This window comes from Bactrocera dorsalis, chromosome 4, assembly GCF_023373825.1.
Source record: "Bactrocera dorsalis isolate Fly_Bdor chromosome 4, ASM2337382v1, whole genome shotgun sequence".
Lineage (NCBI taxonomy): Eukaryota > Metazoa > Arthropoda > Insecta > Diptera > Tephritidae > Bactrocera > Bactrocera dorsalis.
Genome location: NC_064306.1, coordinates 39,696,361 through 39,840,539, shown reverse-complemented (window position 1 = coordinate 39,840,539; position 144,179 = coordinate 39,696,361). Strand labels below are relative to the sequence as shown.

Here is a 144,179-nt window from a genome sequence, read left to right as displayed (position 1 = left end):
CAATGGGTATGTAAACAAGCGAAATTGCCGTACTTGGGATGAAAAGATTCAAGAGATTTATTCTAATGTCTATACGGACAATTCCGTCGCGCATGTAATTAGCCGGTTACCAGTAGAAATGCTCTAACGAGTCATCGAAAATTGGACTCAACTGATGGCCCATCTGAAAACTTCGCCGCGGCCGACATTTGAAAGATGTAATCTTCCAAAAATAAATGCCAAAAAATGTTCTTTCGAATTATAACAAACATTCCCCATTAAACTTGAAATTTTGTTGTACTTAACTTATGCTTGATACATATAGTTATTTTTTTACTTCAGGCACATTCGCCATACACGCAATACCACCCTGTATTCAATGTAGAGGTGTAAGGTACACAACCTTTGGTAAAAGTATTTTCCAGCGGTGTTTATTAAAGTTTGGCAAACATATTAACGTAATAGTGTGTGTTTGGCTGAGTTCGTTACTAACTAATTCGTAATTTTACAATCCCGGCTTTGCTGGTAATCAGCACGTACACATCCTAACCGTGTACAATACCCACATGTTTACTTCAAAAAGTTTACACATCCGCAAGTAATCTTTTGTATATTCCATGTGGTAAAATTTTCGACGGTCTCTCAGCGCAACTAGTTACCTTATTGGCAGAGAACATTTAGGTTAAGATAAAAAGTAACGGGTGATTTTTTGAGGTTAGGATTTTCATGCATTAGTATTTGACAGATCACGTGGGATTTCAGACATGGTGTCAAAGAGAAAGATGCTCAGTATGCTTTGACATTTCATCATGAATAGACTTACTAACGAGCAACGCTTGCAAATCATTGAATTTTATTACCAAAATCAGTGTTCGGTTCGAAATGTGTTTCGCGCTTTAATTTTGTTCAGCGATGAGGCTCATTTCTGGTTGAATGGCTACGTAAATAAGCAAAATTGCCGCATTTGGGGTGAAGAGCAACCAGAAGCCGTTCAAGAACTGCCCATGCATCCCGAAAAATGCACTGTTTGGTGTGGTTTGTACGCTGGTGGAATCATTGGACCGTATTTTTTCAAAGATGCTGTTGGACGCAACGTTACGGTGAATGGCGATCGCTATCGTTCGATGCTAACAAACTTTTTGTTGCCAAAAATGGAAGAACTGAACTTGGTTGACATGTGGTTTCAACAAGATGGCGCTACATGCCACACAGCTCGCGATTCTATGGCCATTTTGAGGGAAAACTTCGGACAACAATTCATCTCAAGAAATGGACCCGTAAGTTGGCCACCAAGATCATGCGATTTAACGCCTTTAGACTATTTTTTGTGGGGCTACGTCAAGTCTAAAGTCTACAGAAATAAGCCAGCAACTATTCCAGCTTTGGAAGACAACATTTCCGAAGAAATTCGGGCTATTCCGGCCGAAATGCTCGAAAAAGTTGCCCAAAATTGGACTTTCCGAATGGACCACCTAAGACGCAGCCGCGGTCAACATTTAAATGAAATTATCTTCAAAAAGTAAATGTCATGAACCAATCTAACGTTTCAAATAAAGAACCGAGGAGATTTTGCAAATTTTATGCGTTTTTTTTAAAAAAAATGTTATCAAGCTCTTAAAAAATCACCCTTTATAAGCACTTCCCTGTAATCTTTGCGTTCTATGTTTGTTTTGAACAAGTTGTTTACGTGTAACGCTGTGGAGACTAACTCTATACTTACACTGTTAGTGTCTTGAGATTGACGGAATCCCTACAAAACCAACGGTAAGTCAAGTTCAACAAACTACACTCTACAATGAATAAGCCTCGCATATTTCATCACCTAAAACATTATAAGTTTTACATTCGCGGTGTTTTTGTTTGCGTCAGACTGTCTGAATTTGTTATGTTTTGTTCTTGCAAGTTTTTGTTTCGAACGCGTTTTTTCGCGCATGTTTTCATGCGAAATTGTGAACTTTTGGCGCCACACAACTCAGCATTTCACATACCTCACCTCGCTGTAAGTTTTGTTATTTAGTTCTCTTATTTATGTTGTTATTTTTGCGTGGTATTAGTTAGCGTGCATGACATATTTGCAGGTCTATTTGTGCATGTATTTGTGTATGCGTGCAAGTCAAAATATTTTGCTTGAAGTGCGTGATTCGATGAGTGTGAGTATGTGTAAATGTGTAAATGTGGAGTCATGCTTGTGTAATCCTTTACAAATGTGTTTGTTGTGTAGTTTTTCCCGTTGTTTCCGCTATTAGTTGGCTGTTCGTTGAGTTGCCATTAATCGCCTTGTCGTTGCGAGTAGATATATAACTTTATAAACACACGTAAACCGCTGGCTTTGCTGGTATTATTTTTGAATTTTCGCAGTTTCCGCTTAAATTCCACGCCTCGTAAGATTTGTGTAAAATATTGACAAGTTCATCGGCATTATATAAACTGTATTAACGAGTTTAAAAATATATGTAAATTGATTATAAATATTAATGTAAAGCAATATTTGTGTAAGATGAAATCAAAAAAAAATAAAAAGAGTCTATATTTGGTATATACATACATATAAATACATATAGCTGTATATATTATACATATGCCCTTGAAAATGGTATTGATTGATAAACGAGGAATGTACCGTGACCTTAGGTCTATTATGCCCTCTCCTAAATCCCAAGGACTCACCAGCCAAAGCATATTGATAAAGTCCAATATTCTGTTGGGCGCTAACGAAGCGATGTGATTCCTATTTGGAAACATGAATTCAAAGGCCTTTAACCTGCGTCTGCATACTGATGTGCAGTCAATTAGCAGGTTCTCTGGTGTTTCAAGCTACCTGTCGCAGAAGCGGCAATTTACGCAAGAAACTAGCCCATGTTGCGCAAATGCTTCTTCAGCTTGCAGTCGCCAGTTTAAAATGCGATCAGTAGTCTGCGGTTCCATAGGTGAGAGCTTGGTCCAACTTTTTCGAGCCGTCAGTGTACCACTTGTTTATACTATCCCTAAGCTGTAGCTCAAGGGTGCAAATATTCCATTCAGCCTTGCTGCCAAGGATAACCTTTTACTTCTTGATGAAGTTATCCCTTTTAGTAATGTTGTCCCTTGGGAAAAGGGCCAATGGTATAGCACCACGTCACTCTTTCATCCGCTGAGACGAGATTATCTTGCCTCTGCCATAACCTTCTGCTATCATTTGTAGAAGTGTTTGCTTGGTTACCATACCGATCACCAGCTAAAGCGGTGTGAGTTCAAGCATGACTTCAAGCTCTGCCGTTGGACCGGAGTGCATTGCACCCGCCATGAAGATACATTGCAGCAACAGATATGTTGCAGCTTCTATAGTTGGAGCCCTACCATAGTCTGCGAAGCTTTTGAGGCCCAGGCCACTGCCGTAGACGTGATTATCGGTCGCACGTTTATGATGCACAACCACCTAACGATCTTGGAGTCGCAGTCCCAGGAATTTCCAGCTAGCCGATTGTACACCATTAGTGCTTTAGTCGCCTTGACCAAGGTGAGGTCCTCATGCAGCTTTCACCGCAGAGTGGAATCCAGCGTGAAACCAAGATATTAACCCATGTTGGTCATCTCTACCTCTTTGACCCCAAATGTAAGAGTTCTGAGTCCGCCAGAGACATACGTTTCGTGAATAGGACGATGGTCGTCTTAAAAGGGTTGATGTTCAGCTCAACTCCACTACACCACCTTTTTGCCAGGTTTAAGCCCTTTTGTATGAAGTCACAGAGAGTGTCCGAAAATTTACTTCTGGCTATAATAACAATGCCATCCGCGTAACCTTCACAGCGGATTCCATTGTCGGTTAGCAATACTAGCAGATCCTCCACGACAAGTCCTCCTGTGGGCAGCTCCTTATAGTACCGAGACGCACTCCTGTATCTTCTACTGTGGTTTAAGCTATTCTACGGCCTGTATCCATCTGCGTACGGGTGCTTTCGCATTCCTTTTCTTCAGTGTCCTGGCTATGCTCTTGTGCTGTCAAAAGCCGCTTCGATGTCAAGGAAAGTGTAAAGCACCACTTTCTCTCCTTTCAGCGAACTCTCTATTTCCGAGATCAGTTGGTAAAGAGCAGTATTGGTTGATCTGCCTACGGTCCTCCATATTTCAAGGATGTATGCCAGTGCGAGGCTTTCCCTCATCAGCCAAACAAGGTATGACAGTTACTCTCCCTGTTGTAAGAGTGCTGGAAAGATACCTTCCACTCCCGGAGACTTGAATTTATCGAACGAAGGCCTTGATCGAGTCCGCAGTAAACAATTGCCTTGCAATCACCCAATGTAAGCTAGATGGCTTGTGTTCGACTATGGGTAGAATGGGGCAGAAGTGCCATAGCTCTCAACTACGGCAGTTGTATTTCCCTCACTCCATGCTGGACGTTGTCTATTCAAGTTCATGTTCATATACTCATTGCCGTAATTTGTCGATTTTTCAGTACTTGACCTTTATTAAATTAAGTTATGAAAATTTGCTTCCGGTACATGTGCATCAGGATTGCAGTATGACATTTGTTAAATTAATTATGCAAATAAAAAATCAGAATTTCTCTAATTGATTATCTATTCACTACCTATTTAATATAATTGCTGATTTTGAACGTCGATTAGATTAACTACAGACATACATACGTGCATAGTACATGTGCAAGCAGAAGCCTGAGCTGCAGCTCACTACCCTGCCGCATAACACACACATACACACATTGCAAATATAGTTCCCATCAGTATACGACGATGGTGATTTGAGCAAAAACAACAAACCGTAACACTTTACAAATAAAATAAATAAATACTAAAAGGAATTGCAAAAATAACTACAACAAAAACTAGTGCCCTCATGTAAGTATAAGCCAAACATGAGCAAGAATGAGCAGCAGAAAGTGCTTTGAAAAGCAAACGAGTGCCATAGAATAAGACTGTATGTAGTCAAAACGGTATATGCAGTCAGCGTGCGGCACTCATCATGCGCTGCAGTAATTCAGTAAATTGCCAGCAATCGATATAAATGTCAATGCGAGTGCGGAATCGAACAGCGAATGTGAGTGAATGTGAAAAGTCGATTGGGCAGAGTGGACCGGGTGAGATTGTGACTGCCAACAAACAACTGACAGCAATGACACACGCCTCCTGTGTGCCACGTACAGCCGGTGCTTGGGTAGCTGTGTATGTGTGTGCTTTTTTAGTGGCATCAAATGTCACAACTGCCAACGCGCACAATTCCTGCTGGCAAATGATATCAAGGATGGTGCCGCCATGCTGCCATTGACATTGCCACATTGCGTGGCAGAGTCGGTCACCTACGTTAAGTGGCCGTATTGCCTGTTTTATGTGTGAGTGCATGTTTGTGTACGTGTGTGTGTGAGTGTCCTACGACGACATGACTACTGCTGCTGCAATTGCTATACGTTTTATGGTTTTTTACTGCCATTGCAGTCTGTATTTTCGTTGTTGTGTTTGTGCTTCATTTTGTTGTTTATTTGTATGTTTTTGTAATGTTGTTTTTTCCACTTTTGTTCTGCGTCGTTTCATTTCACGCGGTATATATTGCTTGTGTGTGTGTGTGCCATTGTTGCTGGGCACGGAGTTGACATTGATGATGATTATTGGGCGTAAATAGAATCGAAAATGCGAAAAAGTCAATGATGAGAGCAAAAGTCAATTGCCCGGAATAAGGTGGGTATAACGAAGCAGCGGAGGGAAATGTGGAAATGAGCATGCATTCACAAGTAGACAAGAGCAAGCAATTTAGTGTTCCAAAAGTTTGTGAGTGCCTTTGCGCAGAGAAGTTTAACAAACATATAAATTGATAAATACTGGCATATATGTATATACAACCAAACGTACGCATAGAAACACACCTCAAAGCAATCCATTTCAGTAGTTTAAGAAGCATTACTGAAGATCATAAGAAAAGTAAAGTAAAGACGTGCAAATAAATTGCAAAATCAATTGAGCGGTTAAATAGGTAAACACCATGTGAATCCCAGACAATTTAGCTGACTACACACTACAATAAAAGCGTAGAGCAATAACCAACTTTCATAGTATTCGATCACAATCGTTGGCCGAAAAGATACCCTCAATGAAATGGGAATGAAGAAAATGTTTATTATTTTACATCACAGTATACATTTGAGGTTGTTCAAACCAATATACATATCTTGATTTTGAAGAGAAAAATTTATTAGCTATCCTCAGGTTTGTGGGATGTGTTTGGGACCCCTACCTAACAAAAAACCCCAATGAAAAGAACAAAACAGCCTCGGACGAGAGATCTCCTTTGAAGACGACCACTGCAAACGTATTAAGGATTGGAGCATCCACCGGGAATTCCGGTCCCTTAATTGGAAAGGTGTCGTTGTTCAGCTGGTAGTAATGATGTTCTCGTAAGAGGAAGGGCTGACTGAGCTTGGTATCCCCGAATAGCTAATAAAGCTGTGTACGCTGACGTTGAGTAATACAAAAAGCTCTGTCAGGTTCAGTAAAGACTTCTCCGAGCTATTCAATTCCAAAAGAGATTTAAGGCAAGACGACTCTCTTTTGTGCGACTTCTATAATCTACTGCTAGAGAAAATAATTCGAGCTGAATAGAGAAGAAGTGTGTACAGCTGCTGGCTTACGCCGATGACATTGAAATAATTGGCCTCAAGAACTGCGCCGTTAGTTCTGCTTTCTCCAGACTGGACAAGAAGCAAGTAAAGCTTATGGATCTGGTTGTGAACAAGGACAAGACGAAATATCTAATGTCATAAAAAAAAAACAAAACAGTCGTCGGACTCGCGACTAGGCTCCCATATCTTTGTTGGCAGTCATAACTGCGAAGTCATAGATAATTTCGTCAATCTTGGAACCACCATATATACAAAAAACAACGTCAGCATCGAAATTCAACACAGAATAACTCTTGCCAACAGGGTCTACTTCCGACTCAGTAGGCAACTAAGAAGTATTATCCTCTCTCGACGAACAAAGATCAAATTCTACAAGTCACTCACCAACCCGTCTTACTCTATGGTGCAGAGGTATGTACGATGATAGCATCTGATGAATTGACGTTATGAGTTTTCGAGAGAAAGATTCTGCGGAAGATTTATTGTGCTTTGTGTATTGTCAATGGGGAATGCAGCAGCTACGCTGGTTAGGTAATGTCATCCAAATGGATAAAAAATACTTCAGCTCTGAGAGTATTTGACGCAGTACCCACCGAGAGCAGCAGAGGAACAGGAAGATCTCCACTCCGTTGGAAAGACCAGGTGGAGATGGATTTGGCTACACTTGGAATCTCCAATTGGAGCCAAATAGCGAGAAGGAAGAACGATTGGTGCGCTCTTCTAAATTCGGCTGTAACCGCGTAAGCGTTGTCTACGCCAATAAAGTAGAACCACTGTCGGAACGCTGCTATGTTGTTTTAAATGAGAAGGGTATATGAAACTGCACAGGTAATTCTGAACCAAGCCATTCGTATGCAAAATAGAGTCTTGAACGATATGTGCATAAATGCATAAAAGCCAATAAACAAATACAATTCTAGAAATGATGATTGAAATAACAGAAATTCGAGGACATTCTTGCCACACACATATGAAAGAAGAGTTAAAACGAGGCGAAAGGATACTGAAGCGGATGAATACAGCAGCAGACGGAGTTGATATAAAAGACAGCAGGAAGAAACAATACCATTTATCTGATGAGGGATAATTTGAAGGAAGCAGTTCGCAACTTACAGACTTTCACAAACATACTTTCATACAACTTCGCAAGCTCAACAGCTGGCAAGGCATTAAATTGACAACAAAGGCGGGACACATAACACCCACGACGACATCAACTGTGCACATGTGGAGCAGTGAGTGCCGTAAAGCGAGGGTAATGAAAAAGGCTGGAATCAAAATAAGTTTAAATGAAATTAAATCATACTACAAAAACTTTAAGAAACTTTGAACTATAATAAGAGACAACAAAAATATGCCGAGGTTTCAGCAACTTGTAGGATTCTACAGACACATAGAGCAACAATACTTACAAAAGTAAAGACAAGCATCAGACGTCAGCACGTCTGTATGTCACCGAACAGCTACACTCACCTTTTGCAAAAATAATCATCTAGGCAGATAGTTTGGCAGGCGGGCAAGGTTCACGACATGCGTCGTTTTTAAAAGAAGCCATTACCACAAAACATGCTTTTGCCATGTGCTCGTAAACTTTTTTACCACCATGCGCTTTAGTAACATATTTGGTGGAATAAATGTTCTTATTATACGTAATGCAAGCTTGCATAAACGCTGTAAAGTAAGGTACAAAAGGAAAGATGTTGAAAATGAGATGGATATATTCCAATCTAGTGAAAAATTCAACTGTTTATTTGAAGGTGGCATTATTTGAAAATTTAGTTTTTTGGCAACCAAAGTGTTCCAATCAGAGAGATTTTCACTCGCTTCATGGATTATTGTGGATTTTTTTCCATTCAGGAATTTTTTTCACCGAGAAGATTAATATTGCCCTAAGGAACGAAAAGAGTTGCCAGTGAGACTAAGATTGATATTATCGTATTTTGCCAATGACATCTTGGTTGTCATATCTCAATTTATTTAACTATAAAATGAAAAAAGAATTTGCATCAAGGTCGAAGTATTTCACCTCTTTGTCAGAGTGATGTCGAAAGCCTCCTAAATAAGAAAAGGGGTACATCTGAGATTTTACACTTCCTGGTAAATAAAACCACTTCAGTTTTATTTGGATTGGCAGAGTAAAGGAAACAAAATCGACCACGCGGGCTGTCTGCTTTCCGCCACGACAGTTTTGACGTAGAGAGGAATATATAAAAATATGATATCCATAAGGATTGGCCTCCCTCAAGCTACAACACAACAAAATGCAGAACAGTGTCTATCGACCTACATACCTACAGCAAGCTCAGCGCCGTAATATCTTGTCTCCGGGTATATTGCCCCTGATATACAGGTCCGCCTTCAACAAAAATGAGGAAAAGCCAATAGGTTTGAAGTACAAGCCTGGAAATATGGCTTAATCAAACCCAGTTTGATCGTCTATGGTTCCAAAATCTACCAAAGGTCGTTCCTTTTGCATTTCAAAGTTTTCATTGAGCTTTAAAGAAACGTTCTGCATTTAGCACTAAAAACCTTGACATACTCATCAATTAAGTTAGCCATGAGCACTGAGTTACAACTTCATACGACCGATAGGGCTGATCGAAGCTTTTCACGAAAAATATAGGGTTTTTTCGGAAAGTAATACGACTGAGCCGATTTAAAAAAAATTTATTGAATCAATCGTTACAATTTTTAAAAACTTTCAAAAAAGTTCAAATCTGCATCAATGAAGCGCTGCCAACGCGATTTCCAAGCTTTGAAGGCATCACGGAAGGCATTCTCCGAAATAACCTTGAGAGCCGAAGTGCATGCGGCTTGGATCCCCTCTATCGTCACAAAACTCGGAAGATTGTATTTTTGTCTTTGTCGGTGTTTGTCGAAGTCTTAGGTTCCCAGAACGGTCATCATCAGCGACATTTTCCCGGCCCTTCAAAAAGGCTTGGTATCTCGTTAAAGCAACATCTGGGTAGGCCTCCTTGGACATATTGAGGTTATTCTCTATAATTTCGTTTAACTATTTGCATTGGCATTAATTGAATGAAAATTGTTCGCTTAATTTTGTCAAGAACTAGACTAAGAAAGCTCGGCCCTATGCAAATTAAAACATAACAATTTTACTAACGTTATACAATAAATTTGAACTGGTTGTAAGAATTCTAAAAATTCCGTTATTACTGAGACCTTTGCTGAGTCAGCACATTCAGCATTTAATTTTGTCCACACAAACTACTAATAAATTTGAGCGTTAACAGCTTCAACAATGTGACGAGTGGCAAAGCAAAACAAGTCGTCAAGTGCCAATTTTTTCTCCTATTCATTGGCTTATATCTATAAGCTCTATACGTTAATGAGATGCCTGGCAGTGCTGTAGTCAGGCAATAAACTCTTCTATATTTATATATTTAACTGTAAACTGAAGACGAATCAAATTACTTGGAGTTTGCGAAAGCTGAAAGCTTAACAGTTCTGACATATTTATTATGGGGATGGACAAAATGAATGGTTCAAAAGTATAGCATATATTCAAAGAATAAGTTTGCAGTAGTATTTTGATTATAAGTTAGTTTGATAGTACAATTGTTGTCTTCTTTTTGAAACAAAGGAATATTATCTGATTTTCCTAGTAAGTTTAGTAGTTAGTGATATACTGGTATACGATATATGCATTAACAATGCACGAAGAGATCATAATGCGAAAATCCATTCAACTCATAACCTGAGAATTTGGATATATTTGGATACAACTATATTATGTAGACCAGTTTTAGGTATTACAAACAACCGTCTTTTATTTATTTCGTTTTAATTTTATTTCTAAAACCATCAACATAAAAGAGGGTTTATATGCTTGATTATTGTTGTCATTGCTTGTTTTACTTTGCAGCCAACAGTAGTCGTCAATGGAGATAATGCTTTGCGGTTTCCGCTCTAGTGCAACACTTTCGCTTGTAAATTATTCGGTCGCTTACACACTTACCACAGGGCTAGACCAAAATTTTTATCAATAAGGTAAAAGCTGCGCCAATATATGACTTCCATTCTCCAATGTTTAGACAAGTTATGTAGCGAGCTGAGTCGAATTAGTCTCTTATACACAAAATTTGTTGGATCATGTTCTCAAATATTGTTGTTATATTTTTTATACACACACACCTTGGTGTAATTTTAGCATCTTTTATCTACTTGTTTCTCTTCTAATAAGCGCGTCAGCGGCTTACACTTAGGAGCGTATCAGACCGCAGACAAGTTGAGTAGTAGTGCGGTGACTACGGCTACGTACAGTCCAATCGAATGACAGTCGACGTGATGAGCGGGAAAACGCATGAAATTCGACATAACAACTCATCAGTTCTATGCCAAAGGGCAGCACAAACAGTTTGGCGTTGAAAAGTGTGTGGCGATCGTGAAAGTGACGGGTGATTAGATACCGTAAAAGTTTCGTAACAAACACAAATAAAAAATTGTGCTAAGTGTATTTCTTTTATTTATGTTCACTGTCCATCGCAAGCAATTAAGAGTTCATTGATTTTAACGCTTTTAACTCATTACTGTGACTTTTTGCCACTTCAAATTTGCTTGGGAACTAAAACGGAGACTTGAGCACTGTTTCAGCGATTCAAATGCAAACAACTCGTTTTTTGGTGTTTCTTGTCTGTGGATTCGTAATATTAACTTTACCGAAATTTAATGGATCCACACTTATTGCCCATCATATTCATAAATGGAAGGCGTTGAAGACTTCAATGCGTTATGTGCAGGAGGCTATGCTGCGTACGAGCTTAAATCGTGCAACTCCAAATCATGGAATCGTTTTCGAATGTCGTACAACGTATGTGTTCCTATGATACTATCTGGTGTAACTGTGTGTAAAGCTATGTGGCATTAACTATTTTATAGTATATGTATGAAAACGAGTTAGCATTTCTGCAGAGCTAATTTCAATATTGGAAGAAAGCCTAGGAAGAAGAAACAAAACTAACGCAAAGAAGTAATCAAAGCCATGGCCGGTCGCCACTGAGTATTACTTTCGCTAATTTTGAATATTTTGTGCCTGAAATAGAAACATTTTTTTTAATGTGTACTAGTGAAAGAATAAATTATGGAGGAAGTGAATAACAGGAACTCTCGTCATGCGAAGAGCAATTATGGGTAGCAGCTCATCACGCGACAAGAAAATACAGAAAAGTCAGCATAATATTGTTCAGTTTTCTTTTACTTCTACTTAAATAGAAATCAGCATTTGGTTTTCATTTATAAAGGCATTTCGACATCTTAAAATTAAATACAGTGCTTTCTTATAGTGTTGCTAGTTAGGTGCGGTAGTTTACGATATTCATATGAATAAGCTTTAAACCTATTACCGGCCTTTAAGGCTTACCAGATTTTTTCGTGAAATGTCTAACCCAGAATGTTGCTATGCTTTATAACCACCGTGCTGTTTGGATTTTTTTTTTCAATATGTTCGCCTTGTGCAGTTTTTGGAATCGTTATATCTATATAATACACTTATCTCATTTTTTTTCGATGAAAAGCAAGACGTCACATTAACTCATGTTATCAGTATTGATGGTTTGAATTGAAATTACAACCTTAAACTGAACTCGAATATTAGAAAGATAATAATTTTTATTTTCGTAAAATTTCTGTAATACGAAACATGAAAGAAATTAGATACGGAAGACAAAAAATAATCGGCAAATATGTGCCGCCGTCCTGTTGGAACGACATATTGTCCAAGCCCATAACCTCCATCGGGCTAAAAATATTCGGTTATCATTGAGCGGTAGCGATCCTCATTTACAGTAACGTGTGGATTGCGACCTGACCAATATTTTGCTTATTGAGGAAGTCATTCAGCCAGAAATGAGCCGTATCGCTGAAGATGATTTTTCGATGAAAAGCCGGAAAATTTTCAAGTCAGCACAATTCACGAACATAAGACGATTTTGGTAGTCTACAGGCTTCAATTCTTGCGTCAATTTAATCTTGGAAGAATGTAGAATGTTGTTGATCTGACAAGACAATTATGACGATCATAAATTGGACGTAGCGCTCTTGAAGTTGATACCACTGACTCCACATTTCGATAGCAAATTTTTCGAATTTCGACTCGTTGTTGTATCGCATGTACTTTCATGATGAAAAGGCAAACCTTATTGAAGAGAAGTGTCGAAAGAGCGGGAAAAAATATACAGTCGGTTGCCTATTGGTCTACTTTTGTAGCGTCCCTACTGAAAAAGAAAGTTGGAATAATTCAGCCAAAAGTTCGCCAAAACATGTTACATATTCACCGATATATTAGGGATAAAGTCAACAGGAAGTTTAAAATACTAATTTATATCGGTATACCTACAGGAAGTTCGGCGTAATATTGAAAATTTTTACCATTTTTGGTATCACAACTTACGAGTATTTTTACCGGAAAAATATGGTACGAGTACCATATTATATCGGTATACCTACAGGAAGTTCGGCGTAATATTGAAAATTTTTACCATTTTTGGTATCACAACTTACGAGTATTTTTACCGGAAAAATATGGTACGAGTACGTGAGTGTTATTAAGATATCTCACAAATTGACCGATATGCAAACATACTATGTAGTCAATCGAATGTTTGAAGTCTCTCCATTAAGTATAGAGACCGATTTTTTATTTGACCCAAATCTTGTTGCGAGAATACACTCGTAAAACGATAAAACGACAAAAAATGGTCTATGTAATTTTTGATTAAATTAAGCATTTGTATCCGTAAAGCTGAAAAATTATTGAAAATGTTCAACTCTCAGTTTAATTGTTAAATGTTTAACTCTCGAATTGTCGTTATTTAAAATTCACCAGATGCTCTGTTGACAATTAAATGTTACTGTGATCACTTGTTTGTGATTAAGATCGAATTACTGCCTCAAGACTGATCAGTACCTTATATATGTATGTACTTCAATAATATTCACAATCTTGCAAGGCATGGCGCTTGTGCAGTTAAAAATAATTATTGTTTTGCAAAATAGTCACAATTAGTTGTTGTTAGTTTTTTTTTAACAAAATTTTTCACGATCTCACTCGGAATAACCCACTGCGGTAGGTTTAAAATAACAGTGACTTGCAAAATAAGTGCAAAAGCTTTTTAATATAGTGAATTTTTTGAGATATTATAGTATATGTCGGTATGCCCTCATGTACAGGGCTTAAATTATTATTCAGCAACTAAGGCAGTAACAAGCTCTGGCGCAGCCGAATATTTGATTCTATTATTTCGCATTATTGAATATTTGTGCTGCTAAGGGTAATACACTGATAAAAATACGACTGTTATTTTGATTCCAAATACACCTTAGGCTTGGCAATTCCTCTTAGTGCACAGACTTTTGTAATAATGATTGGTTGCTTCGCTTAGTGCGGAGTCCGGATAATATTCATCAAGAAATTTTTTATCGAAATACTATTTCAGCATAAAAGCAAGAAAAGACTGCAGTAAGACTATCATATATAAGCTTATCTCTCAGAAAATTATCGCATTTGAAGTAGGTACTTCTAAACATTTGATAGAAGGTTGAGGCGGTTGATAGATAGATTGAGGCGGTGGAAATCTAATTTTACGTTTATTAATTTTTTTATCATCAAATGCTGAAATCCAATGTGTTAAAGTTTAGGTATTAACTGGACCAAATGTCACCTTTACCTTTGACGAGGTCTTGAAACCTCCTCAAAGACCCAAGAACCACGTCGGTTAACTTCCTTTGTGAAATCTTAACTTAAACACTTAAAAGTGAGCTGACTTTGCTCGTGTTGCTGATCATTTCGTTGTCTACCTCTATTATTTAATTAATTTATTATTTAATTACAAAGTATCTTGAGGTAAACAAAGCTATCATGCTTTTTCCAACATGCTGCGATAGTATAAAACAGATATACTATTTATGTATAATTAAAATTCCAGCTTTTATAAACAACTAGTTACATTTTATATAAAGTTAAAGTGTTTTCGGCTAATTATTCGACACGTTTTTGTAATATTTATTATGTTTAAAAAAATCGCATTAATTAGTGTTCATTCACATTAGAGGGGTTCTTATAATGACTTTAATTTTATGTGGTTAACCAGTAGGACTAAGAATCTATGAAAAGAGATTTATTATCTATATTTTCATCTAATAGTGGCACTTTTTCTTCTAACAACATTATTGAGTAGATTTTGGTTGTTAGTATCCCAAAATGTTAGCTTTCTCCGAGTTATCGCTGTCGCACCAAAATTTTCTGTCGCACTTGCCACGACTATCAGCTTCTTATATTAGTGCAGTATTTGTTTTCCAGAGGTTTTCCACGAAAGATCTATTAAGGGATTTCAGTCCCCTATATAGTCTACTATATATAGGGTGGGCCATATAAAATTTTAAATTTCAAAGATAGGGCGTAAAAGATTGAGTGTAGCGTTTGCTTTATGGCACGTAGAGGCTTCCTGCCAGAACCAAATGTTGTCCAAGTCTTCCTCTTCAATTTACTTGAAGAAAACTTCGGTTAACATTGCGCGATATCGCTCACCATTGATGGCTACGGGGGTTCCTTCTTCATTTTCGAAGAAAAATGGGCCGATGATTCCACCAGACCAAAATCCGCACCATACAGTGATTCGTGCTGGGTGCATGGGCTTCTCGACGATTACGTGCGGGTTTTCTGTGTCTCAAATGCGACAATTGTTAACGTAACCATCGAGGTGGAAATGAGCCTCGTCCGAAAAGATGATTTTTCGGTAAAATTGACCATCCTCGGTCAAACGATCTTCTGCCCAATCTACGAACTGTAGAATAGTGAATAGCGACCCATTTCGTAATTTTTAGACTTTTTATTGAATATCTGTCATTTGAATATCTGTATTTGACGTTTCCAATGTCGAAATATAGATAATTCAAATTTAAAACGTTAGATAGCCCACCCTATATTATCGCACGCTATTAAAAGTATCAATATAACTTCACAAGTTACACTATAACTTCTTCTAGCTGTGATCCGATCTTAATAATCTTCGGAGATTACATCACTGTCTGAGACAATAATCCCTGCCAAATTTCTTGAAGTTAGCTAGTCAAATTATAAAGCTTTCCATACAAGCACTTTTCTCCGATCGCTCAGTTTATATGCCAGCTTTGGCTATAGTGGTTCGATCTGAATAATTTCTTCATAGCTTGCAGCATTATTTTAGATAACAATGCGTGTCAAATTTCATGCGGTTATCTAATAAAATTACATAGGTTTCTATACTTGCATTTGATTCCAATCGTTCAATAGTACGATATCGGTGGTTTCGACAAATGACCAACATATTGATGCGTAAAATTTGTGGTCAGTATCTCCAAAACTGGGACTAGTTTGCATATATACAGATGGACTAAAAATGGGCATGGCTAAGTCGACTCAGCTCGTCACGCTGATCAGGTGCATACTTGTATATACTATGTAGTGTCTCTGACGTTTGGGTGTTACAAGCTTCGTGATAAACTTAATATAACTTGTTGAGGGTATAAGGATCGATACGAAAATAATTTAAGTCGCTTTAGCAGATCTTTCCTAAGGTAATATGATATTGCGCTTCAGTTTTCAGTAAAAGTTTATTTGATCGGCAGATGATGCTAATATGAACATCTACAACGTGCAATAAAAATAATTACTATGAATTATTAATGCATAATTCTTATCAAACAAATGGTCAACAATGAATTGTTAGAATAAATTATATATACATATATATATATATGAATAATACGGAGAAATTTTTAATATTATGCGATTACTGATCGTTAGGCTTATTAGTTGTACAGCTTATCTTCATTATCCAATACTCGTACTCACATGAGTTTGAGTTTGAGTGTATTTATGTTCTGTGTAGCAGCGCTAAGTGGTTCTCCAACTGCTACTGTATAAAAAGATTCTTACATCGTCCTATAAGTCAGTACGACTTGAAACTTACTACAACGCTTACCTATTTCGTATAGGAATATTATCTCCGAAAATGAAGAAAATCACAGTAGTTATTGGCGCTGCTTTGCTGTTAATGCAAGTAAGATTGTCATACAAATTCAAGAATATTACTATACCATAGGCTTGTTTTATTAGGTCGTCAATGCATTTCCACATGCTAAACGTGAAGCTGTAGAAGTTGCGGTCAATGGAGGAAACAGTATAGATTCCTCGTCTAAGGAATCTGTGGAGGTTGCGGTCAATGGAGAAAATAGTATAAATTCCTCGTCTGAGGAAGATCAATTTTTGGTGTATGTCATAGGAACGGTAGGTAAACTATCGACGTGGGCGCTTGAAACTGGAAGCGTTCTGCTTAAAAATACTGTAAAAGATCTGGAGAAATTACCCAACAAAGATGAATTGCTACAAGCTAATATCACACGCATGGCAAAAGTAGCCAAAGAAGCCGAGGATTTTAAATTGCAGGAAGATGGCGCGAACATTGTGGAACTATTTGACACTATGAATATTTTTTCGGAAGTGTTGTCTGACTACGAAGCCATGCCCGATTCAGACTTGAAACTCACATTGAAAACGGCTCTTGAAAATAATGGATACGAAAAGTTTCAGAACAAATTTGAAGAGGAAATGGTGGATTTAGTTGAAGAGTTCGATTTTGTATTTGGTGAATATGTCAAAGGTTTGAGTCCAGACGAGAAGGTAAAGCAAGCCAACGTGCTTAACTGGTATGAAGAATTCACTAACGAAACTGACGAAGATAAAAAACTTGACAAGTTCGGTGAAATCTTTGACTTGGTTTAGTCAATGAAATGAATAAGTGATTTATATCTGCTTTAGAGATACTTTTGCAGGTAATAATTATAAGCAGTTATTATCTATCCTACAACGTTTTTAATAAAAATATCAAAATTAAAAATAAATGTAATTTTTTTGTTCTGCTTAAAAATATAATATAAATGTACATAGAAATAAAAGTTTTTCATATGTAGTTAGCATATTATATATTGTATTATAATTTCTTATAATAGGAAAACATATTCTGCACAGCCAGTAGCAAGTGTCAACCGATTTAATAGCCGTAGTATATTGTATTAATTAAAAAAAATTATAGAAAAACTTGCTCCAAACAATATTAATAGCCTGCTTATGAGCTATATGAGTTACACATGTGAAAACCTGAAGTTGCTTTTTGAATTTTTCAACTTGGCTGGTAATATTTTTTTTGCTGCGTACTTTTCAAATAAATAGAAGAATAAATCGTAAAGTAGAATCAACTTTGATAGTAATGAATTGCTAGTTTTGCAACTGCTAGAGTTTATAAGAAATAATGGTAAAACATTGGAGGATGGAGTCATGTGTAAAAGTTCGCGCTAGTGAGGAACGTTCTCTGATCGCCATTCACTTGGGAGTGGCCAGAAACGATTCTTTTACATATGACTCAAGCAGCTCACGACTTCCGATCTTTGACCAAGTATCCTCTGGGTAGCCTAAGAACATCCGTTTGAAGGCGAGATAAAGTGAGAAGGCGAAACCATCCCTCCGCAGGGTTGTGCGCTGGGTTTGGGACCCACCACGTAAAAACAGTACCAATGAAAACTAAACGACAGCCTTGTTGTTAACTCGACTATAATCGAGTAAGCGGTGTCTACGCTAGTAAAGAAGAAAGAAGAAGAAGAATAGAAAAATATTTTACAATTGCTTTTTTTTTTTAAAACTCTCGCAAGCTGTTCTCTGTTTAGGTCCTCTAGACAGGTTCTTTAGTACTCTAAAGAAGCAGTATGCTTCATATTACAAAGCTTTAAGATGAACCAAGAGTATCATAATGTATGGTGGTAAATAAGAAGAAGGTATGTAAACAAGAAAACCTGAAAGGATTCAATAGCTGCCATTTCATTCAGAAAAAAAGGGTTTGATGTGGTTTTTAGGCCAGTGGATTCATCTTTCCATATTTGTTCAAAAAATGATGCCGGTGAAAACGTAACGGTCTACGGCGACTATTATCGCGCCATGATAACCGACTATTTGATGTCTGAAATTGAAGCTCGTATTCTCGGCGATATTTGGTTTCAACAAGAAGGCGCCACTTCCCACCCATCGCATCAATCATTGGATTTATTGAGAGAACAACTCGGTGGGCAAATAATATCACGTTTTGGGCCGCTCGAATGGTCATCAAGATCATGTGATATTTACACAAATTTGTGCGGACAATCTCGTTTTGACTCAGGTCTTGGAGTAAAACATCAACCGTGTCGTTTACCAGTCGAAATGCTCAACCGAGTCAGAGAAAATTGTACTCAGCCGATGGACCATCTGAGACGTAGCCACGGTTAACATTTTAAAGAGATATCCTTCAAAAAATAAATGCCAATGAATTTTCTTTCGAAAGCTAATAAATATTCCCCATTAAATCTGAAGTTTCTATGTTTTTCTCTATAGAAAAGTAGGGAGTTTCGAAATGTATCACTCTTCGAAACAAGTACGAAATATAAAGCTTTACACAAATAGTGCATACAAGGTGTGGTACATCTTTTCGAATAATGGTCGCAATTTTTATAGTTGGAAGATGAGAACCTCAGTGCTTTTGATTTATTCCGTATCGACAATATCAACTTAAAGTGACACTTTTTTCCTGACGATGGTGATAGAGGCAGTGATAAGAGTTTTTCAATAATTTTCCATGTTCCAAGATATCTAATATAGTGATTTTAGATCTTCCGGCCCACTTTACTTGGTTATTACCAGATTCTACAATTTTAAGTACTGATGATTTCTGAAAAAAGTCGTGGTTACAATCAGATTTCTTACATGTTTCGTTTATAAAAGAATGCAAACACAACCATACTTTTGAAACTTTAATATCAACCATTTAAAATTTAATGCGTCCAAGCTCTATTTACCATAATCGATTATATATGTATATAGTATATTCACAAAAATATTTTTGATAAAAATATTAAACTTCTTCCAGTTCCAATTTGCGTTTAGGAGATGAAGTACACTTCGAGCTGCAACTGGGTGATATGCGCGGTTTCCACCGCTTGGACCCACGTCGCAAGTTGGCATTATTCCTGCATGGTTGGAATGACGAAGGCAGCAAGGGCTGGGTGCAGGACATGTTAAGAAGTGAGTAACTTTCATTTAACAATAATCTTTAAAAAACAATAATCATTTTTCTTTACTTCCAACAGCTTGGACACACTTTGATCCGTATTATAGCGTTTGTGTTGTTGATTGGGGTCATCTCTCGCAGGTAGACTACAAGACTGCTTCCATGTCGATATTTGATGTTGGTCTCACAGTGGCTGGCATCATTATGTCTATGGAGAATTTACGACCAGAATATTTCTCCCGTCGCAATGTCACATTGGCTGGTTACAGTTTGGGCGCACATGCTGCTGGCTATGCGGGTGCAATGCTTAATGGCGAGCTGGAGCAAATCATAGGTCTTGATCCGGCTGGACCGCTCTTCACCTTGCCAGCCGTTGTATCACCAGATTTTCGGCTGGATCCCACAGACGCTCAATACGTACAAGTGCTGCACACATCGGCGGGCACATTGGGAGCTGGCTTAAAAATGGGACATGCTGATTTTTATCCGAATGGCGGAAAGGCGCCACAACGCCATTGCAAAGTACTGGTTACGGACATGCAGAATAGTAAGTATGTTTGTGCTTTCCTATATATGTATGTACATATGTGTGCTTGCAACCAAATCGGCGCATATCAATAGTAATTTAAATGCAGCATGCAGCGCCGGCGAATGTGTTGACAATCTACTTAAAAATTCATTTGTTTCCCCCCACCCCCAATCTCGTTCGCACAGATGCGGTAGCGTGCAGCCACAGCTCATCGGCTGTGTTTTTCAAGCAATCCATGAATCCGGCGTTTCCGTTCGTGGGCAACCATTGCAGCAGCTATGATAATTTCGTGCACGGTCTCTGTACGCAGGGTCACCGCGGACGTTTTGGCATACATTCACAACGCCGCAGTCATGGCAATTTCTACTTCGTCACCGAACCGCAGCCGCCATACGTGCAACGAAGACTGTGGCCACGACGTCGTCATCAACATTATCAACAGCAACAGCAACAGTGGTGGCGCCGACATAAGGTGCGCGCTTCAGCGGCTTTGGGACGAAGCGCTTTAAGGCAGACGCTATCCACCGCAGCGGATGTGAAGCCAATGCAACCATGGCAGCGCAAATGGCGGCGGCGGCGGCGTGTGTATTACTGATGACATTGTTGCTGGCACGTTGGCGTTGTGGCAATTGAAGGATAACTGATGGTATTTTCATTGAAATAAATGCATTGTTGCCGAAGGAATAGCATAGTTAAACGTTGTATTGGTTGTTGTATGTAATTGTCTGTTGTCCGCTAGGAATGTGCATGTACGCATGTATGCTTAACTGAATAATCAGCGTATGTAGGCATGTAAATGCACTTGCTGCTCCCGTATTGGACTGTGGAATTTAATTCCAAATTCACTTTGAGCTGCGTAGTACTCACACGACTGCGTGTCTCTGTTGCGTCGGGCAAGGTAAGAGGTGGCGGCGGTTGCAGGAGTTCTGAGTTGTGGTTGCGAAATGCCATAAACTGAGCAATGCGGTGTTGCGCGGCGCCGCATGTGGCATTTGGCGTTGTTGTGTGGTTTCGGCAGCATTTGCGTAATTATGTGCAACCGCCGCTGCCTGCCGTTGTTAATACAAACACAGCTGTTTACGTGTGTGCGTGGCTACAATTGCGGTAGTGTTAACTACACGTCAGCGTCGACCTTTAGCAATCACAGAGCTGCTAAATATTTAAGCCTGACTTGCCCGATTAATATACTTACATGCACGTAATCGCAGCAACATATGTGTAAATATGTGTAAATACATGTGTTCCGTTTCGTTTTTTCGGTCATTGCTGGAAATGCTGTTATGCTTGGCATTCGAATGCAATTCGTTAGCGCTCAAGTGGGTATGCAACTGTTCGTTTATTGGTTCTACAGTGAGAAATTGGGGCAGAGTGCCATTGGAATTTGACTGCAGCACACCGCACCGCACCGCTTGGAACACCTGTAACAATAGGCATTGCTTCACTTGTTTGTGTAAAGCAAGTGCATGGCTTCTTCCATGTCTGGCGTCTGCTTATGGCTCTGTTATTGATGCTGAATCGGCCTTTGGTATGCATTCATATGAAAGTATTTGGTAGGCTTATTCGTAGTTCTGTAATTGAACACTGGATTTTGAGCAAATGTTTATACCTAAAATGCTTTTTGTAGTAGCAATTTTGACTTCTTGGCATTCTGTAGTAATTCCAAAATGTTAAAGGCATAATATGGTAAATATGCAGGCGAAGTGGAAATTTAGAGAATAACACAAAATATTAGGAACCATTTGTTTTAAATAATTAGGCATGTTCCGCAAATCGCTTCCACCTAATTAAATGGATTAAACGGAATCGAATTGAATTAATTTAATTAACTTAGGTGTAAATATTCGGAGCACCAGAAATGAAACAAACTAAATGAGCTTAAGTTTTTTTTCGAAAACTCTTCGTAATGATTGGGTTATCTCATTTTGGTATTCTCTAGGTAGCTGATATGAAGTTAGATCACTTTGCTTACTTGATTTTGGTTATATCGTGTAAATGAATTGCGAGAATGAAAAAAAAAACAATCGGTCTTAGCCGGCAAATACAATATTTTGTGGCCGGAATTACGGTTTTGTGTATTCCCATTCCCAATTTTATTCAGATAACAAACACATTATCTTTTTCTTCTTTAATGGCGTGGACATCGCTTACGCCAGGGATGGGCACATTAGCCCTCAGTGGCATTTTGCCCGTGCGGGCACGAGTGCACATTTTGAGGGCTTGGTGAGGGGATCATCGCGGGCAAACATGAAGAGGGAAGTGAGAGCAACGTTTTACCACTCCATATTTACAAATGAGAGCAACGTATTTTCCACCACCATTGACTGATCTATCACATGTACAGTGGTGTGAACAAAATAGAAACAACCATAAGGTGTTGTGAAGTTTTAAAATATGCTGTTTTCTTATTAAATAAAATTGTTTTTAGATACATAACATAACATATATATATTTTTTCCTAACAGTGATTAAAATTTCCCACCATGCAAAGGTAAATAAAAACAAATTTTAATGCGAAACTCTAAACTCTGCAAATTATGTTTACCCCTTTTTGTTCACACAACTGTACAATTCCGATATGAAGTATACTTCCACCCTTAAATTTGTGTACAATGTCAGTATTGCCGCAACCACTCTGCGATGAACATCAAGTTACGGAGGAATGTAATTGATTTTTTCACAATTTTTCTCAACTTGTTATGCCCTTCTCTCCGTAAACTGATATTCCCCTCATCTAGCTTCCGTGCGCACTTTGCTAACTTTGCGGGCTAAAAATGTGCCCATCCCTGGCGTACGTACGTACAGCGTGCCACTCTTTTCTTGTTTTCGTTATTTGGCGCCAATTCAAGGTACCAAGTACAGTCAAGTCCTTCTCCACCTGATTTTCCCAACGGAGTGGAGTTCTTCCTCTTTTAGAGCTGGAGTATTTTCATCCATACAGAAGACATGAATTAGACGCTGTCTCTTAATTCCCTGAACTATGTCAATGTCTTCGTATAACTCGTACAGCTCATCGTTCCATCGATTACGGTATTCGCCGTTGCCCATGCGCAAAGGGCGATACATATTCCGCAGAACCTTTCTCTAGAAAACTCGTAACTCGACTCATCATACGACATATTGTCATCGTCCATGCCTCTGCACCATGTAGCGGGACGACAGGATGATGAATGACTTGCAGAGTTTAGTCTTTGTTAGTCGAGAGAGGACTTTACTTATCAAGCGCCTCCTCAGGGCGAGGTAGCATCTGTTGGCAAGAGTTATTCTGCGTTGGATTTCGAGGTTCAGATGGTTGTTGGTATTACTACTGGTTCCAACATAGAGGAAAAACGAATTCACTACCAGATCCATTTGCTTCGCTTCCATATCCAGACTAAAGAATACAGAATCAATGTCGCGGAAAACTGCTAAGAAAACCACTGAGAATAGAATAAAACCTTCAGGCATAGCTCGATGGGTAATGTCAGTAGGGTAAACACCAACTACATGACCCCCTTTTCAGCTGAGAAAGAAGGTTCAAAGTAAACATAAAAAAGCAGCTGGCGTAAAGTTATGTTAGCTACGCTCAGAACTCTAATCATGTATGCGGATGGCTCGAAAATATGAAAATGGACGATGGAGTTGGTGCGAGAATATATTGTCCGGTGTTAGGCACAAGGCAGCCTTTTAAGTTGCCGGACCACTGTAGTATATTTCAAGCTGGTGTCTTTGCTATTGCTAAAGCTGCAGAGCTGGCCTCTTATGCACCAGCATGCAATTCCAGAGTAAAACTCAACGTACTCGTAGACAGCCAATGCAGTAACCTCGTACCGCATGTTGGCCCGAAAGTGATATCAGACGTAAGCAACTTCAATTTTACTGGGTTCCAGTTCAATGAAGTAGTGGACGAGATTGCCAAGAATAGTGTACTGCCAATATCCGAAAACGTGATCAACATTGGGAAACCCATACATTGTCTATACGACGAATTGGACAGAAGCATGGTGAAGAAAATCAAAACCAGATGGAACGAGCTAATTGGGGGCAAAGTCGTATGCAAAACGTTAGAGTGGAGGTACACAAAATTCTTATTGACACTCGATAGAAGATACTGTAAGAACATTATGGGAATACTAAGTGGTCACTGATGGGGCTGACAGATCGCGAAGACTGTCAAGAAATGCCTACAGCAGCGCAACAGGGAAACAATGGAGCATCTTTATGGTTTTTTTTTTATATTTTTGCCTCTTATGTATTGTAAAGAGAAAAAATTTAATATAATAATTGTATTATAGGAGAAGTAAATAGATGGCAATAAGAGGTGGGCGCGGTTATTCAGTTGATAAAAATACTTGTCCTCAGTAAATTTTTTAGATATACTTGTAGCTTTAGTGTATTATAAAAAATGTACATTAAACCTGTTAGCAGCGGGGTGCATCCAGATGCTCGCAGTTATCAGTAATCAGCTAAGTGAATAAAACTATTATATCCTCACTTGCAACATGTTGCGAGAGTTAAAAAAAATGTATTTTCAACTATTTAGAACTAACTATTTCCTTTTACAGTGCGAAGAATGCATTTGTAACCTGCTTTTCACCCACACGTAGTCTACATCTAAACCCCGTATACTCACATTCATACAAGTATTTACCTCTAAACAAATTTCAAAGCTTCCAACATAGACTTTGCTAACTGCAAATCTGAAGCAAAAGTTTAATCAACCCTATACTTGCTCGCGTAGTTCATTATCCACTCAACAGGATGAAGTGAGCTTGTAAAAACTTTTAATTGTACTGATATCTTCACGTCTAGACGTGGCTTTATTATTTATGGACTAAGTGTAAAACACCAAACGGATACTTGCAACCATTTTGGTATTTATGAACATGATTGCATGCATGTGTGTTGCTGTTGCGCCTGTGTGCGTGTATAATGCAAATAGCCGCTGTGGCAACATTTCTGTTGCAACATATCAAAACAGCAATCAACAGCTAAGGCTTTGCACCAAGTCGTAGCAAAAGCCATAATTAAATCTTACTAATTTCAATTTTACCCCCAACGGGACCGGAAGAACTCTTGACGTTTACGTTGTTCAAGAAACAATAACATCGCCAACAAAAATGCAACAAAAAAATGGAATAACATAAGCAATGAACAGCTTGGAAAACATAAATAAAAATGTAGAGAAAGCGGAAGCTTTTAACACTGCCAATACGACGAAAGAGGCGACTGGTTGCGCTGTGTGGTGGAAGAGGAGGCAACAACACCTAGAAAAACTTGCACAACATAACTCATGCATGCCGCAGACAAAGTAATAAATTTTATAAAATGTAACAACAACGAATCGCTACAGTAATAAAGGCACGCTGCGAAAAGAACAATAAGTCGTAATATATCTCATGCAAAGTGGTGAGCACGTTGGCCGATGTCCTGCGCGGCCAGCTGGGCCAGTGAATTTGTTATTGAATTCTTGCGAATAGAATTGGAGCAACGAAGCAATGAAATTATGTCTTGTAGTGGGCAAATTGAATTTAAGGTATTTCTCCACGTGCATGTGTAAATATGTGCATGAGCAGAGAGTGGGAATAAGCAAATAACTGACCAGGCAACTGAACAATCAAGCATGGCTGGGAAATTTGTATGGAGGAGGGGCGTATACGTAACATAACACAAGGCAAGAAAGATATTTATGTGTGCATAAGTATAGTATATGGCTTGTGTACATGTACGCATGTTTTTTAAGAGCACGCGGGCGTGGGTATGGTCAGTAGATGTGCAGCTTTGCATATTATACCATTTATATACATATATATACAAATGCAGCGTCCCACAAGCACACCTATTAAAGTGCTTCTGTTGCGGTTAACGTTTATAGTAATGTTTGTTCGAGTGGCTTGATGGGCACGGCAGGTGTTGTTGTTTCGTAAGTCAACGACTTTTCCTTGTTCATGTTTTATGTTTCGCCTGCAGACAGCGGTCAGCATGTTGAAGGCATATTTTAGACTTTCAAGCAGTTCAGTTAGAAGTGCCGAAAAGTCAATAAGTAAAAGCAATAAAAAATATCGAGTGTGAGTATATGTATATATGAGATCCGACATGCTAAATTTAGTGAAGTTTTCTTTCTAAAGTCCATAAGAATGTTATATTTCAAAATAGTTTTTCACCGATATAGATTGTATCGTTATTATTATTATTTTTTGGTTAGTATTGCAAATTGATAAATCGCACTGTTGTCACACCTTATCGTATAATTTTTTTTTTTTGTATAAAAAAATATCTGTACATAAATTGTCATCGATCAGTTCGTATGACAATGATATCTTATGGTCGCCCGATGTCAACAATTTACAACAATACTACAGCACTGCCTTGGGCAGTAAGAGATTCAATAATAGAATAGAATATATCTTTTCAAATAAAAAAGTCTTCTATACAGGGATTGGAGTTTCATCGAGAAGTTTGTAGTAGTTTATTATTGACGGTTCCGAAAAATTCAATTCAAATTCTTGAGTAGAGATCCTCCGAATTACTTCCCCTTAGCTAAGTATATATGTATCTCCGCAATTGTAGGGTGCTACTAAATATTCTAACGGATGCTCTTTATCAATGCTTTATGGAAGAAGGTGAGGTGGAAACATCTTGTCACTTTTTTATTGTCGGCTTTTGCCCGATTGATATTGAAATATCTTGTACAAGTAAAAATCATCGATTTTGAGATCAACCCTATAACCTAACCTAATTTCCATCTTTAATTGATATTGTTTTAAAGTCATATCCGTTTTTTGCTCTTGTTATATTACTATTAGGATGAAATTTATATTTCATAAATTTTTAAATTAATTTTTTTATATTCAAGTCTTTATATCTAAATTTTTATCTGAGTTTTTCATTACCGACTAAACTGGAAGTATGGCAGTCTACATACGTGTATTTGTAGGTTAGGATAAGTTAGGTTAATCTGGAAGACCAATGAGCCATGGGTTAGCCTGTTTTGGTTCTTTGCAATTCCAATTAGAGTTCAGATACTAAGGCCATGAGGAATAGTCTTCTTCTAGGATACGTGCGTTTGACACGAATTTTAACAGATCTTGCGGTCTCACTTTCGATACCTTCTCCAGCGTATCATATCGTGGGGACTCCAGATGTCTACAGCGTAGTCTTGCCAATGAGAGACAAGTGCACAAGAAATGCTCCATTGTTTCCCTGGTGCCTTGCTTTAGAAATTTCTTAAGGGTGTGTGTCGCCACAAGACGGTAATCACTTACTATTCCGATCATGCTCCTACAGAGTCTTCTATCGAGTGCCAATAGGAATTTTGTGTACTTCCGATTTACCGTTCTGCACTTGACTTTTGTAGTTTTGCACCCTGGTAGCTTATTCCATTGGGTTCTGACTTTCTTTACCATGTTTTTGTCCAGATCGTAGTGCAGTTTCCCAATGTTGATCAAATTTTCGGATGTTAGGCGTACACCGTTCTTGGCAATCTCATCCACTATATCATTGCCTTCGACGCCTTTGTGACCTGAATTTAGTAGAAGTGAAGCTACTTGCTTCTGGCAACATTTTCCCTTGCTTCCCTGCTTCCCAAGACATTTCTTGCCGAAATGTGATACAAGGTTACTGTCTTTATTACTGCTTGGCTGTCTACGTGAATTTTGACACTGGAATTGCCTGCAGGTACAATAGAGGCCAGCTCCGTGGCTTTCGCAATAGTAAAGGCCTCACCTTGAAATATACTGTAGTGGTCCGGCAACTTGAGAGGCTGCTTTATGCCCAACTCTAGACAATATATTCTCGCACCAACTTCATCGTCCACCATACTACTGCACCGTAGATCAGAATTGGCCTAACAATTGGCCCCAGGCTGTGCCGAGCGTCTGCCCAAACGAACATAAAGCATTGCTAGCTTCTCTCACACATTCTTCCACGTTGTGCTTAGACAGCAGTCTAAGACTACGCCAAGGTACTTGGTGCTGTCCTTGAGCGAGAGTTGAGTCCGTATTAGTAAATGCAAGGGTAAGTTTTCCATTGACAATGATGATAATGATTAATATTTACATGCTTTGAAAACGCACTTAATGTTTTCCCATTGAATAAGGTTTTCTAGTCTTATTACCGGTACTTACTATAAATTGAAAGAAAATTTATTTAAAATTCGTAATGCAACCACTCAATCCATTTTATTGACTGAGTTTCAATATTAAATTTGAATTTCTCGCTTGATTGTTTCATTTTGTTCAAGCTTCACTTTTCTAGGCACATATGAGTGGCTGTCGGTCCACATTCTGTTCATCAATTCTCAACAATTCAATATAAAAATAAAATTTGTATCGCCAAATGTTAATGAGCAGGAATTGTTACAGTTATACAAAATTAAATAAATTTTTAAATTATTATTATTATTATTTTAATTACACTCTTGTGCCGTGTAGACTTCTCCCCAAATTGTATATAGAAATAATCACTTCTCTTGCTTTCTTCCGCAAAGCATTAACCCACTTTTGTATTTCCTATCTCTTGAGAACAATTTTCATGAGTTTTTTTTTAATTTAAATTAAATTGTCTTCGTGTATTCCATGCAAAACACTTTAATTTACTATCTGCACTTCAGCGACTTCGAACAACAATAAAAGCAAATATTACGTAACTTCCTCATTATGCATTCAAATTATTAGACGTGAACAACAGGAGGAGGTGTACCCGGAGCATACACAGTACAAACATATTGATTTATGCATTTATGCGAATGAGGTGCCTAACCACCACCAACCGACACCACACAAAAATATATGCGCTGATGCCGACGCCTGCCTACTTTAACTTATTATTTTGTTTTTCATTCCACTATTTTTCCAACGATATTCAATTGAATTCAATTTGAAACAAAATTATCATTTAAAGTTGGGAAACTAACGATGAAAATGCAGAGCACTTGACAACTTGGTAGCTTGGCAGCTTGGCAGACTTGTTGGCTGGCTGAAAGATATGAAGTTTACCTGCAACTTTTCGACCCTCTTTGCTGTCTGCCAGCGCTTACGCTTATGCCTGTGTGCACATAAATGTGTTGCCTGTAGCTTGTGAGTGGGTGTATCTGTGTGTGTGTGTGGAGTATTAATGTAAACAGCAAACAATGGCTGCGAGGAAAAAACTTTGCAATAAAAAACTGCGTTGAAAGTAAACAGGAATATACTCGTTCCGTGAAATTTCCATAAAAATCATTTTCCAGCGATTCGATCGAAGAATCGGTATCTGGCTTCACCGCACCGCTGCCTGACTTATTTACTATTTATATTCATGGCATCTCCTACTACTTTTTGTTGCCGTTTTATAATGACTGCTTGCTTGTCTGTATGTATGTACTGTTATAGCTTGCAGTATTTGTAAGTAGTTCTGGTTATTTGTATATTTAGTTTGTTATTGGCAAATGCTGGCGGGTGCGAATAAGCAAAAAATGCCTTAAAAGACTTGTTAAACAAAAATAAAAAATAAAAAATAAAAAATAAAAAAAGTGAAGAAAAAACAAAATACGAAAGCAAGTGAAAATTTGTTAACGCTCTGCGAACAAATTGGGCAGATGATGGAGCTATCCCTTGCGTTTTGTTTTTCTTTCGTTTTTTGTGGTTAAAGTACTCGGCGTTAACAGTTATTTACAAGAATGTTCATAATTGCAGGCACAGGATATCTAGAATATTTAATCTGTCTAATGTTCTCATACTAATCAGGATAGCGAGACAACTATACTTTTCTTAGTGTTGCTCACTTTTGAGAAAAATTTTTAACCAAAAAAAATCACGGAAAGCTGGCTCTATGTATATATAAAGAGACGGCACCATGCCTGGTCAGTGCTTAGGTGACGCTCACGTCACGAAGTGACTTCACGGCCAGCTGGGTCTATATAAGAAACGCCGGCAACATGCCTTGTCAGTGCTTAGATGGAGCTCACGCTGCAGGGTGATGTGATTTAAAAGTCACGAGGTGACTTCACGGCCATCTGGCTCTATATAAGAAACGCCGGCAACATGCCTTGTCAGTGCTCAGATGACGCTCATGTCGGGAAGTGCTGTACTTTGAAAGTCACGAGCTGACTTCAAGGGAAGCTGACTGCCGGCTGGCTCTATATAAGAAACGCCGGTACCGCGCCTGGCCAGTGTTCAGATGACGCTCACGTCACGAAGTGGTGTGATTTGGAAGTCACGAGCTGACTTCAAGGGAAGCTGGCTGCCGGCTGGCCAGTGCTCAGATGACGCTCACGTCACGAAGTGGTGTGATTTGGAAGTCACGAGATGACTTCAAGGTAAGCTGGCTGCCGTCTGGCTCTATATAAGAAACGCCGGCATCGCGCCTGGCCAGTGCTTAGGTGATCACTTCGCGGCGTGATTTGAAAATCCTGAGGTGACTTCAACGGAAGCCGATACTCCGCTTGACGGCCAAGAATGAATCAGGAAGTAAGTGATAAACATAACTTCCATATAGTGCATATTGCCGACCACTTCTTTGGATTCCCTGTTTTAGTTTCAGACACAGTCTATAGGGTTGAGTACGCTTCGATTGCTTGACTAAAGACCCTCTAATCAGTTTTTTGAATACCCATTTATATACTTATGGATTGGTATTAAATGGTACGATGTGAGGCATTTATCACAAGAAACGAGTTTTAGTTGCAATGTTCCAAAACTGTCCCAAAAATAAACTGCCTTTCTAAACGATACCCTGAACAAACTGAAATTTATTTTCACACATTTTTTTATAAATTTTTAATAAATGTAACGTATTGTACAGCAACTGGGTTTTAGGATAAAATCATGAGCAATATTGCAACACACTGTTTACTCATTTTCCGATCATTGTCCCTTTTGTCATTGTTGTTTTGTGTTGCCCCATATTGTTTTAGTTGTTTCGTTGTTGTTGTTGTTGTTGTCATTGTTATCTACGCCTGCACCACTTAAAATTGTAGCAATGCCCTACACACAAACGCTGACAAAAAGTAATTGAGAATAACCATCGCCAACTTCGCACTCTGGCGCGCATTTGAGGGCTCGCAGGGCGTATGCGTAACATATACCCTCAAATATGAATACTTCGGATGAATGCGGCAGCATGCTGCTGTAGCCGCTGCCACTGTGCGCCATTCGCCCCTGAAGCGCTTGAATAGCCCGCTTTTTAAATATGCAAAATAATCGCCAACAATGGATTGTAAAAATTTACAAGGCACACACGCACACACACATACATATGCAGTTGGATGCGAGCTGGCACAGCGCTATGGCGTTGTAAAAAAGCTTGTTGAACATTTTTGTTAATTTTTAACAGAATTTTCAATTACCGGAAGCGCCAACAACAACAACAACAACATAATGCCATATAATAACAAAAATGTTGGCGAAAAATGTTAAAATGTAGAAGCAGCGCTAAAAAGAAACACAAATTCATTGAACAGAGTTGTGCGCCGCGCGCTTTTTATGCGAGACTAAGTGCCGCACGATGATGCGGAGGAAAGCGCTGGCACGCAGTTGGCGCATTGTGGCAAGAATCGCAAGTGGCTTGTCTGGGGTTTTAAAGTGTCTGCGGCAAATGATGATAACAATAACAATGGCTTTTGTGGCCGCTGCCGCTGCTGCTGCTGTTGCTGCTGCGTGTATTACTTTTTCTATTGCTCTCATTATTGCGATTATTATTGTTTTTAGTTTTGTTGCTGTTGTTATTGCTACAGCCATGTACTGCTGTAGTAGACGATTGTTGCTGCCAACGTGCTGCTGGCAGCGCTGTTGATATGATGGGCATGATGTTGCTTACAATACCCCCCAAAGCGATGAGTGTGCCTTTGTGATTGTGTAGCCGTTACATTTGTTGTTATTGTTACAGATGCTGGCGCCGATTGCGTTGATGACAACGCTTTTCCCATTTGGGTTTCTGCTCGCGAGCACGAGGTGACTGGCATCTTAGAGTACGCTTTCAATGGAGTTTGTGGTCATCACTTCAATCCTTCATCAACGGTTCACAGGCTTGCATCCGCTGTCAGCGCTGTTCTCACGACGCTGCAATATAACTTTGTGCTACTTGTTGTCGTTGGCTAGTTCTTACTGCTACGTGGCTGTTGAAAATGTTACAGCCTTGCCACTCCGCCCTCAGCCAATGCCTTAGTTTACTTTTACTTGCGTTATTAGTTTTTGGCTACCACAGTTTTGTGTTTTTAGTTTCTTTTTTCGTTAACTCTACTGTTTTTCTTTATTCATTTGTTTCGCTAATGTTTTAGAAAGTTTGAACGCAAACGCGCACAAAGTGGCCGAAATAGGTGACACAAACTTAGCACCAACGCATAACTTTTTTCCGTGCGTTGTTAGATATTTGGTGGGGTATGGTGGGTAGCGCAGAAAGCGGTTGAAGTCTGAAACGCGAGACATTCGAGTTGGAATATTAGTAATTACTGGTCGATTACTTAACTGGTTTTAACTCCAGTTGACCCAATAGCCGCTTTGTATATTTATACTCTGAACAGGCTATATTAAGTTTGCAGGAAGCTTGTATCAGCTAGAAGAAAGAGTCGGAGACTCTTTAAAATATAGATATAACCATTTGTACGTCTTTGTCCTTTTAAAGCAACATTTTATTTGACGAAATATCTGCATGAATTTAACATGGATTATTGCCAACACTATAATCTCCGAACATGTTATTTAGATCGTGCCACCCTAGTATGTACCATAGTACATAGCTGCCTTAGAAACTTTTTTATTTGGGAAGGATATTCTAGCAAAATGTAACCGAAGTTAAAATGTTTTCTTTTTTTTTTTTAATATGAGTAGACCCGTAGACACATTTGAAAATTTCCTAAAACCGAGAGTAATACCATGTTCATTTGTGTTGTAGCCGCCTAAAGTTAGGCAACGTTAGTGGTGATATGTGTGCTTCAATGTCTGTGGATTGTAACTAAAACTAGTTGATGATGATGGCTTAAAAGAGTTGCCAACGTTCCTAAAAAAATGTTCTTAACAATCCCAAAACTTTCCATAATATTGTGTTTTAAAAAAAGTCTTGCGGTATTTTTATTGAATTTGAATTGAATTGAAATGAATTTTTGAAGACTCATGCCCAGCTCTTGACCGATGCTACGGCTGCTACTATGCCGGCCTCTTTCGACCAATTCAGCGATTTTATCGCAATTTCCAACGACAAGCCTTCCAGAGCGTGGCGCATTTTCGACCACCTCTACACCAGAACGAAAACGATGATCCATCGTTGTGCGGTGGAAATGGAAACTGTCATCGGGTTCATAAACTGCACAAATTTTATTGTCGGATTGAGATGCGATTTTTCATTTATCGTCGTAGTACTGTAAAATATGCCGTATTTTCTCTTTATTTTGCTCCATGTTTGCGACGCTATAACTTACGAACGACTTAAAAGAAACGGCAATCAATCAAACAAGTGTTAGCGCGTGAAATGGCTTTCCAAAAAGTATAGCATGACCCGATGCGACGAATAAAACTAGAACTACGCACTTTCAGCGCAAACTAGCGAAAATACCGCAAGACTTTTTTGCCAACCAATATTTACGATTTAATTCCAATTTTTGGCCGATAAGAATATTCTAAGTTACTGTAAACAACATAAGTACCGGCCGTTTGACAAAACGTTCGTAGTATGCATAACATCAAAAATGTCAAATTTTATAGTCAAGTTGACAGTTGCCAGATTGCAACACTATGGTTGAAAAACCTACGTCAAATTCTCACTTTTAACTAATTATGAATATTTCATTTCATTAATTCTATTAGGCTTTTAATATTCAATTTTTAAAAAAAGTGCCAAACTCTAAACTGTCCTATAAGTACGAGGGCTGTCCGATAAATAACCGACCTAACCGTGATGCACGTGACTTTTTCAAATTTTTTTTTTTTTTCTACATAGTCTCCTTGTAACTCCACACACTTCTCCCAGCGATGCACCCATCTCTGCAACCCTTCCAAATAGTACTTGGCGTCTTTGTCTGCAAAATACGAGTTCACGAAAGAGATTGCCTCCTCATTTGACGAAAATATCTGGCCGCCGAGCGCAGTTTTAAGTTGAGGAAACAAAAAAAGTCGCTTGGTGCTAGATCCGGTGAATAAGGTGGATGGTCAAGCAGTTCGAACCGCAATTCGTGGATTTTCGCCATGGCGACTGTTGAGGTGTGAGATGGTGCGTTGTCTTGGTGGAACAAGAATTTCCTTTTTCTGCAAATGTGGCCGATTTTTCGAAATTTCTTCCTTTAGCTTGTCCAATAATGATGCGTAGTATGCTCCTGTTATAGTTTTTCCTTTTTCAAGATAGTCGATAAAAATAATTCCATGGCTGTCCCAAAAAACACTCGCCATCACTTTCCCAGCCGAATACACAGCTTTAGGTTTTTTTGGGGCTGGTTCCCCTTTTTCAATCCACTGTTTAGATTGGATTTTTGTTTCGGGCGTATAATGATGAATCCAAGTTTCGTCTACAGTTATCAATCGGCGCCAAAACTCGGTCTTATTGCCTCTAAACTGAGCCAACAGAGCGCTGGAAATGTTCATGCGCGCACGTTTGTGGTCTAGCGTAAGCAAATGCGGCACCCAACGCTCGGACAGCTTTCTCATGCCCAAATATTGGTTTAATATGTGACCAACAGTTTTTTTTGACATCTTCATAATCTCAGCTATTTCCCTAACTTTAATCCGGCGGTCGTCTAGTACCAATTGATGAACTTTAGCGATGTTATCGTTAGTGGTTACAGTTTTTGGACGCCCAGGACGTTCATCATCTTCCAAGCTCCTGCGACCATGTTTAAATTCAGCTGCCCAAAATTTTACGGTGGTAAACGATGGTGCAGAGTCACCATACACAGAGTCCAACTCATCTTTGATTTGTGAAGGCGTATTGCCTTTCAAAAATAAAAATTTAATTACAGCTCGATATTTAATTTTTTCCATTTTGGGGAAATCACCGAAATAGACTCACAAAAAACGACTGTCAACAGATAATTGCGCAAGATAAATTTCTGAAATTTTGGCGAGTAGCTATTATAATATGCACAATTTGAAGTAGAAACTTTTTTTTCAGATCTGCCGCTAGCTTCACCTTGAAGTCGGTTATTTATCGGACAGCCCTCGTATTTCATTTATTAGTTTAACTCGTTAAACCGGTGGATTTGGGTTGTTACGTCAAAAACAAGATGAAGTCTTTTTTTATAACTACTATTAAATTTAGACAGTTCGTTTTTTTAGAGTTGTTTGTAGCTGTTTTCGTCTTATCGATCTAAGCCGAGTCAGCTTTCATTGAGTTGGTCGTCGTTTACAGTGAACGAAACGGTTTTCTATTTAACACAAAATATAGTTGACTGATTTTACAAAGCCATACCGAATAGTCACTTTTAAAATTTAATTAGTTATGGTCCGTACTCAGTTTTCTAATTGAACTGTCACCCATTTGTCACCAGTAACGAGGCCACACAAACTGAACGATCAAAATTATGTTCCTTTATGAAAATGTATATTTGAAGTAATATTTTCACATAAAATTACTATTGGCACTCGATAGAAAAGACTGTAGGGACATGGTGGGAATACTAACTGGTCGTTGTCTGGTGGCGACACACACCCGCAGAATGGGGCTGACAGATCGAGAAGACTGCAGGATATGTGTAGAGCAAGGCACCGTATATTAGCAAGACTACGGCGTAAAAATCTGGGGTCCCTCTCGGTATGATACGCAGGAGGATGTATCGATAGTGAGGCCGTATAATTTGTTAAAATTCACGTCAAACGCAGGCATCTTAAGGATGACTACTCTTCGTGGACCTTGCAACTTAACTCCATCTGATATCGCAAACGACCAAACTGGTCTATTTGTGGCTTATTGGCCTACCAGATTGATCTAACTTAACCTAATATAATATTTTCACGAAATTGAGCATCTGTTATTGTCCAAAGTAATGTCTTAAACTTTGAATAAACGGTTCAGACCGAGTTAGTATGTATAGTGTACACAACGATCATAATCAAAATTTCGTTTGTGAAGGTTTTTGTATAGCCGAACTATCCTGTGCCGTCGCTGCACAGTGTAGTACTCACCCAACAGTTATTTCTGCAATAACCATTAGCCATATGGTACTTCCAGTCCACCCCTCCTACCCCAGTCTTACCCCTCCTACTCATTCTCACTTTAATTCAGTGTAATCGACTACAAACTCAAGATCCATCCACAGGTGTTAGCTGTGAAGAGTGCTAATGTGAGAATGACTTGCATCAAATGTCAGCGTGGCCACTTCTCGCCATTTTTAAACGCGTTCAACACAAGGAAAAATTATGAGATTGCGGCACACAAAAAGCACAAATAGCCGCAAAGAACAATGTAAGTGAGTAAGAGCTGGAGTGAAGAGTGAGGGTGTGCGTATATATGTATGTACGGAAAAAGAAACTTACTGCAAATTAATGTATCCCTGCCACTTGTCTAGCGCTTAGACGCACACCCTTTCCCCCTTTCCCGCTGTGGTACACAGTTTTTTACATTTGCTCACGTCCTGCTGGGCCACCTGACGTCTAAGCTTTAGCGCGACGTGCTATAGGATGAGGTTGCATACGCCCACAAAGCGAAAAGTTAAGTGTTTCTTCAAGTTAAGGCTGAAGCATTTTCTCAACCACAGGTCTACATTAGTGTGGCTGTTGGTGTGCCTCACCACTAATACTCCCAGTTCGCCACTTGCAACTAATTCCAGCGTTAAGACTTCCGGTCGATGGTTTTAAACGACCGCTTGTGGCAGTAAATAACGCGCAGCAGGTGCAACGCCCGCATTCAGCTGCGAGTGCGAAGTGAATGAAAGAGTCAAAGTGCAAAACCGAATAGCTCAGTAGAAGTCCAAGGTGTTGCGCTTAACGGCAAAAGATATTCTAGCAAAAGGTGTGGAGTATGTTGGGACAGAGTAGGAAGTAGAGTTATGCTATTAGGCCACAAGAAACGAAAGTGAAAAAAGAAAGTGGCAAAAACTGCAATGGAATTCGCCTTAAAACGATTGCTGCTGCTGCTTGCCTGCAACTTTCAACGCTTACTGCGTATGTATGTGTGTGTGTGTCTGGGCAGGTAAAATTGCATATTGCAAATGAGCCTGTGGGATGAAATATTAAGCGACGACCACTCATTTTCAAAATGCAATTTTCGTAAGAGCCATTTTGCCTCTTGGCACTCGGCAAGGGACTTGGCTAAACCACAAACACTCCGCCCACGCTACAATACAAATATATAAATATATTTTACAAACAACTAAGACTAATAAAAAATACCTAGAAAAAGTGTTAAGGGCTAGGAATTTTGATGCAACTATGGTATAATAGCATTCTGTAGTCTTCTTCTGTAATAAAACACATTGTCACGATTCCATAGAAATTCGTTATTTGTGTGCACTTTGTTCATAGTTCGCGTTCTTCTACGTTTATTTGCTCGCAAACTTTCTGACAGCAAGCAAAGAGTAATTGTTGTCACTTCTTAAAATATACTTGTACAAACCCGTTGCGATGTGATAGTTATATTTTATCAAAGTTATATATGCAAATTGAGAAATTTTGTTTTACAATTTCGTGAATCAAGAAATTTCTTGGACATATGATACATATATGCGTTGTTATTGTAAAAAATTGCTACTTTGACCAATATGTAGTACAGTTTTTTCCACGGCGGAAACTATGCTTAAAAAAAACTCATTAATCTTTTCCTAGTTTGATGATGATATTGATGTGATATTCTTTTACAAACGTGTCTACTTTGAACGACAATCTGAAAGTGGTCAAGGCTCACACTTCCAAATTGCTATTTGTTTGAGGCGCGAAAAATTAGTCAGACGTTTTTAATATTAAAATAAGAAAAATCCTAAATTCGGTTGAAGCTAAAGCGCCCTTTACAGAACCTAGTTCCGATCGTTTAGTTTATACGGCAGCAATAGTGGTCCGATATCGGCGGTTCAGACAAATGTACAGCTTCTTGTGGACAAGAAGACGTGTACTTTCATATCGATACTTCAAAATCTGAGGGACTAGTTCTCGTATAGTTACAGAGGGACATACAGACTGAAATGGCTAAATCGACACAGCTCGTCATGCTGATCATTTATCTAAATATTTTATATATATTTCTGAAAATATTCTTTGGTTCGTTTATTCTTTTCTCAGAATGTTGCATAACCAGAAAAAAGTGAAACCGTAATGTTGCCATATGAAATCCAATTTAAAGACTTTTCTGGAACGCTGGGTCATAGTTCTCCAGCAGATGGAGATTGAAATGCAAAACACATGTATTGGGCCTCACGACTCCGAAAGCTTTGATTGAAATCTGCACTACGTAAATTTAAAAAGCCGCTTAAACGCGAGGAAGAACTCAACACTGATTTGTAAAGAAGCTGTGTCCAAATTAAAGCAAGCAATATTCCCTTTGGAAAGCCCAAAAGTCCATGAAGCCATCAGTCGACTCCAACATGACGAGCCTTGGGTGAAAAGTAGGCCCAAGGAAGAGGCTAAAATTTAAAGATTTCACCTTATTATATCACATTATTATAATCATAAAAAAGCTTAATCCAAAAAAGTCGCCAGGATATGATAATATTACTAGAAAAATTCTAGTTCAGTTACCAAAATTTGCTGTAAAGGTGCTCTCTTTGTTTTTCAATGCAATTCTTAATTTTGGATCCTATCCAATTTCATGAAAAAATTCGCAGACTATCCTGATAGATAAAACTGGGAAAGACTTAACACTGCCGTCTTAAAACACACAAATCGGTCTTCCGCTCTGTATTTCTAAAATACTTGAAGAATTGTTGATGTCTCCTTTCCTTCACGAAATAATATAATACCAACGCACCAATTCAGGGTTCGTGCAAAACATAGCACGATAGAGCAAGTTAATAGAATTACTAACGTAAAAGCATTTGAGCACAGGGAGTACTGTTCAGCTATATTTTTTCTAAACGTATCTCAGGCATTTAATAAGTCGTGGCATGAATTATACAAGATTAAAAGCATTCTACCTTAGAATTGTATAAAACATGGAGCCTCATTTAAAAAATCGACAATTTATGGTTAAAGTAGGAAATTTCATATCTGAAGAACGACGGATAAGAGCAGGTGTACTACAGGGTAGTGATTTAGGCCCAACTCTAATGTATTAACTTCAACTTTTGTGGATGACACAGATTTAGTGTGTCGTAACAAATGCCACTTTCTTGCATCAAGTATATTGGCGGAGCACTTAAGTTCTGTCGAAGAATGGCTAGCCAACTGGCGTATACGAGTAAATGTGAATGAACAAAAGTGTAAGCATGTTACATTTTTGCTAAGACCCAAAATTTGCACGGCAATAAAAATGAACAATATTTTAGTACCCCATGCGAAAAAAGTAACTTATATTTTTATTCACCTGGACCGAAGGCCCATGTGTCGAAAATATGTAGCGAGTAAAATTACATGTATGAATATTAAAGCTGCAAATTTAAGTTGGCTTTTAAGCGGTTACATGTATTTCCTTAGGTGAAAGCAGCCATTTTTCCAAAGATTTTTTCTCATATAAAAAATAAAATATTTTATTAGAATAGAAGAAATTCTAAAATTTTAAGAAAAATATTTTTATACTATACTCGGCCACTGCGACGCCATTTCCGGTGACTACCTGTCTAGTTAAAACCTTAAGTTAGAACTTGGGCGAAAGAAAAAACGGCAAATTGGATTTTTGGCAGACAATTTTTATAAAACAAAAATTTTAATTCCAGTGAAAGTTTCGCGAAATTTCTTTTTTTCTAATAGAGGTAATAGAAAGAAAAATAATTCCACCATTTCTGTAAGAATTGTATTTCAAAGACCTGTGTAAAATTCATGAAGATCGGTTGAAATTTCGCCAACCGACATCAAAGACACAGTTTACGCTTTACGAGTATCACTGATTGATGGATTGATTGGTTGCTAGCGGAAGCTTCATAAAGCACTCGACACAAGGAAATAACCATATACTCCCCAGATAATAACGGGTGATTTTTTTGAGGTTAGGATTTTCATGCATTAGTATTTGACAGATCACGTGGGATTTCAGACATGGTGTCAAAGAGAAAGATGCTCAGTATGCTTTGACATTTCATCATGAATAGACTTACTAACGAGCAACGCTTGCAAATCATTGAATTTTATTACCAAAATCAGTGTTCGGTTCGAAAATTTTTTATCGACAAATTTTGTTCAGCGATGAGGCTCATTTCTGGTTGAATGGCTACGTAAATAAGCAAAATTGCCGCATTTGGGGTGAAGAGCAACCAGAAGCCGTTCAAGAACTGCCCATGCATCCCGAAAAATGCACTGTTTGGTGTGGTTTGTACGCTGGTGGAATCATTGGACCGTATTTTTTCAAAGATGCTGTTGGACGCAACGTTACGGTGAATGGCGATCGCTATCGTTCGATGCTAACAAACTTTTTGTTGCCAAAAATGGAAGAACTGAACTTGGTTGACATGTGGTTTCAACAAGATGGCGCTACATGCCACACAGCTCGCGATTCTATGACCATTTTGAGGGAAAACTTCGGACAACAATTCATCTCAAGAAATGGACCCGTAAGTTGGCCACCAAGATGATGCGATTTAACGCCTTTAGACTATTTTTTGTGGGGCTACGTCAAGTCTAAAGTCTACAGAAATAAGCCAGCAACTATTCCAGCTTTGGAAGACAACATTTCCGAAGAAATTCGGGCTATTCCGGCCGAAATGCTCGAAAAAGTTGCCCAAAATTGGACTTTCCGAATGGACCACCTAAGACGCAGCCGCGGTCAACATTTAAATGAAATTATCTTCAAAAAGTAAATGTCATGAACCAATCTAACGTTTCAAATAAAAAACCGATGAGATTTTGCAAATTTTATGCGTTTTTTTTTTTAAAAAAGATATCAAGCTCTTAAAAAATCACCCTATATAATCACTAGATTCGTTGGATCTAACAAAAAATAAATAATAAATTTTAATTAAAATATATTAAGTCATGAACCAATAAAAATATTGCTCAATTCATTTATTGCTGGTTATAGGCCTTTGAGCTTTGCTTTGTCTTTGCTAGTCTTATATCTTCTGCATACAATATTAAAGCTTAAAGTAAATTGTAAATTTATTGTTTTCTAAAGTGATATATTTTCTGTGAGTAATATGTCACTTAATAAATTTAAGTTAATTGGCTGACTAAATATTAAAGCTGAAATTGTAATGGGACCAAAATTTAACTTGTGCGAGCAGCCGCTTTCCCCAAGAGAGCGCTTAAACAAAATGTATTGCCGCAAAAGCGTTTAACAAAATGCAGCAACGGTATAAACTACAATTCTTGCATACACATTCATATAAATAGATGAGTATATGGTTTACTAAGTTCTTTTTTGCGTTTCATCAAAAGAGTTGAAGCGTGGCTTTAAGTTAAGCATTTGCCTTCCTTGCTGCCATTCTTGGCAAATCCGCCAGCTTCTTAATAAATTTGTAGTGATAAAATAACGAGTATATTGCGAAAATTCCATATGAAAGTGCACTTCTTTGTGGAACTTGTACTGCTGGTGCTAGCTGCTGTTGTTGTTGTTGTAGATGCTGCTGCCTAACATGCTTTGTAACAAAATGCCATAAAATTCCACGCTCATTTGCTTTCGTTAGGCCTTGAAGCAACTTGTAACACTACACGTTGATGATATGTCAGCGAAGGAACGCTGCAAAGCATAAACTCCAATACAGACCAACAGCAACAACAACAGCACTCTGTGTAAATACATATTTATATTATATGGAGTATGGCAGCATGTTTGTGTGCGCGCACGTAAGCGTTTTACGAGCAGCTTCCTTAAGTGGGCCGCCAGCAGGTTGCTTGCACTTGTATTATTTTGTCTTCAAGTCTCTAAACATTCAGCGGCAAAATGCCCGTGGAAGGGCGACCTTCGTTGTGGCTACGTTGCGAGTCAGTGTTGAGCGGTGGCAAATTGCATGACGCCACTGACATAACGAGTATCAAAGTGCGAGTCGTTATTAGGCGTGTAGCAGCATTATTGGCTCTGCGGGTAGGATAGGGTTTTGGGTTAGTACAACGGAAGAACTCATAAAATAAAGCAACAAATTTCATTGTTTATTGCCTTGCTTCTTGGTGTTATTGTTTTTTTTTTTCTTCTTTTCATTGTTGCGGGTTTGGCCTTTTTATTTTGCCAGTCAAATGGGGGATTTCCGCAGTCGCCGCCACCTTCAGTGTAACCGTAACAGTGTTAGTGTCGTTTAGCATAATTTATAAGTGCGGAATACATTTCCTGGTATACGTAAATATATATGCATTACAATACAAATTTACTCACTCATAGAATCTAATAAACATGCGCTTGTGTATGGAAATTGCTTGCGCTTTATGCAGACTTATTGGATATTTTCGTTATTTTGTGGATTGCTCTGGCTGGAACGTTGGGAATTTTTCTAGTTCATTGCACTTTCAGCTGCCTCGTTTAAACTTTCCTTCCTTTGTTTACTGTTCTATTATGCTTGTGCGAAGATAGTTTCACTTTCGATGAACTCACCCTATTATTTTTTATGACTGCATATTTATGCATATTATATGTATATATATCGTATATATACTATATGTATTAATACTCAGAAATATGCATATACATAGTCTGTAAGAGAGTTTGAATACTTATCTTTTTTGTATACTCCTTAAACTGTTCCTTTATTTCAAGTGTCTTTATATTTTAGATTTTTAAATATTTTATAAATGCAACCCTATTGCTATGAGTTCAAATCTATTTAAAGGCAAATTTAGAAAGAACTGATGCCGCTACTATCTACTCTTCAAAAAAATATTTTTAAAATGAAATTTAGTTGTTCTTCGAATGATTAGAACTCAGTATTCATCCTTTGATATTCGAAACTTAAGAAAAGATGCATTCCCGCGTGATTATCTGGAAAACACAATAACGGGGGACTTTACAAATATATGGCAATTTAAAATTCCTTTTGATTCTTTCTTTTTCCACTACATAAATCAAGAAGCATTAAATATAAGAGGTTAAAACTTTGCACGAATAATGCCTTTGGAGAACACCATTATATGTCCAAAAAAATTTCAAATCCCACCAAAACTGTTGAAGCTCCCAAATACCGGAAATGTGGACTTTTGACCGTAATTATCGGTCAATGTATGGAATATGCAGTGGAAATTCAGATAAAATACTTTCCTGTTAGATACTATTATCTCTGTATATCAAAATTTGGTTGAATCGCGTCAATACTTCCCTAAACCACCATATACCTAAACAAAAAATTTTCGAACTTTTCGACTTTGTGTTGGATATATCGGCCAATATGTAGGGAATCTTAATGAAATTCAGGAAAAATTCCTCACTAATAAATGTCTAAAATGGAGGAAATCAGGGTGGGGGGAACCAAGTTCCCATATACTTAAATTCGGATTATCAAACTGTAAATACTATATGTCTTTAATTTGCCAATTGGATATTTACCATGGTTTAATCGAAATCTTTCTATGCAAGAAAATAATGTGAAACTCTTCTCTAAATGATACGAATATAATTTTATTTTGCGATTTTGAAGAGATTTTATGAAATCTTGAAATTGAACAGGTTTTCGTAAGCGGGTAAGTTTTAAATTTAAAGAATTTGTTGAAAAAATGTACGATATCGAAAAGTATCAAGTACAAACTTGGAGTAGATAGCAAAATACTTGAAACAGTTCTGCCACCTTATTTCACGGCACTCACCGAGGATGAAACAACTTTTTAAGCATTAATTTGTGAAAACCCGTCAGTTTGTGACACATTTTTAATTGTCTAAAATTGTGAGTAGTCCTAAGCTTAAATTTTATTGAATAGCATTAAAGCCTATGCGATTCTGCAAATTTTCACATTTACAGATTATTTCTACGACCTCTAGTTTAGAAGTTATAAGCATTTTTCTATTCGGCGGCTACTTGCTACATACATGCTCTTGGTCACCTGGTAAGAATCCTGGATTTTGCGTCAAATTGAATGCAATTTTTCTGCAGCGGGACAGCGATGCACCCAAAAACTTGCTGGTGCTTTGCATATGCAAAGGGGCACAAATTAAGCAAAGGAAGCGGCCATTTTTTAGAACCGGATGTCAATATGTGACCAGAACCGGAAATTTGGAAATAACCGTTTGTACTTCCGGTTTATGCAGTATTCCGGAAGTTTAGAACCGGAAACGAAGTTTGATTAGAATCGGAAGCGGAATTAGTCGTACCTTACTTCCGGTTTATGAAATATTTCGGAAGTTATGAACCGGAAGCGGAAGTGGTAGAGACCGAAAATAAAAAATATTTCCGGTTGATTAATTTCCGGAAATGTTGAAATGGGACTATTATTTCCGGTTTATGTGATCTTCCGGAAGTTGTAAACCGAATCGGAAGTTGGTGCTAGTACTTCCGTTTCTGGATTATTACTTCAGTTCTGGCTTCTAAACTGGAAATTAAAATCCGTTATATTTTTATTTCCGGTCCGAAACTTTTCCGGTTTAAAAATATGTCGGCTTCCTTCGCATGATTTTGCCCCCTTGCATGCGCAACGCATCCTGCAAGTTTTTGGGTGCATCAATTTGTTAGCAAGATCCACGATTTCTACCAGGCGACCAGGATGTAGCAGCCACCGAATGGCAAAATGTTTATAACTACTAAACTAGAGCTCGCACAAAAAATCTAAAAATGTGGAAATTTGCAGAATCGCGTGGCCTAACATCCTATTTAAAAAAAATTCGAATTCGGACCTACGTTTAATTTAATAGAATTAAAAATGTGTTTTAATTCGGCGTTTTTTTCACAAAATAATGATTAAAACGGCCTTTCACAGCGGAGCCGAAATCCTAGAATGGCCCTTCAGCAACTTTGTTCTGTATATTTTAGCAGGTTGTACTTCTGCTAATTCAGAATAATTGTCCTGCTTGCAATTACTACCCGCTTGACGCTGAAAAAAGAAACTTTCTTCCTTAATTTAATTGACAATATTGGTTTCTCAATACCTCACCTTACCAATCGATTTCTAAACTAACTTTATTACTGAATTTTATTTTCGAAATAAACAATAAACTACTTTCAAATCTAGTAAGTTTCATATTTGAACTTATAATAATCTTATAATTTTTTAGATATTTGAAGTATTTTTTTGCAAGATATTTAAAGTACGAAACAATGAGACACCACACGCCAGCTTACACTACTTGCGTTGTTCCTTTGAAATAGCGTACCAAAAGGAAATATAGGAAGTGCTATATGACATGCGTGTCGCCGTACTTATGGAGCTGAAGTGTGCCCCCTGAAACATACCCTTACCATATGTATGCATGTAGATATGGATATATTTATAACACATCATCTATATCTACACATATGCGTGAGAATGTATTGTTTACTGATATTCACAGGCGCGTGTGAACATGTACGTAGATATGTATCAACATATGTATCGCTCTCAAGCACGCCCGTCTGGGTAGTTAAATTTTTTTATTAATTCGGGGAAAAAATATAAAAAACTAGTCGCAAGCAAAGTCTACTAAGCGTGAAATTAAATTTTACTTATATTAACTTCGAATATTCCTAGTTTATTGTTGCAGCGCTAGTGTTTGTGCGTGCGCGTATATGTGTTCAAGGATGTTTGGTTTGGTTGTGCGGTAATGGCGGGGTGTTACAATGGCAGATAGTAGCAAGCATTCTTTTGTGTAGGCACGCAATAGTTTCTTTATGGCTTTAGTTTCCTTCTTTCCTTTTCAATTTTATCGCACTTCTTCCATTATTCTATCTATTTGCAAGTAGGTTTAGCCGCAACGATGTGGGCGGGATTTATGATATAAGTTGATGTGCTACATTATTTTGTACCTCACACACTTTTATGATTAGCTACTCAAATAACTTTGGTAATAAATAGAAATTTTTATATTCAGCACGTGTACATACATACATATAAACGAAATTTACTGAAGATTTGCTATTACGAGTTTTTAAAACCTTGCTGTTGGATCTACTGGTGAATTTTAAATCGAGTGGAGATTTTTTGATAATGAGAGCGTTTTCTTTAACATTTTTTGAGTGAAAATATATTATATATCATCTGGACTTTATTTCCTTAAGTTTTATATTAAATTTAATATTTATAAGTACCGCTATTATATAAGTTTAACTTTAGAGTTGTGAAATATTATACATTGAACTCTACTATCTCATAAAGGGTGTTCAAAAACTAACGCAAGACAAGAACTAAATAGAAAACTAGTTTTCAGTCTTTCAGTTGTCATTTTTTCTTGAATTAGGAAGTACATAGGTTAAGGATATGTATGGAATAGCACATCGAGAAAATGTCCTTTACGGCTTTCTATACACATACGCAATCTTTGTCTTTTTATACTATGCGTCTAATGGCTAAATGTGGCTGAAATTCTTTGATGCAACGTTCAGTCTCCCCCTTTGAAGCAAGCGTGGTAGTGAGCTATTTGCAAACGGTCTATGATTTTAAATAGCCCCATAAAAGTAAATTTAATAGGATTAAATCACACGATCTTGGGGATCAATTCTTATCACTAAAACGTAGGAGTACCCGATATGGAAATGTCACATGCAATAATTGAAGTGTTTCACGGGTTGAATGATATGTGAAACCGTCTTATTTAAACCACATATTGGTCACATCAGTATCATCTAATTTCAGCAAAAAGAACTGGGTCTTATATCGGCACCGGTAAAAGACACTGCTTGACCAGTCTCATTTTAAAAAAGTATAAGCCGATTACGAGGACGTCAAACAGCTGGGCAGCAGCACCTTTCGTAATCTTTGACACGTTTGCAGTAGGCTCTCTTCCAAGGCTGTTTTGATTACTTCATGGGGGTGCATTTTACGTAGCGGGTACCAAAAACAGCGCACAACCCTTCTCACTTTACTTCGCCTTCAAACTGATGTTTTTTGGCTATTCAGGGAATATTTGGCCTAAGATCGGAAGTCGTGAACTATGGTATAGTAATTCGATCTGAAAAATTTCTACGCATATTGCACCACTGCCTTGAACAATAATCTGTGTCAAAATTCTTGAAGATACATATCTCGAAATGAAAAAAATTTCCATACAAGCTCTTGATTCCAATCGTTTAATTTGTATGAGAGCTATGTATATGCTATAGTTGTTCGATATCGGCTCATAATAAGAAAAGAACACATGCGAAATTATATACCAATCTCTAAAAAATTGAGAGACTAGTTCGCGTATATATAGACGAAGTTTGCGTCACACTGATCATTTATACTTGAGCTTCCATAATTCGGTCTTCCCTAACTCGAAGTTTTTTCATGGATTATGGTGACTCTAGTTAGGAAAGTTTAACTGTATATGTAGATATATACTTTTTACTTTTTGGGTATTTCATATTTAATATACCTTATTCAGGATATAAAAAAAATTATAACCGCAAATAATTGAAGGACATGATTTTTTCTACCGTCATAACATGTAGACGCATAAATTACTGTATTGAACATCAAAATATAAAATATAATAAGAAAAATATCACAAATTTCATAAGCATTACCACATCTCGGTTCGGGACCACAGAGACTACTGAGAAGCGATTCGCCTTTACAAAGTTTAAATATTGTATCCTTTTTCGGTCGTTACAACTCGATTTGTTAACGATTCTGCGCCGTGAGTGTAGTGTGGTGAAATTCTCAAACGGAGAGCAGCGAATATTGGAAGCGATTAATTGTGCAACAGGTAGTTTACGGGAAAGCAGCGAACTCTCACAGTCAGATATGTCTACTGAGCACCCACCAAAGAAAATTCCACTTTGCTCAGCCACGAGTTTTGTTTACTTTGCGAATTGCATTGCTTTACACGTACCGTTGCATACACTAATATGGTATATGTATCTATTAGAATATACAGATGTATGTATGTATGCACTGCTGATTTACAGTATGACTCAGTTTTTCAACAATCATGTAACTGTAAATGTATATTTGCATTATTGCTACATTGAAGCATCAAACGTGTCGGGGAACGTAATAGTTCACTACTAGAAACACGTTTATGAAATCCAACTAGTCGGGGAAAACATGAGACTTAAAACTAGTAATCTCATATAATGACTTATTTTATATTTTTAAATATTTTCTATATTTTTTTGAACCGTTGTAAGGCTTTTAAGCTTCTTACCAATACCTAACGATTGTCATCTCACAAAAGTACTACTTTTTGGGTAGAAAAAAAAGTCGCCTGACTGATTCCTCTTATTGTTCAGAACAAACTAGCTGCAAAGTAGCTTATAACTAGTTGCTTCGACTACCAGGTGGTAAAGTGTTGAGTAGTTGCGAACTGCTCATTTGTATGCCTGGTTATATAAAAGTCATATCTATGCAAACTTTTATTTGGTAAAAGTTGCAATGACCAGGAACACATCATATTTCCGGTACATTTTTTTATACAAATTAAGTATGCAACAAATATCTGTTAGACTGGGTGAGGTTGGTAAGTTCGAGTGTTTTAGTTACGATAAAACTGTTGCCATCCCGTTTGCCTACAACAATAGTGCAGCGGAAGTGGACAGATAAACAGGAAAAAGGTTACATATGTAATCATTTCGGTCCCATTGTGGCGGAAGTTTTCCAACTGAAAGTTAATTCTGTATCGATTTTTTCAACAAACTGTATGCAGCTCTTAAATTAACAGTTTGTTATTAAATCATAATGGACAGCTTTAAGGCTGTTTCTAAATATTTTCATGGAGATGGCGAAATTATTTAATTGTACATTAAAATAGTAACTAATTAGTATGAAATATAGAAAATGGCGTGTAAGAAATCATACAAGCAAGTGACATAAAATAGAATTATTCTGCAAAGTAAGAAGTAGTCCCAAGAACTATTAAATAAAACTATAAGTTGTGCAAAATAGAGAGATGGAAAGTACGAATCGAACACACCATAACAGATGCTCTTTCTGCAGTGTTGGTCACCTTGCCGCGGCGAAAAGGCTTAAATAAAAGTAATTGCCTCTACCCAAATGGGTACGCACATTTCTTTTACGAACTAATAGGAATACCTCGTAATTCCCACAATGGAGATATGAATGAATAATCTTTCGGTGTTACGCTCATCTCTTTTTGTGGAAGTGTGAGGACAGCGGCACCAACACCACCCTATGCCAATGTGTCGAATTATCACCGCTGATGGCTGAATGGTTTGCGGACAGTAATGGAATAGCTGATGTCAAACGGTCCCCTACAACGGTCCTTACCAAATTAATTTTTTTAGCGTCTTCTCATCGCATATCGGCGGTTGAGTGACAAACCCCTTCCAGCCTAGTCGTGGAACAAAAAAAGAAAACAGAAAATAATCAAAAAGTAAGAAAAAACAACTATCAATACATTGACGACTAATGCTCTGACAGGGATAACGACTAAGGCAACGGCATATAGGATGCCAGAAACTCTAACGGAATCTAAGGAAGGCAACCTCCTTGCCTTCCGCCAGGAGACGATTAAGAGCCATAGTATATCGGAAAACACAGCGATAATACAGCGAGTACCAACCAAAGTACCCTTTGTATAAGTATGGAACCATTCACCTACAAAACAGTCATGAGTATTAACCAAAGTAATAAGTACCAACCAACGCTTGCTGCTAAAGGAGAGAATTAACGCATGAGAAATTAGAAATCCTTGAGTTAAGTGAGAAAAAGACGGTACCGGATAGCCTTCTATATTCTGAGTAAGATTGCCAAAGCGGATTTAAGGCGCAAAAAATAGATAGGGGACCAGTAAGAAACTTTCTGGAAAAGGAAACAATCAGTGACGTTCTGATCAAAGTCAATGAGCAAAGCGGTTCACAAAAAATAATCGTAACGAAAAAAAGGGTCCGCCCAAACAGCTCAAACAAGAGAGAATAGACCGGCACATTGCAGTAGCAGCAAAGCACTTCAGCAATGTGGCCAGATACAGTCTTCGCGTGGCTGTCATAGACGCTAACTCCTATTCACCGAGCACTATACAGAAGAGATGAAAGGAGATTAGACTCAGGCCATCAGTTCTTGTCTTATGCTATGTATTGGACAACCCGGCGGGTCACAACATGGAATTTGACACTTCAGAAACCATTATGAGCTTCAATATCATCAACTGTGTAGACTGACTGGACTTTTGTTTTTTTTAAGGTATCAAATTGAATCTTATATCCATTAAGAATATCCTGGTGCTCGCATTTGGCTGCCCCCTTTGAGGAGGGGTTCCTGAGAAGCATCAATTTTAACATAATTTTATACTGGGAGTGGATCACTGGCAGCTGAATAAGCTAGGGAAACTCAACAAAGCTAGTAAGCCCATACTAGTGGCCCTTAGCGAGGGGTCGATATGAACTGTTAATAAGATCAGTTAAAATCGCAAGGCCATATTGAAGATTTTCCAAGGCGAATTTAACTCGACAACTTTGTTGTTGCTTTATATTTTTATATTCTTTTTGACAAAAGAGTAGCGCTCAGAGAGAGCGAGCACAGAAATAGTGAATCGAAGATATCTAAGACTATGACTCATACACTAAACAAAATATTCTTGGCAATGAATTTCTTCTGCCTATAAAACTAGAATATTGGTAAATTTTGAGGATTCTTAAAGGACTCTATTGATGGAAATATTAACATACTATTTACATAAATACTTGTACCTTGCAATATGGATGTATGTGCCAATCTGCGAACAATCCTCTTAAAATCAACCTCGCATGGTGAGAAAGTTATAGCCAACATACTTTTTAGTACAGAACGCTAAAAACACAGAATTTAAGTTTTATGATATACATACTTAAGTCTATCTTTAATAGTTTGATTTTTTAAAATGCAAATGGGAAAGGATTCCCCTAATGATCATGCTAACTCATAAGTAAGCTGGATCAATTTTTAATATATTTTTATTAAAAACGCTTCAGCTTACTTACTAAGTAATATATATAAATATCTGAATCCGCGTTTTAATGAAACCTCAGTTAGCATAATTATATTAAATTTTGTTGCTTACTAATTAAAGTCAGTCATCATAAACATTAACTTAAAGTTTAACAATTTAAAACTTTAGAGCTTTTTCTAATCGAATGTAATCGTCAAATTACAATGCATGTGGCTTGATGTTGGCAAAGTTCCGTAATTTCAAGCTTACTCTCGAAAAAAAAAATTGAAACAAAAACAGAAACTCTACACCCTCAAGTAACCTACGAATACATACGGTGGTCTTACATTTCCTAATGGTTTTACTATTTTTATTGTTTTGCTGCGTACATGAAGTAGTTTTTGTTTTGCTCTGTAGTTACAAGCTGAATAACTAACAAAAGTTGTTGGGTGCGAAAGTTTTCGAGTTGAGAACAACTCGTTCAAATGTTTTGACTTTAGATATTTATCACATCAAAAAGTTTATATTTTGCAAAAGCGTTACTAATTGGCCATGAAGAGCACACAAATAATAGACAGGTGCAGCAGGTGCAAATGAATTCGTGAGTATAAGGCATTTCACGTAAATATAAATAACATTTAGCTAGAGAGCGTAAAGTTTACATAATACATGCCCGGATTCTAAGGCAGATTTGCAAACTAACTCTGTAAACGTGGTAGCTTATAAATAAAACACTAATTCAAATTGTGCTGAATATTTCCGGTGTTTGTAGTGCTGATTAATTACAGTTTTAATACATACATCCTATATGTATGTATGCGTAGAAAATATTAACTTTTTTTTCTTGTTTTGTATACCAAAACAGATTCGATTTAAAATATTAATATGTTTTTCAAGGCAGTTATATAAGCAATTCTTCCTTTCCGCACATAGGTATGCACATACGATATATTGGATTAAATCATCCTTTTGTATTAGTAAGTACCTATGTATGTACGTATGTATGTAAGTATGTGTGTATGTGCAAGTATCACAGTTTTAATGACAACACTTAACTCGGTTATTATCCTTCAAAGTGTTGCAACATTTTTTATTTCCTTCAGCTGTTAATAATCAGTTTCTGGTAGCACATGCCACTTTGTCACAGCCACCGCAGAAAAATAAATCATTGACAATTTTGTTATTGTTGCTGTAGATATTGCACGTAAGCAACAAATATAAACACTTGCAAAGCTGCTTATGGCAAGCGGCACGTTCCACACACGTACATTGCGATAGAAACATATATATGTGTGTGTGTGTGTATAAATAGACTCCCCTCTCCCACTACTGTTTGGCTACTGCGGTTTGTATTCTGATGCGCTATGGTGGAATGCGGTGGCGCTTTGCATGCGGGCCACAAACAAACAATGTCGGTATTTACGTAATAATCGCTTTAATTGAAACGTTTTGTCAAACGTGGTATGCGCGGATATATGTATGTATGTTTGTATTTTGTGTTTGTGCGCATATGTGGCAAGCGTTAAACACGCGACTTGCCACCAGTGAATCGAATTTATAAACACATTTCTACTCAAAAACACATAACCACGTATATGTATGTACGGCAACCCAGTAGTCGAATCAATTTGCTGTAAACTAGTTTCGAACTAGTATAAGGGATAAGCCAGACTATTCAGCCAACGTTAATTGTTTGTACGTTCAGAAATATAGCAAACACATAACAGTTCAAAAAAATAATATGGTAAACATTTACCTTGATTAGAGAGCGAAATTAAATGTAAATTAGATACTTTTCAGAAAGCTCTTTGATTTGGGTAAAGTCTGATTTAAGCTCAGGCAGCCTTTTCAAATTGTGTAATTACATACTCGTATATATATGAGAGTGCTGTCCGGTAGGTATTTAACCCATAAAAGAAAACACGAAAAGCGCGTAGTAATTGCAAGCAAGACAAATATTCTGCATAAGCAGAAGTACAACCTGCTAAAATATACAGAACAAAGTTGCTGAAGGGCCATTCTAGGATTTCAGCTCCGCTGTGAAAGGTCATTTTCAGCATTATTTTGCGAAAAACCGTCGATTTGTGACACATTTTTAATTGTCTGAAATTGTGGGTAATTCCAAACTTAAATTTCATTGGATAGCATTGAAGCTAATGCGATTCTGCAAATTTCCACGTTTTTAGATTTTTTGTGCGAGCTCTGGTTTAGAAGTTATAAGCATTTTTCTATTTCTATGTATTCGGCGGCTGCTTGCTACATGCTCCTGGTCGCCTGGTAGAAATCCTGGATTTTGCTGCCAAATTGAATGCAATTTTTCTGCAGCCCATAGCGGATGCACCCAAAAACGTGCTGGTGCGTTGCATATGCTAGGGGGCAAAATTATACGAAGGAAGCGAACATATTCTTAGACCGGACACCGGAAAGGCCCAGACCGGAAATAAAATTTTAACGGGTTTCAATTTCCGGTTTAGGAACCCCACCGAAAGTAGCAATCCGGAAACGGAAGTGACAAAGTCCCACTCCCGGCTCCGCCCAAATCAAACTTCCGTTTCCAGACCACAGCTTTCGGGCCACCCCGCGGACCGGAAGTGGATTTTATTATTTCTGGTTCCGGTTGGGATGATTTCCGCTTCCGGTTGTCCACTTCCGGAATACTTCATAAACCGGAAGTGATAAACGGTTTTTTGTCATTTCCGGTTCTAATCATATATAGGTTCCGGTTCTAAGAATATGGCCGCTTCCTTTTCTTAATTTTTGCCCCCTTGCATATGCTACGCACCAGCAAGTGCATCCGCTGTCAGCTGCAGAAAAATTGCATTCAATTTGGCAGCAAAATCCAGGATTTCTACCAGGCGACCAGGAGCACATAGCAAGCAGCCGCCGAATACATGGAAATAGAAACATGCTTATAACTTCTAAACTAGAGATTGTAAGAAAAACCTAAAAATGGGGAAATTTGCAGAATCGCATGGGCTTTAATGCTGTTCAATAAAATTTAAGTTTGGAATTACTTACAATTTTAGACAACTAAGAATGTGTCAAAAATCGACGGTTTTTCGCAAAATAATGCTTAAAAAGTTGTTTTATCTTCGGTAAGTGCCGTGAAATAGGGTCGCGTAACGGTTTCAAGTATTTTGCTATCTACTCCAAGTACAAAACTTTTCGATAGCGTAGATTTTCTCATTAAATTCTTTAAATTTAAAACTTACCCGCTTACGGAAACTTATTCAATATTTAAAGCTCAGTTTCATGTTTTTTGGCAAAAAAAATCTCTTCAGAAAGGGATTTTGTAAAAGAAAATTATATTCATATCATATGAAGAAGAGTTCCACATTATTTTCTTGCATAAAAAAACTTTTAAATTCTGATTTAAAAGTGAGCGTAGAATAGGAAAATTTCGATTAAACACAGGATATTAAAGTAAGTACCGCCTGTTTGTTTGAACAGCTTGCATAGTTTGTTCGATTGACGACTCACCAACGCTTGGAGAGCCGGCAGCAGCTATCGTTTGGTTATCAGCTGGTGTAGACCTGACTTGGTATGGACTTATGGCATTATAGAGCGTCATATTGTGGAGTACTTCAACATTCTACAAATGCACCACATGTTCAAAAAATACTTCAAGTATATACATATATAAATTTGTGTTTTTGATTTATATATATTATGTAAAATATGCGGCGAATAATATACAAGTACATATATACTTATATAAAATACATACATATATATTATGTCCTATGTGTAGTTTCAATTTGTGGTTCTTTTGAGTCCACTGCAGTTTTTGGGTGTAAAAGTTGAGAAGACGAGGTACATATACGACATATATCAATACCATTGAAGATGAAATTTGATGAAAACTTCACATACGCGAAACATTTTATGAGTGATTTTTAATGCAATACCAAAAATATTTGAACAAAGTATGTATATACTTAAAGCTATCATCAGCATCAAATGCCAAATTGTCGGAAAAAGAGTTGCCTAAAATGAGTACTCGCTGGTGTAATGGCAGTGGTATTTTTTACCTACAGTGGCGTATGCTGCAGGTTGTAACAAAAAAATTAACATTAAAAAGGTAAACAATAAAAACTATTATTAAGCACAACACAAAGAACAAAGAGACATTATACGTACATACATACATATGTACCTATGAATATATAGCGCGATATGCCGCATTGTTTGTAGTGACAACATAATTTTTTAATGAGTAGTTAAAATATTATGTAATTAACAATAAATTACACGTTGCACATATTGCTCTCACGCATAGCTCAACACACACACAGACCGCATGCGTAAAATTTTATTACAACGATTGTAACTTTTTGTTAACACCATCAATGAAAAGCAACGTACCGTTTCACTTTGTCGCCGACGAGCCAAACTGGTGCTAGCGCTGGTGGGGGTGGTCCTCAAACACAAAGCAAAGTCATTTGCCATTTGCCTGTTGCTAGCTGCCAACAGCCAACAGCTAACAGCCAAGTGCCAGCGGCTGCTGGCTGCCACTGCCGCTGACAGTCATTATATGCTGGCGAGATAAGCGCCGCTCAACGCAACATGACTCGAATGCGTATTAAATAATTTCCAACACTTTGCGGTCGTTGGCTTCGAAATATCTCTGAGGGTAGCGGGAACTTAAAAGTGCGGGTTACTTGTGGTTGTTGGCGCTTGAAAGGTTCGTGGGCGGGTTGGGTGAGGCTAAGCGTTTAATGTCGTGTCACTTGTTCATATTTCACTTACATTTCAATTTAATTGATATCGATCAGAGTCAAGTGTGTCAATTGAATACTTCATGAATTAAAATGATTAACACAATTTAATTAAATGATTTATATAATTAATTTTATTTCTTCATTAAGTATTAATTGCCATGAAATTTTAATGGTAATGCACTTATTTTAATTTTATGCCATCTGCATGATGAAGTATATATCTTTAAAGTCGAATTTCAATATTAATAAGAACTTAAACGTGTTCAAGAACAAAGATTTTTATGCCAGTTAAATAATAACAATGGAGTGGAGTTTGGTGCTGATCCTAATAGGTATTGTTTCGCAAAAGTGTGATGTTTCCAAAGCTACGCTGGGTGAAGGAGAAGGCGAAGATGAAGTTGTATTAACGAAAATAGTATATTAAGTTTGCCACGATATTTGAAACGTCCATGTTTATCCATGTCCGTATGTCAATCAGCCTATCCATTTGTTCGTCTGAATATAAGCGAGTTTCTGAGATATTGACCTGAAATATTGCACTCGTATTTTCCTCACAAAAAGTTCAACTTTCGTCGAAACCACTGATTTCGGACAATTATGGCATATAGATGCCATATAAAATGTTTACTCTAAGGCCGACTGATCAGACAAAGTCTATGGCCACGCCCATATAGCAAGACGGAAATAATGAGTGACTTTTAGAGTTTTGCCTTTGTTCGTCTATCCAAAGAAGTACTTGTTGGTAAGAGTGATTCTGCATTGGATTTCAAGGCTGATATTGTTGTTGGCGCTGATGTTGGCTCCAAGGTAGACGAAATTATCTAAGACTTCAAAGTTATAACTGTGAGTTTGAGCCAAGTCGGGAATGCTATGAGTCTTTCACAATCAGAAACTTGAACCTTCTCAATTAGCTGTGCACCTCGTATTATTTTCTCCAGCAATAGATTGAAGAAATCGCACGATAGGGAGTCTTCTTTTCAGCCAAAAGATCACCACTTTGATTCTTTTGAGTCCTTCGAGAGTATAATCCGATCTTGAAACCTCCCATTAGTCGCCACATCTTTTCGTCGAATTTTCAAGCCAGTTTCTCAAGCTCCTCATACTCATGCATTTTGGACTCTTTCCGTTTTTGTCTACATATGCGTCTTGCTTCCCTTTTCAATTCTTGGTATTTCTCTCAGAGAGCACGAGTGCAAGTTGCGTAGAAAACCGCTTAGCTGTCGGTTGTGATTGTAGCTTCTCGACGTGATACCCCGTGTTTGCTGACGGGTGTGCTTTACTGCACAGAGGTGGGCGTATATCTTCGCTACCACAAGATAGTGATCCGAGTCGATGCTAGGTGCTCGGAGCGCACACAGATCAAGGACACTGGAGACATATTTTCCGGGGAAAACCAAGCAGCTTAATAAATTTTCGTGTGCTCGAATCTGTTACTACAGATAATCATGTTTCGGCCCCGTGCATAGTCAATCCAGGTCAATTAGCCTCAACTCCTTTCGAGAGGTATCGCTATGGAGGCTGAATTTCCAACTGTTTTACCAAATATGCCTTCTTTGCTGGCGAGGATAGTGCTCATAAGCTCGCTCCAGCCGCTCTTAAAGGGCTTCCTTGGTTATATCGTCCTTCTTACCTTAGAGAATTGGGCGCAAATCAGTGTTGAAAAATGTTGCTCTAATGCCGATTGTGAATAGACGCTCATCCACCGGAGTGAATTCCAGCCTCGACGACTGAGTCTTTTTCCCATCACAAATACCACACCAAATATGCACCCCTTTATATGGTCTCTGTAGCAAATGTCAAAAGATCTATCGTCTCCCTCTTTATTCAATCCATCGCGTTTCTTTGTCGGCGGTTTTGTCAGCCTTTATTTTTACGAGAACATCAACCACCTGGGAATCGGCACCCTCCCAATTTAAAGACCGGATGTTCCAGGTACATACCCTTAAATCTTAGTCTTTCATACGTTTGCTGTGGTCGTCATCAAAAGTAGGATCTTACATCCGAGTTTGCTTCGTTTTCATTGGAATTGGTATCTACAAGACGAATCATAAACCCAGCGCACAACCTCGTTGGCGAGTAGTATAAAGATTTTTACACATTTATATAGCGAACCGCTTATTTCACAGCCGCATATATTCCAAACATTGAATAATAAGTTCCTGTCTAATGTTTATACTTCTATATCAGATTATGTTGATATATCTTTTTTTAATTATACTTGTTAGATAATGGTAGATTTCTTCTAATAATTCTGATAATCTAACTGATAACAGTTGTTATGTGAACAAAACTACTTCTCATACTCTTTGCAACATGTTGCTAGACTCCAAAAACAATTTATGTCAGTGTATAGTATTCACACAAGCGCCTATCGTAAAACCATTTGGTTCAAAGCTCAAGGTTAAACATGATTTAATGTTCACTTAAATGGAGCATTTACCTATATGGCTGGCAACACAGGTGAATGTATCATACTAAAATTGAGTGCTAAGCGTTTATAGTGAACTACGCATGCGCACCAAACGTTTTGAGCGTAGCCGTTGTACTGATAAATGTGTAAAAACTTAAAGAAAACCCATAATTCGTAGAAAAGTAAACGCAAAGAGAGATAAAAAAACTGGTAATTGGTGGGTAATTTAAAAGCGACGACGTCATCGCTGACGCCATTCACTGCATACGAAAAGCACAAGTGAATCAACAGTCAAAGTGTTGGTTTTTATTATGCAACAGCTGTATCGGTTAGTCAACAACAACAGCACTCAAGTTGCACGTTGCAATCGCAGTAAAAACCCACAGTATAAACAACTGGCTGGTGGCATGCATTTTGGACCGGCTGGCTTTAATGCTTGGCTGCTGCACCTACTGCCTCGCTGCTGACTGAGTGACCTACTCTGGCCGCTCGCATGATCTTTAAGATTGCATCGCGTGCATAAACAACAGAGAGAGAGCGGCACTCTGCTCTATACAAGCGTTTGCATTGGAGAGTATTACCAAATCCATTCACTGTTTCGGACGGCCTTGTTGGAGCATTCACTGAAACTGATTCAACGCAATTTCGCTCTTCGCTTTTAGCGCTCTTAGCCCTACTCAACTCAGCCCAATTTAGTACTACATGCGTTAACTTATTTATTACTCGTAGCTGTGTGTGTGTGTGTGTGTGTAAGTACAACTCAACATTTATGTCTTACTATTCGATTACCACATATTGCACCAAGCTCAAGCATTGCACACTATTTCTGTCTTTAAAACAGTTGTTACTAAAAGTGAGCACATTTTTGTATGAAATTTGGCAAATTATTTGGTCAGTTTAATTTTTTTCTTGGTGGTGAACGCGCGCGGTTTTTAGCTTGCCTGCTTCTAACTAATTTAGTGCGAAGTTATAAATTTAACGAATATAAAGGTATGATGAAAAAAATTATGTGAGAAATGTGTTTAGTTTTTAATGAGAATAGAAAATGTGTGTTCCTTGATTATTAAGCTAAAATATTCATTAATATGTGATACGGAAAATGATGTTATACTGATTGGAAAATTCCGTGAATGCTAATGCTAATGAGACAAAATTTGAAAATTTGGAAATGGGGGTAATGATAGTTTAAAAAATGTGATATGGAATGTGACAAATTTATAAAAAAAAGAAAAAAAAAATTATAAGTAATTCACTTCACTGCCTGATTTATTCTGCACTACTTCCATTTAACTGCTCCAAAGTGATAAAAATTTATTTTTTATAAAAAATAAAATTATTAAGAAATTAACATTCTAGTGTATTAAAAACAATTAGATGATCACTAAGCATACTTATATATGCATAATGGAATTTTAGATAATTATACACTTAAAAAATAAAAAATTGGGATAAACTGAAGGGGTTACATGGGTTTCATCGAGTAAAAAACAATCCATTTTAACAATGTTTTCATACAAAAATTAAAATATTTTTTGAAATTTTTTATTGTTACAAACCTACACACTATTATAAGAAAATTATGGAGTTTTTGGAAAAAAATATTTTAAATTCGGCCATTGCGACACCATTTCCAGTATCCCCAGGGAAATAAAGTGCGCCGGTGTTGGCATTATAAGTTCTTAAAGGATTATCTAAAGTGAAAAAATACGTGCTTTAGATAACACGGACGAAGGAAAAACCTGAAAATTTGATTTTTGACAGACATTTACATATATAAAAAAAAAATTTCAGTGAAAATTTCGCAACATTTTTTTTCTAATATTTGTTATTGAAAATGTAAAAAAAAAACTCCCATGTCTTTAATAATTGGAACTCAAAGACCTGTGTAAAGTTTCGTGGAGAGCGGTTGAGTAGTTCTCAAGAAATCTTGCCAACCGAGTTCAAAAACACAGTTTTGAGAAAAACGTATTTAAAGACGGCGCACTTAACCTAGCTGGCCTCGAGCGCACAAGTCCTCAAGGCTATATCTCCGAAAATATTACTCGAATCAACTTGGACAATATTCTAGAGGTTATGTAGAATTTAATAATAAAAAAATCGATTTTTTGAAAACCGTAAGACCATGTAAACCCTTCAAATATATATATTTTCGTCAATAATAAGCATCTATTATAACAGTTGAAATGAGTACAATTTAAAAATGGTTTTGGAATACGAGTATACACAACTTCAATTTAAATAATATATATGTAGGGGTAGTGTAGAAAAAATATCAATAATATAAATCCAGGAATCCCGTCCAAGCGGTTTAATAAATTCTGAAAAGATTCAACCACTCATGGTTATTATACATTGAACAAGGTATATTTGAGATCTGTGTTCAAAGTTTGTAATACCCAAGAGGAAATATCAGAGACCCTATAAAGTATATACGTATATATAAATGATCAGCGTGACGAGTTGAGTCGAATTAGCCATGCAGATCTATCTGTTCATCTGTAAACACAGGAACTAGTCTCTCAGTTTTTGTGCTATCGATCTGAATTTTCGCATATGTCATTTTCTTTCAAAGGAGCCGCTCATTTCTCGTAATTGCTGATATTTGACCTCTATAACATATAACTGTCATACTTGTATAAAGTGAACCTTCTTATACATGCACCTGTATGGAAAACTTCTTTATTTAACGAGCTATCTTCATTCAATTTTGCACGAATTTTCTTTCTAAGGTAACGGTAAAATTTTTGAAAAAAATTATTCTGATCAGACTACTATAGCATATTGCTGCCCTATAAACTGAACGATCAAAAACCAGATACACATTTTTTTACCCTTTTATGCTACAGAAAAAAAGCCTTAATGTTTTCTTTGCAGCCGAAATTGAAACTTTTTCTTGTTTTGGTAATATTTCTTAGTAAAATTTCATAAAATTGTCATATTTTGCTTGCCACTAAAAGTAGATATGTTTTCAAATTAATGTCGATACATATTGTGCAACACTAACATATGTACATACAATAAGTATATGGTACTATACCACACCCAGCTTCAACAATAAACGGTGAAACTTTGGCCACATAAAACTCCAACTATTAGTTTTATATACAACCTTCATCAGTCAATGTTGTACAAATTATCATTAGCACTTTTCGAGGTAATCTAGTGTCGTGTTTTGATTAGCTAAGCTGGGTTAAGCGCTGCCTTGTGAGAACGGCATAAGCTAGTGAAAATTTGAAACTCGGATTTTTAAATTTTTGGTGCTATACCCACGAATGTTTTAAGTCTAAAAGTATGAAGGTTATAAAATGCTACATAGAATATATAATAATACGTAGAATGAGCACGATATTTTGAGCACTATATTCTGCATACAAATATTCATATTTTTGCATGTTCACTTTGAATTATGAGAACTTTAAAAGAACTTAGAATTGTCGAAAGTTCTTGGAAAACATTTTTTACGCTGACTTTCTAAGATCAATGATTTTTTATTTCATTTAAATATTTCTCAAAATCTTTGATATGTATGTAGGAAGGTTTGTATGTATCATACACTTTACTCTTTGCTTTAACTTTAATAGAGTTTTGCTTTCATGTGTTGTTCGCGTTGTGGTGTTGTCAAGCAAGTAAAATTCCTGCAAGATTGGTTTGATTAATGACAACGTATATTACTTTGCATATGGAAATAGTTTTATAATACTCTAAATATTTTTTTGTTTAAGTATTATTTTTAAATTTGTTTACGTACGAACTTACATGTACAGTGTGCCTCATATTTTATGTAGCATATAAATAAAATAAATATCTATTTAACTTTGAAAAGAAAAAAATAATTGTATTTGTATTTCATACACAAAAAAAAACTAAGTTATTTTAGTTATTTCCCGGTACATTTTTCTCAGTGATTTTTTGCTGCCGAAAAGAAGGAAGAAGCCAAAAAGGAGGAGTCGGAGTCCGAGGAAGACGACGACATGGGTTTAGGTCTCTTCGACTAAACAACTTGAACACTAAGGTTTTATAATTAATAGTCCAAGAAATACTACTGTTTTCCAAAAAGATTTCAGAAGAGTGAAATATGATGAACAAAAATGTATACTTAATTTCTCATATTTTTACGAATATTTGTCATAGAAACTGAACCGAATCGTTGGAGCAACTACCTGGCATTACATCGACGCAAATATTCATGCTTTGATCAAGCAAGTGATTTTCATAGAACTGGTTTTATTTTTCAGAATTACGCTATTTTGGCTTATTATTAATACCATCAGTCAGGGTAAAATGGGGAAGTTCTGAGCTAATAGAAATAATCGACAATTTGATTGATTGATTGATAAACTAGAAATGCACCGCGACCTTAGGTCTGCTGACTCATCTAGCCACATCATATTAATAATGTTCATTTTCTGCTTGGTGGTAGCGAATCTATGTGGGCCGTATTTGGAAACAGGGATGCAAGGGCCTTTAACCAGCGTCTGCAGACTGCAGTGCAGTTAATTAGAAGATATTCTGGTTTTTCAGGCTCTCTGTCGCATAACCGGTAATTTACGCAAGAATCTAGGACCATGTGATGTAAGAGCTTCTTCAGCTTGCAGTGACCAGTATAAAATGCGACCATTAGTCTGAGTTTATCCCTAGGGCGGTTGCTTGCTTATTTAAACCTGCTTAGCTTATACCCCCAATTAGCTACTTGGCATGCCGTAGCCAGGTACTTGCCGCCAATATCCATCTCTGCCTACTCCTTCTTCCTTGCGGAGCAGATGCATTATGGTATGGGGACCAATGAAGAATTCAGTGCTTACCAACTTAGTGGATGCTTCGCAGCGTGCAAGCTCATCAGCCAGTTCGTTCCAGATCATAGCTTTGAGAAATGGTACCCAGATGAGCTGCACTTGGTTGCGTGCCGCTTGGCTATTCAATCATTCTCTGCACTCCTGCACCATTAGTGATTTGATCTCAAATGAGGAGATTGCTTTAAGTGCCGCTTGATTATCGCTAAGTATGGTTATGCGTTCGTTTCGATAGTTGCGTTAGAGGTTTATATCTATGCACCGATTTACGGCATAGACTTCTGCCTGAAAAATGCTCGAAAAATTTCATAAAGGTATGGAAAGCTTGTTTTCGAGCTGTTAGTGTATCACTAGATTGCTCTATCTCTAAGCAGTAGCTCGAGAGTGGAATCATTTCATTCAGCCTTGTTGCCTAAAGTAATCTTGACTTTAGTGGAGTTAATCCTTTTGGTAATACTGTCCCTTGGGAAAAGGCCAATGGTATTTTACCACTTAACTCTTACATTCGCTGGGATAATATTACCTTATCTCTGCCACACATATCTGCTGTAATTTGTAGCAGTTTGTGAATCCACAATTTACGTGTACAGCTACACGATTTCAAAGCATTCCTTCGTTTTTAAACGTATCACGATTATAACTTTGGTTACCAAAATATGTCAAACCAACTAATTGGTTGGCAAATGCAAAGTTATTCAATATTTACATACCGAATGATGGCGCACCCTGTGCAGCCATAATTTGTTAAGAAATACACTTAAGCTCGTGTAGACGAGGTGCTAACATGCAGCATGCTGCATATGTAAGTCGGTCAACAAACTCTGTCTGGCATCAATTGAAAATCATACAAAGACTTTTGCACAAAAAAAGTGTTGAAAACACTTCAAAAGTCATAGAAAATTTGTTTATTTAAAATTTATTTAAAAGTCGGAAATTAAAGGTCTTGGACTTTATGACAGTAGATTGATAAAAAATATGAAAATAATTATGTTTTATTTTATAATTTGAGTTTTTTTAATTTTAGCTTGACTTTTATAACTTTTTATTTGTATTATGAACTTTAAAACGTACTGATGAATACATCGTTACCAAAAACGTACAATGTTTGTTTGAAAATTACCACAAAATCCACTAGGTGTCAATAACTTTTTCTATGCCATTTCATTACTGCCATACCCATTTGTATACATTATCTTCATTTTTGGTTTTTTATTCGCTGGTTTTTGAAGGTCATGCAGCTGTGACGCAACTATTCGCCAAAAGCGGGTTCAAAAACCGCCTAAGTGCGGATTCAACACCAAATACGCGCTGCCTTAGTAATATTTTGTGAAAACAAACATACAAGCCACACGTTCAATTATGTGTACATATGTATCCACATGTTTGTTTTTGCATACACGAAATTCCAAACAAACCTTGCGGTCGCATAAAATGCTATAATAAAATGCAAATTTCGCGTCTACACATATTTCTGACCATATTTCATATTCATATTTTCTCGAGGTAAATCGGCTTTTTCGTTTCTTTATTTGTTTGTTTTAAACAACATTGGGCTTACTATAAAAGAAAGAGTCGAAATGTTATAAATAAATTTAGTGGTAAGTTTTTAATGCCACAAAAAATGAATTGTGCATATTTGTATAGCATTTCCACGTGCAGCCAAAAAATAACCAATACACTAAAAAAAACCATAAAAAACGTTAAAATTTTTGAGTGCATATGTGCACCATTTTTCGTATATTTTTTGATTTCCAAATGCGATTTTTATATACATAACTGTATATTTTTCGCTTTATTTTGCATTTGGGGCACGATAGCACTGCGAACTTCGCATTGTTAGCTTTTTGCGCAATTTATTGTGCGGTTCGGTTCGATTCTTTTTGCGTCCGTTGCTTCGGTCTACGCAATTTGTTGTATGGTTTTTATAAAATAATTTATGCTTTCGCAGTTTCTTTTGCTATTTTGTGCAACATTCGGCGCGTTTGTGTAGTCAACTAATTGAGCTTTAAACAAAGCGGCCGATCAACTCGGTCATTTTTCACTTTAATACTCGTGCAGCTTTTGCACTCAACTGTAGTAGACGCGCATGTTAATGCATCGGTCTGGCAAATCTTACGCCTTAGTTTGGGTGCAGGTGGTGCGCATTTGTGAAACGCTGCATTTCAATAGCAATTCGGTTTTTGGACAGAATTAAAATGCTTTTTATCGCGTTGTGTGTTATGATTATTAAGCAGGAAAAACCGACTGCCGTGAAAAAAATGCAATTCTCATAAATAATGAAAAACAAAAGGAAAGTGAGACCTTATCACAACAATATAAAATTTCAATAAAAATATTACGCTGAAAGAGAAAACTAATTATTCATTATATTTATTTATAATTTTTTCATATTCATTGCCAATGGTTATCAATTAAATACTCTCAGAGAGGACGTCTCTGTATTCTCGTCATCGACAAGAGCAGATTATTCATGATAGCATATTATTTGTTAAAATTCATGCCGAATTTTGCCCAATTCATAGTTCGTATCATTAAATGCTGTCACTAGAAAATATTACACATAAATTTAGCCTTAGTTTTTTACATTTCGTTTGAAAAACATTATTATACTTAAACGATGCTGATTATATGAAATAGAGTAGTTATTAATGCTAACAATACTCGTTTGATATACATACTTGTAGTTAGCGCAATCTTTTTCATGCAACATCATGCTTTTTTCTTTTAGGAATTCTCAACCAATTAATTGTATATATTCAATTATGGACATAAGTATTGATCTAGGAGGAGTTTTATACCGAAATTTTAAAGATTAGCACTGATGATGTTTTTTAATTCATTCAATAGTAGCTGTTGAAAATTTCAATATTTATTGCACGAGGTTTGACAATTAAGTAATGAGACTGATTTTATTGCCGCGCTTGTGGTAAACCCGTAACCTTGAAATTCCCTTCTTTTTTTCCGGCATCCCTCCATTGATATATGTACCATCGCTCTAGCTTGTTTAGTTCGCCTGCCGCGTCAAGTTGAGTAGACGTGTGTTTGTAGTGCTCGTCACGAAAATGGAAAAACGAAATCAAGAACAACGCGTCGCGATAAAATGTTGCGCCAGATTGGGCGAAACGGGTTCGGAAACGTAAACTAAAATTGTAAAAGTGTATGGTGATAGTGCTCTTAGACCCGGAAACCAAACGTCAAAGCTCACACTGGTTGTCTTCGCGCGCCCCTTGCCCGAAAAAAGCTCACATGAGCAAGTCGAAGGTGAGAACGATGATTATTGCCTTTTTGATAGCCACAAAGAATTCGTTCCACCGGGGAAAACTGAGAATCAAGCCTACTATTGCCAAGTAATCGAAAAATTGCGAAAACGAGTCAACAGGGTGCGCCCAGACATCGCTCGTAACTGGATCCTTCATCACCCCAACGCCCGTGCCACACCGCTCTCAGCTTGTCCCAGTATTTGGTCTCTAAAGGGATCGCCCGACATGTCACCCTGTGACTCTTTTTGTTTCCTAAAACAAAATCGGTGGTCAAACGAACCCATATTGAGTCGATTACGGGCATCCAGGCGGCCGTGAAAAGCGTACTCGCGGACATCCCAGTCGAAGCGATCCAGAAATGTTACGAAGCATGGAAAACGCACAGGAATCCTTGTATAGCTGCACAAGGGGAATATTTTGAAGGGTATGGTAGAGTTGTGGAATAATTTTTTAATGTACGGTTTTTATGGAATCAGTCTCATTACTTAATTGTCATACCTCGTATGACCGTCGTACTTACTATTTTATAAATTTTTTCTTTTCTTCGAAAGATTTTAGAAAGAATTTTTCAAACGAGATATATATCAAATGATGTTGGATACTACTAAATAGTTATCGAGAAAGATTTAGAAACACACTAACGAAAATATATTTGTTTTGGTTGTATAACTGAATGTTCAAAGATCGTTTATAATAGAAGACCTCACTATAATAAGCTGTAATGCTTGATGTATAAGAGACAGCTTTATTCGAATTGTAAAGCCTTACTCTGCTGTGATTCGAAAAAACCATGCCACATGCTCAAACAAAAGGGCAGCAATTGTGGTGCAAACCTGCGCCAACCTGCCTTCAGATGAATGCATCGTTTTTTCTGAGGGAAGAAATTATTTTTTTTTTTGCCAAAGAAACGTTGCAATAACCCTTTCTTTTTGTTTCCTGTTAATTACTGTAATTGATTTTAAGTTTTAAGTTTCAAAAAAAAACGAGAAAAACTAATAAATTTGTGTTTTCATTATTCAGTTAAACCATTCAGAATAGTAAAACTGATTTCAAATCTGAAAAGAATAGCAAAACATATAGGAATTGGAAATTTTCTTGGACGAATTTATTTCGATAACTTTGTTGTTGTTTTTAAATATAAATTTTTTTGAATATAGAGCAAAAACGAGGAGAAGTAGGGCTAAGACAGCTAATATTGCATTTAAGAACATTGAAATGTGTTTATGTACAATAATGTTCTAAATATATTGTGACATTATGACAAAGAAGTACCGGGAAATTGTAAGTCGAACGCAAATTATTTAATTTGTCTTCAATATTTATTTTTTCGTCTTCAAAGTAATCGCCACCAGATGTAATAGAATTATGCTAGCAATTTTTCCTGTCTTCGGAAAACTTTTCATAAACACTTTTTGGAATGGCGTTCAACTCTTCAAGCGAATTTTCTTTTGTTTGAGTTACAATTTTTGTTTGTAGAACAAGAAAATATCACACGGAGCCAAATCTGGTGAATACGGTGGTTTTAAATGCGTTTTTGGCTTTAAAATCGGTCACAATCGGAGCTCATGCGGTGGTGTATTATCATCGGATGTTCTCATGCTAAAGCCTCAATGCGGTCAAATAGAACAGCTTATTGTCCGCCTTTTTGAGCGGCTTTGGCGTAGTTTTTTGGCTTCGGCTCCTTTTTCCCATTCATTCTCCTGATTGTTGACTTGCTTGTAAATTAAACTCATAAACCCATGTCTCATCAGCAGTTAGAATTCTCTCCATGAAATTGGGCTCGGAGTACGTACGATTTTTGAAAAAAAAAATCAGCTTTATCGAGACGAGTCGAGCAAAAAAGTGTATGAATCACAATAAGCCTTTTCCAACATTCGCAACGATTCCGCACATGAAATTCAGTTAGAAATACTAAATATAAGACAAACTCTTTGTTCGATACTTTACAATTTCCGGGTGCTTTTTTGTCACAACATATGTTAAATATTATTAATTATGTAAAAATAGCTTTGAAGAGTGGAAACCTGTGGCAGCAATACTCCTTACTCTAGCTTAAATATTGTGCTGGATACTGATTTAATATTCGAAATCAACGCTTAAGTCCCTGTGTCTTACATTAAGTGTCTCCCAAAACTGCAATATATCATGGTTATAATGCTTTAATTTAATGCACTTAGTTTATATGTGCATAAATGCTGCATATATTTGTATACCTATATGCATAGTACACATGAGTGCGACACTGAAATTTCACAAATTCCCATTACTCATACGCTGCGTAGTTCCGCAGCAGATTTGCAATAGCCGAAAAAATAAACTGAAGCAAAATTCGTTATAATACTAACAAAGCGAAACGTAAATTCCATATCAATGACCCCGAGATATCAATTAACGCTAAAGCGTAGCCAAAAGTTTGTTTTCAAGCAACCAAATAAACACAATCGGTATGTGCAAATAGGTGTAAATATGTGAATATGCGAGCGTTTGCATTACTTTATTTTTTTTCACGTTTACTAGGGTCTGAGCGGTCTTACGTTACATTAATATATTACGCTGTTTTACTACTGTTTTTATTAACATATCTTTTAGGTATCAATTGTTTTGTAGCGATTGAAATTAATTTTTTTTAAGATGTTTTTTTGATAAACTAACCTTAAAAAAATATCAAAAAGTATTTTAACAAAAGAAAAAGCATACTTTGTGGAATCAATATTGCTGAATTTATAAAAAAAGTTTAAAAAAATATCGTGTTGATAACGCAAGTTTCATCTGTGCAGGAACAAATAACTATTGACCACCAATTTTTGTAGTTAAAAAAAAAAATACAAAATATATATTAAGGGGTTAAGGGTAGTCAGAGGCTCGAAAAAATGAGAGTTTTCAGTATTTCTTTTTTTGCTACTAAATCATGTTATTTTAAAAAAAAGTAGTAATATGGCATTATTCTAAAATGTATTTACTTGAAGACACGAAAATTTAAAAAAAAAATTAATTGCCAAAGTTATAGTTGCTTGTGTAGACCCTGTTCCAAAAAAAAGTACTTGCGGTGACAACCATAAATCCTTGGAGATTCATCTAAAATCAATCGAAAAAAAAAATAGTTTTATAAATAGATAATCCGGGGCCTGATCGAAGGATTTTTTTTTTCAAAATGTACAAAATGACGGCCTCAGGAAATTTTTTTCTAAATTTTTGCTAAAAAATCAACAGTTAATTGGTCTTAAAAAATCGAAGTTAAAAAAAAAATAAAAATCTTTCGATCAGTCCCGAGTTTATTATGTATTCTAAAAGCGGTATATAAATTTCATTAAAATCTACTGAGCGGTTTTCGAGTTACAGTTGTCACCATTTTAAAAAACATAGTTTTGAGAAAAACGCGCTTAAAGTTTCTGCCGCTAGCTACCTGCTCTCGAGCGCTTTGAAGTGCCCGAGCTCTCTTTGTTATTTACCGAATAACTCAAAAATTAATTGCCGGATCCACGTGGAGTTTTCAGAGAATATTTCTAAGATATTACACTTAACGAGGATGCAAAAAAAAATAATTTTTTGAAAATTCTGACTACCCTAACCCCTTTTTTCTGAGTATAAACTCTTACATAGAAAATTTCAGTTATAAAATGGTAATAAGCAGTCAACATTAATAGCTACTATATCATAAATACAGTGGCGTAGCTACAACTTCGGGCGCCCGGGGCCAAGGATGTTCTGCCGCCCCCTTTTATCTACCTACCTACAAGTTTCATGAGGTTTTTGGGGAAGTTGATAGTGAATTTACAAGATGTCTTATTAGAAGCCATAGAAAAAACCCATTTTCGCCCTATATCTGGTACACCTTTGACACAATTTGCAGGAATTTTTGCCCGAATCGGAGTTTTTAAATGCCACAGAAGATCGTTGCGCCCGGGGCGACGGCCCCTTCGCCACCCCCCTAGCTACGCCACTGCATAAATGTGAACATTTTCAGTTTTCAAGACAAAGTGACTTCAGTAAAATACGTTTTTTGATCTCTGTTCTGAAGCTGTGTTCGCATATTTCGCTCATATTCTCTTTAAATGATGCTTATTTAATAATTTTTTTATAAATACAACTGCAAAAGTGCGTTTTTTTCTCAATTACAATACATTTTCCAACATTCCCATCCCATGTACAAAAATACTGAGAGTAATAAACATGGCTTTATGTAGTCCAAACCATTCGTAAGTTCTATCTTCATATAAATCCTCCAATTCGGTTTACACTAATGTACACAATTGGTCACAAAAATATTTCGAAATATTTATTGGGACTGTCTCTTTTAAATAGTTTTGCTTTCATGGTTTCTCACTGTCAGTGTCAGTGTTGGATCATTCAATTATCATGCCGCCATGCATAGATTTCACAACCGCCACATACCGTGAAGTGTTTGTAAACAAAGCGGGGAAAACGTTTTGGCAACGCTACGTACACCCACGTACGTGTACGTATGTATGTATGTATGGTGGTATGTATGTATGCATCGTTTATGCAGGTATTGTCTGCCATACTAATCGTTTATTGACATTTACATTGAATCAGAGCTGAACGTGCGATTGTTGACAGGCGTCACGTCAAATGCATTGATTTTAATATTATTTTTATTGTTTGTATAATTACTTTTACAATATGCGTCACAGATCGCTTTTGGCCAACGGTTTCTAAAAAGGCACGGCACACGTTTTAAAGCTGCTCGCTACATTTGCCTTAACGCAGGTTATAGCTGTTGGCCAGTTTTTCGTTTATTTTTTTCGCTCAGCACTCTTGTTATGATGAAGGTACTTCGCTCTGCCGGCGCCTTGTTGTTGCTGCTGGTATTTGAATACGTATGTACATAAATGTAAGCGTTTAAGCGTGCTGGTATTTTTCAAACGCACGCTCAATTTGTTTGACTTTGAAATTTTATGCAAATTCTCTTGAGCTCTCTCCCACCATTTGATTTCCATCGCGCAACAACAACTTCCAGCCAGTCAATGCACGAAACGCATTGAACGTGTGATGGCGCGTACTCAAAAGTTAGCTTGAACTTCAAACAATGCAGACGCTACACGTTCTCACACCACACACATGCATATATGTATGCGTGCATGTATGTATATACATATTTATGACCGTCTTCGCTCGTTTGGCGTATACTACATACTCGTATACTCGTATATATTTCTTGAAGACGATAAGCCAGTGTCAAAAAGTAGCATAAATATTCAAAATCGTAGAAAAATTTAACTTGAACAACAACAAGTGGTTTGAGTTGAAAAATAAAAAATGTTAAAAGACTTACAAAACTTAAGAAAGTCAAGGGCGCCAACATAAACGTTCAAGTTTATGGATGTATGGCCGCGACGCACATTTAAAGTAATAGGTACATATGAAATACATACATTAATGTTTCGTTTCTACAAATTTTAGTACATACATATGTACATATATTTTTTATTACCTGGACTCGGTATTTTAATTTTTTCACGCTGTTTCTAAGGAATAGTTCGGAGGACCTATAAAGCCCATACCTACATATATAAATAATCAGCTTGGCGAGCTCTGCCAAACCATGTCTGTCTGTATATGGTATACGCGAACTAGTTCCTCAGTTTTTTAAATATCAATCTGAAGTCTTGTACCCGCCTGTTTCTCACCAAGACTCTATTCATTTGTTGAAAAAGCCGTTATCGGACCACAGCAGTATTCGAACGATGGGAGTCAAGTTCTTGTATGGAAAACTTTTTTATTTGATGAGATGTATTCACGAAATTCGAAATGAGTTATTGTCTAAAGCAATTATCCAATCTCCAAAGACATTTTTCAGGTTGGATCAGTATAGGACATAGATGTTAGTCACACTGAACGAAAAATAAATTTCTTGTCAGAAATCTTTTATATTTGTGAAAGGTATTATAGCTTTCGGTTGCACCAAATGTTAATAACTTTTTTAGTTTAACTAATTTGAATGAAATCAATGTCAGCTAAAGCTGAATTTACACATACACATAAAATACTCACTAGTATAGTTTTCAAGGTGTCAGGCCGCATTGATTTCAAAGAAGTACCTGTATTCACAGTTAAAAAGAATTTGTAATCTAATAATCTTCTTAATAATTTTGAGAACATATTAAATATTTTCAAAACCTTGAAATGGGATCAACATTATACATATGTACCTAATGATCTAATATACGGAAATCTGTGCAATCTTACTATTTTCATTAGAGCAAAAAAATATACAATAACTATGGGATGTCTGAATGTATACGCTTCCAAGTTCTTAAGTCTTGACATCTCAAATGCGGGACAGTCAAGAAGGTAGTAGAAAGTTGTTTCCACCTCATCTTTTTCCATATAGATTCTGATGGAAAATAGACCACTAGATTTCTTACGTTCGATCTTGGGCATTTGCGACAGCGCTTGTATTGATGGTAGATCAGCTCAGCTAGTAATAGAACATAAGAGGATACGAGAGCCCGACTGACTTACATTCTATCGATAGCGGTTTTAGGGTGCCTTTCCTTGCTAGCTCATTAGCTTTATAATTACCTATGATTCCACTGAGGCCTGGCACCCATACCAGTCTTATCACAAGGACACTCGTTGCTATTGATAGCGAGGTTTGCCACTTTGACCAACCCTGAACGCACTGTGAATGAGTTCAAGGCTAATATTATTATTATTATTAAATATTAGGGAGAAGATTTTGAATGAAGCTATAACTTTTTGAACTAGTTTAGTCGTTATCGTATTAAATAGAACGGCATTCAGTTTTATGATTCCACTTTTTTAAATTGAAAAAACAATTCATGATCTTTCCGGGCCATATCTATCTTCTACTAACTCCAGTTGGTACTGCACGGGGAACTTTTCAGTTCACTGGGTTATGACCACTAGCAAAGTTCGTGGTCCGTGGCACTCACATAATGTGATGTAACTGGAAATGATTTTCCTCATCAATTTGTGGAATGGAGGCCTCAATCTTTCGTATATTCAGAATACTATTTATTTTTTATATATTTTAATATTACTATAATTTTTTTTTTTTTGTGGGATTGGAATTATCTTCAAACATGGATCATAGCTGCATGGCAAGCCAGGAATCTACCTAATATTTTCCAATCCAACTTCAGCATGGTTTTAGACAACATTTCGCCTTTAGTTGGGGGGTTTAGAAATTCAGTTTTGGCCGCTGCAGCGTTCGTATGAAGATTCCCAACAATTATTTAAAACTTTATTGTAATGCCGTTGACAGCTTCGTTTATAAACACCCAAAAAAACAATTGCACTTTCAACTGTTAACCTTTAAAATGTACCTTTGACATAAAATGTGGTCTTTATTTGGCGCTTGTGACCGCCTTTCAAACTCAGGGTTTTGTTTAATACGTTACATGCCATTGATGACACCTCCCCCACACATGTATAGTTTGGATAAGACTTTGTCCAGGTCGTTACTAAGGTCGTGTTGGTATTGTTGTTGATATGGCAGTCACCTGCGAATACCATAACTCAAAAGTACGCGACAAGAAAAACAATTTTCCCTGCATGCGAATCCACGAATGGAAAATATCTGTGTGAGTATATGGAGCATAATGTTAAAGATTTTGCTTCAGATTCGCTTATACGAGTACTTGTCTGTCGGTATCTTGCACGACTACACCTAAATGATTTATCCGTCTGGTCAGAGATCGTATGTGTATTTGTATACATTTACACTCTCGTATCTATTACTCTTATTGCGTACAGATATTGCCATCAGGAGCATGTGAATGTTTGTTGTGAACTTTGAGCGTGCGACAGTTATGAATGGCAATCCATACGCTTAATGGAAGCTAGTGTTGTTTAACATTTAACAAATCTTGCACTAAACAAACACACGACACGCGTATAGTACGTCTGTCGGCAAGGACAGAGTCCACTTTATTTGTACACGAAGCACGGGTATGTTTGCACATTTTTTATTAACACGACCTTACCTACAAATTACATATTATGCACGCACGTAGCAAGGCACGCGCCAAATGCATGTATCTCAGTCAAGTTGCATGGCTGCTCATAAAGCTTATTAACATTTATTATTCAGTACTCTCTTCTTCTGGCAGACATTAGAAACACACGCATACGCCGCTACACAGCCGTGTAAGCAGCCAGCCAACGAAGTACATATGTGTGTTTTCGTATTCGACTAATCATAATTTCCTTTTACCCTCCGCGCAGTATTGACTTTTACGCAATTTACTTCTACCTTTGGCCATTACTTTTCGCTTTGCTCCTTTTTCCAAATGCCCGCGCTTTATTTAAAAGGCTAACTGTGACTAATATGCGCGTACCAGTACGCCACGTGCTCACGTGTCTACGTTAATACACACATCTATGTTATCTATGTGTGTGTAGCATAGAATCGCCAGAACACCCACTCACTTTATCATTCCGCTGACAATTATACTCCGCCACCGCGCTTTCCGGCTTTCACGTTGGTATGTCAATTTTCCACAACTAATGAGCTCCATGTATGACATAAACAATTTTCCAGCCATCCCACCAATGCGTTGGCAATGCATTAGGTCTGCTCATATATATGAAAGGTTATGTGTGTTTAAGTGCGCTTGGGCCTTCCGTTCAAATACTGCTGGAATGTTCAGTACATACCCAAGCATACAAGAAACCACGGTATGTTGCTAATTTAAAATGCAATACTCCCATATACTCATACTTGCCACCGAACAGGTTGGGGCAGAATATCTAGCTCAGGTTGCGGTTGAAAATAAGTATTCTTTAGCGCTTTAAAGAGAACACTTCAAGCTTTAATGGAATTTCATTCATTATTCGTTGGTATTAAGAAAAATATGTGGTTGCATCTTTTTATTGCAATATTTAGATAATAATTTGCAATTTCTCTGCTTTGAATGATGATCACTTGCAAAAAAGTCATACATATAAAAGCAATAAAAAAGCCAAGCAATTGCATTTGATATAAGAAAGTACGGAAACATTAATAAAACGTTTTTTGGTTTATTGTTTAAGGAGAAGTTTTACTATTGTAAATAAGTCATATGAGAAGTCACTGTCTAAATTGCAATAGAATTCGGTATTATACAAAATGAAAAGTGCCAATTAATACTTAATATACGTGCTTTGATTTTAGTAAATAATTTTTTGATGTAGTAAAAGAAATAGCTAAATAAATTTCTTTAAGAAAACTTAAACGTTCATAGACGCTGCCAGAACTGAAGAAGTTATTAAAATTTTGTTGCCGTTGAGTTCGTCATTAGCTGAACCCCTTGTCTAAATTAACCTTAGATAAACGAAACGAAAACATATTTTATATTTAACATAAAGTATGCCGGGGTATTCAAATCATGTCAAATAAAATTCGTAATAGTTCTTTACTGACCATATATTCTGCCCTATGCTCATGCTATGTCAGTTGAAATCTGGCTGTCTCTATTTGGAGTGGAGTACCGCAAAGTTCAGTACCAGACCTCTCTCTATGGAATGTAATGTATGATAATGTGATAAGGAGCCACCAACTAAAAACTGTTAAATTAATGGCAAATGTACTACAAAACTAGAGAAAATTATAGCTCTCGCCATGGGGAAGTGTGAGATTCATTTACAGCCACAACTATCTTGGAGTAATAACAAACTCAAAACTCAATTTTAAGAATCACCTAGAATGATGGCAAAGAAAAGCTATGTAAGTTCCATACATTTATTTTTACTCGCAAAGTTAATGAGATCGGTTGTGTTATATGCGGCACCTATATGGATCCCTGTGGAGACATTAAAGCATATGCCAGACAACTTAGCTCAGCGCACAGGCTGTCGGCACTAAGAGTTATCAGTGCTTCCCGAACAATATCAAGTGCGGTTGTTGAAGTAATAGCCAGTATGATGCCCATTGATATCACTGGTGATGAAAACGAGCGAGTATACAAGTCATCAGAACCGTCTATAGAAGCCAAAAGAGAAGAGAGAGTCAAAAGTTTAACCATATAGCAGCAGAGGTGGCAAACTTCGCTCAAAGGATGGTGAACCTACAGACTGATACGGGTATTGATTCTTCACCTACTTAAAAAAAAATCAAAACAAAAAAAAATATTATAATAAAATAATTATTATGACTCGTTAAATTTTGTTAAGCTCAATGCTGTAAATTTCGATTTTTGATCTTTTCTCATGTAAAAATTTAACATATATTTTAGTGGAGTATTTATGTTACACTTTATATGCATTGAGAAAAGAAAACGTCATAAGTTTGTCGAGAAGTTTGTAACCCCAGGAAGAAACTTCGAAACTGTGTCTGTCTGTCTATATATACCCGAATCAGTGTCTCCGTTTTTGAGATATTGCTTTGAAAATTTCCATACGGCCTTTTTTCTTAAAAAGCTGTTAATTTGAAAGACTACTTAAGCACGCGTGGCAGCTGCCACACAAACGTAATGATAAAAATCAGATCCTTGTATGGAAAACTTTTTTTCTGGCGATATATATACATGAAGAAAGTTTTAAGCTCGGGCTGCTATAGCATATAAATGTTACATAAACCGATAAAAATCAAATGCTAGTGTGAAATATAGGGTTTCCGATATTTCCTTCGAGGCATTCATTCATTTTGTTTTTTCATAATAATTTTTTATAGGATTTTTGATCTTCTGCAATAAAATTGTTATATCCAAAGCAATGGAATCTACATAAAAACAGACTTTTGAGAGCTGTTCTGAAACTGAAGTTAAGTTTACGTGTTTTCTTCTTTTCTTTCTTTTATAAGAGAATTTCAAGAAAACATTAGCATTATATTATCCTTGATCATCATATTGCTCATAGTTTGTACAACCTTTTTTTCTAAGTTAAACAAATATTTTTGAATCTCCTTATGTTTCTGTCTTCGCAAGCTATGCACCAACGAATAAAATTCTAACTCAAAATTTGCTGTCAAAAATTCATCAGCTGTTCTAAAGTGATGCACAGTATCAGACTATCAGCAAAGATTTATATTTCACATAATTCATAAAAACTTGTCTATTTTACAGACCACCTCATCCTCTATGATGTTAATAGCAAATCCCACAAACTTGTGTTTATTTATTAAATTTAATATAAACTCTCTCGAACATGTGACAAATTTTTGCCAAAAAGACCAAAAATTGTGCTGCACAAATCTAAATTTATAATAACAACAAAATGCATATGTAAAAGCAGTTTTCAGTAACCACAAATCAAATCGATTTGCACCAATGAGACACAATTGAATTAGTTTAAATTGAATTGCAACGAAGCAGAGTAATAGAGTGATGGAGTGAAGAGGATTTAGATGAGGTATATTTGCCTGAAATATTGCATGCCAAATGGCAATTGCCGAACTTGCATTTGTGCTAGTATTTTATATATGTATGCATATATATACACATTTATTAATAACTGTCAGAAAATCACGTGACAAAAACGAAATATAAGCATATTTGTATAAATTCTTTGGTCAGGGGCGAGTGTATGATATGTGAGCTCGACTAATAGAGTTGTACACATTCAAGTGGTGCGTGCTTTGAGCAATTTCATATACGAAATATTTACGCATATACGCATGTTGGCATGACACCCAAAAATATTGACAAGCGATAATTTGCTTATCGATGCATATTATTTATGACACATTAACCTACTGTCAGCTAAAGGAGATATGGATTGCTTGTCGCCGTCACATGCATTCAATAATCGAAAGGTTATTTCCAAGGAATGTCTTTAATTAGCTTAAGGCATGCAAAAGATAAAGGAGTAGCAGAGCAAATAGTGCGGCAAATGCGAATATCGTAGAAATTTAATTAGTCATTTTACATAAATAAATCACTTCCATACTTACATACAAACGTATGTGTAGCTGTAGAGTTTTGAGGAAGACATATGTATGTAAGTGAGCGAGTGACTTGAAGTTATGGAGTTTTTTAGTGGCAATACTTCATGATGAGTCATAGTACGTAGTACGCAAAACATATTTTGAAGTCCAAGGTTTTCAAGGCCATAGTGAATTTTTTTTGGAAAGCTATTTCCTGAAAGGGGTAAAAGTCCTTAATCTAAAAAATAAAACAAAATTATCAACTAAGGTGATAATATTTAATGTAGCTAAATTTTCAGCGCAAAAATATTTTTAAGATTGGTTGTTAAAGAACTTGGGAGACTATTAAGAATGTGTCTCAAACCTGATAAAAATAAATCGAAGAACTTTAGTATCTTTTGAAGCATTATTTCTGCTCATAACTGCCATTCCTGCAATAAAGGCAATGCCATTGTCGATCTCCCAACAAATAAGACTTTAAATTTAAGGAGATTCGTGATTTTAGAGTAAGTTCTTCATTTAGGCGGCTAAATTATTCTTTAGTCTCTTTTGATAGAGTATAGACATAGCTTTGCAGAAGGTCTCAAATCGTCACCTAAAATTCAAACTAACGCAACCTCACTTTTTATAAAATAACAGGCGAAGGAAAAGCGATATAATAGAAACCACACCTAGAAACAAAATTTGAGTTTTGGTTATCAAATGGTTATATTTTGGTTATAAAATGCTTATACATTGGTTATATATTGGTTATCAAATGGTTATATATTGGTTATATCTGACATCGGAAGCAGAAAATGTTTGCTACATAAATGTAATAAAATATGGTGAATCGTAAGCACCAAAAAATTAATTTCAATATTTTTGTTGTTTTGCATTTTACGTGAAGATATTCAGTTCTTCTACTTTGTTACTAAGAAATTCAGAAATCAGAACAACGCTTCACTTTAGCATAAAAAGATTTATACTTATGAAGAAATACTCAAGGGATAACAGTATAAGAGAAAAAATCTACATTCGCAGAATATTGTTCAAATTTTTAATTTCGAAATACCTGCAAACTCGAATGGTCAATAAAATGGGTGGCAAATTTTTGACAGCGAAGGAGAAAAGTTAAAATAGCCGAGGCATGACTGGGTAGCGTCTAGGCGGAGGTAATAAAATACGCAAAGCTCTACGAAATGGCAAAAGTTTCCAACACAAACGAAAAGCTTCACTTTCTTAAAAGCCAAGCAAAATGAAGACCAAATGAAGTTGAAATGAGAAACTAATCAAAAGTGAGAATTTAATAAGAAAAAAAAGAAAAGAAAAATAGAAAAAGCAAATATAAGAAAATAAGTAAAAATACGAAAAAATACATAAAAACGAGGTCACACAAGTAAGCAAGTATAACAGGAAATAGACGAAAGAGAAATTGCTTAACGTAATCGCGGGACACTAATGAAGGACAATGAATGCTACTTACTACACCGGAAGTGCAGTGGAATGCACCACTATCGCTATTCCTCTTCAAACTCTCTTTTAACTACTTTCTCAAGAAAGATAGTGGTACGATAGGTAAGGCAAGTACTTGCATTATAGACCATTAGGGTATAATTAAAATTCTCAAGGAGCTAAAGTTTGCAGGCGCACAGTGGCAATTGCTCGGTAGTTGGAAAAGCGTGTAGTAAATGAAGAAAAATGGTGAGAAAATGAAATCAAGACGGAATGTAAACAAGAAAAGTTTTTATATGCAAGTCGAATAGGTGGCCAGTCAAACGGTTGAATGGAGCCAACTAAGACGTTATAACTAGTTACATCGTGATCATTATAAATATGTGCATATATACGAACATATTTGTATACGTAATGTTTGTTTCTAACCTATACCCAAGAGGTGAATTAAGAAGAAGTAAAACGTGGATTTTAGCTTTATCGTCGACGAAATCAATGAAATTCGTAAAAAGTTAGATAACTTAAAATGGGATTATATGTAGTGGCGTATAAGGTAAAAAACATATAAAGTAACCAACATATAGGTTACTTTTAGATCGGTCAGAAACTGGAACTGAACCCAAACCTTGTGGCGCGACAGTACGTACTTTCAGCACTCGACCACTATGACTCTTATTCCGTTCACACGATAGTCGGGTTTAACGAGTATGGACCCGGATTTTTTTCCTGCCAAGGACTATTAACTTGGCACTATTCCTCGAAATTGTTTCAGGAATGTTTTAAAAGACTTGAAGTGTATGAATATGAAATGTCCAGTAATTCTTGCACTTATAATTTCAAGGATGTCTGGAACGAGATCAGTAAAACTCTCTGTCTCTTTATTTTTAATTAGTGGTTCCCAAACCCCCTTTTTCTAAAAGACATGCATTTGTTTTAATAAAAACAATACAAGAAAAACTTTTTATTGCTTCAATCTTATTCTTAGCATTACTCACGTATTATTATTTTAACAAATTCTCATTAAATCTCTAAATCAAAAAAATTCTATTTCAGTTATTTTCCACTCAAACGAAAAATCTCTGTCTTTCTCTGGCTGCTGGCGGCACTGATTCCCATGAATGTAATAGTTATGTAAGCATACTCGTGAACTCACGGTTATGTTCGTATATTGCATATTAGTTGCTGTGCAAATTTTCAATTATCAATTGATTTATTTATTATAAAACTAATTACGGTATATTCGCAAAATATTTGCGTACAATTGCACACATGTGTTCTAATTATGGCAGCCATTGTATTCGTATGTTGTAATTACCAAAGTCGATTCCCAATTCGCTTCCAACCAGAAGCTGGATGTCAAAGTTAACTGGGCATAAATGAAAATTATAACAACAAAATACGCAAAAGTAGCAATAAATAAATAATTATTTAATACGAAAATGCGGGTTTAACAGCAGTTCGATACAAATAACAGCTGTTGAAGCTGTAAACACCAATTGTGTAGAAAGTAAATACAGGAAAATCCCCATAGGCGTAAGGTCTCTAAAATAAAAATGAATTATTTTTGGGAGCAAATGTTATGTGTCAAGTAAACAGCATTCATATAGTACACCATGCCGTATGAGCAACAGAGAATTTACCCTGCTTATATAGTACACCATGCCGTATGAGCAACAAAGAATATACTATATAAGGCGTTTATAAGAATGCTCAGATCATTTGATATGTAACTTCAACTGCATATAACTTTTAAATGTGTTTTTTTTATTAAAAAAAACATCTCAACTTTTGTAGAACAGAATTTTTTATAAGAATATTACTTTTTCAAAATTCTAGGTATACCTGCCTAATGCAAAATACGCTTTAGACACAGTTTATATATGAAAATATAGAGCTACTTTACGTTGGATTAGGAATTTTAAGCAAACACTGAAGCCTCAGGGGCCGTCTGCAAAAAAAGTCAACTTGGGAAATAACGGAAACCCTAAACTATATATACACATATGTATGTATTTATTGATAATTCGCAGCTCCACTTCTAATTTACACTGGCTACGAACCAGAGCCTGCTGCAACTGCATTTTCGAATTTTAGTTTGAAAAGACTTAAAATATAAACACGTCGAAATTAGTATACAATGTGTGCAACACATGTTAGTATTTGTGGCAACATATTTTCATGACCACTGACATTTCGCAATTCATACCCATGCGGGTGTGTAGATATGTATGTACCGGTGCGCGATTGCAATTTAATTAAATGTATAAATTTCACAGTTATTGCAACAATAAAATGTTTTTGTGCCACTATTTACGCGAATATTGTTGCATATCTGCGGGCGCAAGCCAAAAGCGTAAAAGCTCTAAAATGCCACCACATGCATATGTATGTATGTAGATTATACCAAACCCAGTAAACACAAACTAGCCAAACTGCGATTTTTTTTCCATATGCTAATTTCGTTTATTATTCATTGAATGCCGCTCTTTAAGGAAGCATGTTTTGAGAGAGAAAGATTCCCGTACTTCGATGGTTAGTTTCGATAAATAGTCTCATATCAGCGACGGGGCTCCCAGGGATCACTTGAACATGTGAGGGTATTAACATCATACTTTGTGATACCAAACAGTCTGCCTTGACTCTATCACTTATATGTTGTTCATATTAATGTTGACTCAAACTGGTTTGTGTGGTGGACCGAAGTCATGAAAGCAGAGATGTTTCAACCTCACTTTTGGAAAAGATTGAAAATTCCCAAGTGGATGTCCAGATTATTTCATCTAATGTTCTTTTACGTAGCTTAGACAATTGGCTGTCGACATAAAAATTTCTATACAGTAACTCATTAGGCAATGACCGGGTTGGAACCTCTGCAAACTTGTTGAGACCTAAGCGCTGGCAAAATGTCTAATAATGTATGTACTTTGCTCCTTAAGGGACATATAGGCTATATACTCTAATAAGTGTTGTGAAGTGGTTTATCTCATCTGCACACAAGTGCCACAAAAACATATTTCGAAATCCTTTGCAGCACATTGGCTACTCCGTATTTTCACTTTTTGTTCTTTCGTCGCTTACTACATGAAAATACATTTAGAAATTTGCTGGTTTATTAATTATGTTTGAATGTGCAACACAATTAGAATATAGCTAGCTGTTTGATAATTCGTTTAATGTTGCCTTTCATTCATTAATTTTAATAAATTGTTTCGAATTTCAAAATAAAATGGTGTAATTCTAAATTATAAATAAGCTTGTAAACATGTGTATGCACCTCTATTTGAATAGTGGCTGGTGACCGGTATTCACCGGTGTATTAAATGAGGCTACATTAAATGCCAATGTGTTTCGGTGACTTCCTAGTTTTATGCGCTTTTTAATTGAGTCTATTTGCAAATGCTTTTTCACATTTATTATATTTCCGTTAGCCATGTTTTTGCAGCTAATTCACTACTTTGGTTAGTTTAGTCATTTATCAGTTAATATACCATATTTATTTGTTAGAATTTGCTTAGTCGGTTTAGTTTGTTGATTAAGTAAATAATTTGAGGTACATAAAGTGTTGTGGTCTTTCTGTGGGATATTTATATTTTTTTGAAATATAATATATAAATAAAGCATTCGAAATTATTTATCATAATTTCTTAACAAACTAGAAAAAATTCGTTAATAAGTAAAATATAAATTTCTTCCCAAAAGGCTTATTCTTATTTGTATTAATAAACCTCACCTAAGATATATGTATGTAGTCCACCTTAATCGTCATTAAATAAACAAAATTGGCATGCTTTATGAAGAACTTGCAACAACTTTTCACTTTTTTCTATAAGACATAAGGAGCTGATAAGAAACATGGATTAGCAATATCTGTGGTCTAGTTACCACGCGTTGATCAGTTAGTATACCCATCGTGTTAGTACAGTCTCTTCTATAAAATGCCAATAGGAATTTTGTCTACTTTCGATCGATGGTCATGCTTCTGTCGAGATCGTCGCGAAGACAATGCATGGATTCCTCAATGTTGATAACCTTTTCGGATGTTAGCCGTACAACATTCTTTGCAATATCGTCCACTATCTCGATGCCTTTGTTGATTAGCATCCAGTATAAGTGAAGTTGCCAGCTTCTGGAAACACTTTTCACTGACACTTCGGGCCGATATTCAATACAAGGTGACTGCCTCGATAGCTGCTTGGCTGCTTATATGTAGATGTTGGCTCTAGAATTGCCTGCTGGTGCATTGGAGGCCAGTTCTGCGACTTTCACTTTAGCGAAGACCTCAGCTTGAAAAATACTGCAGTAGTCCGGCAACTTAAAATGTTGCCCGATGCCTAACTCTGGACAGTACATTCTTGCCATCTTTTTTAATGTTCACCATGAACCTTCCTTCCCAGTTGATAAGTGGGATATGTAGTCGGTGTTTGCCTTTTCAAATTCTTCTACAGCCAGTAGTCGTTCCGCCGATTTTGCTGCATAGTTTTCAGCGAAGAGATCTATGGATGGCAGGTTTAGTACCAGTTCAATAACCGTCGTTGGATTTGTTTTTAAAGCTCCCATTATGCACAGATCAGCGAGCCTCTGAACCCTTTCCATCAACTTTCGGTAGGCGGATTTTCATACTCCTGTCTACCATACTACTACGTAGAGCAGAATTGATTTTACAATAGCAGTATAGCGCCAGTGCATGAGAGATGCAGAAAGATAGCAGGTTGTGCCGAACCTCCGTCTACACGCATATGAAGAATTTCTAGTTTTTCTCACTATTTCTTCTTTACTGTGCAAATCACTTGATATAAGGTACACTTGAATGTCTCTGATCCTCATTAAGAAACATCACAGATCGACCAAAGCATAAGTTGTCAAGTCAAGCGACATTTTGATAATACGCATATTACAAATATGAGAAATTGGGGTAGTGTATCACCTTGATTTACTCCTGATCTAGGCAAAAGGATACACCCAGGAAAGTATTCCCGATTCAACCCATTTTTGACATACATAGATAATATGTACTTTAGATTCTAAATCACTGCCGAAGAAGACTTTAATTAATTACTACAATTACTTGTCGCCATAACTACTTTAACGGTAACTAAAACAAAGTGTGTCAATTCATTTTCAATTTCAGGTTTCAAGTTATCAAACGATTTATTTAATAATAATCGCTTGAATAAGTTTGTGAATGAAAATAAACAAATTAATATATATATTACTTGCATATCTATATGTTATGTACACATTAAATATTATTCACCGCTGCTCTTGCCTACACTCCACACAAGCTCAATTAAATGAAAATTTATTTTAGAAACAAAGAAAAATTAATATAAAATGACTTGCCAGTGGCCATAAAAGAAGCCATATGTTTGTATGTGCATATAAATAGAGAGTGGAATATTAAATAAAGCAAAAGTTTGTACAAATTGTCAAAAGTACAAAAGCGTTTGTAATGCATTTTATTAAATGAAGTTAGAGGCGATTTGCGAAAATTAATTTAAAAAATGCCTCTAGACTAATATTGCGAAAACATATATTCATAATAATGAGGCTGTGGCGAGTGAAGTGGTGAGTGGGATAAGAGAGGGAGAGGCAGCTGTGGCAAGTTAGAAGCGATTGTATGCAAATGTGACAGGCATCCTGCCTAGCTAGCAGCTATGCATAATAAAAGGAGTGAGAAGTAAATATTAAAATAGTTTGCGAAAAAGACATAAAACGTGCGGGTGTAAAGCTAAAAACGGGATATTTGTTGGCGACCAGGAATAGCGGTAACAGCTGTAGCTGCGCGGCAACAGATTGAATTTAGTGTAGTGACAAAATAGTGGTGAAGCGACTGTCGTGGGTAATGCTTTTTAGTTCGGTTTTCTTTGACAACGCGTGTTATTACTTTGCAACATTTTTTTCGGGTTTTCATCCGCCAAGCAAAGAAATTGCTTAAATTATCATACATTGCTTTGTTTGGCTTAAAGCCAGCTTCCGTGCAATTACCGTGAAGAAATGAAAGTAACACATAACTGGAGGTGGAATGCTTTTGAGCCAACAGTAATAATTCCTATGGTGGAAGTCAATCAATTATACAACAAAAACTAAGACAAAAACCAAGTTTTTCGAGTTCGCCTGCTAGATTCTTCTAGTTGGTGATAGGTTGCCCTCCAAACTACTTGCATTTAGCAAAGTTTTTTATAGTATTAGAAAGCATTGAAAGCCGGAGTGCAGAATTTTAATCCGCTAAGTCTAACCTACTCCCACGGCACCACTGGATCTCTTTGTACCCATGGCCACTGAGTATTTGAGTTAAGTGGAAAGCCAGGTCTCCATCTTGTCTATCTATTCACGAATGTATGTCCGGAATCAGTCTGTGGGTCCAACGTCCTTTGCCTGAAGTTTTCCACCATTGCTGCGACATTGTGATGCTTTTAGTTCTCTCCTCTCTTTTGGCTGTAACGTTTGTTATAAAGCCGTAAGTCAAAGCAAAGGAAGGTATTGTGACTGAACACCGTTCAATAGCAGCACACGCAGTGCAACCAAAGCTGTATGGAGGAAGGAGGATGGAGATGGAATCATTTTGTCACCATCTCGACTGAAATATTTCGGTAAACACATCTTTAGAGAATCGAGCAAACTGCTGGGATTGATATTAATCGCCATAATAAATTTGTAATAAAATCAAAATGTTTCGTCAATCTATGAGGTGATAGAATTTAATTGAGGTATGCACTGCGACCTTGGGTCTATTGTGCTAAAAATATTTTAAAGTCGGCCATTGCGGTGCCATTTTCGGTGACCCATCGAAAAACATGCACCCGCGTTGGCAGGATAACTCCTTAGGATCGTCTAAAGATAAAAAATACGTGTTTTAGTTGAAACCTTAGTTGATGCCCTTTAAGAAATTTTTGGGTAACACAAAAGACAGATTTTTGCCCCAGTTAAGATGCATCGATTTTGGATCAACTCTACGATCTATTATAACCTAATTGAAGATTATTTTAGGTACATACATATAAACGTGTTGAACAGGAACGGCAATTTACCTATCGTGTGTAAGCTATGACAACGCAGTTATGTAAATTTACTGGAATGCGATGTTTGAAATACTAAAGAAAACCTATTTGAAAATTCTAAAAAAATTTACCAAAATATATTCTTAATGCTTAATTAATTATTTATTCATTTAAGGGGTTACGTGGGTTTACGGTTTCAAAAATCGAAATTTTTTATTATCTGATTAAATTTAAAATACCTCTAGAATATTGCCCTAAATTTTTCAATTGATACGAGTAATGGTTTCGGAGATACAGCCTTGAGAACTTGTGCCCTTGAGGCTATGTGTGCCGTATTTAAACTCTCGAAACTGTGTTTTTTGAGTCGGTTGGCAAGATTTCTCGCGAACTACTCAACGGATCTTAATGAAATTTTACACAGGTCTTTGAGGTACTTAAAGACTTAGACGAAGGATTTTTTTTCTAATACAATTATTTAATTGCTCGAAATTTGCATTGAAATTTTCATTTTTTTTGTAAAATTTCTACCAAAAATCAAAAATTGAGTCTTTTTTACTTCGTCCAAGTTCTAAGTTAAGAGTTTAACTAAAACAAGTATTTTTTCCAATTTAGATGCTCCTGAAAGGAGTCATCCTGCCAACGTGAGAGCATCTTTTTTTCCGAGGGGTCACCAGAAATGGCGTCGCAATGGTCGAGTTTAAAATATTTTTTTTTCCAAAAGATTTCAGAATTTCCTTGTTTATAGTTCATATTTATAACAATAAAAAATTGTAAAAAAATATTTAATTTGTTATATATGAAAAATATTGTTGAAGAAAGTCGGTTTTTTACTTCAGGAAACCCTCGTAATGCTTTAAAGCGATGCTCCCACGTATCCTTAGACACACTTTTGATGATAGCTTCCTCAAATTATTATGAGTTTTGCCTACAACTTTACTTGTTTGGTTAGAACGTTTAGCAGTTCCTTGCTTTAACGCTTCTAAGCCATTTCACACACATTCTCACATTTTATACTGTCACGTGACTTTTTAAGTTTTCATATATGTATTTATGTAATTTCTAATTCAACCAATACTGAAAATTATAACACAAAATTAAATTTAATTCTAAATAAAATCCATTCAATTAATTTCATTCCATTAATAGAATAACAATAATTGAGCTCTTGCTCACAAACACACAACTAAAAAGAATAGTTTGTGGTTGTAGCGCTTAATTACGCTTAATTACGTTCGGTACATCAAATTTCATGCTCACTTCTCAAATTCATTTGTGATTTGTAATTCATTTTTAATTCAATTAGCACAATAAGAGATGCGTATTTCAATTAGTTTTGTAATTGGTTAAATAGGAGTACGTGATTGTTTGACTGTTTACATGTATGGGTAATGATTAATTATGCATACAGTTGGCTATGATGTTCAATAGTTTTCGCATTCCAGGCAATGCAGATTCCATGCCAAACAGAGCAATCAGCTGCTACTTTAACAGCACTACATATCCATATACATATACATACATACATACACACACATGCTTATATGCGGAACAACAACGTGTCCAAAACGATTTTCGCCGGTTCACTGGCGAAACGCTGCAACTATGAAAGGCGAAAACTTAATACCTCTGCATAGCGATTGTTGTTGTTGTGTGGCAGAAGCTGTTTCTAACCCATTCTCCAGCTTCTCACCCGTTTGAATGCATAAATATGTTAGTGTGTACGTGAATTGGTTGAAAACATTACAGATTTTTTTTGTGTCTGTTCACGTTAGTAGCTGGTTACCGGTTGCTGGTCATTGCATGTTGCATGGTTTATGCCGCTTATTGTTGTTACATGATCAGGGGGTATAATGCTAACAGCAAAGTCATCCGATGATAGTCAATTACATGAATATAAATCTGCTGCTGTCTCTGTTAGCTCGCGTGTCCTTCTCACGTACATTATGCATGTATGTACATATGTATGTGCTGCTTATGTATGCATGTCAAATGCCAAAATAATGAGCTGCTCATGAAGGCACATAACGCTCGCAAATAGCTTAGATTATCGGAAAAACGTGGAGCAACAATGACACTGACAAACACAAACTGACTTTTACACACTGTTACGCTGTCATAATGTGATCCACAACACGAACACACGCCACTACAGCAACGCTGCATTGCTCTTTGCTGATGGTCCAATCTTTGTTTTTCTATAATTCTGTTTCACATCGAGCTATTATGGAAAGTGCTTTATGCTTTGATTGATTAAATTAGTATTTTATTATCACCCACTTAGGTTGTTATTTATTTCTATTCGAGTTGAACTTAATTAAATGATATAAATGATTAAAATATTTGTTAGTGACTCATTGCAGTTTTTGGTTGTAATCACTCAGCAATTATGGCATCTCACAAATTATTCTTCGTGTGCTTACTCTTGGCTGCAATAGTCACAGGTTACACACAGTTGCCGGATGAGGTGAATATAGAAACAGTTGCGTATGGAGTACCACATGAAACAGTTAAGACAATAGCGCCGGAAGATGTTCCGAAATCGCGAATAAAGCGCGGCATATTTTGGGACTTTTTTCAGAAAATGGTGACGACTAAAAATTTACTTGTTGATGTGAGTACTTTTTAAAAAATATATTTAAAAAAAAATTTGTTGCAAATGAAAATTATTTAAAAAATTGTATTTATTTACATACATATGTACTCGTATTATGTTCATATCCTCACCAAAAATACAAAAAAACGTAATGTTACTTTTCATAAGTTCACAGACGATGGAAGGACGATGTAATAGACACTCATATTGAAATAAATTAGAGTTTTGCTTATAAAATGGTTATATATTGGTTACATCTAACGGAAGCGGAAGATAAAAATTTTATGCTACATATATATAATATGATGTAGTGAATCTTGAGCAAGAAAAAAATCAAAATTTTTTTATTCGATGATAAATTGTTTTGCATTTTAGGGGACGATATACATGATATAGACATTATTTAAATAACATTATAGTTTACTGATCCATACTAGAGCTACTAAAAATTAATAAATATGTGAACAACAATAACATAAACAGAAAACGAATTATGCAGAAAATATTTTACTCCATCATTGGAATAAATATTATATAAATATTGTACTTTTTTTCGAAATTAATAAATTCTGGTAAATATTAGTACCACTGTTTTTTCTGAAAATCTGTGCATACCTTCAGCGATCTCAAAACAATGACTTTCACGTTTTCTTGAATATAATATGAATTATTAGGTAGAAAAAAGAAAGCTTTATTTTCTAATATTAATTGATTTCGTACAAAACAACAACTCAGAAAATTGTGATGGAGTGGCTCAAAACCTTTTCGTACCATTTAAGTAAGGATGGAATATAAGAAAGTGTATAGTATGAATGATACACTAGTTAACGCGAAATTCTCCATGCACCGAATTGGCATCAGCGAATCGCTGTTGAATAGCAACAAAATCGATCTTTTTTGAAGGTTTTAATTAAGGATTAACGGTTAAGAAGGGTTTTGCTATATGTGTGTTAGGACTGGCAGGAAATTATCTTGTATAACATATTCCATTTCAAACCTGCACTGTCAGAAATTGAACCATCTAAACTAAGCAACCAACCAGAAGTGGTCAACTTTGGTTGAAGTTTGTTAGCCAAAGAACATCCGTTTGAAGGTAAAGCAAAATGATAAGGCGAACCATTCCTCCCCCCCAGGGTTGTTTGCTGGGTTTGGGACCCGCCACGTAAAAAAATGCCTTGAATGAAAATGGAACAACAGCTTTTAATGAGATCCCCTCTTTTGATAACGACCACCCCCTTTTAATGGCTATTTAAGGGCGTGCATCTATAATGTCCGACCCCTTAATTGGGAAGGTGCCGCTGCACAGCGGGTTGCTTTTCCCATAAGGCCATATAAGAGAGCGCAAATTCGAAGAGAGACTCTGAACGCAATACCAAAATCTCCTTTAGGATTGGGAAGGATCTAGCCTAGCCATTAGATGCCAAATTATATTTCAGGCAAGGCGAGTCCCTATCTTGTGACTTCTTTTATCTACTGCTGGAGAAATTATTTCGAGCTTCAGAGCTTAATCAAGCTAGTACAATCTTCTATAAGTGTGTACAGCTGCTGGTATACGCCGAAGATTTTAATATCATTGGCCTGAACATCCGCGCCGTTATTTCTGCTTTCTCCAGACTGGTTAGGGAAGCGAAGCAAATGGATCTGGTAGCGAACGTGCGCAAGACGAAATATCTCCTGTCATCAAAGAAACATTCGTCACACACGCGACTTAGCTAACACGTTACAGTTGACAGTTATAACTTAGAAGTCGTGAATAATTTCGTCTATAATGTCAGTATCGAAATCAGCGCTTTAAGTCACTCATTATTGACAAACTCCGATCAGTCGACGCGTAGGCAATGGTGCATACCGCAATCAATGTAAAAGAAATGTAGAATAAGCTGGGAGAGGCTATTCGAGGCCAGGGAAAGCAGAGGAAGACCTCCACACCGTTGGAAAGACCTGGTGGAGAAGACCTTGGCTACATTTGAAAACTCCATATAGATAAATAAATAATTTATATAATATATAATTTCATGAAATTCCATGATCAGCTTTGCCGAGTTTAGTCTTTCTTTATTAACTGAATTATTATTATAATAATGAATATATATTTATATTCTGAAGAGGGTTATTAAGTTAGCAAAAGCCAGAAGGAGACGTTTATGCCTGTGTATATAAATGATCAGCGTGACGAGCTGAGTCGATTTAGTCTGTGCGTCTATCTCTGTGTATAAAATGTAAACTAGTCTCTCAACTTTAAAGATATCGATCTGAAACTTTGTTCACGTCTTTTCCTCCCTCGGCCTTTTCCTCCCTTGGACCACTTACCATTTAGCCATACAAACTGAACAATCGAGAAAAATTTCTATATGGAAAATTTTTAATTTATGAATATAATTATGGCTTCGGTACAACCGAAATTAAAGCTTCTTCTTTCTCGATATGTCTCATTCTTAATACCGTCATAACATAATTTCTTTATTTTTAGCAATATGTTGACACCAGAGACACACTTAGCGACGTCTACAATTTACTGAATGAAGGATTCAGCGATCCAGCGCCACCAAAAGCGACAATAAGGCCACACACAAGTACAATGGTAATTGAAATTGAATGACTTAGTACAATCACCATAAACTTTAATAATTATAAATAATTTTTATGCTAGAAAACAAGCGATGAGGATCAGTCTGGCAGCGCGGAAATGTCCACCACAACCGAAGCGTACCGAGTGTCACGCTATGAATTGGGACGCATTTTGGGGCGCAACTTCCGTGGTTTGCAGCGTTTAACCAAAATCGAATTCCAGGATGCATTTAATGTAATAAAAAAATATTTTTTTTTTTTACTAAAAATTATTAAATTATTGAATTCTTTTATACATAGCAATCGCACTACAACATACAGGAGTACAAAGAGGAAGCACGCAAACAATTCGCAAATAGTGTTGGTGTGGAGAAGGTGAATAAAATTAAAGGCTTGAAAGCGGCTATCGCTGGCTGAGTTAAAGTTTAAAAGGCGCGTTTGTACATATTTTATGCTGTGGGGAAAACTATAAATAAGTATGCATTTAAGTCTCAGAAGCTGCTGTATGTTCAAATATATAAATACTCCATGTATTTATTATTTTTTATAATATTATGCTAAATTTTAGAGAATATCATAGTTTTAATATTATATCATAATTTTAAATCGAAAATAGGCAAATTTGTCGAATGTATAGAATGTGTGATACATTTTATTTGCCTATTTTAATGAAAAACTTTGCAGTCGATAAGAAGTTTTTATAATACAGGCGGTTTAGTTGGCAATTATTTATTCTGTGATAGAAATTTTTTTACGTAAAAAATTAAACGATATGAAAAATAATAAATTTCACTATTTTTGTACATAATAAAAAATATATTATATAAAAAAATTTTAATTAAACCTGGTCGCACTTTTGTTTTCATTATCAGTTCGAAACTACTGACATATACTACATAGTTGTTGTGAAAAGAAATTTATTACAAACGATAAAACCAGAAATTATGGCAATTGTAATGATTATAAAATTCTAAATTCTGATATGGTAAATAACAATATTGCTGGCGGCCAAAAAACTATTAAATAGCGGACAGCCGTACCGCAGAGTTTTTTGGTTTTGCCAAAACGCAAATCAATTTCCGAAAGGCCACCCTTTTTTATAGGAAATAACCAATTGCACGGTCTCCGGTCTCTTTACTTTTCCGTATTCCCTTAACAGCATCACAGTTAACTATCAATATCCAAAGCAACCACACAACTTTTCGTTGTATATCTTTACGGCAAGCGCTAAATGTTGTCACCTCTTAAACGAGGTTGAAATAAACTTTTCGAAAATGTGTTATAAACCACATACATTTAAACATTTATAGTTGCGTGCGTAAACTAGCGTATTCCCAGTGTCAACACATTAATACCCAGATGCGTAGACGTTTTCTTTACAAAACTTAAGCAAATACGCACATACTTACACACACATATTTACACACACACACATACATACACACACTTAGTGGCTTACTCTTAGCAGCAACACATCCACCAGATAATAACACATCAAATTAAAAAGTTTATGTCAGAATTTTATTGATAAACTTTTGGTGGCAATAGTCGTCGTCGTCGTCGTCATTCGAAATGTTGTTGCCGTCGTTGCCACTTGTCGCATGCTTTGTTCAAGACATCATCGTGTCGCATGCCAGCAACTTTGGGTTCGTTTATCCCGTCTGGGATGTGCCAGCAGTCACACACAGTCAGCCAAGAAAAATTAAAACTTTAAAAACATAAAATCATACAACGAAAGCACAATGCCCAGCAACTACTACGGACATACTAGTTATAAGCGGCAGCCAGTAGTTGCCGATGCAACAACACTCGCAAATCAAATCACTAGTGTTTGCACTAGAGTAAGAGTTTTGCGATTTTTTAAAAACCACTAAAAGTGTCATAATTCGATACTCACGAGACAACTGCCTTGCCGCCTTCCTTTTTTGTCTAGCGATACCGTACATGTTTAAGTTCTCCAAGCGCACAGTGGTCTTATGTTATACCTGAATGATATAATGCAAGGAAATCTTAATTTTGATTGTGCTAGAGCTAGAATAATTTACATACAAGGGCTTGATTTTAATCGATCAGTATGTATGACAGCTATATGTTATAGTGATATGATCTGAACAATTTTTCAATTTGCACCATTGCCTGGCATAATATCTAATACCGAATTTATTAAAGACATTTCTTCAAATGGAAAAGTTTTCCATGCTAGAAAAAGTCAAGGCCCACACTGAAGTTCAAAGCACAGTTCATTTCTTGTTCAGATTGAACAATTAGGGCATATAGCTGCCAGACCGATAAAAATCACGATAGTGATCCTAAGTAAATCCAAGAATTTTTAACTGAGGAAACTGAATAGTTTATTTCGCAGTGTGTCTTGACGTATCGTCTTATTGAGTTCCCTGACCGTTAAGACCGTCTAACCAATTTGGGATAAATACATATAACAGGTGATCCAAGGACCGAGGTACATTTTTCAATAGCCTTTCTTTAACAGATCACGCGTGAGTCGTGTCAAGCTGTCATGTTATTTTTGTTCAGTATTATCTGGCATGTCAACATAGAAAGACTATGCCTTAACAACGTTTACAAATCGTTCAACTGTAATACGAAAATTCACGTCCTGTAAAGAATGAAGAATACAGCTTTTGCCAGAACGGAAGCCGTTGGACCTTATCAAGCAACATCGCTTCTCTCTATGGGCTCTTGAAAAGTTCCAAGAAGATCCGACCGAAAATTGGACTCAACGGATCTACCATCTGACACATAGCCGTTTCCAGAAGGACCATAAATCCTCCGCAGAACCTTTCTCTCGTAAACTCATAACGCCAATAATGAGTGACTTATAGAGTATCAGGACTTATCTGCTCAAGTGCCTTCTCAATCCGAAGTAGCATCTGTTGGATGGAGTTATTCTGCGCTGGATTTCGAGGCTGACATTGTTGTTGGTTTTAATACTATTGTCAAAAAAGATGAAATTATCTACCGAAGTTATAACTGTCAAAAGTGACGTAGGAGATAAGTCGCAAACTATTTGTTTGATGACGGAAGATATTTCGTCTTGCCCTCATTCACTACCAGACCCATGTGCTTCGCTTCCTTATCCAGTTTCGAGAAAGTAGAACTTATTACGCGGATGTTGAGGCCAATGATATCAATATCTCCGGCGTAGGCCGGCAGTTGTTCACTCTTAAATAAGATTGTACCAGCTCAATTAAGCTCTGCAGCTCGAATTATTTTCTCCAGAAGTAGATTGAAGAATTCGCACGGCAGCGAGTCGCCTTATCTGAAACCTCGTTTGGTATCGAACGGATTCTTCCTGATTCTTGATAAATACATATCCCGTAAATTTATTGTAAAGAATATTTGTGCAATACTCACACAAAACTTACACACTGTAGCAAGAACTTCAATGTATTGTTAGTCCGTCCGACAGGAAAGTTTTCGCCGCAAAACAAAAAACAAAAGAAAACCGAAAGAGTGGAATGTTTGTCAAGCTTCGAACAAAAGCACAAATGGACCAAACTTAAGCGAATGGCACACGGATCACTGCAATTGCAACTCCAACACAGAGTCGGAGTCGAAGTAAAACTGCAGCTGTGGTTATAACTGCAACTGTGCGAATTGACGGTTGACTCGAGGTACCGATATATGTATGCGAGTACTGCGATAGCGACTGCAGCAAGAGACCCGTAGCAGCACTTGCGGGAAGCAGCTCTACTTACAATATGTATGCATGTGTATCTATAGGTCTGTATATACAATTGTGGTTGTGGGTAGGTGTGTTCAACAAAAAAGTTGTGCATTAACAATTCGCAAAATAAAAGCATGCGAAGCGCTGTGAAACCAACGCGAGAACAACTGAACATTGCATTGGTGGTAAGCTTATGGTACACCAAGCGAAGCCACTTTGCTCCGCGTTGCGGTATATTGACATTGTAAGCTGATTGTGTGGCGGCAGTGTCAGTTGTGTTGGAAGTTCGAAAGTTTTCCACTGACATGCAGTGGCGTTACGACTTCTCGCCGCTCGCACACACTGCTATAAATAAGACGTAGTGCGGGTTTCAAAGCTTAATATCTACTACAACAAAAATATATGCATAGTGTGAGGCATTTATTAGAAAATCTAAATTTCTATAGCAACTTCGTTCGAAGAAATTTCTGATCAAATTACGGTGTTTCGGTAGAATATTAACTTACCTCAGTAAGATTTATTATACTCTTAGAAGAAAGTGTTGCCAGGTGCAATCTGACATTTCCATTGGAAAGCTTGACATTTTTTAGCATAACATCACTCAGAACGTTTTGCCGTTTAATAGTGAATTGTTTTATTTACAGGGAATTAAAAAATTCATCTCGGCCAAAAAATGGAGTTAACTCGTAAACATTTTCGTGCGATCATTTTTCACAACTTTCGACGTGGATTATCACGACAAGAGTGCGTCGGTGAAATAAAATCTGTGTATGGCTATGAAGCACCATCCCATAGCACTGTGAAAAACTGGTACAACGAGTTCAATCGTCGCCGACGCTTGCTCAAAGACGAATTCCGTTAAGGTTGTCCAAAAACAGCCGTTGTGCCAGAAAACATCGATGCCGTACGTGAACTGATAATGCAAGACCGTCATGTAACATAGATAGAGGCATGCCTGTGCATTTCTCCCACCAGCATAAATTCGATATTGCATGAACACCTGGCCGTAAAAAAAGGTTTGTTCTCGTTGGATCCCGGCCAATTTGACAATCGCTCAAAAAAAGGCTCGTGTGGATTGGTGTAAAGAAATGCTGAAAAAATACGATCGCGGTGCTTCAAAAGACGTTTATAAGATCGTCACAGGTGACAAATCATGGATCTATGCGTATGAGCCCGAAACAAAACAGCAATCGACCGTGTGGGTCTTCCAAGACGAGCCAAATCCAACGAAAAAAAAAATTGTTGATAAATATTTCTATTTTCATTATTAGGCCAGAAATATATATAGCAGCCTTCGTATTTTTATTTTTTTACTTTATGCACCACTGTTTCTTGAATTTGGCGTGTGTAATGTTTGAAGATACTCCAAACCGACGAAAAATACACAATTTTCAAACCTCTTCAACAGAATATCAGATTTTTAATAATACTCAAATGTGTTGCTTAAATAAGAACTCTAATCAAAAAAAAAAAATCGTCAGCTGTTGAAAATTGCTCTTAAATATTTCCAACTTCTCATAATTACTTACACTTTTTAAAATTTTATGTAAGATAGTATTTAATTTTTTCCAGTGTATTCACTCTTTTTATTCAGAAACATGTGTGTGTATGTCGTTTTGCATTCGTCTTCTGCCTGAAAGTATGTAATAACTTAGCAAGTTGACCGCTGTCTCTCTTAGTTGTATAAAGTTATAAACAACTACTCTACATATCATTTATTTAACCAAAATACAATATATTATTTGTTTGTAAATAACCATTATACAAAGACAATTTACTGACCATCGGTGTCTAATTTGACAGTAAATAACTTATTTTAAAATTCAAATTTGGTAAGACTTCTTTATTACTAATTCATTTTTGATCAAGACAGTTTAATTTAAGCTACTCAGCCGTATGACGCTACACCCGGATATATTTATTGTATTTTTAAAATAAGGAAATGTATTTGTGAGCAGTTTGAAGTGAGGTTTATGTACAAATGTACATGTATGTTTAAGGGTAAAAAACAAAGTAATGTTTTATAAGTAAATTATGTAATGCATGTTATTTAGTATTACAAATATCTAAATATAAAGGTTACATTCAGATCAGAAGGTATGAAACTCAACGTGGAGAACCGCCTATTCGAGGTTGATTGATCGTCGAATGTTTCTTCTCCACAGAAAAAGAAAGCGGCCAGCAATATCAGCTTTCTTGTCAAGTATGGTTCTAGGTTTTAGATTATCATAAACAAATAAAGATATTTATTGCATTCATGAAACACATAAATTCTATGCAGTGCTGTGTGTCTTAATTTGATCTCTAATTTTTCTTCTACAATGCATTAGCAACTATCACGGAAGCTCTAATTGAACATTGTCTAATAGCCATTCATTCTGTAAAACTTGAAATCCAGGCGGACGCAAACCGTCAAAGTTGTATGGAAGTACTGTTGTATCCAAGCACTGTTTTCTTCATTGTCCAGCATTTGCAAGGCTGAGGTTAAAACCACATACCTTTGGTGAACCAAAAGACATAACAAAAGCTGGCATTAGCCGCCGTCATGGGCTCAAAGCGCTTAATCGATTTATGAGGGTCTTTATACTCTGTCAATTTGTTATAGCAGATAGGGGATAATTCGTATGTAAACAAAAATACTTACGTTGATACATTTAAATAAGTCAAACTACTTTCTATTATTGGCTGATAGCAAATTGGTGCTTTACATATGTTTATGCATACTCGTATATAGTAAGTATGTTTGTCTAAGCATTGCTCTATTATCTTTTGTTTAGTGATAACCTTTTCGTGTCGCTGGCAGCAAATGAGAACAAGTGTCGAGGTGTTTCAGTAAATATATTTTTATATAAGTCGTATAATATACACGACTAAATAAACATACTATATATTTGTATGTATATATTTATATTTATTTTCTGTAGCTTTTTTTTAATATTTTTTAGTTCCTCTTAAACATACGTTTTAATCATGAAAATATAAAATAATCGAATTACAAACAAAACGCTTAAGAAATATGTAATTCACTTTTTTGTTTACAATAATTTGATATTGACAAAAATGTTAATTTCAATCCAATTAAATACCCTTAGAATGTAACGCTAGAATGGGTAAATTAATTGGAAGTTATAGCACAACAGTGTGAAAGTGATAATGAAAATAACTGTTCATTTTTATATACGGGTGCACTTACTTTCTTGTGTATTGTGACACAATCATATATCGTATATATACGTCGATATGACTATAAGGTAAAATGCGTATCAAATAGAATGTATAGAGTTTTCCAATAAGGTTGATATGATTTCTAAGTGGCGTTTCGGTCATTTTTAATATGTGGTAATCTGTAATTTTTCTCCTTAAATTCAGAAATATTTAAAACTTCATAATGGAAAGGCTTCCAAGATGTTCTCAAGAATCAGGACTGTCTCATGCTACATCCTGGCGCATTTGAGAACGGATTTGTGCTTGCATCGGTACAAAATTGTTCTTACTTGAGAATTGAAGCGATTGGTCTACGGTAAACGTCGTGAATTTTCTGATTTTGTCTCGGAACAACTTAAAAATGATAACGATTCTTTTAAGAAAATTGATCTCTGATGAGCCTCACTTTCATTTGCGGTGCGGTAAATAAACAAAACTGTCGATTCTAATTGGAAGAAAATCCACAAATTATTCACGAAATCATTATTATACAAGAGTTCGTCGCCTAATTCTAAATCCGATATTTTGACAAAAATTTTGCATATAAGATTAAAAACAAAGATGTTTTGCGAAGTTAATATCATTTTCTCTTGTATCGAAATATTTTTTGCTTTCAATTATAATTTTTTAATAGGAGAACAGCCATCAAATATTTGTATACCCACGAGAGCATTTTTTTAAATATACCATTACATTAATCAGTCGCTATTCTCTTTTCAATTATGACACTCTACTCGTATTATGCGAGTTGTGTGTTCGTTTTGCCACTCTGCAAGGTTTGGCAGATCGAACACAACTCGTTTTGTCAAATAAATAGTTCTAAGGGTTCTTAATATACTACTATATATATTGCATAATGCAAATGAATTTGTCGAGTAAAAAAAATATAAATAATGGATAATATTGGTTCGGCACCGCAGTTGCATGGAGTTTTATGATTTAATTTTGCAAATAAAATCACTTATATGTGCAATGCATATAAAATCTATAATAATAATAATAATAATAATAGCAATTTCCATACTAATTTTGTAGTAAACAGTGTTTGTACTATGAATTACGTATAAGCATTTTGTTCGAAAAAGCACAGTTATTTGTATACCCTGAACAGGCCATGATAAGTTTGTCATGAAATTTTTAATTCCCAGAAAAAAATGTTGGAAACTCTACCTAATATAGCTATATACATACATATTAATGATCAGCATGATGAGCTGAGTCTCTTTAAAGTTGGCCGTCTGTCTGTTTGTAATACAAGAACTAGTATCTCAATTCCTCAGATAGCAATCGGAAATTCTGCACACGTTCTTTTCTCCTCAAGAAGCAGCTTGTTTAGCGTAACAGCCGATATTGGACCATTACAGCACATAGCTGTCATACAAACTGAGCCATCAAAATCCAGCCCATGTATGGCGTGGCAACGATATCACCTCGAATATATTGTTCAGATCGGACATCTGCACCATCAAAATCAAGTTATGGAATCTTTTATATATGTGAAGGGGTATTACAGCTTCTGTGCAACCAAAATTACATTTTTTTTTATTTTTATATATTTTTATATGCTTATATGAACACATATTGTATGTATCAACAGTCATGTATCGTCAATACCAAACTCCAGCTGCGCGAATTAAACGTCATGACTGACTGAATCTTGAAGTGCCAATTGCTATAATAAACGCTAATTAATTTTTTTCGAGATCATATTTTGCGCGTATGAACAATTTGCGCTGTAGAATAATAATTACAGCTTACTTTTTTACCTTTGTATCAGATCAAAATGTCAAGTAGTAGTAATAAGTTATACTGGAGCAAAAATACTACTTGACAGTCTGAATCACAACTTTGTTGGAATTGTTTACTGCGGTCATAAGTAGAGCATATCTGGTTAAGGAACATATATGTAGATGTGGCTACTGCTCATACATACTTAATAAGTAATGACAGTATGCGTTTTCCTAGAAGTAGTATATGTATATGCATATGAGAGTATATTTACATTTATGTGCAAACGTGTCTCATGCACAAAATACAAATTGTTTGTTTATTATTTTTCAGTAGAAAATTGTTGTAGACCACATTAAAAAGAAAGGCGTTTATTTTTAGCAATCGGTCATAATCATCTAGCGAAGGTAATACTATGTTCAGACCGACACTTAATCACACGATTTCGGCTGTTGAGTGGTTTATCCCACTAATCTTATAAATTTATCAAGATTTCGCCATACAAAAATGACAGTTCCAAATCACTTCATTGAAATGATTTGAAACTGATCCACGCAAAATCTCTCTGTGCGACTCTGATTTTGCGCCATCTACTTGTCAGCATTGGAAATCTGTTACATTATCACAGCTGATTTAGACACTACAAAGGGAAAAAATGTAAAGAAACACATTTATTTTATAGCAATGAATCTAATTTCACCTGAAAATCGACTTAACAAATGAAAAAATTCGTGTATTATTTCTATTATATGGAAAATATTTAAAAAAAGACGGCTTTTATTTCAAAATACTATATCACAATCTTTTCTTTTGACAAATATTAAGCGATGTGAATTCTTGAATGACAATAACAGCTGTTTTTTGATATTTCTAACGGCAGTGAGAATACTGTTGGGTTATGAAATGCTTAAATATAATCTAATCTTTTAAATTTTCGGTCTGAACATGGTATAACTTCCCGATTCGATGTGAAATTAGAAGAAATTATTGTTGACTGTAAACAGTGCAAACATATTTACTATCACCGCAAAAAAATGCTGTTATTAAGTAGATGAATGATGAAAAGCGGTATAATTTATAGTAATCCGACCTTGAAAATGTATAGCATCCGCCTTTTGTTCATAATTAAAACATGATTTCTAATTTCTCATTTTAATATTACATCATATCTTCTTTATGCTTATATATCAACTTTCAGACAGCTGGACGAATATAATAATCCTAATAAACATATTGACACCTAAAATGCAAAATAACGTAAGATCACCATTCATAAGTTTACAGGCGATGGAAAAGTGATCAATTGAAACCACTCATATTCAAACAAAATTTGAGTGTTGGTTATAAAATGGTTATAAAGTGGTTATATATTGGTTATATATAGGTAATATATTGGATATATATATACGTTATATATTGGTTATGTATTGGTTATATATAGGTTATATCTGACAGCGAAAGCTGAAAATTTTGTGCTACATATGTATATGTAATATGATGTAGTGAATCGTAAGCAACAAAAAATTTAATATCAATTTCTTTGATGATTCGTTGTATTGCATTTTCGGTGACTATATATCAGGCACGTATGACAGTATTTTGGAATGAATTTTCAATTTCGACAGACTATTACAAAACTGGACTACTAGAGCATGGTTGGGATGCTATTATATGTAATACAAAAACAATTTCCTTAACAATTTCAAATATAGACAAAAAGGTGATTTAACGTATTCATACCTCCCTACACTTAGAGGAGAATTAAATATTCTGTCCCTCCCACGAAGTAATACTAAATCAGCGATTCTGTGGGAGAGTCGTGACTTGGAAATCGATTAGGATTAGCGGATTAAAGTTCCACACACCGACTTTCAAAGCTTCCCCCTGCTATAAAAAAAAAAAAACTTAGTGAAAGTATATTTATAATATCAGCGATTACGTGTTGCCATTTGTCCATTACAATTGTGTTACTATTGCAATTAGAGAACGATAATAACCTTTTATGACCTGCAAATTGCGCCAAATTCATTGTTGCACTCAAACAAAGCTGGGAATTATCTCTAAAATATTTGCGCAAAAAATGAAAGTCGCACAATGAAATTAAAATTAACATTGTATTTTAAATATCTCAATTAGGCGTATGTAAATTCAAATAAAAGTGCCATGTACAATAACAAAAAAAGAATAATATTTCAAGTAAATTCAAAAATTGATGGAGTACCTTGTGCAACCAGGTGATTGCTGCTGATTTGTTTAGAGAAAACTACTGTAAGAAGATTCCGGCGATGTATTGTATTTATAATACGTAATAAGTATGTAAACACAAAAAATTAAAAAAAAAATATATTAAATTTAAGCTCGTTAAATATTCGCGTTTCCCAAATTAAAGCAGGCGAAAGAGGTGAATTTCTGCTTCTGCTGAAGCTCATACTCATCACAGCTGCATTTCCTATAACAACTATGTATTTATATGTATAACATTGGAAATTTTGCATAAATTTGTATAAAAAGAGATTTATTCTTTACCGGACCAATATCGATGGTTTCAATAAATGAACAACTTCTTGAGAGTAGACGACGTTCGCAAAATTTCAGAGCGATAACTCAAAAACTGAGTGTCTAGTTCGCTTATATACAGCCAGATGGAAATGGCTAAATCGATTCAACTCGTCACGCTTATAAACGAGTTGTGTGAGACAATAACATAAAAAAATATAAACAAATAGTAATAAATAATAATTATTAATTTAAAATTTCACAGATTGATTAATGTAAGCATACAAATGAATAAATATATTTTTGAAAAAGAGAAAAAAAAATCTCATTATTTGTGTTTAACAATCTCTCCACTTATGTACTTATTTAGTGTGTCAGACAAAAACTTCGTGGCAAGCTTACCATGTTCGGGTATTAAAAAGTTCTAACGCAGAGATTGATGTCTTCAGCTTGGTTAAAAATAGAACCCACAATTGTTAAATAAAATTTACATTTAAATTAAAAATTATTTAAAGATATAGATAGGCAGATGGTAGAACTCATTGAACTGAGAAGGCTGCAACTCAAGAAATATTTAAAGTATATGTACATTTTAATTGTATAAATATTTCACTGCAGCCTTAACGTGCTTCATGAAAATAACTTGAATCCAATTAAGAGTGCTATCTTTAAATGTCAAATATCAGAATATGAATAATATAAAAAGTTTCTCGAAATTTCACACCAGCATTAAAGAAATGTCAAAGAAACCAACTGGTCAACTGACATGCCTTTATTCTCAACCATTTTTCCCTTTAACTTACATATAATGTACCTTTACAACAATTCATAAAAGTTAAATGTAAAGCGCCATTTGTTGAATTGAGACTAGAAGGCTCATAAAAAACTGTCGTAAACAACAAAACTTGTATTTTTTACGGGAGCAATTTTAAGTGACCGCAGATGTTGTTTCACGCGATCAATGTCAGCACACCCATATGTACATACATTTGTATTTATGAATATATACATACATATATACTTGTTCATACAAACATACATTTAAACTTACAAAAGCGCATTTGCAGCCAATTTAGATGCGTGATCTCAGTGTGTATGTAGTAATTACACAGGCAAGAATATGTGAATAAGTCATAAATTATTAATATACATATACGGTAGTATATAATATGTTGATATTTTAATTGTAAGAGCCAACATTTTCTTTAACTTAAAAGCTTCCTTATAGCAGTCGATCTCCATTAAGCAATATTTTTTTTTTTTAATTTTTTCAAAACATTATGTTTCTATCCTCAAAATTGACTCATATTCTATCTGTTTCATAAATTATATAGAAAGAAAAGATCTAACCATGGGTTAAATAAAGTTTTTCGGTCTTAACTCTATTGAACCCCTAGTTAGATCTCTCTTTCATACATAATATACAAGTATATATAAAACTCATAAAAGGTTCCAATACAAGTTTTTGAAGAATTTTAAATCTGATTTTTTGCAATACTAAAAAGTTTATATTTCAGATGAAATGAACAATATTTCGGAAAAAATTGGTAAAAAGTCTATTAAATGTACCTCAACAGTGCCAATGAAATACCTAACTGAAATCTAGAAACTGGTAGAAGAATTATAGGATAGTCTATACTATATTTAATCGACTTTTATCGTGGTAAAGCAAGCGAAGAGCAGAATTTCTTAAAACTTTACATTATAAATATTGGCATTATTTTGTAGGCGAAATCCCAGCCATTTGCGATAGCGATTTACTTTGAAAGAATGCTTGTACCCAAAAGGAAACGTCCGAAACCCATAAAGCATATACATATGTATATAAATTATCAGTGTGGGGAGCTGAGTCGATTTAGTCATATCCCTCTGTATACACGTTCTTTCCTCACCAAGAAGCCTCATTTTAGGAAGCATATAACTGTCATACCAACTGAGCGATTCAACTCAAGTCTTTGTATGAGGAAACTTGTTTATTTTCATGAAATGTGGCTTCTATTAAGGGGTTACATGCGTTTAAGGGTTTAAAAAAATCGACTTTTTTATTATCTTATTAAATTCTGCAACACCTCTAGAATATTGGCCTATACTTTCAAATTGTTTCGAGAAATAGTTTCGGAGATACAGCCTTGAGAACTTGTGCGCTCGGTACTAGCTAGGCTTAGTCTTTAAACGCGTTTTTTGTCGAAACTGTTCGAGAACTACTCAAACTTGAAATTTTACTCATGTCTTTGAGATACAATTCTTGCAAACTTGAACTAAGGAGTTTATTCGATTAAAACTATTTGAAAAAAGAAGTAAAATGTTACAGAAATTTTCAGTTTTTTTGTAAAAATATCTGCCAAAAAACCTATTTTAAATTTTGTTCCTTCGCCCAAGTTCTAAGTTAAGGTTTTAGCTAAAACACGTTTTTTTAATTTTAGATGATCCTGTAAGGAGCTACCAACATGGGTGCATCGTTTTTCCGAGGGGTCGCAATAGCCGAGTTTAACATAAGTATTTTTTTCAAAAATTTCAGAATTTCTTTGCTTATAGTGTATGTTTTTAACCATAAAAATTTTAATAAAATATTGAATTTTTGTATGAGAAAAAATTTTTGAAAAATGCCTGTTTTTCCCGTGGAAACCCATTTAACCCCTTAATATCCACGGCATCGCTACAATCTCCACATATAGTGTTTCAATCGGACCGCTATAGAATATAACTGCCATCTTAATTGAGCGCTCAAAGTCAGATTCCTTTATAGCCTTTAATGCCATTCAAAAAGCACCAGTGAAGGGTATTATATATAGCTTCTGTGCAGCTGATGTTAACGTTTTGTTCTTGTTTTTTGCATTGTTTGCCACAATAAAAAAAATTTGTAATTTGAATGTTCCCTCGATAGTTATTAGCGTCGATTATATGATCGTACATATTTAAGTAGTTCCCACATATGAGGTAACGGGTTGAATTTTAAACATACTCAATGCAAATTTGACAAATAGCAAATACAACTGATCTAGCCTCTAGCCTAGTGCATTGAAGAATGCGTGACTCCCACTTCGAAGACACACTACACTAGTATTTGAAAACGATTTAGTTGATTTTGAAATTTCGTTTGTTTTCAACAACAGTCGTTTCCAAATACCATTGTATTTCGTCCTCGAAGGTACGACTTTAAACTCGCAGCACACTGAAAATACCAACTAGAAAAGTTCAAATTAAAGCTAAAAAATCAATGTAAATCTGTAAACCCACCGACAATGAAACGAATTATTTTGTTAAGTTGTTAAATGTATTATGTATGTGTATGTGTAATTAAATAATTGTGATTTGTTCAAAGGCTTTAAAATTTCACAGATACTTTTAGACGATTACGTTATTAATTACATTGCCAATTATCGAATTATCCTTTATATGAGTCAACATATAGAAAGTTATGCTCTAATTTGAATTTATCAACCTGTGTTACCATGATCCACCACACTGCAGAACATTCAGAGACGAGTAAATTTTGTAATACATTAAACATTCGGACGACATTGACGCAGGTGATCAAGTGCTTGACCTCTAGGGCATTCATGAGTCTGAAAGAGGAAACGATCGTCAATACTTAAAGGCTTTATAGGAATAGTGCCGGCCTGTTCACCTTTGCCAGCGGCGGGTACTGGTGCAGCTAAAGCGGGATTGTTAGACGATGCGGCTGCTTCACCACTCAACGGTGCCAAGGGCACCTTCTCAGTTGGCGCATTTGCCACTGGGAAGGGAGTTGACGGGCCGTTTGCATTGTTGTCATCGGTCAGTTTGTGCTTCAACTCATCGTACTTTTGCGCCACTGTATTGCCGAACTCCTTGGCTTGTGTACCGATCTTTTCTGCCCATGGTTTGGCGTTCTCCTGCAGGTTTTCGGCACCCTTTTGTATTTTGCAGCCCAAATTCTTGAAGAACTGTTTAACTTCACCGTCTTCATTGCTCTGTGCAGAATCATCACAGTCTGCATGCACATAGGCGAAGCAGAGCGCGAATGCCAATATTGCGACAAGAGTTACGGACTTCATGTTGTTTTGGTGTTGTAATATTTGTTTGTTTTTGTTTTATAAAATTGTTTGTATACTTTTTATTTCGTTAGGTTTGACAAGTAAAATATTGCTAAGTTTTCTTTAACACGAATCGATGTGAGCGAAAGTCGCGGAACAACTGAATCTCGGCTTTGCAAGTAATAACTGTTCATAGCCGAAAGAATTATAGCGTGAGCTTTTCAGCTGCGTTGTTCAGGGAAGGGCAGTGAAGTGTGTAAAACGATAAGTTGTCAAACTAGTTTATTTTATCATTCACAATAGTCGGTAGCATATAATGCTTCGAAACACAGCGCCTAAAGTTATGCAATTTTTTTTCTAACACGATTTTTTTGATGAATTTGTGGTTTTGATGGAAATTGACTTAAACGTTTTATCTTAAGAATTCAACCTCGTTATTCTTCTGTTCTTCAGATCACCCGTAAATTATTTTCCCTTTATTTTTTATGTCTGTTTTCTTACAAGGGGCTTTATCCCACTGTGATATTCTAAGGCCGGCGAATTGCTAGGGATATGGCAATAACAGTACAGCAAGAGGACAGAACAACTTAGATGCGAGCAGATAAATCTGCAGCACTCAAAAAGTATTACAGCCAATCTGACAACTCTCTTATATGAAAGGGGCATCGACATCAGCTTGTTCCAAAGCCCTGAGTTTGATCCAAGAGCTCTGGGTGAAAGAGAATGCGGTAAAGGAGGTAAACAGCAGTAGATACAACATATGTATTTGAACATATTTAAATGATGGTAAACCGAGGGCATTATCATTAAAAAAGATATAGAAGTATTTCTTTGTAACAACTATAGCACAGCACATACAACCGTGGTGAAGGTGGAAGAACAGATAACATACATATAACAGATTTTCCAAGCTGGGGTTAGGAGGACGTCCTTGATCTTTCGCTATCAACAGAAATGGATAGCCTGATTGTTGATGACTGGATAGTAATCAACGAACCATCCACGTCGTATCACTGCTGGATTCTCTTTAGCATTCGCCAGAAATCCAGTACTTTCCTCCAATATCGAAACCCTAGGAGAGCACTATGTGATGAATATACAAAGATAGCAAGAAAAAATTTAGAAAATAGCAAATATCTATAAGAATAAAATCAACAATGTTCAAGAATTAAATGAAGACGTGGAATTAATAGAAAATATTTTTACTAACTTTTTCAACAAATCGGCACCGTTAACGGTCCTCAAAAAGAGAAAGTCCCCTTTATGGTGGTACGTTGGCTTCGAGAATCTGACAACACAAGTGAGGAAATCCAATGTTAGCTATAAGACAATCTGGACTGGCAATCCTACAATGATATCTTGAAGCAAACTGGAAAACAAAAGCACATTTATGGCAGTCCTTCTGCTGATAAATAGTAAACTGCAAAGAATCCGCTAGTAAATTATTGTCTAAGGAACATATCAACATATCCTATCTAAAGACGACGGGTGGTGATTGGATCTCCTCAGGAACTTATGAAAATGCACAATCAAAACTCATAGTAAGTAAGAAAAAGATTACATATCTTCTGAAGCGGCGGACCTGGATGTAATTAGCTAAAAGGAACAAATAGTTCCAAGGTTTGAAAATGTATTATAGTTAAGGCAATCAACAAACTTTTTTACATACCAAGAAGCTGGAAAAGAGTCAAAGTAGTAGGCTAATGGATATACACTTAAGAGCAATAGGAGGTACTCTATCAAATGCACGATATGCTTATATAAAGGGTTGATCAACCGAAACTACCCTACATGAAATGATTAATGTAATTGAAAAATCACTACATCACAAATAATACAAAATGGCTACCTTTCTTAACATAGAAGGAGCTTTCAACAATATTGAAATAAGCACGAATATCGATTCTCTGTCATCGATGGAAAAGATCCGTGCTTATGAAAAGAATAATCATAGCATCAAATGGCTCAATTACACACAGAAGCTACGTAAGCAGGGGTAATCCTCAGGAAGGTCTCCCTTCGCCATTGTTATGGATGGTGGCTCTGAATGGCAAGTAAAATGTCCAGTGAAACTAAAATACCTTATTTAATCTTCCCTCATTTCGTGGTTACAAAATTCCTGGGGGTTGAAATCGATACAAATTTTAGGTGGTATACTCCAATGACCTTGCCATATCTGTTTCTATCCGTCTGCCGAACTCAGGCAGCATCTTCCAAGTGGAAGTACCAGGTATAGCGGATTCTATTGAATAACAACGAGAACATACCATGAAAATGGGCCTTCCATATAACAATATTTGCCGCAGCTGCAAGCAAGAAGGGAGTAAGGAAACGGGTTCCCACTTTTTGTGTAAATGCCCAGCTTTAACTCAGGAACCCATCACGCACCAAACCTTGAATAGCTGTCCACAAAAAGCATAACGAAAATATCAATTGGTTTGAGATAGCTAATTGAGCCTATGAGGGAAGTACTCCTACCTACCAACCAAATTTTTACAATATTTGGTAACATGCTGCACGAAGAAAATTTTAATTGTTTAACATAAAATTTTGTAGCCACCTAGAAGGAAACTATTCGCAGAGTTGCATAAAGTCCTACCGGCTGCAGTGATCATCTAAATTAGTACAAGTCTGTGTTTAAGTTTGTGTTGGCGGACAGCAAAACGAGTGTTAAACAAATAATTTAATTGAGAATTGTTGACATTAATGTCGAGAACATATTTTTCTGTTCTACAAGGCCAAGAGAACATATTTGCTATTAAATATTAGAAAGATAGAACGTGTTTTTTTATCAATATTGCATCATAGATCTCGGAGAAAGCACAAAGAAAATCTAATTTTATTTAAACAAATTGTGCTTAAATGAACACCTGCATTTATAAAATATTAACGTAAATATAGAAAATGTAATGTTTATTATCAATTTTGAAAAATCCAAATAAGTGTAGAAAATTAATGAGAATTTAGACTATAATGACCAGAGGTAAGCATCTACATATACAATATTTTATGTATACCTATAATATAATCTAAGCTGATGATCTGCCTGTAATTTTTCTGTGTTGTAATCATTATAAATTAGATTTTCCGGTAAACATTCAATTAAAAGTAGTAACGTTATGCCTTGAACTTCTATTTAATTATCATAAGTTTTTTATACGCCTATTTGCGATAATTTTAAATTGTGAAGGAAAGAGGCAACCTAGGCCTAAAAATTTAAATATGTCTCAACTGATCTAGTACTTAGGCAACCATATGTACGTATTGTAAATATGTATGTGAAATTACATTCAAGGCGTTCAATTAGCTAAAGCAATCGATTAGTGTCGTTTGGTGTTCATATACCTTTTTACTTTCAATAATTTGTATTTGATAGATAAACAAAAATTAGCTGTCATCAATTCTGAACTTCTTTGCCCTCTATCGCTGACCGATTACTACTACTAATATAACAGATTTTCCAATAAGAGCGCTAAAAATTTTCGCTTGGGGATATCAGCACAATTGTTTATTCCTTTGAAAGTACATTCGATGGCATTATGTATGGAACTCCATTTTTTTGCACGGCTACCATGGACACGTTTACAAAAGTTCAGACGCTGAACCCAGTTTTCGACGGTTTTCAAGCATAAATCGGCCGTTACTGCTGAAACTTAACGTTCGATATTCGTAAAAAGTTCATCAATCGTCGTTGTAGGCATAGACCATATACTTGACGTAGCCTCACAGGAAGCAGTCTAACGGCGTTAAATCGCGCGACCGAGATAACACGTTTCACCAAACTTGGTTTTCAATAAATAAATTGTGTCATTCGCTGTGTGGCTTGTGGCGCCGTCCTGTTGAAACCACATATTGTCCAAGTCCATATCATGCAATTCGGTCAAAAAATATTCGGTTATCACCGAGCGGTAGCGATTCCCATTTACAGTAATGTGCCGGTCTTGATCACCAGGGAATATGTATGACCCAAAGACGCAGCCAACCCATAAACCACAACAAACCGCAATTATTCGGGATGCAATGGTGACTCATAGAGTACTGGTGGATTGCTACCATCCAGCCGGAAAAGAGCCTCATCGCTGAAGATGATTATTCGATGAAAATCGGGATCATTTTCAAGTTGTTGCTCAGCTCAATTCACGGGAATGCGACAATTCTAGTAGTCAAGCGGCTTCAGTTCTTACGTCAATTTGATCTTGTAAAGATGTAGGCTAAGATCTTTTTGCGAAATTCACCACAATGACGTCACAGAGATGCAAAACAGTATTTTTGTGGTCACTTTAAAAACGTAGGCGTAAGAGTTATAGTGTAATTTCAATGAAATACGTTCTCAATGCCAATTTTTCTCTGAAAAATACTTGTCGGTCAAAGCAGCAGGTGGCCAAAAAATTGTGAAATACTGAACAAAGGTTAGGTACAATCAATTCGTCATAATGGAGCTCTGTTTAATGCAATTTCACCATCAGACGAGTAATAAGTCAAAAGTTTACAAAATTGATATATACATATGTACATGACTAACTTTTTAACGAATTATGTTCTTCAGCAAAGTAAGAAAATAGGACCTTTTCTTCTGCAATTAGCAAAGTAATTCGGTATAGTAGTAGGACCGAATGAAATATTTGCCCCTTTATAGGTGGTCGATGTTGATAACACATTGTGAATACCAGTAAATAAATAAAACTGTATTGGCCTGCTGTGGAGAAGGTCAAATCATCGATTGGCATTGATCTTATACAATTTTTCTTAAATCCACGTATCCTCCTCACGTGTTCGAAATAAAATTACGAATCTGATTCAGCTGAAGTAGGGATTGACAAACTATATATAGGGATGCTGATTCTACAGTGCATTTCCCAAAGCTCTAGGTATCTTATCGATTAATTCTATACCAAGTATTTATGGTACATATATCGTAAAATTAAAAAAAAAAAAGTATTTATCTAAATAACAATGAGGCATCACGAAATAGCAATAGCAATAAAAGTGAACCGCTGTGCAACGCGACGTGGTTCTCGCTGCATAAATTTATTGTATGGTAAGGTTACTTAAAGCAATACAAAATCCATCGTGGGGTACTTACCCTGCCGATCTCACCTTCATTAATTTTATGAATGTCCGGATCTCTATCTGTTGAGATATCTTATTCAATTCCACTGTTTCAATTTAATAGAAATTCTGAAAAAGATAAAAAATTTTTTACTAATTTCATAGAATCCACTGACTTGTTGAATAATGCTTAACTAACACTCACTTGGGCGTACATTGAGCCTAATGATGGTACAATCAATTTATGTACGATAAAATTAAACAAATTTAATGTTAATTGAATCATTGCTAATTAACCCTAAAGGATGATCCATTTTGACGTTTCCTACTTTTTTAAACAAAAAACATAGAAATTTCAAATTTGATGGGGGATGTTTATTACCATTCGTAAGAACATACTTTGACATTTTTGAATACTATCTTTTTCGAATATTGGCCGCGGTTACGACTCAGATGATCTATCCGTTGAATCCTATTTTCGATGACTCGTTCGACCTTTTCCACTGGTTACGGGTAAATGCCAAGCGTGATGTTTCAGATCCAAGACCTGAATGGAAGCGAGATTGTTCGCATAGAATTTAGATTTAAAATATCGCAGAAAAAAGTCGAATGCTGTGATATCACACGATCTTGATGACCAATCGACCGGCCCAAAATGTAAAAATATCTGCTCACCGAAGTGCTCTCTTAATAAATCCATTGATTGATGCGATGTGTGGGAAATGGCGCCATCTTATCGAAAAAATGTCGCCGCGATCACGAGCTTCAATTTTCGACATCAAATAGTCGGTTATCGTGGTGCGATAAAGGTCGCCATTGGCGGTTACGTTTTCACCAACAACATGTTTGAAGAAATATGGAATGATGATTCTACCGGACCACAAGCCATATGAAATCGTTTTTTTCTGAATGAAATGGCAACTCTTGAATTGCTGCTCTCCATCCCAGTTGTGGCAATTTTACTGAACAAATTTTGGCTTGAAAACATCAGATGTTCTTCGGACTTTTCAAGAGCTCACAGAGCTATACGATGTCTCTTTGGAAGTTCGAACGCCTTCAGTTCTTGCACAAGCTGTATTTTGTACGTTTTCCATTTAAGATCTCGACGTAAAATGTGTCAAGTCCAAACGTCAGTCCGAGCTACTCCGAACGGCGGGGAATCGAGTATCTGCGGTCTTTGTGTACACTCTTAAGTATGGCTGCTGTATTTTCTTCACTGTGTGCTGGACGTGGTGTATTCGGTCAAATACTATCCAATAATGAATGCTGGGTCTTACGAATAGTACGCTTGTTTGCGTTGGTGCTTCTCTGAATGTGATAGTTTTGAAGTTCTGAATATTTACCATACCCACCTAGGTATGTTGGATACCAACATGTTTCACCAAGTTGTCTGTTGGACTAACATTGTGAAACGAAATTGTTTCGCGGCTATTTTCCTCTTTTGTAAAATGATGCGGCACAGCTAAGTAACTTTAATATTGTAAAAAGCAAAGAGTATTAAAATTTAAAAAATAAAAGAAGTTTTTTATCTTCAAGATCAGTCAAATTATAATTTTTATTTTCATGTTAACAATAACATTGCTTAAACAAGTATATTGAGTACATAATTTCCAATTAGAATAAATTTTTTTATATTTTTTTAATTTGCATTTTACATTGGAAAAGGCTATTCCACACAATAATTACTTACAGATCTGTAAATATCATACTTAATTAAGTATTCCTTTGCATTACCAAAAAGTTAGCTAATACTAAAATAGTTTATAATACTTCATATAATATGTTTTTTTTTTTAATTTAATATTGTATTAAAATGACGCGGTTTCACTTGACATTTTATCACACATAACACAAAAAAATCACATTTTATAAATACACATATGTATGTATATAAAACTAAATATGTATGATATCCATATTTTTCTATTATAAATCGGTTATCTATCAGTTTTTCTTCGCTGGTCGTATCGGTATTGCCGGAGGCCGTGTATTGTTTTCCCTTGGCTTTGTTATGAGAATTGCCGTCTCGCCAAAACTACTAAATTGCATGATTACAAATAAAACACAGATGATGAGTAATTTCAAGCAGGGTTTTATGAAACGCATTTTGGATCTGCGCGCTTTCAGTCGAATTTCGCGTTAAGCGCACGCTTGACGCCAATCTGCGTTAATATTTGTTGTGAAAACTGGATTCGGTTGTTATTGATTCACGAATGCAAATGAATATTAAAACGATTAGTGGAGGCAGCGACCTGTTGTGAACGTTGTGGCTTTTCAAAGTGTACTGATTGACATTCGCTACAGACGATTAAGTTTTAGACTGATTGAATTTTTGGTCTTCACCGCAAGATGGCGAGTATGAAACGCGCACTATATTCTCTTAGATTTAAATATAAGAATTAATAAGCGATTATGCGAATAGCGAACACGAAACAGCTGAGCTGTTAAAGTGTAGTCGATAGGCCTTTTATTCAATTCAGTTGAAAATTTGGCATAAAGCTCATGCGGAATCAATGCAGTAGGCGACGGTGTATTATCGTGATGCTAAAACCAAGAATTGTCGGCCCATAGTTCCGGCCTCTTTTTACTAATAGCTTCGCGCAATCAAAGCATAAAACTCAAATAGTATTTCTTGTTGACAGTTTGGCCGGTCGGAAGGAATTCCCAGTGCACTACATCTCGAAAATCAAAGAAATCTGTGAACATAATCTTGATTTTTGACCTGCTTTGACGTGGTGTCTTGGCTTTGGCTCACCTTTCCCACGATATTCAACCGACTGATCGATTGCTTTTGGGTCATAGGAATATTTATTCTGAAAGTTCTCCAATGGTAGCTTTTGGTTGGTACGACGAAAATTTTATAATATAAAAATGTATAATCTCATATCAAAACATAAAGTAAAACTCGGCTGAAAAGTCGGAAATTACTATATCGGGTATATTAAGGTTAAGAAATTCTCATATACTCGAGAGCATATTTTCAAAAATGTCTGTCAAGAAAACTCACACATTGACCGAAATATTCTGTAAATGTCATTATATAACTGACTTCGGACCATACTACAGTATGTTCTAGACAACTTTATGCCGTTGAAATGTATTACATTCTGAACGACCAATACGATCTAGAGTTGACCAGAAGTTCTTATATGAACAGGTCAATTGAAAAGTCCCCGGTCCAATGGAGTTAGAATGGTCCAATGACAATAATTTGTTCGAAGATTGTAACGTTTCTTTGAATATTAATCTTTGCAAGATTTGGAGAGAAATAACGTTTTGGGAGAGATGACCGGATATACAATTATCAACAGACTCTAAAAAACTAAGGAATTATCTCTTATTAATATTAAAATACAAATACTGGAACAACGGAGATCGGCATTGACTCCTTTTACGAACTGAGATGCTACCTGCGTCACTGACAAACCCCATATTATAACTTTTATATCTACAAATATCCACGATCTGGTGATTTATTCCACGAACTGGCTGATAAAGAGAATAAAATAACAACAACAGCACTAATAAAATCCATTTGCTTCTAAACTCTATTCTAATGAACTAAAGCAAATATGATATAATTACAATAATTACAATAAATTAATTGATTAATTATTCATTATACCCTGAACAGGGTATATTAAGTTTGTCACGATGATTGCAACACCCAGAAGGAAGCGTCGGAGACCCTATAAAGTATATATATAAATGATCAGTATGTTGAGCTGAGTCGATTTAGCCATGTCCGTCTGTATGTCTGTCTGTCTGTCTGTCTGTATATATACGAACTAGTCCCTCAGTTTTTAAGATATCCTTTAGACATTTTGCAAACGTCATTTTCTCTTCAAGAAGCTGCTCATTTGTCGGAACGGCCGATATCGGACCACTATAACATATAGCTGCCATATAAACTGAACGATCGGAATCAAGTTCTTGTATGGAAAACTTTGACGTGTGACAATGTATCTTCACCAAATTTGGCACGGATTACTGCTTAAGATAACAATATAATCTCCGAAGAAATTGTTCAGATCGGTTAACTATAGCATAAAGCTGCCATACAAACTGAACGATCGGAATCAAATTCTTTTATGGAAAACTTTCACATTTGACAAGATATATTCACGAAATTTGGTATAGATTATTTTCTAAGGCAACAATATAATTTCCGAGGAAATTGTTCAGATCGGATTACTATATAGCTGCCATATAGCTGCCATATAAACTGAACAGATAGTTACTAACAGAAATGCACCTGTGAAGGGTGCAACCGAAGTTAACGTTTTTTCTTGTTTCTGAATGGAATTATAAAAAATTTAAATATTTAACAATAATTTTCTAGGTTAAAAAGAAACTATACCACAAAATTTGAGTTAAAGCAACAAGTGTAAGATATTCATCTCAATAAGGAGACAGTCACGGCATTCTGTACTCTTCAATATCTGAATAATTTGTCTTTAATTGGAATGAGTCACAGTGATTGGGTTGAATTGTGGGTTACAAACGAAGTTCGAGCAACAACTTCGGTTAAAAGCGATGCCACAATGGTGGGATGGATTTATCCCAGCAGTTATTATTGTGTTTCCTATGGATACGATAGTTATATACGAGTACCTTTGTAATTTCTAACCCTCCGCTTCCTCTTCCTGACAGCTAATCACCCACAAATTATTTTCCGTTTAATTTTTAATATTTTGTCCTTCGTTTCCAATGAGTTTCATTTTCAACCAATTTGTACTATGAATTTCGATTACTAAATGGAAAAAAACGCTGTATGAGACTTAGAGAAAAAATCGGACAGTAGTTGTGGTATCGACCCATCTAAGGCTCATGAACCACTCGAACAATATCAATCGTATTTCTCAGCGCCAATATCTGGCTTTATATTAACATTATCGGTCAAACTTTGAGTTATAACAGGTGACCAAAGAAGAGTTACTTTTCTCTACATCCTCTTTTTTGCCAGATCACGCGTGAATTATGTCAAGCTGTCATGTTACTTTTGTTCAGCACTGTTTGGCATTTCATTTTGGAAGGATTTCCCTAAACTTATAGTCAAAATAACCGTTCTACTGAGCGTACTATTTGCAACACCATCACCTATCTTGAGACACAACTTTCATTATTGGATAATATTCGATCGAGTAGACCACGTCCAATAAGCAGTGACGAAAATGTAACAGCCGAAGTTTAGAGTACACTCGAAGACCGCGGAGAGTCAATTCGACGCCGTTTGCAGCAATTCGGACTGACGTATAAAACGACTTGGCGCATTTTACGTCGAGATCTTAAATTGAAAGCGTACAAAATACAGCTTGTGCACGAACTGAAGCGACTCGGCCTTCCAAAGCAACATCGCTTCGCTCTTTGGGCTCTTGAAAAGTTCTAAGAAGATCGGACGGACGTTTTCGAACCAAATTTTGTTCAACGATGAGGCCAATTTCTGCCTAAATGAGTATGTAAGCAAGCACAATTTCCGCATTTGGGTCTAAGAACAATGTGAAGAGATTCAAAAGCTGTCGTTTGATCCAGAAAAAACAACGGTTTGGTACGGTTTGTGGGATGGTGGATCCATAGATTCATATTTCTTCAAGTAGGGAACCTCGAAATGGACCACCCTTTATTAATGAAATTCAGAATCTTTTTCTTATAATAATGTGCCTTTGTGTCCAAAATGGGTATAATCGGGTCAGCAGTTTCCCTAGCCTCCACATATCTAAAAAAGACTCTTTTTTGCACATCCGGCAAACCTTATATTGGATAGCAAATAGTATATAATGTATAAGTCAAATGAATGCACACATTTTTTTAGAGCGGCACATTATATTGGCTTATTAGCCAATCTGCTGTTTTATTTATTATTTAATATTAATCACCTATGTATCTAAATGACACTTTCTCTTACATTAAATCAGTATAATTTATTAGTTACTTTTGCTTCGAATATTTTGAGATTGTATAAATGTTGCGAATGATTCTCTTATCGCGCTTATATTGTATATATGAGTATGTATTCTCTCCAGTTAATAAGCGATTAGCTTGTCAACTCAATTATGATTGCGCAGACAGATTCCATTTACATCTGCCACGAAGCCGTCGGGGCAAAGAGCATTATCGTGCTCAGAAATTTCATTCTCTGCATCATCAAATGCACTCACAGCAGCCAAAGTTTCGGTCACAACAGCAACAACAGCTTTAACGGTTGTGGTCGGTAAGTCAGGCGTTTTATCGTCTGCCGTAGAGGTGTGTAGAGGGTTTGTTGTTGATGACTGTTCATGACGTGTCGGCTTTGGACCACCGCTGCCGTTACCTACACCAATCAAACGATCAACAAAACTGCCTAGACCGCGTATGACACCTTCACCAAACCGTTTGGCGGTCTCTTCCAGTCGCTTGGCTTCCTTTTCCAATTCGACAACCCAAGGTTTAGCCTTCTCCAGTGTATCCTGTACAGTTTGCAAAAATTGTGTAACCTGACTTTGGCCGTGGTGACTGCCATTAGTGGAATCGTTGCTGGAATCAGTTAAGTTTAGTACAGCGGCGTCCACCTCCATGCCATCACCTGCTTTACGCTGCAGTTCGTTGACTTTTCCGCTTTGTGTATTGTTTAATGATGATTCATCGATACAAATTACGGCGGCAGTTGTCAGTGCGACAACGCAGCTGAATAGTGTAAAAGCGCGCAATACGGAAGTTTCAAGAAATTTCATTTCTTCTTCGACACGAAAACACCAGCTAAATGTTACTAATGCAAAAGACGATTGTATTGACAACTACTGTGTATATATGTATATATTCGTATAAAGGTAGCTGCGTTTAAGCTTTACCGTAGCGCGATACCCGTAGCGTTTGAAGTACAAATCTTTACTAAAACTTGTTTTGAAGCCAATGCAATTGGTTGCCCAAGTTTTCTTAAGATACGCGATCCACTTGTGTGCCTAGTTGAATTATGTATATACATATGTATATAGTTAGTTTAATACATGCATAGGTAATGCGCCACACGACTAGCTCAGTGGGTTGCACGCTTTCTGTTCGCCGCAGACACTACCTCTACTCTTTTGACAGAGTGACTTTTGTCGGGTGACAATTTATTTTGTTTATTTTTTTATTTACCTTTGGTAAAAGCTGCACTACTTCTTTCGGTTCTTTCGTTTCTTGCGTTTCTTTCGTTTTCCAGCGCATTTCTTACAACTCGTCACCTCTTCGTTTACACGTCCAGCTTTGTTTCACTGGTAAGGGCATCGGAAGAGCACACCTTTGGTATTTGGTCTTGTAATTACTTCGAGTGTGGCCTTTGAATATGAGTAAAGCTAATAGGGAAACCTGTTCGTCAAATAAGCAGTTGTTTTTTTCATTAAAGTGAGGCTTGTTTTTATATATTGGCTTAAGCCCTAACTTGTTATGTGAGTTTTTGTTTTGTCTTTCTTCTTCTTAAGACCTTTTGCGCTTTCATTTTAATGTTCTTGACATATATTCGTTGCAGTTCTATTTCAACTCCTACAAGCTGTGAAAAAGTCGGAATAGCCACAGCCAACATTTTAAATTTTTTGAATAATAACAATTTGGTAATCTCAAAGAATTATAAGAAATTTCACTGTTTCTATTACTTCAACTTTAGTCGCATATTTTATTGAAAAAAGTTTTGAACTTAATTTGTATGAAATCGCATACCTAAAATGCAAAACAGCTTATCATTAAAAAAATCGAAAATCAGTCAGATATAATGATCAATATATAACCATTCTATAGCCAAAACTCATACATCGCTTCAATATGAGTGTTTGATAGTTTGATAACCAATATATAACTACATATTTTATAACCGAAAAACACATTTTCACATATAGAAGAACGCAGTCCATACCGTAACGCTGCTACAACCAAATCTTTGCTTAGAACAAGATCAGCGATCCTGGCGCATATCTCCCCAATATCTTCTGCAACTAACAGAGCCATCTAAACTGAAATTGTTTTCTTTTTCTTCGCACCAAAAACAGTACCTATTTGCAAACTCCATGCAAGCCTTAATGTGCCGCTGCGAAAGCTTGGGTTTAGGCACCATGGAGTTTAAGTTTGCCATCAAAACAAAAGATTGAGCAGTCGATTGGATAGTCGAAAAAGTCTTTTCGTATTTTATCAATAGATGCCGTTTCAGTCATATATCTCTAGTGCTACTAATTACATTGTGTCATATCATATAGTGTTGGAAAGGTGGGACTTTTAGCTTCATTTGATAAAAAATTAAATTCGGGAAAGTTGAAAAAAGGTTAAAGCTGTTCAAAAATAAATGAAAACAATGAAAAAATTCGCTATATTTTGAAATTTTTGAATAAAAAATGGAAGAATGTCACGCAAGCTACCAACGAAATTTGTGAAGTTCACGGAGGCGATGCTGTATCAGTTCATGTAGCACAACAATGGTTCGCTCGCCTCCATTTTGAAAATATCGAAAGATGCGCCTCATTCTGGTCGACCTATCATTCAGAGAGTCGATGAAATTATGGAAAAGACCATCATATAAGCAGCCACGACATCTTTAACCATTTAAAAAAGGCTAGCTACAAAAAGGAGCTCGATGTTTGGGTACCACATGAATTGTCTGTGAAAAATTTAATGAACCGAATTAACATCTGCGATTCTTTACTGAAACGAATGAAATCGAACCATTTCTGAAACGAATGGTAACAGGAGACGAAAGGTGGGTCAAATACGACAATATTGTGTGAAAAAGATCATGGTCTAAGCGTAGTGAAGCTCAACACATGGTCGCAAAGCCAGGGTTGACATCTCGAAAGGTTATGCTGAGTTATTGGTGGGATTGGAAAGGAATCATCTACATTTTACTGTCAACTGTTCAACAGAAAGGGCTTCGCCTTCCATCACTACAACGCTAGATGATGACTCAGCAAAAACTGCGAGAGCTTGACTGGGAAGTTTAAAGGCATCCACCATATAGCCCTGACCTTGCACCATCGAACTACCAGAAAAGTTTTACATATAATATAATAAAGTCTCTAGCGGAAAAATGGCAAAAAGTTGTCGACCAAATTTTGTTTATTTATTTACTAGTATAAAAAAAGTTAAAATTTTATTACAAATGCGAAAACTACCCAATTTATAAATTATTAGCGTGATGAGCTGAGTCGGTTATGCTATTTCGGTCTCTAGTCTCTCAGTTTTTGTGATATCGATCTCAAATCTTTCATACGTCCCATTTGTTGGAATCTGCTTTACAAACTGAACAATCGGAAATAGGTATGGAAAGCTTTTCATTTGACGAGCTATCTTCGACAAGCATTTCTAAAATTCACAACGATTCCGTACAAGAAATTTTATGAGAAATACGAAGTTTGAAACGAATTCTTCTTCGATATTTTGTATTGACTTAAGCAACTGCTGTAAACAAACTGGTTGACAGATCGGGCTCATATATGGCACAGTAATTAGGGACAGTCCTAACTACTTAGCAAAATAATTTTTTTTAGAATATCGTTCCCGCGAAATTTAATTATAATTTCCGGTTGCTTTTTTGTCTTAATGTACATACATAAAGTGTATTTTTTGTGATCAAAAGGGAAATATTTGACGAGCTATACATATATGATGATGATATAATCGCCGAAAAAATTATTTGGATCGGATCACAATAGTAGATTTCTGCAAGCATCAAGTTAACGGTTTTTGTTTTTTTAATATTACTTACATACTTACCACATTTAGTTCTTTAAAATAATTTGGCTATTTTAATGCCCTTTGTTTGTTTTTCTTTATTTGGTTTGAATATATTATACACGTTGTTTACGCTGATAACATTGCCTGTTTTCAGTATACTAAAATGAAATACATGCCTACATACTAAACGTACAGAGCTTAAACTAAATATATGTATATACACACATACATACATTTCTGAGCAATATTAAATTCACTAATAACAAAGCGTTCATCTGATATCAAGAATCTTCAGCATTCTAAGCAATTGTTTGCAAATATTTCTGTGACTCAGAATACTCGTTTAATACGTGTTTGTTATAGTTTCATGAAACTTTTCTAAACTACATATAGTATATTTTAAACTACAAACTATTTTAGTAATGCACTAAATTTTATAATTCTTTGGGATTAATCATCACTGCCTAAAAGTCAAGAATATTCTCTCATATGTTTTCACTTCTCACTTCCTCAATTTACTGCAGTTGCCCAAAGCGTCCAAAATATGTCCATGGCCGCACTGTTGCTCAGCTTTGAGTATATCCGGATTTATCAGTTCCACATTGAGTAGCTTATGGGCTGTAAGTTCCTCCGAAGAGTCCTTTGAGAATTTATCCTTAATATCGCCAAGTTTATCTTTTATATCAGAACCCAAATCCTTGGCCTTCTCGCCAAACTTCTTGGCGCCCTCCTTCAGCTCAGTACCAATTTTCTTTGCCTGCTCGGATACCTTTTCAGCGCCCTTCTTAATTTGGCAACCGACATTTTTGAAGAAATCGCGCACCTGGTGCTCAGAGCTTTCCTCAGCGCTGCTCACTTTCGGTCCAATGATCGGTAAATCCGATAGCGCGGGTATGATTTTCTCATTGCAATCGAGTAAATCGCCCTGCACCGAGGTAGCGCAGAGGCATAGTAATGCTGCTGCAAACACGTAGATTAGATTTCTCATTTCAGCTTTGTTTAATGTTTTGTTCTTTCAATTTTCAATTATGCACACTTTCACTATCTTTCGATTCTTTCGTGTTTTGCCCAACAATGGAAGGCGTTGCGCTCGCGTTTATGATCCGTCAACGGGTACGCAAAAACTGTGACTGATTCTGCCTTCAGGCGACTACTACGGTTTTTATTTAATTGACAATTTTCGAAAGAATTTATTTAATCAAACAATTACGCGAAAACAGCGCCGCTTCATGAGTAGATCGTATGAATGTAGCTGCTTACACACACACACATATCTACCTACATATTTACGAACGCTTAAGTAGACACCCGTTTTTGCGGTAATTTTATATCTCTCGTCTCGGTTTATGTGCTCTTATGCTGATTATTGTTTGATTTATGTGTGTATTTCGCATGAACGCTATCAAGAAAAACAAGTAATGAGAGTATCTACAAGCGGTAGAAGCCGCCTATGTATGGCTGTGTATAGATATGTATGCCCTTATTTGAGATATTTATACTCCTTGTTTAGAACACAGAGCTTGACATTTACGGAATGCGATTTGTTGCTGCTAATCAATTGAGCGCAAGTTCAGCTGTAATAGTTAATGAAAGCTGTAACTTGTTTTATATTAAGTAATCGAGCTTAAGCCTAGCCACTTGCACATATTTATGTTATATATGTGGGTATGAAATTTCGTATCAAGACTTTTGTCAATTAAATTGGAGTGAGTAATGTTATTATGCGGAACATCTTATTTATAAACGTTCTGATAATATTGTAGATACATACATACAAGCATAGATATATGTATATGATAATCGTATATATGTGACATACATAAATATATGAAGATGGGTTGTTGATATAATGAAATTTTCGTTAGTTATGCCTTGAATTGGAACAACTGAAGATGTTGGTGGTATACGAGTAGTATACTAATAAGGGGATTATAATTTTCTATGACTCTACAGCAAAAAACAACAACTCCACGAAATATAAACGCATGCTCTGTCATAGTATCTACGAGGCTCTACTGAAAGCCTTTTTATTTATGAAATAACTGAATTAGGAAAGATGAGTTTGATCGCACATTCCATACATACTAACAGAGTCAATTATAATAAACATAACAAAACTTTAGTAACAATTAGCTTTATGTTTTCAATACTCTCGCAAGGTGTTGAATAGACGGTAGTAATGATTTATGTTAACGGTTTCTTCGTACACTTTAAAATAGTGAAAATACTTATAAAATTATACATACATATCAAATCAATTAGAATGAATTTGGTTGAATGTAGCAAATATTTCCCTTTTGATCACAAAAAATACACTTTATGTACATTAAGACAAAAAAGCAACCGGAAATTATAATTAAATTTCGCTGGAATGATATTCCAAAAAAAAAAATTATTTTGCTAAGTAGTTAGGACTGTTCCTAATTACTGTGCCATATATGAGCCCGATCTGTTAACCAGTTTGTTTACAGCAGTATCGAAGAAGAATTCGTTTCAAACTTTGTATTTCTCATGAAATTTCTTGTGTGAATCGTTGTGAGTATTAGAAAATGCTTACGATAATTTAGTTTTATCAAAAACACATAAGCCTATGAGTGGTACAAGGCCTACAAAGACGGTCGAGTGATAGTTGTCGACATGCCTCGTTCTAGACGACCTTCGAACCCTTAAACTGATGAAAATATTAAAAAAAATGAGGGTTCTTGAAAATCATCAGGCAGATGTTAGAGAGATGGAGCGACAGGCGTTTAAGAAGAAGTTCTATTTGGTCGCTTTGTAAAACTCCTTGTCGGATTCTAGAATGAAATTGCACGAAAGTATATACATCTGTACATTGGACACCTCATGTTACCATATATACGCATGAACAGACAAACTTAAGTATTTACTTACTATGTACATTTCAGAATGCCAACAAAGGTTAAGCGAACAATATATGTATATATGTATGTAAAGTAACAAGACTTCTCATTACGAATGAGAGACGGAAGAGGAAGACCGATATAGTTTGTAAGAATTTGATATATAATATATAATATATATACAGCCTATAATATGTGTAATATATGTACATATGGAGAACTAATTTATATATTTCCTACAGGGATGCATCGGCACAGTGCAGGCTAAAATAAGGCAACCGTTGTGCGTTATTCTACAACTGCAGATGAAACATAGCCTACTTTTAGGATGAGTTCTACACATGGTACTTGTCATACATAAATGTCGATTTAACTAAACTATGTGATGAAATCAGAGAACGAATGCTATTAAATTTTAACTTGTAGACTCGAGAACTAGTTTTCAATGCAGGTAGCTATTTTAGCTATGAAGGCAATATAAATACGTTTCCATTTTTTGGATGTTTGCGTTAAGTTAATGGTAATCAAATATACATAACACACATTGTTATAATTATTCCAAAAGGCAGTTGCCCGAAACAACCTGGTGGCTCTCTACCTCTCTCATGCACTGAAGCTACACAGCTAGTGTAAAACCAATTCTGCTCTACGTTGCAGTAGTATGGTGGACAGGAGTACGGAAATCCACCTACCGGAAACCAATGGAAAGGGTTCAGAGACTCGCTGCGCTGTGCATAACGGAGATTTTAAGAACAACTCCAATGGCGGTCTTGAACTGATACTAAACCTGCAACCTATAGACCTCTTCGCTGAAAACTGTGCAGCAAAATCGTCGGGACGACTACTGGCTGCAGGAGAATTTACAAATAGAGACTTCGGGCATAGGTCGGTGGGTAATGGCGGTTGGGCAAACACCGACTACATGATCCCACTTTTCAATTGGTAAATAAGGTTCAAAGTAAACAAAAACATGGCTGTCGTAAAGGTATGTTAGTCACAAGCAACACTCTAAACATCTACACGGATGGCTCAAAATGGACGATGGAATTGGTGCGCAAATATACTGGCCAGATTTTTTAAGTTGCCTGATAACTGCAGTATATCAAGCTGAGGCCTTTGCTATCGGAAAGTTCTCGGAGCTGGCCTCTAGAGCAACCGTATGCAATTTCTGAGCCAACATCTACGTAGACAGCCAAGTGGTAGTCAACGTAGTAAGTTTGTTTCGCATATCGGCCAGAAGTGTCTTGGGAAGTAGGGCAGCAGTGGATAGTGCTGCCAGCAGCAAGCAACTTTACTTCTACTGGGTGCCAGGCCACAAAAGCATCGAGAGCAATGAAATAGTGGATGAGATTGCTAAAAAATGTGGAAGTATCGAGAGTCAGGTCTCAGAGTCTGTTAAAATTTGCGTCAAGTGCAGGCATAATGACTACTCCTCTTAAACCTAGCAACTGAACTCCATCTGGTATCACAAAGGACCAAAACTGGTCTATGTATAGCTTATGGTCTACCAGATTAATCTAACCTAAATTCTACAAATTACCGTTGCTCCTAAATGTTCAAATAGAGTAAATAAAGTAGTAAACGTTAGGCTCTCGAGTTTCGGAATTTAACTTTTTTTATTCGAGTTGGATACCGTAAATTTCTATTGTATAAGTCAAAATGAATGAATGATATTTGCTAAAACTATTCTAAATATGTATGAAATTGTGGAAGTATATGTATGTATGTATGTATCCCACGTAAATTTATGTTATATAAACACAAATTTATTGTTTTCAGTGTTTTCTTTTAGAGAGATAAATAAATGGCCATTTGTGAAAACGCATCAAAATATCAATTTTAACTCGAAAGCAAATTCAAATAAATTATGTTTCGAATAATTATTTTGTATGAGTTAATTCAAAAACAAAGCACAAACTATAATATGTACAAATAAATATTTATTTGTATTAAATGCCGCCCACCACAAAAATCCGCTGCTCGCAGAAACATGCCGCGTCGTTTTGAGAGTATTGCGCCAGCAAAACGGCATAGTGATTTTCTGAAATCTGAATGAGTGAAAGCGGTTTTGCAGAAATCGAGAACTTGTTTTCGAAATTTGAGCGTGACGGTGCGTTAAGTTTAGCGTGCGAGTACGAGCGTGTATTTACTAATTTAATATTTTGTGTTTGACTTTGTTTTTGCAAATGGAAAATTGGCAGGAAAATCGCTCACATTAGTCGCATTCGCGGGCGCTCGTGCCAGTGTGAAATTCTCCGCTGGGCACAGCTGTTCGGTAATTTTGAGCTGAAAATTGCGGAAATTCGATTATTGGAAAACGGAGTGTCACATAGACGATCACGACAGCGACGCGACGTTCAATTGAATTTTGTGTTTGTTATTGTGATTGTTGGCAGACGTCAGCCTGTTGCTGTGCTAATAAAAAATCTACATATTTTTTAAGTATGTGGTATATGTTAATATGTAGAGATGCTGTATAATATAAAATATAGTATACTATATATGCTTATTGTTGACATGCATACATATATAGTATATATTGATTGCATACGTTCTTGTATATCAAGCAGCGCGAAATCTTTTTTATTAATTTATAGCTGGTGGAGTGTATGGTAAAAAGCTTCCAAATAATGTATGCATATATTTTTGAAAATACTGCTTTAATCACATAAAATGTGTATTTATATATACCTTATATATATGGCTATATAAAAATACTTAAAAATCTGACTAAGCAGTAAAGTGTATATTTAAATAAAAACAAATAAAATTCAGCCACAAAATAATATTTTAAAATGTGATCTAAACACTAAAAGACTTAAATATTTTTTGAAGAGAACAAACCTCCGAACTAAATGTGCGAAAAGGCACAAACAAAAATGTATTTAAATACCAGTTCTTATAATCGCTGCAAACTAAGTAGTACTATGCCTACAAAGTCATTTGAAACAATAAAAATGCAATTAATGAAATGACAATAACCACAACAAGTGCTTCTGACCCACTTATGAGGCGTTGTTATATACATACATTGTATATACGTTCTTACATACATGTGCCCAGAATATGCACATCAATAGTGCAATCGTGCGGGCAACATTTCAATTGATTGTCGTTGATATGGTAGCGCTTGTCGATGCTGATATCGCACAGTGGGCGCAAATAGACAATCGCTAAAGCTTCAGCGCAAGCACAAAAAGTGAAGTGAAATACACGAATACTAACAAACAAATGCCAACTTCGGTTGCTCCGAAGCTATAATACTCTGCACAGTATCATTTATTTATAACTAGCTTAAAAGAATAACAACAATTGTGTTGCAATCACATTCAAGTTCTTGGCACATATTATTGTCCAATGTATAATTCTCAGATCAAAGCGCCATATAATAAAGATGTCGCTCTAACCAAAAACAAGCTAACCTTAAAAAAGTTAAAAAAGTTTTCCAAGCAAGCACTTGAGTTTAATCGGTCAGTTTGTATGGTAGCTATAAGCTATAGCGGCCCAATCCGAACAATATTTCCGATATTGTGTTTATAGTGTGGACTATAGTTTATATCGAGTTTCTTGAAGATATTCATATTTCACAATAAAAAAATCCATACAGGAACTTGATTTTGATCGACCACTTCGTATGGTTGCTATATTTAATACAGTTCGATAGCGAGATGCCGTCAAATGAGCAATTATTGATTAGGAGAGGTCTGATAGATAAAAACTAAAGGATAATTTCGCTTATATACATTGTGCATACATATTTAGTTTATCACTTATATACATATGTACATAATTGGTGGTCGAAAAAGTCTTTTCGTATTTCTAAACAAACTTCAGCTTATTGTTTTTATATTTATACTAATAAATGAATATACAAATATGTGCCATTTTGGTCAAGCACTTTTTGTCGTTTTTTCGCGACAAACATTATTCCATCAGTGTAAAACCTTCATCAGTTTAAATCGACATTTCCAGAATGGAGGCGAGGGAACCACACGAACTGATACAGCATCGTATCCGTAAACTTCACAAATTTCCCTTTTTCATACAAAAATTTCAACATACTTATAACGAATTTCTTCATTACTTTCACTCATTTTTTAACAGCTGTAACTTTTTCACAACTTCCCCGAATTTAATTTTTTTTGTTTATATGAAGCTTAAAAGGCGCACCTTTCCAACACCATTTGGTATGACACAATGTGATTGGTAGCACTGGAGATATACGACTGATCTATTGGGAAAATACGAAAAGCTTTTTCGACTACTCAATATGTACTTTAGAGGATATCTAACGTTTCTTTCTGGGTACTATAAAGTTCCTGGCAAATTAGTGTACCCTTTTTTGGGTATAATAAAATAATAAGTAATCCTTACTAAAGCTTTAATTAAGCTTTTTTCGTTATAATTTATTTTTCTTAGATGTTTTCTTTAATAAAGCTTTTTACAAGTTGGAAACCCTCTATAAATATTCTCAGTTGTATGTCTTCTTAATCATCATTAGTTTTAGACCCATTTTGTTGTGTTCATTTAACTTTCCAATTAATGCGACTTAAAATTCTAAAAATGGTGACAGTATTCGATTAAATTATCTCTAACGGCGCTCCTTATATAGATATTTTTGGCTCAGAAAGCGTTAGGGGAACACATCGAACACAATATCCAGATAGCATTCATACCTTATCTATAATAATATTATAAAGAGGAAACATTTGATTGTATTGTATTGTATTGTTAGATGAGGGTAACCTAGACTTTAGATTCTATCTGAGTCTGGGACTTCTACTTACATTTTTGCATCACAGGCACCTATCTGATAGGTCGGGGTTTTTGTGTGGGCCGCGGTTCGATACTGGGTGCATGTAATTACATAATGCCTGATGTACTTGGACTTTAGGGTTCTGGGTGGTCTTTGGATTAGCTGGATTGATGGACGTTTAGATATTAGCGGTGCGATCTCCACTAGTCGGAATGTCAAATGGCTAGGGTCTTTTTCGCGTGAATTATTTAGGCTTGAAAGAGTTTTAGAGAGAGACTTAAATCTGATTGTGATTCAAACCCGAATGAGGAAAGAACACTTTGTCAGTTAAATGCGGAGTTGTATTGCAGCCGAGTGCTGAACCCAAAGTATTTCAAAGGTTTTAGATAGACCTCAAACCCTACCAAGGCGGTTAGAGTATCCATTTCATGCGGCCAATTGGTACTGATAATGCCTGGCATTTTCAGGGCGCTGATCAATGCATTGATTTCATCAGCTGAACTTTTGAGCGCCCTGTAATAAGGCTGTCGTCAGCAGGTTCCTACGTTAAACACACTAGATGTATGATTGTTTGAATTGAATATATTTCGAAACTACTTGATGGATTTGAGAAATTATTTTATGTACATATATAAAACATATTAGGAGCGAGGCTACGTCCACTTTTTAAAGATATTCCAACTACAAAAGCCCCTCGCTAATGCGATTCGTTGTATCTAATTGCAGTTTTATATCTTAAATTGCTATTCAGTTTTCATTTAAATGATTACATCCATCAAAAGTTCTCATAATTCAAAAAAAAAAAATGATAGAATTTAAAAAATCTATTTTAGGATTGGCACTGTTTTCAACTCAATAACTTTGTCGTCGCTTGCTTTTTGCAAGCTGGTATACCTAAAAATAACGATCAAAGAAATGGCGAATCGATGATGGCTAGTATTTCATGCCGCACAGTCAACAAGAAAGTGCGGGGTTTGAATTCCACTAAGAAGACTTTAGCCGAATTTAATTCTGATAAAGATTAATGTTTCATATACATATATGTATATAATGATCCGAGTAGTACTTTCGGAGATACAGTCTTGAGAACTTGTGTGCTCGAGGCTAGCTAGGCTAAGTGCGCCGTCTTTAAGCGTGTTTTTATCGAAACTGTATTTTTGAAGTCTGTTCTCGAGAACTACTCAACTGATCTTCATGATTTTAAATTTTTCCGATTGATTACCGAAAATGGCGTTGAAAGGCTGAGTTGAAAATATTTTTTCCAAAACATTCAACATTTATTTGTTAGTAATGTATGTTTGTAACAATAAAAATTCTAGTGAAAAGTTTAATTTTTATGTGAGAAAAAAATATCGGAATAAAGACGATTTTTACTCGAGGAAAGCCATATAACCCCTTAAATGACGTAAAGCAATAATTTAATTGGAATTTCTCAGTTGAAATATTTTTGTGACAAATTCTTTCATTCAATACCACGTACCATGTCCCACAGTGTGCCGCTGGCGTCGCAGTCGATTGAAAATAAATTCGAGAACGGCGCACGTATTCTATAAATACACACACGAAGTAATGCGGGGCATTGTGCGGGTGAAGTCAACGTTTGGTGCGACAAGAGCCAATGCTTTGCCGTTAATATAAATAATATTTTGAGAATAAAACGTGAGTAAAGCTGGCGGTCACAAGAAATACATGTGTGTATATGTGTTTGCATTTATACACGTGCATAAATATTGAAGAGGTTAAGCGATTTTCTCCGATTATTACACTAATTATGGTGGATATAATGAGCGATTAGATGCTATCTGAAAGATTTTTGGCAATTAGGGTAAACTATCGAAATCAGCAGTGAAAATAAATTACACAAATCAATGCAAAATATCAAAATTATACAACAATAACAACATTTCATTAAAGTGCAACAAGCTGAAGTATATATAGTATAAAAAGAGCAACCACAAGAGCAGCTGATCAAGTGCAAACGCACAAAATATTCAGTGCAAAAACAGAAATATTTCACAAATGAGGTGTATACTTTCGAAATTCCGCACATAAATATATTTTGATACGAATATTTCACATGTGTATGTATGTACGTTGTGTTATATACAAATGCATGTACAAGTATTAAACAATTCATTTGTTTGTACATTTTTTATTTGGCACTTAGCCAGCGGCTAAATGGTGATCTTCATCTTCAGCGTCAGCTTTATCTGCAAAAATATTTTTATATAAATAAAAAATATTTTTCATGTTGGCGATATTATCGATGTTTTTTTTGTGTTTCATTTATTTTTTTATATTTATTTTTTTGTGTGTTTTTTCTTTTTCGCCGCAGTTGGTGTACATAGCATTGGTTGCTTCAACGTTAAGGCTGCTGCTGTCACACAAGGAAGAAGCATTGCAAGTGGTGAATTTAGCGTTAAAGTTAACTAAGCGCAACAGAAAGAAGTCTAAATTAAATAAGAAAGAAACATAAATAAATAGAACAGGTGTGTCTTGCTAGTGCGCTGAATGTCATGAATGTCTGACTAAGAAATGTATGAAGGCGGTGAGCGACGTGCGCACACGAACAAACGAATATATGAGCACACCTGTCAGCATATATAAATATCATTTGATGAGCGGTGTCGACAAACAGCTGAACAATTGTGATTTTCTTTGCTCTCCCCACCCGCCAGACCAGAAAGCGCGCTGCACTCAGCTTAGGTCACTCATACGCCTCAGCACACGCGAACATAATGTCCGATTTGTTTGTAGATATGCAACAGCGGCGCACAGCTGCAGCATTGGAAACTGCAAATCAACGAAAAAATAGACAGTACAATGACAACAACAACAGCCATGGCAACACTTCATATGGCCGAAACAATGAATACACTCGAACACCTGATACAGCTTATTCATCACAACATTCGACAACGACCACCAATGCCACCTCTAATGACGTTTATGCTGATGCAGATGTTGACGAGGAGATCGCCAATGTTTTGAGCTTGAAACTGCGCAAACCGAAACATTGGCGCTGGGAGCTGAGTACATCACGTTCATGTTCCAACATCGCGCTGCCGCGTATACTGCTCTACGATCATAAAGGTCAATTGTTGGTGGATGTGGACAGCCAAGAAGAGCAGTGCTATAGTCAACCACAAACGACTACATCTCCGAAGCCGGTTAAAGGAGGAAATAAAGCGCAGCCAGTACGCAAGCGGGTCAGCAAAGCCGCATCTACTAACTTGGCACAATCCATAAAACAAGCTTTGGAACGACAATTTAGTGGCTTGCAAATACAAGAGGCGACACCCTCGCCAGTACCTTCTAACAAGAACAGTCTCGAGACTACACCGTCCACGGAACATGCCTCTACCCTATCTTCAACGATTGACTATTTCACCAATGAGCTGCCCGATTACAAAATACAACGACGCGCCAATTCCTTGAAAGGTGTACGTTTCAAAGTTAATGAAATCTCCGATGCAAACTCCGATATAAATGGCAACGTTAAGAGTGCACAAAACTCATTCAATCTAGCCGATTTGCCTACGCCGCCTTCCACAACCACGACCCCAACCACGCCGAGTAATTCTTCATCGTCTGGTCCACGCGAGAAGCGTCGCTACAGGCGTTCGCATAGTTCTGGCCGTTCACCGGCAACTTCTGAGTCGATACTGGAACGTTTTAGTTTCAATAAGGGACGCTTCTCTTCACCTGAATACGCCGAGGAACACGAAGTCTATCACGCACCGCGCTATTTTCTGCGCACCAGCAAGGCAGGCACTCTGGTAGTGCAAGAGGAGAGCTTCAGTCGCTGTCGTCGGCGACGTAAGCTACGCAACTCATCCACGGAAAACATACAGAGCGGTCAAGGAAGTGGCTCGAAGAGCTCACTCAAAATGTCGGATAGCGGTGCTCATGAGCAGCTGAGCGTAAGCGCTGCAGCGCATACATGCGGTAGCCTGTTGAATGTGACGGAGCTAGGGCCACAGGTGGCACGAAGAAAGGTATTCCCAGTGCGTCGGCATCGTAGTGACGGTAATGTGTTGCTACAAAAGCAGCCAATCAGTTTGGATGAGCACGAAGAGCGTGAGCGAGCACAAGCGCAAGCGAAAGCGAAAGACTCTGTGATAGCGCGGCAGCAGCAACGCAAATATCGCGCTGATCGAAGACCGAGCAGAAAAGGTGAGCGTGTGTCTCTTTGCGTACATAGCATGTTTTATTTTCTACTTGTAAATAATTTAATTTTATTACCGTTGTATATTTTTATTTTGTTTATGTTGTGAAAGAAAACCAATTTAAATATTTTACATGCTTAAATACTTTACCATTCGCAGAATTGATTATCATTGATCCGGAAAAGGTTGTACAGCCTGGCGCTGCTACCACGGGTTCAAGGTGATGGCTGCTATTTGCACGGGGCCAGTTGAGATCGTCTACCTCAACACTCTATACATACATACAAATAGTACATAGTGCATATGAACTTTAGCTTTAAATTGTGAATGTCTATGAATGTATGAGATTTTTTATTTATTTAAGTAAGAGCAAGCTAAAAATGTAAACATCATCAACTGTTTGTATGTATAAAGAGTAAGCTTTTAAATTGTGATTGAATTAAATGTGAAGAAAACATAAAGCAAGTTGTATAGCATTCTGCATAGAAGATAGCTCTCTAGCCGTTCATCTCTCCATCTGCGTGAAAAGGATACCTGAACGCTACTTTATATATGACGGAGACTGGAATTGGACATGAACAAAATAGTAACGAAAATCGGTCCTCCTTACTCTCCTACAACAAATTTAATTATTTATGTTTTTCTGATTGACTGGTAAGTTATTGTCTGTTATTTGTTCCGCTTCACCTCATATATCCAATATGTTAAATTTCAAAGCTCGAGCTTATACTGTTATCACATATAAGGGCTTAAGTGATAATTCAGTAAAAATGAAACTAAAATTCATCGATTGCTCTTGTAGGATACCCCAGTAAAAATTGTGGCTGTAAATATCTTTCTATTGGGTAGCGCTAGCCTAATGTACAGGCTTTGAAGGCGGTCGGTTTCCCACTTGAGTACTACTCAACATACCTGAGCAAAATAAAATGTCTTTAAGGTAATATTAAATATATGCATATAAATATGTATCGATTAAAATTTAATCCTTTTTATTCTTAGAGAGACTGTAGACGAGCAACACGAGAACAAGAAATAAAATGAGTGCTGAAGATCAGAGAGGCTGTATTTCATAGTTCTGTCATGGGGAAGTTATTCAAACTTTTTTCTGACGGGAACCAAAGGAATTTCCAGGAATATATTTTTTTCTAGAAAATTTCTTATAAATAAAACTACAAAAAATTCTTTATATATGTCAGTCATCAAGAAAAGTCACTCGCAGAGAAGGGGAAAACTATCCTATTGTTCAGAAGGGTAATGCCCACCGTTTTCTAGATTTCATAACAGGTGAATTACAAGAAGCACTTGGAGAATCTGGAGAAGGATAAATAAGAACGTTAATAAAGCTACTCTCGGCCGAACTTTAGTCAAACCAAGAGGATATTCTTCATGCCCGGTGACTGCCTTTTTCCGAACTTTTGTTGGGATTTGTTACTGCTCGTTTCAACAAATGTGGCGTAAGCGATAGATATCAGAAAAATTACTATCAGAAAGACTACTAGGAAAAAAACAGTATAAAATCAGTATTATCGATAAAAAAATAAACCAAAAATAAACCATAGGTTTGGAGCTTCTAATATTCCGAACATACTCTGTTTGGCTCACAGAATGATGACACGATTTTGAATAAATTTAAATAAAATGTACACACATATCTTAGAGTCATTAATCACTATTTGTATTGAGGTTTGTTTCGATACTTGGATTTACTTTTATGGTTTAATTTTTTTTTAAGGGTTCTGCCCATTCCTCAATACTCGAAGCAAATAAACCAATCCCAAATACAAAATTATATTCTATTTACATTAAGACACTGATTTGATTATTCGCAGTACTAAATTATAAATAACCTAATGAAATAAATATTAATATAAAGTGTATAACGTGTGATCCAAGTAGGGGTACTTTTGTCTTGTCAAGTTATTCTTCCTTAGTATTCTTTGGCATTTCATCGGAAGTACTTGCGCCTGAAAAACGCCTACAAATCGTTACCTTTATTACAAAAAATCACGTTCTGTAAAGAATGTGTTTCGTGCGCTTCGTTCAACTTATTGAGTGAAGAGTCCATTCGGCGCCGTTCGCAGCACTTCGGACTGACATAAGGAATAACTTGGCATTTTACGTCGAAATCTTTAATTGAAGCATACTTATTCCAGCCTGTGCAATAACTGAAACTGCTCGACCTTCTCAAGCGACATCGCTTTGCTCTATGGAGTCTTGAAAAGTTCCAAGAAGATCCGTTGTTTTCTAGCCAAATTTTAATTAACGATGAGACCTATTTTTGACTCATTGGGTATATAAAGAAGTAAAATTGTCACATTTGGGACGAAGAGCAGCCCAAAAAGATTCAACACCTGCTATTTCATACAGAAAAAACAATTGTTTGTTTCAAGCAGGCGCCATTTCCCCCAAATCGCATCAATGAACGGATTTATTGAGAGAACACTTCGATGAGTAGATAGTTTTGGGCTGACAGATTAACTACCAATATCAAGTGATATCCCACTATTAGAATCTCGAAATGGATCATCCTATATTCCGTAAATTGAGTTGAATCTTTTACATCACGTAGATAATGTGTTATTACATATTTTTTCATACACTCACATTTCGTCTGCTTAAGTATTCGTGTGGTGTCAACCCTTGGAAGGAAACTTTCTCATGGTCAATACAAATAAAAATAAAATAATTGTCATGTCTCCTAAACTTGCCCACAAGCTGAAGAGCAATTTCATATTAACCAAATATCATACTTGTGATTAACAGACTCTTTTCAATACCCTCTAGGTATTCAGGACTTTCCCCCTTTGTGATCATTAAAATATTTGATATCTAGCAGACTTTAGTTCAGAGATGTCGATCGGTGTGCGAATTATCTGCACAAAATTGCCCAAAATTTACTGAGTATTCTTGAGCAATACCAAAAGTGAATGCAATCAGTCCCGATCTTTTACTAGCCCCAATATACCGTGTATAGTAATTTCGGCTCTTCCTTCAGACTTTACACCGTTTTTGTTGGTATGAATGAGTGACGCTTCAATGAAATTAAGTAGGTTCTTTAACACAATATGGCTTAGCACCTAATATGGAAGTAAGTGGTCAATTTTTAATTTAAACCGCAAATCCCTAATAAAATGGTTTCCGATATAAGCACTTCCCAAGTTTGGTAATAAAAATTAATGGCATGAATCATGTTGATCGAAGTTTTTTGTCTGATTTTATATATGAACTCCTTCAGCTGCTAATTCTAACACTTAGTGTATCATATTTCTTAGAAACATGAATGGTTTTGAGTTGACTGCTGCATTTGAGGTGAAGCGGACGTTACGAAGAGTATTTGTGACGCTTTAAAAAAAGAGGGTTTAAATAAGGAATAACAGTAGAAGGTAAAAAAACTCTGGTATTGTATTTTCTACGTTATTTCGAGTTTCTCATTAAATAAAGCTTAATTATATGGTTTTCTCAAAATTTTAATGTGTCATAATCTTTCATCATTCATTGCAATTATGACCCATATCTTTGGAGTTTATCAACTTCGTAGTTTTACGTCACAGAATACATATATATTCATATGTTATTATTTATTGTTAAATGCTAAATATTAATTTAACAACAATATGTTATTACATGGGTTTACACATCTGGAATATTATCCACAATTTTCAAGTTGATCCGAGTAATAGTTACGGAGATACAGTCTTGAGAACTTGTGCGCTCGAGATTAAACAGGCTAAGTGAGTCGTTTTTGAACGCGTTTTTTTCGAAACTACTCACTCGATCTGAATGAAATCTTACACAGATCTTTGAGATACGATTCGTAAAAACTTGGGCGAACGAGTTTTTTCGATTACAAATATTTCAAAAAGAAAAATGTCCCGAATCCAATTTTTAGTTTTTTTCCTTCGTCCAAGTTCTAAGTTAAGGTTTTAACTAAAACATGTATTTTTCACTTTAGATGATGGTTGAAAATATTTCAAAAAATAACCATGTCCACGCCTTAAAGTATGCTTAATGTTTATATCTCGTAAACTAGAACCGCAGCCATGCCAAAGAAGATGCTTTCTGGGATTTCAAACTACGTGGTGAAAATGCTTGATATAGGACAATAAATCTTATTAACTGTGCGATAAAATATGATTCCGATCGTTCAGTTTTTATGGCTACATGCCATACTGATGCGATCTGAACAATTTTTTCGGAGACTGAATCATTATCATAGACAACATCCCATGCTTAATTTCACGAATATATCTTGTCAAATGAAAAATCTTTCCATATGAGCTCTTCCTCTCGACCGATCAATTTGTATTGCAGCTTTGTGCTACATTGATCCCGTATTGGCCGTTAGAAACTGAGAAACCAGTTCTCACAGTGATATATTTTGTAATTATTCTGAATTTAAGAATAATATCCTACAAGCTAACTCTTAGCGGCACTCTTACGGGCTTTAACAACTAGGTCTTCTGCGTGTTCCTCGTTGTGATCCTCTTTCTCAACCTGCCATGGAATCTGCCACTACCTGTTGCTTTATAATTTTTTCTAATACAGATCGGAGAAAGTACTAGGAGCAATTGTAAATTCTATTTTGGAAAATAAACTCATTTTGATAAAATGGGAAATACGAGCCAATGAAATAACCCGATGATTAATCATTTTTACTTTTCGATTCTTAACCATAGTTTTATTCTGAAGAGCGGACTTACATATTGTATATGCTTGCTTTAGCAAGTTAGTTTAACTGTTATAAATGGACATCTTAACCGCAAGACTGAACGATTTTATACACTTCTTTAGAAAACATTGCGGTAGAAATACCCTTAACAGTTAGGAAGGAAATTTTGTTCTGCGAGGATAGTGTATTGTGACTTATATGCATCATGCTGGGTAAATCCATATTGTAAAAGTTTACGCAGATATTTAATAACTACTAGTGTTCGCTTTACTGTGGATGATACATAGATGGTACTACTAATACCGTCTATATGATTTATAGTCAGCCCCTACTCTTAAAAGATATGTACGTTCAGTAGTTAATGAGATATAGCATTTTGTGTGAATCAAGTTGTGTTAGTTTGACAATTAAGTAATGCGACTGATTTTATTGCCGCGATTGTGGTAAACCTGTGACCTTTCCTTTTTCCGGCATTCCTCCCCTCTCCATTGATATGTGTACCATCGCTCTACCTTGTTTAGTTCGCCTGCTGCGTCAAGTTGAGTAGACGTGTGTTTGTAGAGCTTGTCAAAAAAAAAAATGGAAAAACGAAATCAAGAGCAACGCGTCGCGATAAAATTTTGCGTCAGATTGGGCGAAACAGCTTCGGAAACGTACGCTAAAATTATAAGAGTGTATAGTGATCGGGCTCTTAGACCCGGGAACCAAACGCCAAAGCTCACAATGGTTGTGTCCGCGCACCCCCTCACCACAAAAAAAGATCGCATGAGCAAATCGAAGGGGAGAACGATGATTATTGTCTTTTTAGATAGCCGTGGAATCGTCCACAAAGAATTCGTTCCACCGGAGAAAACTGTGAATCAAGTCTACTATTGCCAAGTACTCGAAAGATTGCGAAAACGAGTCAACAGGGTGCGCCCAGACATCGCTCGTAACTGGATCCTTCATCACGACAACGCGCCGTGCCACACTGCCCTCAGCGTGTCCCAGTATTTGGCCTCTAAAGGGATCGCCGTGTTGCAACAGCCGCCTTATTCGCCCGACATGTCACCCTGTGACTTTTTTTTGTTTCCTAAAACAAAATCGGTGGTCAAAGGAACCCATTTTGAGTCGATTACGGACATCCAGGCGGCCGTGACGAGGGTACTCGCGGACATCCCAGTCGAAGCGTTCCAGAAATGTTACGAAGCATGGAAAACGCGCTGGAATCGCTGTATAGCTGCCCAAGGGGACTACTTTGAAGGGGATGACAGAGTTTGTAGAATAATTTTCTAATATACGGTTTTTATGGAATCAGTCTCATTACTTAATTATCAAACTTCGTATAACATTGCTTTTTGGTGGATAAATACTGTTGAACTTGGGCTCTGCACCAGGGAAATCAACCTTTGTAAAGAAATTTGCAAAGTAGAAAAGAGGCGAAATGAGTACCGTCATTTTACACTGCAGTCCAATTTGCGTATTTGGTTGCCGTTCTATTCTACCAATCCCAATATTTAGCAATTGTATAATTTTTGAGAAAGTATCAGTTCGAAATTGTACACATATACATAATGTATATATTTCATAGGATCTCCGAAGTTTCCTTCTTAGTGTTACAAACTTCGTTGCAAATTGAATCAATCTTGTTCAGGGTATGTATGACAAGGCCATTCTCACATGATAATCCCATAATTATTTTGTATCCGAAATAAAAATGGCTTACACGCCAAATATGTCTCCATACACCTTCATATAAGAAAAATGCCTTGGCTGCCGATCATATCCAAGCCGTCTTATACTTACTAAGAAGGATTTCCTAATAGTATAATTATATATTATAATAAAAAATATACAAAATGCTTTGACTTTTATCTTCTTTTATTAATATTAAATAAATATACCAAACATACAAACAAGATCTGCATTATATAAATCACAATTTTTGAATTTGACTAAAAGCTATTAATACATTTTATGCAACTTAGCCATTAATGGCATTCAGCTTTCTTTTCAACATACGAACTTTATCTAAGTTTGTCACAACTTTCTCTGGTATCGTGCCTTCGATTGGGGATGATAATAGTTGCTTTACGAGATATTTTCCAGCCACAGGTGAACTCCGAACGAATGTGCAGAATATCGTGCAGACTATTAAGATGATTTCAAAAAGTTTCATTTTGACGAAGGAAGAACAAATGAAGAAACACGTGTTAGATATAGCACGATTTCAAGCAGCTGCTTGTTTGGTTATTGATTGTTAACTAAACTGCAATTATCAAGTGCAGTCTTATATACCGAATTATTCATAGGCAATGGTTCGCTAAGGGTGCCAGTACTGCATATTAAACCGCAAGTTAAATTCTGTTACAAATTTTAGCAGAAAGCTTTCGGCAACTAAATTTCCCAACTATTGTGACTGAATTATGACGCATATCTTCAACATTGTAAAAAAGTTTACGTGGCTCACTGGTTAATTGTGAATGAAATATAAATATAAACAAACAATATTTGTTATAGGGCGAAAAGTTTCTACTGATCCAAATTTGAATAATCAAATCTTTTAGTGATCAATGAAAATACGTCGAGCAATTTCAGTTGAGTACATAGCATATTAGAAAATATATTTCGAATTTATGGTAGATATGATCGACCCCACGGAATTTATATGAAGAATGTCACAATGTGGGAATAACACACATTGATAACCGATTTTATCGGTTATAAGAATTGCTTTCCAAATCCAAAGATTCTGAGCAATATGAAAAGAGCACACTAACAACATGGGGAAGGGAACTTCTTAATCAAGGACAATTAATGTAAAAGTATTGTTCGCAATTGGAACGATGATCCAGCTATTTTAGTTGAGACTTTAAACCACACGATATTTTCCAAAAGAATAATTTACTAAACTTCCGAAAATGATGTTCTTTAAGAAGAATGAGTTGTGACAAAAAACTATACAATACTGACCATATCTTTGTCTTAGAGGAACTAAACTAAATATAAAGAAGCTGATACCATATTTGGCAAACCACTTGGTCCTGCCTTAAGTTCTGTTGCAAATTCAACCATTCAGTAAAATTAGACTATAATACATTTTGTAATAAATTTAATTTTATTAACTAATGCGCATATTAAATGAACGATAAGCTAAATTTTTGTCAAACTGTTCACCCTTTGACATTGCTGTTCGAACTAAAATATTTTTGGGACACTTCAAATTTCTGTGGTGTGTTCGATTGGCCATATTCTCCAACTCTAACTACAATCTGAAGTCCAATTGATTCTAATCTGGACTTAAAGACGGCCAATAATATGCCGCTATGAAACCAGGAACATTGCTTTCAAAACACTACTGCCTTGTCTGTACAGTATATGCAACTGAAATTGTGGAGGGTATACTTCTCCAATCTGTTGAATACAGTGAAAGCATAATACCAGTAGATGGAGAATCCGATTCCCTAATTGATGACGTTGGAGCGGATGTTCAATTGCCCGACCATGAAGAAGTTCGAATAGCAATTACCCGTCTGAAGAACAGCACAGCAGCAGAGGCCGATGGATTGCCGGCCGAGCTATTCGAATACGGCGGTGAAGAACTGATAAGGAGCATGTATCAGATTCTTTGTAGAACATGGTCCCACGATTGGAATTTAAGTGTGCTCTGACCAAACCACAAAAAGGGAGACGCTATAATCTGCGCCAACTACCGTGAAAATAGGATCGACACACAATCCCTTCTCGTTGATTTCAAAGCTGTATTTATGCCGCTATGACTTAATATGGTATCTCTGCAAAACTAACACATCTGTGTAAGCAATACCAATAGCTCCGTCAGGATCGGGAAGTACTTCTCCTGTTCTATACCAAATGAGGTTTCAGACAAGCCGTGTGCACAGCTGCTGGCGTACGCCGTTGATGTTGATATCATTGGCCACAACAACCACGCCGTTAGTTCTGCTTTCTCCAGACAGAATAAAGAAGCGAGGGAAACTGATCTGGTAGGGAACGAGGGTAAGACGAAATATCATGAAACTCCGACGTCACTGGTGACAGTCATAGCTTCGAAGTCATAGATAATTTTGTCTACATTGTAAACTGTATTGGTTCTATTCGGCGCCGTTCGCAGCACCTCGGACTGACATATGGAATAACTTGGCGCATTTTATGTCGAAATGTTTAATTGAAAGCGAACAAAATACAGGCTGTGTAAGAACTGAAACCGTTCGACCTTCCCAAGTGGCATCGCTTCGCTCTATGGACTCTTGAAAAGTGCCAAGAAGATCTGATGTTTTCGAGCCAAATTTTGATCAACGATTAGACTTTATTCTGGCTCAATGGGTATGGAAACAAGCAAAATTGTCACATTTGGGACGAAAATCAACCTAAAAAGATCAGTTATTTCATACAGAAAAAGTAAATCTTTGTTTCAACAAGACGCTACTTCCCCCAAATCGCATGAATCAATGGATTTATTGAGAGAACACTTCGGTTAGTAGATAAGTTTACATTTTGTACTGATACGAGTAGATTGACCACCAATAACCTGTGATATCGCACCATTAGACTTTTTCCGGTGTAGATATGTAAAATCTAAAGTCTATGCGGACAATTCCGCTTCGATCCAGTCTTGGAGCAACACATCACACATATCGTTCGACAGATATCAGTCGAAAAACTTGAGCGAGTCATTGAAAATTGAACTCAATGGATGGATCATCTGAGACGTAGCCACGGCCAGCAAAGAGATAAAATTCAAAACATCAATAACGATAAATGTTCTTTCGAATGAAGTTTGAAGTTTATGGGTTTTTTTCTTAAAAAAAAAGTTGAGAATCTCGAATTGGATCACCCTTTATTTCGTAAATTTAATTATTTTTTACATTACTTAAATAATGTGTTATTACATATTTTTTCATACACTCACATTTCGTCTGCTTAAGTATTCGTGTGGCGTCAACTCTTGGAAGGAATTCGTATACTTTTTCATGGTCAATATAAATACAAATAAAATAATTATCATGACTCCTAAACTTGCCTAAAAGTTGCAGAGCAATTTCATATTAACCAAATATCATATACGGACAAGCTTTCCGTGATTAACAGACTCCTTTCAATACCTTCTAGGTATTCAGGACTTTCCCCCTTTTTGATCATTTAAATATTTGATATTTAGCAGACTTTAGTTCAAAGATGTTGATCGGTGTGCGATTGCGCGGAAACAATTTCTTGAGTATTCTTGAGTAATACCAATGTGAATGCAATCAGTTCGGACCTTCTACCAGCCTCAATTTGTCGTGTATGGTAAATTGGGCTTTTCCATCTGACCTTACGCCATTCCTTTTGGTATGAATGAGTGACGCTTCAATCAAATTAAGTAGGTTCTTTAACCACAGTATGGCTTAGCACCTAATATGGAAGTAAGTGGTAAATTTTTAATTTAAACCGCAAATCCCTAATAAAATGGTTTCCGATGTTACCACTTCCCAAGTTTGGTAATAAAAATTAACGGCATGAATCATGTTGATCGAAGTTTTTTGTCTGATTTTATGTATGAACTCCTTCAATTGGTAATTCTAATACTTAGTGTATCATATTTCTTAGAAACATGAATGGTTTTGAGTTGACTACTGTATTTGAGGTGAAGCGGATTCATTCGTTACGAAGAGTATTTGTGACGCTATAAAGAGTGTTTAAATAAGGACAGTAAAAAGCAAGGAGAGTTTTCTCATTAAATAAAGCTTAATTATTTCTTTTGTAGATTTCTAATTCGTCATACTCTATCATTCATTGCAATTATGACCCATATTTTTGGGGTTTATCCATTTTAAGGCTTTACGTCAGAGTATATTTTCTCATATCATATAATTTGTTGTTAAATTTTAAAGATTTATTGTATAACAATATGTTATTAAATGCTGGGCTTACAAGATGTGGGTTGAAATGTTAACTTACATGCAGATCTCGCAGTTACTAATTATTAATAATAATACTAATATTAATGGATTTTATTATGTTATAGGTTAAAACACCTGTAGCATATTGTCCTAAATTTTCATGTTGATCTGAGTAATGGTTTTGGAGATACAGCTTTGAGAACTTGTGCACTCAAGACTAGCTAGGCTAAGTGCGCCGTCTTTAAACGCGTTTTTCTCGGAACTATATTTCTGAAGTCGGTTGGC

At 36.2% G+C, this 144,179-nt stretch overlaps 7 protein-coding genes across 7 annotated transcripts; 4 read left to right on the top strand and 3 right to left on the bottom strand.

Moving 5' to 3' along the window:
* Nucleotides 1-10,865: 10,865 nt before the first annotated feature.
* LOC115066675 (pancreatic lipase-related protein 2) lies at nt 10,866-20,894 on the top strand. Its single transcript, XM_029553355.2, has 4 exons — nt 10,866-11,414; nt 19,534-19,688; nt 19,754-20,221; nt 20,389-20,894. The coding sequence occupies exons 1-4, from the start codon at nt 11,206-11,208 to the stop codon at nt 20,796-20,798; spliced, it is 1,242 nt and encodes a 413-aa protein (XP_029409215.1). The 5' UTR covers nt 10,866-11,205; the 3' UTR covers nt 20,799-20,894.
* Nucleotides 16,480-17,562, top strand: LOC125778280 (uncharacterized). The gene is made up of 2 exons (XM_049455091.1): nt 16,480-16,641; nt 16,698-17,562. Exons 1-2 carry the CDS (start codon nt 16,594-16,596, stop codon nt 17,361-17,363), a joined length of 714 nt encoding a protein of 237 aa, XP_049311048.1. The 5' UTR covers nt 16,480-16,593; the 3' UTR covers nt 17,364-17,562.
* A 38,120-nt stretch (nt 20,895-59,014) lies between the features above and the next one.
* LOC105233147 (uncharacterized) lies at nt 59,015-92,514 on the top strand. The gene is made up of 5 exons (XM_029553354.2): nt 59,015-59,227; nt 88,907-89,157; nt 91,610-91,720; nt 91,790-91,942; nt 92,008-92,514. The coding sequence occupies exons 1-5, from the start codon at nt 59,107-59,109 to the stop codon at nt 92,122-92,124; spliced, it is 753 nt and encodes a 250-aa protein (XP_029409214.2). The 5' UTR covers nt 59,015-59,106; the 3' UTR covers nt 92,125-92,514.
* A 13,558-nt stretch (nt 92,515-106,072) lies between these two features.
* LOC105233146 (uncharacterized) lies at nt 106,073-107,019 on the bottom strand. Its single transcript, XM_011215120.4, has 2 exons — nt 106,449-107,019; nt 106,073-106,386 (listed from the first exon to the last, which is right to left on the bottom strand). Exons 1-2 carry the CDS (start codon nt 106,855-106,857, stop codon nt 106,379-106,381), a joined length of 417 nt encoding a protein of 138 aa, XP_011213422.2. The 5' UTR covers nt 106,858-107,019; the 3' UTR covers nt 106,073-106,378.
* A 10,837-nt stretch (nt 107,020-117,856) lies between these two features.
* On the bottom strand, nt 117,857-118,747 carry LOC105233145 (uncharacterized). The gene has a single exon (XM_011215119.4). The coding sequence runs from the start codon at nt 118,593-118,595 to the stop codon at nt 117,933-117,935; it is 663 nt and encodes a 220-aa protein (XP_011213421.2). The 5' UTR covers nt 118,596-118,747; the 3' UTR covers nt 117,857-117,932.
* A 2,901-nt stretch (nt 118,748-121,648) lies between these two features.
* On the bottom strand, nt 121,649-122,717 carry LOC105233155 (uncharacterized). The gene has a single exon (XM_019992799.3). The coding sequence runs from the start codon at nt 122,546-122,548 to the stop codon at nt 122,063-122,065; it is 486 nt and encodes a 161-aa protein (XP_019848358.1). The 5' UTR covers nt 122,549-122,717; the 3' UTR covers nt 121,649-122,062.
* A 3,898-nt stretch (nt 122,718-126,615) lies between these two features.
* Nucleotides 126,616-133,807, top strand: LOC105233144 (uncharacterized). The gene is made up of 3 exons (XM_049455083.1): nt 126,616-126,863; nt 131,513-133,353; nt 133,506-133,807. The coding sequence occupies exons 2-3, from the start codon at nt 131,916-131,918 to the stop codon at nt 133,568-133,570; spliced, it is 1,503 nt and encodes a 500-aa protein (XP_049311040.1). The 5' UTR covers nt 126,616-126,863; nt 131,513-131,915; the 3' UTR covers nt 133,571-133,807.
* Nucleotides 133,808-144,179: the final 10,372 nt, after the last annotated feature.

Excerpts from the sequence above, each read along its gene's own strand:
- LOC105233155 (XM_019992799.3), bottom strand. The coding sequence starts at position 122,548 with ATGAGAAATCTAATCTACGTGTTTGCAGCAGCATTACTATGCCTCTGC.
- LOC105233147 (XM_029553354.2), top strand. The coding sequence starts at position 59,107 with ATGAAATTTGGCAAATTATTTGGTCAGTTTAATTTTTTTCTTGGTGGT. Across the intron at positions 59,228-88,906 it reads TAAATTTAACGAATATAAAG|TTTTTGGTTGTAATCACTCA; the intron begins GTATGATGAAAA and ends GACTCATTGCAG. Across the intron at positions 91,721-91,789 it reads GGCCACACACAAGTACAATG|AAAACAAGCGATGAGGATCA; the intron begins GTAATTGAAATT and ends TTTTTATGCTAG.
- LOC125778280 (XM_049455091.1), top strand. The coding sequence starts at position 16,594 with ATGAAGAAAATCACAGTAGTTATTGGCGCTGCTTTGCTGTTAATGCAA. Across the intron at positions 16,642-16,697 it reads CTGCTTTGCTGTTAATGCAA|GTCGTCAATGCATTTCCACA; the intron begins GTAAGATTGTCA and ends TTGTTTTATTAG.
- LOC105233145 (XM_011215119.4), bottom strand. The coding sequence starts at position 118,595 with ATGAAATTTCTTGAAACTTCCGTATTGCGCGCTTTTACACTATTCAGC.
- LOC105233146 (XM_011215120.4), bottom strand. The coding sequence starts at position 106,857 with ATGAAGTCCGTAACTCTTGTCGCAATATTGGCATTCGCGCTCTGCTTC.
- LOC105233144 (XM_049455083.1), top strand. The coding sequence starts at position 131,916 with ATGTCCGATTTGTTTGTAGATATGCAACAGCGGCGCACAGCTGCAGCA. Across the intron at positions 133,354-133,505 it reads TCGAAGACCGAGCAGAAAAG|AATTGATTATCATTGATCCG; the intron begins GTGAGCGTGTGT and ends TACCATTCGCAG.
- LOC115066675 (XM_029553355.2), top strand. The coding sequence starts at position 11,206 with ATGCAAACAACTCGTTTTTTGGTGTTTCTTGTCTGTGGATTCGTAATA. Across the intron at positions 11,415-19,533 it reads GTTTTCGAATGTCGTACAAC|TTCCAATTTGCGTTTAGGAG; the intron begins GTATGTGTTCCT and ends AACTTCTTCCAG. Across the intron at positions 20,222-20,388 it reads GGTTACGGACATGCAGAATA|ATGCGGTAGCGTGCAGCCAC; the intron begins GTAAGTATGTTT and ends TCGTTCGCACAG.